This window comes from Peromyscus maniculatus, chromosome 12 (assembly GCF_049852395.1).
Source record: "Peromyscus maniculatus bairdii isolate BWxNUB_F1_BW_parent chromosome 12, HU_Pman_BW_mat_3.1, whole genome shotgun sequence".
In the NCBI taxonomy this organism is placed as follows: domain Eukaryota; kingdom Metazoa; phylum Chordata; class Mammalia; order Rodentia; family Cricetidae; genus Peromyscus; species Peromyscus maniculatus.
The window spans coordinates 74,661,731-74,805,909 of record NC_134863.1 but is presented as its reverse complement, the minus strand read 5'-3'; the positions used below and the strand labels follow the sequence as shown (position 1 = coordinate 74,805,909).

Here is a 144,179-nt window from a genome sequence, read left to right as displayed (position 1 = left end):
CTTAATTTATCCTGTAACCGTACAGCAGATGCCTGATCAAATGGCTACACAAAATATCTGGGCTCCAATTGAACTGATGGATTTTAAAAGGTTTAAGGAGGCAATAGTATCTTATGGCATGCATTCCCCATATGTAAAGCAAATGTTAAACTCTTGGTCAACATATAATAGGATTATACCACAGGACTGGCGGGACCTTGCACAAGCTGTTCTGGAACCCAGCCAGAGAATTCAATTTCTGACTTGGTTTAAGGAGGAAGCTAGAAACGTAGAAACACAATGGAGGGATAAAGGAATACAAGTTTGTCAGGATCAGCTTATTGGAGAAGGCCAATATGCTTCAATACAAACACAATGTTTATATGATGTTCAAACCGTAATTTTATGTCGAATGGCAGCCTTGAATGCATGGGACAGAGTTGATGAACCAGGAAAAAAACATGAGTCATTCACAAAGGTTATGCAAGGCCCTAAAGAATCTTTCACAGATTTTTTAGAAAGACTGGCTTCAGCAGTAAACAGAATGGTCTCAGGATCAGAAGCTAGTAAGGCAATAATTGAAGCTTTGGCATTTGAGAATGCGAATGCAGCATGCAAAAGAATAATCAGGCCGTTAAGGGCAAGATCTGCACCTATGGAAGATTGGATTAGAGAAACAATTAATGTTGAGGTTGATGAGCATGATACGTGGGTAGGAGAAGTAATTTCAAAAGGTTTGAGGAGTGTTAGATGTTTTGGGTGTGGAAAGCAAGGACATTTTAAAAGGGAATGTAAACAGGTCATTCCTAGAAGCAATATTTCTTCAAGGAACAATGGCAACAGAATGCCCCTTCCTTCTGGAGTATGCAGAAGGTGTGGTAAGGGAAAACACTGGACCAACGAATGTAGATCAACAAAGGACAGACAGGGTAATCCTTTGCCTCAGTTTTCGGGAAACTCCCGGAGGGGCCTCATGCAGGCCCCCATAACAAAACCAGTTCAAACCTTTCCTGCAGCTGTAGAGGAAATCCCTGCTCTGAGCGATTAAATAACCAAATGACTATTGGAATAAATCAGGCTGGTCAGGATGATGAAAAAGAGAGAATAGAAAATTCAGGAGAAAACATAAAGAAAATTTTTTGGCAAACTTCTATTAATGAACAGAGACCAAAATTAACGATAAAAATAAATGGTGTTTTGTTGTCTGGTCTGGTAGACACAGGTGCGGACATTACCATAATTGCACCAGAATTTTGGCATCCAGCTTGGCCTCTTCAGGAGGTAAACATTCAACTGTTAGGAATTGGGACATTATCTGGAGTGAAACAGAGTGCAAGATGGCTGGAATGTATAGGTCCAGAAGGACAGAGAGGAAAATTAAAACCATATGTCGCTAACATAGCTATGAACCTGTGGGGTCGAGACTTGTTGCAACAATGGAATACTCAGATTAAAATCCCTCCAATCTCAGAAACAAATCATAAACTAGCACATGTTTCTGAGAGAAATATTAGAAGGCATTATTTTGAGTGGTCACCAGCCATCCATATTATACAGGAACAGGGCACAACAACTGATAATCTTCCAAAAATACCAACAGCTCTACCTTTAAAATGGTTAACAGACAAGCCTGTATGGGTCCAACAATGGCCTTTAACAACAGAGAAACTCCAGGCTTTAGAAGAGCTGGTAGAAGAACAGTTAAATGCTCATCATATTGAACAGTCAACCAGCCCTTGGAATTCTCCTGTATTTGTTATTAAAAAGAAATCTGGTAAATGGAGAATGGTAACAGACCTTAGAGCAATTAACAAAGTAATTCAGCCGATGGGCTCTCTACAATCTGGAATTCCTTTGCCTACTCTGTTACCAAAAGGATGGCCTCTCATAGTTATTGATTTAAAAGACTGTTTCTTTTCAATACCCTTACAAGAAAAGGACAAAGAAAGATTTGCTTTCACAGTGCCTACTTATAATAATTCTCAACCGGTTAAAAGATTTCAATGGAGGGTCCTCCCACAGGGAATGTTAAATAGCCCAACTCTGTGCCAATATTTTGTACAACAGCCATTGGAAGTGATACGTAAAAAATTTCCTAAATCTATAATTTATCATTATATGGATGATATTTTACTAGCTGACTCAAATGCAGATACTTTAGAAAGAATGTTTGAAGAAGTAAAGAAAATTTTGCCTTGCTGGGGATTACAAATTGCTCCTGAAAAAATACAAAGAGGAGATTCTATTAATTATTTAGGATATAAAATAGAGCTACAAAAAATTAGACCCCAAAAGGTGCAAATTAGGAGAGATAGACTACAGACTCTTAATGACTTTCAAAGATTATTTGGAGATATTTCTCATCTACGAACTATTGTTGGGGTAAAAAATGATGAACTGACTAATTTGTTCAAAACCTTAGAAGGTGACAAGGACTTAAATAGTCCAAGAGAATTATCACCTGAAGCTGAGAAAGAATTGGCCTTGGTAGAAAAGAAAGTACATGAAGGGCACGTGGATCGTATTGATCCAAAGCTGGATTGCATTTTGGTTATTTTACCCTCTAGGCATTCCCCTACTGGAATATTAATGCAGAGGGAAGATATTATATTGGAATGGATATTTTTACCAAATAAACCAAATAAAAAATTAAAAACTTATGGGGAAAAAATCTCTGACTTGATTTGGAAAGGAAAATTGAGACTTCGTCAATTAGCAGGAATAGACCCAGCAGAAATTGTCGTACCTTTAACTAAGGAGGACATTGAAAAATTATGGACAGAAAGTGAACCTTGGCAAAGAGCTTGCAGTAATTTTTTGGGAGAAATTAACAGCAAATATCCCAAAAGCAACAGAATTGATTTTATAAAGAGAGCTGATTGGATCTTGCCTCGAATTGTACGGCAAAAACCCATATCTGGAGTTCGTACATTTTATACAGATGCCAACAAACAAGGAAAGGCAGGTTACAAATCAGAAAATTTAAGTAAAGTGGTACAAAGTCCTTATAATTCAGTGCAAAAATCAGAATTGTATGCTATTCTGTTGGTATTAATGGATTTTTCAGAACCTCTCAACATAGTAACTGACTCTCAGTATGCTGAAAGAGTGGTATTACATATTGAGACTGCAGAATTTATCCCTGATGCTTCAGAATTAACTTCACTATTTATTCAATTACAAGATACAATCAGGAAAAGGAGTCATCCTTTATATATAACTCACATCCGATCTCATACTGGTCTGCCAGGCCCTCTAGCACAAGGCAATGATGAGATTGATAAATTATTGATAGGAAATGTGCTGGAGGCCTCAGAATTTCATAAAAAACATCATGTCAATAGTAAAGGTTTAAAAAAGGATTTTCCCATAACCTGGCAACAAGCCAAAGAAATAGTAAAGAAATGTCCTACTTGTTCCTTCTATAATCAAACACCATTACCAGCAGGATGTAACCCAAAGGGTACTCAGAGGAATGAAATCTGGCAGATGGACGTGTTTCACTTTGCAGAATTTGGAAAACTGAAATATGTACACCACACTATCGATACTTATTCAGGATTTCAATGGGCAACTGCTTTGAGTTCTGAAAAAGCTGATTCTGTAATCACTCATTTGCTAGAAATTATGGCCATTATGGGTATACCTGCACAAATCAAAACTGACAATGCTCCATCATATGTCTCTGTTAAAATGAAACAGTTTTTTGCTTATTACAATATAAAGCATATTACAGGTATACCACATAATCCTACAGGTCAAGCAGTTATAGAAAGATCAAACAGAACTCTAAAGGATATGCTAAATAAACAGAAAGGAGTAACAAAAAACCCCAGAAATAGACTGCATAATGCTCTATTAACTTTGAATTTTCTGAATGCCAATGAGAAAGGAACAACAGCTGCAGAGAGACATTGGGTAATAGAAAAAACTACAGAATTAAATCAGCCTATATACTTTAAGGATGTGCTGACCTCAGAATGGAAGCCAGGGTATGTATTACGTTGGGGACGAGGTTTTGCTTTTGTTTCTATAGGAGAAGATAAGCTGTGGGTACCATCAAAATTGATAAAGGTTCGATTTGAACAAGAGAAACCTCTTAATTAGAGGAGGTGATAGTTCATCAACCAGCATGAACATCCAATTTAAACTAACTTGTACCTGTAACACATGTCTTTTCATTTAATCAGATAATAACTTGCCAAAAAGGAACATCCCCAAAATTAGTCTTGGGGGAAGGTTTTTGTTTTTGTCTTTTAGGAGAATGAAGGTTAAGGAATCTGAAGGACACAAGACAAATGAGACAACTGAAGAAAAGGGACAAATCATCTATCCCAGGAAACAGAGTATATGGGAGTATATGGCATATGGGTATATATTATCTAAAAAATTTTATGTCTTCTTAAATGTTTGTTTCTGCTTTTCTCTAAAGATTTAACACTATTGGTCTTCTAATAGTCCCAGTTCAATTAAAATTTAAAGCTGACTTTGGAGTTGGAGAATGGCTCTCTCCTTCTTTAAACTCAAGCATGTTGTTAAAATGAAAATACAAACTCCCTGTATCATGACAGAATAAAAGAGCCATTTTCTGCTATGGGACAGGACAAAAGCCAAATTAATTAAGGGACTATTCTATTACTAATCTCAACTCTTTGATTCTATTCTGATTCTTTAAACTTTTCTTAAAGTATAAATTTTATATCAAAATTTACAAGATTGATATATATATATATATATATATATACATTTTAAACTTTGTTAAGATATGAATGGTCATATAGAGTACTAACTAATTCTAGAAAAAAGGCTTCAGTTAGCTGCATATATATGTCTTTGTGTTCGAGTCTCTTATCAGTTTTCTGCAGGAAATCACGGCCAGGCCTAACATCAACTGAAGTCTCCGGAAAGAAGATGGGGCCCCACAACAACAACAACAACAACAATTCCACGTGGACAATAATAATATCACTAAGCTGACAAACATCATCTACAGATCAGCTTTGAACTACAAGGTGCTCAGAGCAATTTTGAGATGACTAGCTGAGATGATCCAGTCTCAAAGACTACTTGAATAAGGACTTGAGATAAACCCTGAACTTTGGCTTTATACACAGACTGGATAATAATGAAGGATATAGTTACCTTTCCTAGAATTTGACAATTAACCTAAATTTTTCTTTCAGGATAAAGATAACTTCGCCCATACCCAGCAGGAAGCAATTTTAAGAATATGACACCCACATTGCCAAAGAAGTGGTGTGGGGCGGGTGGTTTTTTGGTTCTTTTAATGGGTTTTGGGTCTGGGATAATTTTCATTGTTTAGGGGGGTTGGTTACAAGTTGTTGTCAAGGGTTAGGAAAAAGGCTAAGCAAAGGAGATTAGATTTAAGGTTCTTGTTAAAAAAAAAAAGAAAAGAAAGAAAAGAAAAGAAAAAGACAATTACTAGTTTTAAATACTTTACATTATTACCAACTATTAGGATATAAAGAAATGAAAGTAGTTAGACATTACAATAGAAATTGTAGTCATATTAGATGTGTTTTAAAAATTGAGCAGATATATTTTAGACAGGTCATCTTCAAACCCTTCAGAGATCTAACGAATATGGCATTTAAAATATTTTAATAACTTAGAAATTTTTCTTTTTTGAGACATGTCAGCTCCTGGCAGTACCAATCTACTTCAGAGAAAATATGGGCATTGAAGAAACTGCATATGGAGTTAATTTTCATTGTGGCAAAAGTTAGCCACTGGACAACAAAGTATCCTCAAATCAACAGGACAAAATGGACAGACAGAACACGAAACAAAGGACTACCGATTCCTGCCAAAACAAGTGTGGTTATGGCTTTATCAGAAGGCATCTTCTGAGGCCAGGACAATGTGGCACCATCCCTGAAGTGGCCTTCACAATCCGGAAAAGGTACAGTGTCCTTTTCTTTGAAGGCAGCTGAACAGGCAGTGGGCCGATGGCTTCTGTTGTGCAATGGAACAGCAACTGAAAGCTCACGCCTCTCAATAGTAGACTGGCATTTAATAGAGGGATGTGGAGAAGGGCATGCTTAGATGAAGCCATATATACACAGCCAAGAAGAATGGACAGCTGAATTCAAAAACCATCAACAATTTCCAGAATTTAAAATCCTGAATCATGACATGACACTAGTGGAATTCAGGTGTTTCTGGTACATGGACTGCTCTCACCCAGTGTGAGGTTGAACTGTTGACCTTGTGTACAACCTACTTCACAAATGAGTCTGTCAGATACGCTAAGCCTATAGGCTGAAGATGATGCCCCAACACTGTGGAGAAACCTCAGGTGACTGTCCAGGCAGCTGGCTGTTTCTGTCAACTCACAAAATTTTTGGAAGTTGCTTTTGTGCACTTCCTGTTTTTATTTTTGTTAGCTAATATTATTTCCTTCTTGGGTCTCTGAGGGAGTTGAAGATTAGTTAGTTATAGTTGAAGATTAATTAGGATAGAAAGTGAATTAGATACATTTTGGACTTACTAAAATAGGATAGATAAGGGAATTATTTTCTCTGATTTGTCAAATACAAATGGACTAGACATCGTTTAGGTATTTGTTACTTGTATATATTGTATATAGTTATTGTACTTTTGTATATAGTTTTTCTTTTGTTAGTTATAACCTTTTGCCTTTTTTCTTTTTATTAAAATAGAAAAGGGGAAATGTGGTGATATTTTATTTGTACTGAAATGTTATTTTAATTTTATGTTAATAAATAAAGTTGCCCTGGGGTCAGAGCTATTAGAGCCATAGCAAGAGCGTGGTGGTTAGAAGAGCTAGGTAGATTTCTGTGTGTTCAGGGATACAGCCAGTATTGGAGACATACGCCTTTAAGACCTGGAGGGCGGTACTTACAGGCAGTGATGAGGCAGTCATGTGGTTGGGTTTACAACCAATGAGAAGGCAGAACAGAAAGATTATTTAAACAGGGACACAGGAAGTACCTCCCTCTCTCGGGGAAGCTAGGAGCACTGCAGGAGGTAAGATTTTATCTCTGAGCTCTGACCTCTCGGCTTTTCTCTTTTACCTTGGCTCTGTGTTTCTTATTTTAATAAGACGATTGGTTACATCTACACTATTGTATCTCTTGATGGATGCAATTATTCTCTGCTTCCTAGATCTTCTAGACAAAAGCACCTCAGGTTTCAGGCATAGAAATGATGTTCTGTAAAGATGGGAACTGCTAAATGTGCTTCCTCCTCCTGTTTCAGAATGTATCCACTTGGGTAATGAGAGAATCTGCTGCACAGATAAGCAACTGCCTCATACTGTGGGCTGCAAAAATGATCTAGCAACCGGGCTGTAACTAGGTCACAACAATGTTCTTTTCCCCTTTATTCTTGGAGAGTGAAGCTTCCAACATACAGAATATAAGGATAAAACTAGTGAATAGTGTGAGGCTTTATCTACATTCCTTGTTTACCACAAAATGGATTAGTGGTTTAGATTCAACATTGCACATGGTGAATGAGGTAGCTTTTAAATACATATCCAATAAACTGAACAATAAAAGTATTTGTTACATGATAAGAAGTAGAAAATTCAGATTTATGTAAGAGCATAAACCAGCTAGGACAGAATACTACTTTTCATGATTGGAAAAGTTCAAAATAGTCACTCATTCCATATGGTTCCATATTAGAGAGAGAATCAGTTAGTACACTATCACCTACAAGTGGTAAAATTTGGGATGATGCTATGGTTTGGATGTGATATGACACCCCAAAGTACTCATTTGTCTAAAGCTTGGTTCTCACTGTGGAAGGGATGAGTATTAAACCTCTAAAGAGTTAAAGCATAGTGGAAAGTCATGGAGGCATGCCAATGGGAGGTAGATCTTGTGAAAACCTGGGTTAGTTCTCTCGAGAGTGAGTTAACAATTTCACTAGAGCTCCTCTTGGGATTCTCGCTGTTGGCACTGGGGCAGGGGACAGACTGCAAGCCAGGAAGGAGATACACCTAGTTCCACTACTTTGTATGCTTCCGATTGGTGGCCATCCTATTTCATAGATGCTACTTGCATTTGACAGCATAATGGTGCTGGGTAGACCCTAATTTATCAATTGCTGATCAGACGGCATGCAGTTGGTGATGAACAATGAGGTCTCCTCACATGTTACCATCAAAGGCTCATTTATCATCTTTCAGCTCTAACTGCCAAGCCCAAAGAGATTTTACTGTTGTTTTAAAGAAAACATGGTATTTGACCACACAGTCATGACATTGCTCAAATAGCCTTAGAGAGCTGGTTTTCAAAATATGTAGCTTTAGAACTCTGTAAGTGATGCATTTTAATTTTAAAACCAGTACAAAACAGAAGACACTGAACAAAACAAACTAGTTTTTTTAATAAGTGTTGCCCTTACCATGGGCTACATACTCTGATATTTTTCTTTCCAGTCTGGTCTCTATCACATTTTCCAAATGCTGTTCAAGATGTTTAATGGATTTCACAACTCACTAATGGGTCACAACACAGTTTTAAGCACGCTTTACCCAAGGCCTCAATAATTCCCCTCCAGGGATTTACCAGACAAACCACAAAATATTACAACCAGCCAGAAAAAGTTCAAGGAAAATTGATTTTAACTCTTCAGAAGGTCCAAATGGCAATGAGCTTTCCTTGCAGAAGGAAAGGCCAGCAGCTCACAGATTACTCAGAAAGTGAATCAGAACAGCATCCATTGCTATGTCCTACACTGCCATCAATTCAAAGGGAGCCACCAAATGCTTTTCCTTCTCTTTCATACAAACTAAAACAATTAATTTTTTTAGTTTTGAGTTAACTATGCTTCAGTAGTAGGAATGTTTCAAATATCATTCAAAATGCCTTTGTGATTGTTGGCCTTCATAGAAACTGAAAATAAAACCCTCTTTGAAATGCTGGAGGACAGAATTTACACAAGAGAAACCCCTACCCAATGAAAAACAGAAGTAGGGAAAATTAGGCACAAGCCAGAACCTGAGGGGGAAAAAATGAAGGAAGAATGCACAAAAAGTCAGGCATTCACTTGTAAAAACATTAGGCTGGCATTGGTTTTAATACAACCAGATAAATTGAGAAACCTTGGAGCACTAAAATTTGGTGACTAGAAGATTCTAGGTAAAAGAGGTAGTCAAGACTCTTTGGTGTCCTAACTGTTGGAAACAATGGAGGACATGCCCAGCTAGTAAATATCACCAATTATTCATGAGGAAACAGCATTCAGAATTTATACATCTAAGGACCTATAACATGAAACCCAAGAGAAAGTAGATCCCCAGAGCCCTGAATAGAAGACGAAATTTGGATTATAATATGATCTGCATTTTCTAGAGATCCTGGTTCTACCACAGCAGCTATTAATACCTGTAGCTGGCCTTCTTAGACTGCCAGTTCCAAAATTATAACACAGAGACATTATTAATTATGAATGCTTGCCCTTAGCTTAGGCTTGTTCCTAGCTAGCTTTAAAAAAAAAAAACTTAATTTAACCCATTTCTATTAATCTATGTGCTGCCCTATGGCTCATTTACCTCATCTGTATACTGTCCATCCTGCTTTCTTGCTTGCTCAGTGTCTGGCTGGCTAACCCCTGACTGGCTGGATCACTTCCCTTTTTTCTCTGCCCACCAGCCCTATCTGTCCCTTCTCTGCCTAGCTATTAGCTGTTAAGCTTTTGTTAGACCAATCAAGTGCATTAGGCAGGCAAGGTGAAGCAGCAACACATCTTTACATAGTTAAACAAATGCAGCATAACCAAAAGCAACACATCTTTACATAGTTAAACACATATTCTATTCCACAACAAGTACCTATGAGCAGATAGATAGGAGACTCACTTCAGTCTGGAGGACACCCAAAAGTCATGGACTATCACCATCCATGAAAACGTGTGTGCTCTTTCCTCATAAGACAGGATGGGAAATCAGGAGGACATTCCAGAAAGAGATTTTTGAAGTGTTCTTGCCTACAGTATTAGGAGAAGGTGGATGAAAATTATAATATCAATTATGAAAAAGATTGAAACTATTTCATTTATAAGATGAACTTATAAATGCACATAATAGATTACTGCTACACTTTTGAGCTGGAATTGAATTTAAGGAAATAATCCAATGTATAGTACTTCAATGTCATTATGCACCCAAACTTCCTGGACACAGTACAGGACCTACCTCTTGGCTATAGCTTTGCTTTCCACGATTTTAGTTACCTGTACCCAAGTACAGTCTGAAAATCTGAAATGGGAAATTCCAGAAGTCAGCCATTCAGAAATATTGGTTGACCACCATTCTAAATCATGTGATTGAGTCACACTCTGTTCTGTTTAGGACATGATTCATGCTTTTGAGATATATATATATATACATATATATATATATATATATATATATATATATATATATGTATATATATATATCACATGCTGGCTACTTGGTAGCCATCCTGACATTCAAATCATTTGGATCATGGTGGTTCTGTTTGAGGAACCTTTATTTGACTTAGCAATTGCCTCAAAGCACAAGATAGTGAAGCCAAGAAGGTGCCAGGACATAAGACATGAAAGAACAGGTTAACTCTGGTTCAGTGTGGACAAGCATCAGGACACACAGGGAACAGAGTATATTCATAGACTTCAACACTATTCACAGTGAACTCACAAAGCACAACCCCTTCATGTAAAGGGAATTGCTGTACAATGAGTTATAGCCAGTGAGTAATAATAATCTTTTTTTCTTTAAAATGAATATTATAAAGAGGAAACAAAGGGTGCATTTAGAAGATAAGAAAATTGGAAGTTCACAGGCAATCTCATCCCAGATTCAACTTCTTATAGAGATGTTAGTAGAAAACATTATACAATCTAAAACTATTTTTCAAATAATGAAAGAGACAAAGAGGTATAAAATTCCTTCACCAAGTTTCCTGTAGTGGGTAGCCATTCCAGCTTGGATCTGGAAGTTCCAACCCCCATTGAGACTCTGGCAACTGTCACACCTACGAGGTGGGGCCAGGGGAGGTGCTTGGAGACCCAAGAGCTGGATGGGCCAGTGCTCTCTCTGTGCGCTCTCTCTGTGCCGGGATGCTGAACAGTGGAGGTTGACTGAGCAGAGCTTCAGAAAACACCGCTGGACTGCAATACACCTTCCCCAGACCCTGTGACCTACCTATTACTTAATTTGTGAGTTACACCATTAAATAAATATCCTTTTAACTACGTGGAGTGGCCAAAATAATTTCTCCAGTAGTTTCCACATAAAGTTAATCACAGAGAAAGAACTAGAATCCAGCCCTAGCCTATTGTTTATTCTAGCAAAGTCCCATGTATGAATACACAATCTAATTTAAAACCGAGCTACTCGAAGAGGTAGAAATCATTTGTATATTAAATTTCTCTTCATTCTACATCATCTGGAAAAGTAATGAAGAAGGTAAGTGAAAGACTTCAATAACCCACTTTTGCACTTTGTGTATTATGTATGAGCAAGAAAGACACATATTTATCATCATGACCTCTGAGAAGAGACTAGAGGGTAAAGAGGTCTTTTGAGTAAGAAATTGTGATACCCTGGTGAGATGTGCATAAGGAAGATAGATAATTATGACAAAAGGAAAGACTCGGTTACAAATTCAAGGACAGAGATCTATGCTAACATAATTTTATATGAAATGAAATTTATTCCAAGAGCAATTTTTTATGAGATATAGGAGACCATATTAAAATGGAAACAAAAGTTTCTAGGTGATCACATTTCTAGATTACTGTGACAATCATAAATAAGGACATGGATATAAAATCTTATCTGGGAAATTTCTTCTCACAATCCTAAACTCAGTGCCAGAGCCTGGATTCTACCCACATCTTTTCTCTATCAGGGAAGTGTTTTCTACTGCTGACTAATCCCTCACTCTGTATATTTCTAACTAGTCATCTATGAAGGACCAGAATAGTGTCAAAGCATTTCAGAAGCTTAATAACCACTGTTTCTATTTACTTAGAAACGTTAGAGTCCTCTTTCCCCTTTTCCCATCACTGATTTTTTGAAATGATTCAGTCTATGATGTTGCCTGCTTAACAGGAGCATAAATCAAGTGTAAAACAACTTTATACCTGGTTCTAGTATTTCCTGAAAGCAGAGATTAGCATTCCAGACTCTTCATTAAACTCATTCATAACTGAGACTTCCTGTGTTTAATCTCCAAAGAAAGGTCAAGAAATGCTTCATGGTAACAGTACAGTCTCAGTGTTGTAAAGTCTACAATTAAATCACATTTAATGTCTCCTTGGCTTTAGTTCAACATCTTAGCCACCTACAGTTATAACATGATGATGCTCAAAATGCTCAAATTGCTTTAAATTTTCTTTGAAATTAAAAAAAAACTAAAATAATTTCTACTTACATTTCTGTCCCCAAACATGCAATCTGAGTAGTAACTGAATCTATAAGGAATGTATCCACAGCTGAGAAGATTAAAAACTTAGAAACATTTGATGTCTTGAAGATCGCTATTTTGACCAGAGAAGATAAAATCTCAAAGTTATTTTAATTTGACTTTCCTAGTGACTAAGGGTGTTGAACACTTTTTAAAGTGTTTACTAGATATGTATTATAGCTGGAGTTTTCTCCAGTCCTGCTCAGGCCCGCAGCCACTCAGACCCAAGTAAACACACAGAGATTTATATTACTTATAAACTGTATGGCCATGGCAGGCTTCTTGCTATCTAGTTCTTATGTCTTAAATTAACCCATTTCTATTAATCTATAAGTTGCCACGTGGCTTGTGGCTTACCGGTACTTGACATCTTGCTTCTCATGGCAGCAGTGGCTGGCTGGCAGCATCTTCTGCATTGTCCTCTCTGCTTATCCTGCCTATACTATACTTCCTGCCTGGCTACTGGTCAATCAGCGCTTTATTTATCAATCAATCAGAGCAACACATTCACAGCAAACAAAAAGACATCCCCAGCAATGTATAAATTCTCCATTCAGGTATAAAATCCATTTTTAATGGAGTTATTTATGTTCTTGATGTTTTTTAATTTCTTTACATATTTTAGATGTATTGTCAGATGTATAACTGGCAAAGATTTTCTCCCATTGTCCACTTTATTGATTGTCTACTTAGCTGTACAGACTTTAAAATTTCATGGTATCCCATTTACCCATTGTTGGCCCTATTTATTGAATGACTAGAGCTCTATTTTAAGAATCCTTACCTATGTCTATATGTTACAGTATTCTTTTTCCCTTCTGTTTTAACAGTTTCTGAGTGTCAGGTTTTATGCTAATGTCTTTGGTACATTTGGAGTTTATTTGTGTGCAGGTTGGGAGATAAGCATCTAGTTTCAATCTTCTATATATAAACATCCACTTTTCCAGTACCATGTGTTGGAGATGCTCTTTTCTCCAGTGTGTATTTTTAGAGTCTTTTTTTGAAAATAGGGTAGCTGAAGTTGCATAGACTTAAATATGGGTCAACTATTTTATTCCATTGATCTGTGTGTCCATTTTCATGCCTGTACCACATTGATTTTATTATACGGGTATGTAATATAACTTGAGATTGGGTATGGAAATTCCCTGGACATTATTCTTTTTGTTCAGGATTGACTTGGCTATCCAGGGTCTTTTGTGTCTCCAATTACATTTTTGTATTGTTTGAAGAACATGAGGATTTTGAATGGGACTACATTATAAATTGTTTTGTGTAGGATAATCATTTTCACATATTCTATAAGCATGGGCAGGCTTTCTGTCTTTCTATGTCTCCCTTCATTTCTTTATTGAGAGTTACAAAACTTTTACCGTGGAGGTCTTTGAGTTCCTGATTAGGTTTGTTCTGAGGGTTTGTTGTTGTTTGAGGATATTATGGATACAATTTTCCACAGGTTCCTTTCTCAGTGTGCTTGTCATTTATAAGAGAATTGTTAGAAAAGGTATGAGAAAGCCAGGCAGTAGTGGTGCATGCCTTTAATCCCAGCACTCGGGTGTAGCTAGAGTTTTCCTGCCTCGTCCACAGTTAGGACAAATCTCTGTCACCCGCCAGTCCCACAGCCACTCAGACCCAACCAAGTAAACACAGAGACTTATATTGCATACAAACTCTGTGGCCATGGCAGGCTTCTTGCTCACTGTTCTAATAGCTTAAATTAATCGATTTCCATAAATCTATACCTTGCCATGTGGCTGGTGGCTTACCGGTGTTTTCACATGCTGCTCATGGCAGCGGCTGGCAATGTCTCTCTGCCTCAGCCTTCCGCTTCCCAGAATTCCCCTCTCTCCTTGTCCCACCTACTTCCTGCCTGGCCACTGGGCAATCAGTGTTTTATTTATTGACCAATCAGAGCAATTTGACATACAGACCATCCCACAGCACTCGGGAGGCATAGGCAGGCAAATCTCTGTGAGTTCAAGGCTAGTCTGATCCAGGACAGCCAGGGCTGTTGCACAGGGAAACCTTGTCTCAAAAAACTGAAAAGAAAAAAGAAAAAGAAAGGCCATGAGGAAAGAAATTTTTATTCACTGTTGATGGGAATATAGACTGGCACAACTGTCCTGGAAGTCAGTTTGAACATTCTTCAGCAATCTAGAAATAAAGCTACCATATAACTCAGATGTTCCACTGCTAGGAACATGTGCAAATATCCTACTACAGAGATATTTGTTCATCCATGCTCATTGCCATTGTATTTACAATAGAAAGGAAATAGAATCGGGCTACATGTCAATCAACTGATTAATAGATAATGAAAATGTGATACATATGCACAATCAAATCGCATTAATTTGTAAAGAAAAACAAAATATGAAAATTGTCAGCAAATGGATATAATTGGGAAAAAATGAGTGAGGCAACCCAGGATCAGAGAAACAAATGCCACATGTTTTCCCTCATATGTGAACCCTAGCTTTGGATCTCTAATTTAGAGTGTTCAACTGTAAATACCTATGGACTTTCTAAAACTCTGTGAAAATGATTATATAGCGTACTCAAACTTATGGCATACAAGGGAAGTGGTGCTAACATGAAAGTTCATAGCACTAAGTGTCTACATTTAAAAAAATCTAGCGTTATCTCATACTAGCAACTTAACAGCACTGCCGAAAGGTCTAGAACAACAACAACAAAAAAAGTAAGCACACCCAAGAGAAGTGGATGGCAAGAAATAAGCATACCCACTGAGGGCTGGAATCAATAAAAAGGAAACAAGGGAAACAATATAAAGACTCAACAAAACAAAAAGTTGGTTATTTGAGTAAATCAACAAGATAGACAAACCTTGTCCAAACTAACTAAAAAACAGAGATAGAATATCCAAAGTAATAAAATCAGAAACAAACAGGGAAAAGAACAGATACCAAGCAAATCCAGAGAATCAAAAGGACAGACTTTAAAAACATGTACTCCACCAAACTGGAAAACTAAAGGAAATGGATAATTTTCTTGAGAGGTACCACTTATCAAAGCTAAACCAAGATCAGATAAACAATTTAAATAGACCTATAACCCTTAGTGAAAAAGAAACAGTTATTAAAAGTTTCCCAACCCCCCTCAAAAAATGTTCTGGACCAGACAGTTTTAGCACAGAATTCTACCAAACTTTTAAAGGAGGGCTGATGTCAATACTCATCAAATTATTCCACAAAATAAAAACAAATGTAACATCAACAAATTCATTCTATGAGGCCATGTTAGCCTGATACTCAAACCACTTAAAGATTCAACAAAGAGAGAGAATTACAGACCAATTTCCCTTATGAACGTAGATGCAAAAATACTCAATAAAATACTTGCAAACTGAATCCAAGAACACATCAAAAGATCATCCACTATCATCTAGTAGCTTCATCCTTCATCTTTATATTTTAAGATACAAAAACAATTATATGTAATCTATCATATAAGCAAACTGAAAGAAAAATCACATGATCATCTCATTAGACACAGAAAAGGCCTTTTACAAAATCTAATACAATACTCCTTCATGATAAAAGTTCTGGGGGGATTAGGGATACAAGGGGAATACCTAAACATCAGCAAGCCTATAGCCAACATCAAATTAAATGAAGAAAAACTTAAAGAATTCAACTAAAATCAGCAATAAGATAAGGTTGTCCATTCTCTCCATGTCTATTCTATATAGTACTTGAAGTTCTATCTAGAGCAATGAGACAACTGAAGGTAATCAAAGTAATGCAAAGCAGAAAGGAAGAAATCAAAGCATCTTTATTTGCAAATAATACAATAAAATAAATAAGTGACCCTAAAAATTCCACCAGGGAACTCCTACAGTTGATAGACATTTTCAATTATGTGGCTGGACACAAGGTTGACTAACAAAAATCCATGATCCTCTTATATACAAATGACAAACAGACTAAAGAAGAAATCAGAGAAACAACACTTTTCATAATAGCCTCTACTGACATGAAATATCTTGGGGTAATTTTAACCAAGCAAGTGAAATATTTGTATGACAAAACCTTCAAGCCTTTGAAAAAATGAAACTGAAGAAGATATCAGAATATAGAAAGAAAGATCTTCCATGCTCATAGAGTTATAGGATTAACATAGAAATGTCCAACCTACCAAATGCAATCTACAAATTCAACACAATCACCATCAAAGTTTGAACACAATTCTTTATAGATGCTAAAAAGGACAATTCTCAACTTCAGATGGAAAAACAAAAAAACCAATCCTAAACAATAAAATAACTGCTGGAGATATCACCACCCCCAATTTCAAGTTGTACTACAGAGCTATAATAATAAAAAACCACAGGGTATTAGCAAAAAACACACAAACAAAAAACAGATACATCGATCAATGGAATCAAATCGAATACCCAGACATAAATCCACACACTATATGAACACCTGATATTTGTTAAAGAAGCCAAAAATACACACAGGAAAAAAAAGACAACATCTTCAACAAATGCTGCTGGTCAAGCTGGATGTCTACATATAGAAGAATGCAAATCAATCTCTACTTATCACCCTGCACAAAACAAGTCCAACTCCATCAAAGATGTAACATAAAACCAGACACACTGAGCCTGATAGAAAAGACAGTCTTGAATGCATCAGCACAGGAAGAGATGTTCTGAAAAGAACATGTTAGTGTAGGCACTAAGATCAATAATTAATAAATGGGACCTAATGAAATTGAAGAGCTTCTGTAAAGCAAAGGACACTGTCAATCAGACAAAGAGAGAGTCTAAAGAATAGAAAAAGATTTTTACCAACTCCATATCCTATAGAGGATTATTATCTAAACTATATAAAGAACTCAAGAAACTAAATGTCAAAAAGACCTAAATAATCCAATTTAAAAATAGGATACAGATCTAAACAGAATTCTCAACAGAGGAATCTCAAATGGCTGAGAAACGCTTAAAGAAATGTTCAGCATCCCTAGCAATCAAAGAAATGCGAGTCAAAGCTACTTTGAGATTCCACCTTCACCTGTCAGAATGGCTAAGATCAAAAACACAAGTGACAGTTCATGTTGGCAAGGATGTGGAGCAAGGGGAACACCCCTCCATTGCTGCTAGGAGTGCAAACTTTCATAGCCACTTTGGCAATCAATATAGCAGTTCCTCAGAAAACTAGGAATTGATCTACCTTAAGACCCAATTATACCACTCTCGGGCATATACCCAAAGTACACTCCATCCTACCACAAGAACACTTGCTCAACTATGTTCATTGTGGCTTTATTCAAACTAGAAAACAACAACTAGATGTCCCTCAACCAAAGAATGGGTAAAGAAAATGAGGTACATTTATGCAATGGAGTATTAGTCAGCTATTTTTAAAAATGTCACCATGAAATGTATAGGCAAATAGATTAAACTAGAAAAAAAAATCATCCTGGGTGAGGTAACCCAGACCCAGAAAGACAAATATGGTATATATGCACTTATAAGAGGATATTAGCTGCTAAATAAATGATAAGCAAGCTACAATCTGTAAATGCAGAAAGGTTAGGTAAAAAGGATTGTGGGGGGACGGGGGGACAAGCATCTTTTGAGGAAGGTAAATAGATTTTTCAGGTGTGTTGATGGACTCTTCTGCTCAAGGTTACAGTCCACCATGTTCAGACCGCTCTCTGAGCTCTGTGCCAAATGGAGGACTCCCTTTCCCCGGTGCAGCTTCCTGCTCTCTGCCTGACCTTATCTACAAGTCCCTGAGCTTGGATGCCTGACGTAAGTGTGACCTTTGACATAGTTCCCTGCAAATGCTCTCCTCCTGCTGTCCCTATAATAATCAGGAATTGTGCTCCAGCTGTATGGTAGGACCGAGATGCCAAATGCAAATTAAGCAATGCCTCAGCCTCTGTCTCAATCCTATATATTTCCCTTGCTCTGGAATAAAACTGAGCTGTCTCACCGAAGCTGACTCTTGGAAAGCTATTTCTGCCATATTCTCTGAACCCTGCTGTGTTGATATTTTGTGTCTCAAGAAAATAAGTAAATTGGCCTATTGATATATCACATTTTCCACAGGATAACATTTCATGAATCTTCCCAAATGTTTGTTTCTGCTGTTCTCTACAGACATATAATGCAAATATTCTTTTTGTAGTTCCAGTCTGATTACAAATTAAAGCTGGCTTTGGAGTTGGAGCGTGGCTCTCTAAGCCAAAAATAAGTAAATTAAAATCCAAAATTTCTGTCTGATGTCAGAAGAGCCAGCCACCTGATAAGGGACAGAAGAAAAACAAAAATCAAGGGACTATTTTATTGCCACTAATTTCATAATCCTTTGGTTTTATTTTGACTCTTTAAAACTTTTTCATAAGGTATGAATATTATCTCAAAATTTATAAGATTAATATATTTGAACTTTTTGTCATGATGTTAATGGTCGTATAGAGTATTAACTAATTTCAAGGGGAAAAAAGCTTCATCTAGCTTCCTGTAAATGATGATTTCAGGTTTGAGTCTCTATCAGATAACTAGGAATTAAGTTTTTGTACTCTGGATGTACATAACAAATACTGATCTTTTAACCTCTTTGAGATCTGCTGCATATGACATTTAAAATGTTTAAGTTTTCTGCAGTGAACCATGACCATGCCTAACAGTGACCTTTGAAGTCTCCAAAAGGAAGATGGGGCCCCACAATGATGATTCCACCAGGACTATGATAACACCACTAAGCTGAATAATACCACCTAAGGATTGGCTTTGGACTACAAACTACTCAGGACCATTTCAAGGTGGCTAGTTGAGATGATCCAGCCTCATGGACGACTCTCACCAGGACTTGAGACAAGCTCTGCACTTTCCCATTACATAGAGACTGGACAACAAATGATACAGCTACCTCTCCCAGGACTTGACAATTAACCCAAAATTTTTCTTTTCAAGATGCCATTATCCCCATACAGCAGGAAATAATTTTAAGAACATGATGCCCACATTCCCAAGAGATGGAGTGGGTGGTTTTTGGCTTTTCAATCGGTTATGGATATTTGTCATTGTTAGGGTAGTTGGTTGCAAGTTGTTATTGGTAGTGGTTAAAAAAAGAGCTGAACAAAGAAGATTAAATTCAGGGTTCTTGTTTTGAAAAGAAAAAAGGGTGATATAGATATGATACGACAAAAGGGTAGACTTAAATCTACTTTTAAAAAGCAACTACTTGTTTTAAATACTTTTACATTGATATTGGATCTTTGTATATTGATATAAAATTGAGATTATTTTTGTTAGAACATACTATACATACATTTCTACTCTTGTTCAAGGTATTGCACCTATACAACTCATTTAACAATGTAATGCAAATTTCTAGTCCTTGAAAGTTATTATTACCAACTATTTAGGATGATAAGGAAATGAAGGTTAGTAGTTAGTCACCTATTACAATCAAACTTATAGTCATAAAGTCAAACAGAGATATATTTTAGATAGACAGGTCAGCTTCAACACTTCAGAGTTCTACAGAATATGCCTTTTAAGATGTTTTAATAACATAGGTTCTTTGTGTGTGTGTGACAATGACACATGTCTGCTCCTGGAAGCACCAATCTACTTTGAATAAGATGATGGGCATCAAAGAAACTCCATAGGGAGTTTACTTTCTTTGTGGCAAAAGTAAGCCACTGAACAAGAAAGTGCTCTTGCCTTAACCTATAGGCTGAAGTTAGATGCCCCAACATTGCAAAGGAACCTTGGGTGACTGTCCAGGCAGCCAGCTGTTTCTGTCATTTTTTAAAATTTTTTGAAGTCACTTGCTTGCACTTCCTGCTTACTCAGGTAATATTATTTCTTTCTCGGGTCTCTGATGGAGTTGAAGACTTTACAGTTATAGTTTTCCTTATTACCAGATTCAGAAAAGAAATTTACTAAAGAAATGTAAAGTGTATAATGTTGAGAGACGTTAAAAGATAATTTTGGTAATGCAAGTTAGAATGGAAAATAAATTAGACTCACCAAGATAGGATAGACATGGAGTATTTTCTCTGAATTTGTCAATTGCTAATGGACTAGATATAATTGATGTATTTATTGCCTGTATATATTGTATGTAGTTGTCATACTTATTGTATAGTTTTTCTTATATTAGTTATAGCTTTCTTTTTTATTTTAGACAATAAAAGGGGAAACGTAGTGATAGTTTGTTTGTCCTCTAACAAATAAAGCTTGACTGGAGATCAGAGTGTGGAGATAGCCACTAGTTAATCATAAAGGCCAAGCAGTGGTGGCACACACCTTTAATCCCAGCACTTTGGATCCCATGCCTCTAATCCCAGCACATGGGATCTCATGCCTTTGATTCCAGTAGTTGGGAGTCGCATATCTTTAATCCTAGCACTGGAGAGGAAGAAACAGGAAATGATACAGCTGGGTGAAGAGAGGAATATAAGACAGGTAGAGATGGAAACTCCGCCCCTTTTTGGCTGAGGAATTGATGAGGTAAGAGGTGGCTGTGGCTTGCTCCTTTGTCTCTCTGATCTTTCAGCATTTACCCTGATATCTATCTATGGGTTTCATTATTAAGACCAATTAGGATTTGTGCCACACCCTGCTCATTTTCTCTGCTCCCTCCTCTCTTGAAAACCAGTGGTCAGTGTTCCCTGAGGAAGGCGGAAACCCACACAGGTAAACTGGGGATGGGTGAGGATGGGAGCTCCAGGGATCAGGTAGGGGGAAGACAGAATGGAGACAGAGAGTATAAGGAGAGACAGCTGGAATTGGGGGGGTTATCTGAAGAGCAATGTGGAAACCTAGCATAGTGGAAACTTCCTGGGTCTTATGTGGGTGATCCTAGTAAGGACTCCTAGCAATGGGGGATATATAGTCGCAACTGGCCATCTCTCCCATGGAAGATGGTGTAGAAAGATTGTAGGAGTCAGAGGGCATGGAGGATACCAGGAGAACAAGGCCCACCAAATCAACTAAAGCAGGGTGCATATGGGCTTTCGGAGACTGAAGTGGCAAGCACATGGTCTGCAGGCATCTGCACCAGGTCCTCTGCATGTATGTTGTGGCTGTTAGCTTAGTGTTATTGTGGAAGTCCTAATAGTGGGAACAGGTGTGGTTTTGACTCTTTTGCCTGCTCATGGGACTCTTTTCCTTCTGTTTGGTTGCCTTGTCCAGCCTCTGTGTGAGGACTTTTGCCTCGTCTTACTGTATTTTGTTTTGCTGTGTTTGGTTGCTGTCTGTTGGAAGCATGTTCTTCTTTTCTGAAAGGAGACAAAGGGTAGGTGCCTCAGGGGAGAGGAGAGGTGATGGTGGGGGAACTGGGAGGAGTGGAGGGCAGGGAAATTGTATTTGAGAATGTATTTTTGTGAGAGAAGAATCTATTTTCAATTTAAAAAACAAACACTTATAGAAGTCAAGAAACAAGAAAATGGTCATTGGAAAAGAGCTGTCTCAATGGAGGGAGGATAGTATAATGTAAATAATATGAAAGTAAAGAGGGAGAATACTGGAGCTTGAAGTATTAAACAAGGAGTGAGGAAAAAGAGGAGATTGGAGATGAGAGTTAACCAAAAGGAAGGGGTATATAAAAGCCATATTGAAACTTACTGTCTTGTAACTAATTTTTTAGTATAATTTTAAATTATAATTTGAAGAGAGAGATATTCCATGGCTAGAAAAAGCTTCTCCTAGAAGCCATAGATTATTGAACAACAACAACAACAAAAATCTCAGTGTCAGGAATAGGATAGCGATTTAGGAGTTCTTGTGCTGAGAGGCTTGGGGGCCCTAAAGTCATACAAGTTCTTGCCATTCCTCTTGGTTGCCCACCAAAGCTAGATGATAAAATAAAACTGGTGAAGATACCACATACTTTGCTTTCATGATAGAGAGAAATGAAGTTAGAACTAAGCTGGAAATAATCCTGTTTGCTGGCTAAATTTCCTAGCACCAGCAGGCTGCTAGGTGAGAGAACTCAATGGTCTTACCAGTTGTGGATACTACAAACTATGAGATCTTTCTGCCAGATAATATATGCCAACTTGTACAACAGAGACACTAATATTACAGGTGAAACCAACACTCTCGGGTTGGATGTAAGGCCCAATCCACAGAAAGGAGTACATGTTTAGTACTGTAAACCTGCTGAAAAATCCAAGGTTAAGGAGGTCATAGGTCCTAGGGAAAGAGAGGAATACTCTTTAGGTAAATTGATGTTTAAAAACTGCCTTCTAAATATTTATACTTATACCTATAGGCAAATGCTACTCACAGGGTTAATCAGAGTCTTCTTGTTAAAGCCTTCACTTTCCAGTGAACTGTGGTGAAGACAGAGAGTTGTGAGTGCACAAGGTGCTCTGAACAAATGGTGAATGAGTTCTCAAACCTAAATAAGACATTTATACCATTCACTTTAAGGCCCAGTGAACAGTGTGGAAAGGGGGTCAAAAGAAGCTAAGAGCTGGAAAATAGGATGAAAGGCTGAGAAATGTCATCTTCTGGTTGAGACATGGCTATTAAAATCATGAACTCATTGCTGAGGATGCCTACATTGGTTCTTCACGAGAATGGGGTCATCACTAATTGGGTATATATGGAGGAGAGGCTCAGGAGTCTCAACCCTCATAACTGGAATATTTGTCACTGATACATTCAGAAAGAAGAGAAGTCATTACCTTCAGTTCTGTTGTAGTGGGTAGCCATTCCAGCTTTGGTATGGAAGTTCCAACCCCCACTGAGGCTTCGGTAACTATCATACCTACAAGGTGGGGCCAAGGGAGGGCCCTGAAGACCAGAGATCAGGATGGGCTGCTCTCTCTTGTTTCCTGGACCCTGGACACTAGAGGTAGACCGTGGAGAGTTCTCCAGAGAACACCGCTGGACTGCGCTGCGTCTTTCCCAGAACCCCAGAACCCACAACCAACCTATCCCTTAATTTGTAAGTTATGCCACTAAATAAATCTCCATTTTAACTACATGGAGTGGCCTTAGTAATTTCCCCAATATTCTGTACTCATGATGACCATACCAGGCTCCAATAGATAGTTCCAAAATTATGATTGTGGTTTAACTAAATGAGTCCTCAGACAAAACCAAAAGTCATGAGTATAGATAGGAGATTCAAAACAAAAGGGCATTGAAAGGGGAATAAAAGAGGACACGAAGAGAGAGATATTAGAATGCCTTATATGCATATATGAAAAAACCTAACTAATAAAAAAATTAAAACAAAACCAACATATTTTCAGATTTAGCTGAAGAAACCCTGTTATCTATAATTTGGTCAATAGCAAAGGCACAGTTTAGCTCACTCCTTGAAGTATGGGAGAAATCTAGCACCTTATCTGGGGACACTTGCTTCAAGTAGCCTTTTTCATTTTCAACTAAATCTATTTCAAATTTTTTGCAGGTTGTTTCATTTACACTGCCAACTTTTAAAAGCTTGCTAAGGCTCACTAGACAATAAAGCAAGCAGAATTGCTTTTTATGAAGATGGAAAGTCCAAAAGGCCACTTTTTAGAGAGAACCCACAGTTCAGATTTATTCAGAGAAAAGCAAAGAAAAACTTTTAGTTATTGAAATAAAATCCCAGCCACAGCTTTGTAATCAGTTTTCAAACTGCACATGCAGCTGAGGATAGTGCTATGCTAAAATAATGGACTTGAGGCCACACATGTCTGCTTTCTGTCTAATGTTAACAACTGTAAACAATGCGTCTAGTGTTTGGAATAGTTCTCCTGGTGATAGAGAGTCTATGAGAGCATTTCTGTTCCCTGCACACCATAGGTTCTTTGTTTTCTGGGCTATCTTCTCTTCAATTAAGTCAGTTTTGATGCTGAAGGTCTTACAAATCACAGGAATTTCCCTTAACCCTCTGTTGGTAACAATCATGCATGTAGCTTCAAACTATGTCCAAATAGCTTTCAAGGGCAATAGGTCCAAAAAAGTGTTCCTCGGATCAGGAATTCTTGGCTTCAGACAGGAATATTGTCTGTTTTTCTTTGTTCACAATATCTTCAAGAGAAGGATGGATGAACCTTATAGTGAGTTTACCACTATAGGATGTTAAGTGTTGCACCAACATTTGGTAAAGAAACTGGGTCAACACATACTTCACTGTCCATTCTCAAATCTTTCAATACAGTCTTAATACTCACAGATTGATCATTTCTCCTTGGGCTTCAGATGCCGCAGCATCATAATTCTGCAACCTAAAGGAAAGTATGGTATTGGTTCCCAAGGAGACTAAACAGGGCAGTACCCACAGAAAGAAAAACAGTGGTGAAAAAAAAAAAGACTACTTTTCAGGGTCTCTAACCCCAGTTCAATTTTAAGACAAAAATCTAGGCTAGCAAGATCTTTTTAAAATAAAACAGAATGAGAGTCTGAAAAGTCTGGTATGCCAAGGAGGTCTTAACAGTCTGAGTGTGTCAGCTTCTTTGCTAAAGATGCAATTTTGGATAAAGGTTCTCAAGGTTCCATTTGGGAACATTCTGTATACTGAGCTGGCTAGTTGTAAATATTGTTACACTTATAGCTTTACCAAACACCTCCATTATTACCACAGAGCCATAAAAATAAATTTTTGCTACTCGTACTGTTTAATAATAGATTTTTAATTACTGCTTATTTTTTCCTTGGGATTTGGGAGGTCTGCTTCATTTTCTGTCTACTTTATGAAGAAATAATATACTCATGAATTATTTTCTCAAGGGATTATGAACACATTAAAAACCTTAGTCCTGATATTCATTCCAGTCCTTCCCCCAAACACCATGCCATAAGGTATGACTAACCCAAATAGTAATGTACACCATGCCATAAGGTATGACTAACCCAAATAGTAATGTAAAATAGCAGCTTGTTGTACAACCCACTAACGGGTTATTTGCTTCCCCCATGTTTATTCATGTAACTGAAGTGATTTTTTAATGCGTATTTTCATAATTCTTAGACATTTAGAAAGAAAAGAGATTTTTCTCCTAATCTCTTGAGCTATAAACTTTATTTGGCAATGTTACCTAGTCAATCAATTGAAGACAGACCTAGGCTATCATTTTTTTAATGTAATGCTTTGGAAAACAAGTGTTTCTTTGCATAATCTTTTATTTCTTTATTTACCGTTGTTTATCTACAGTGAGAGATTTTTGTTTGGTAGCACAGCAGCTGCTTGGGGCTCAGTGGGAAGAACTTTGTTTATTGGAATTGCCCCGGGTTAATCTGGATACTTGATGATGATATTCCATCTCTGAGCAATAGGCACAGCCTGAAATCTCAGTCATGATTTACTGGCTGCTTGGTTATGTTGATCTGCTTTTTGTTTGTTTGTGTTCCCATTAAAAGACATTTCACCATCTTGTTGTGCGCCTCTGCATCATTTTGCTTGCTGAGAAGAAAATGTGTTCTTTTTGGAGGATGAAGAAATCTATGTATAATGTTCCTACACAGGCAAATTCTTTAAGCTTCTACCAGCTATTTCCTTGATGGAAGTGAATTGACAGCTTGTTAAGGCCTAAGTGCTTTCAAAGAGTGAGAAGGAAATCTGTGGAAAGAGTGGGAGAGTACAAAGATTATTTCCCTCTATTTCAGAACACTCTCTGGGGTATCTATTCCCCAGGGTAAGATTGCATGAAAGCACTTTCCCACTCTCGCCTCCAGGAATCTCACCAAAATGAGAGCAAATGATCAAAAGAAAGTGGAAGTCAATCTTATGAGGATGCGGAGCAGTAGAGGCAAGAACAGGCCACACAACATCAGTTTAAAATCTAGAAAACAGGCTGGGTGATGGTGGCACACACCTTTAATCCCAGCACTCAGGAGGCAGAATGAGGTGGATCTCTGAGGTCAAGGCCAGCCTGGTCTACAGAGTGAGTTCCAGGACAGGCACCAAAACCACACAGGGAAACCCTGTCTAGAAAAAAAAGTCTAGAAAACAGATATATGTGTAAAAAAAAAAAAAAAGCTGAGGATCAGTCAGGCCTACAGAATAACAGAAGTGTGTGCAAGAAAGATTAGGTTCCAAGCAGGAGGAATGCTTGAGACTCTCCACAAAGTACCATTCTCTAATACATCCTTCCCTACTCCACAACCCCCACCATGGAGTAGATCTTTGGGAAGGGGAATAGATGTCTGCCTGCTAGCAGTGAGGGTCATATTCTTACCACTTTCTCCCCAGGCGCAGATGAAAATAAAAGAAGAGAAGGGAGAAGAGTAATATCACTTCCTTTTATACCACTTAGTGGTATAATAGTGCAGTACTGAGGTCAGTATCTAGATTTGAATAGGCACCTCTCTTGGGAAGCTATCAGCACATAACTCACATGAGCATATAATTAAAACAATCATTTTCTACTGAGCTTTGAACTGCATTAACGGGATTTCATCTTTTTAATTCTTTACTTATTTTTGTAATTATGTTTTGTTTTTGTGGTATTTGCAATATTAAAACTTGTATCAATTCCTCACTTAATTGCTGATGGAGAAGAGAGTCTTAAAGTGAAGTGGGTGTCAAAAATATAGTAACCCCAAAGCCAGACACCTTGTAAGCCTAATGGAGGAATATCTTCCTAAAATATCCATTACTTTTCATTTTTATTTAACTGCTAAGGTGAGTTAATTAAGTCCTAAATCCTGCCCAGCCTTAGCATCTATAGCATCAGTAATGAATCTAAGAATCAAAAGGAACTTTCAGGATGTATTTGTTCCAAGTACAATGACTGAACAAAATCTCACTGTCCTAAGAATCCAACTAAAAGAAAGGTCCTTTTCAACCAATCCTGAGGTTGACCTTATTTCATGGCTTCCTCATTTATTTCTAGCTCTTGAACAGAGAATGCCTCTCTGAAAGAGAAAGCTCACCCTGACAATGTTGTAGACTTTCATTCTGTCTCAATAGGACAATCATCTCTGAACACAGGAGCCCTGGATGAAGCTACTTCCAAGTATCTAAGTTATGTGGTTTTAGACAAGACTGAAATATAAAGTGTCCAGGCTACCTGAAAACTAATGCCCTCGCTTTTCTGTTTCGTTTTTATAAGTTGAAAACATTGTCTGTACCATTTTCTTTACCTGGAAGGAGAGCCTTATTCTAGGAAATACCCAGTCAAGGAAGAAGACATGCAATCTACAAGAATAAATTACAGTATACAAGCATATTACAATATAAATATATTCACAAAACAGAACATTTCTCTAAGGAGTAACAAAATCCATAGATACATAGCTTTGCCAGAAAGTTATGCATAACAGTTAAAATTACCAAAGAGACTATATAGTTTCCCAGTTTATAACATCTGCAATCATATTTACATACTGAGGAAAAAGAGCCAGAGAAGAAATATATGCCAAAAATGCAAAATAAGGAAACATGCAGAAAGCAAATCTCTTGGAGATATAATAATTAGGAAGCAAAAGTCAAAACATATGGTGGATTAACCTTGAAAAGGAGAAAATGCACATCTTGGCTTGGGAGTTGAAATCTAGAAAAAGATTCTAATCTAAAATTGAAATCTATAATACAATGCAGAGAACATACAAGATATCTTAAAGCTGCACAATTAGCTCTTAGGTGGTTGGAAAATGAGACTGTCCAATGAGTCATGTAAGCCAGACCCAGAAAGACAAATGCCACAGGTTCTCTCAACTGTGGGTTCTATTTTCAAATCTTTAGATATGAGTGTCTAACCTAGATTAACTGCACAAACCGGGAAAGTAAAATGGAGCCAAAGGGGGTAGGAAAAAGAGCTCCAGAGAGGGTGATGGTAAGACACTGGTGTAATGATGAGGAATATGGCAAAAATAGGGGAGGGACTTTGTCTTGAAAGAAAGAAAAAAGCATAACACTGAGGGAGAGGGAGGGGAGGGAGGTAAAGAAGACTGAGGGTAATTGAAAAAGCCATAGAAAACATTCTTTCATGTTTACATAAAAACCATACATTTATAAGAGTAAATATAAATATATATTATATATGTGCAAACTTAAACATAGAGATGTAAACAGTTTAAATTAAGTTATGCCACTTGTAGTGACAATGCTCCCCCACAAGAGCATATACTACATAACAGAAAAACCAATGCCAGGCTTGGAAAACATCCCTTTGAATCATTGGTCAGAGGAGTCCAAGAGATTTGCAGAACAGTGTAGGCTATTATTGTTGGCCTTATTTGTCTCCCAAGATGCCACACATTTCAGACTCAGAACTTGAAGGAATTGAACTGGAACCAACTAGCTCCTTTGTATCAGAAGGTACTGCACAAGCTGTCAGAGGAGAAAACAATTGAAAGAAATACCAGCTGCTATAATGTCTACAAATCACAATAATTACCAACAGAGCTAGATATGCCTGAGGGTGCAGTAGTGGCACTCACAGTGTGGGGATAACCAAAGGCCCACTTGATAAGAAGGAATTAGTGCCTGACACTATAAACCTAGCCTGTAAACCTGGGGTTGGTGAGGTCCCTTTTCTAATCCACTATACTTCCTAATTGCATTCTAAATTCCATCACAGAGACTATCACAAAATTCACAACTGGTCAAAAATGTAGAGAACAACTAACTGTGGTATATTCATCTCCAATTGATGCATCCACAAGACAAGCCCATTACCTAAGGCTCAGGTATTATCACAGAAAAGAGGATGAACAGAGTGTAAGAACTAGAGAGCCAGGATGTCTATTACAAAGCAGTGTTTTGTATCTATGATAGGAAGCAAGTTGCATCCATAAATTCTTAAAAATATTGCTGCCTAAACAAGAATTTCACAAAATAGGTGGGGGACATCTCAAAACACCCTTCTTCTAGAAGAATAGCTACACGAAACTAATGGCTGGTAAGAGAGGGAGACTCTGTCTTTTGCAGGTATGAGCCCCTGATAGGTAATTCAATCCCAAATGGCCAACCCTAAACACATACACATGTGAGCACTACTAAACAGACTCAGCAAATTGTGTTTATATACACATATGTTTATATATGCATATAGCAATAATAGTTGAAGAAGTCATGAAGTTGAGAGGGAGTTGGGAGCATTGGAGGAGTTGGAGGGAAAAATGGTAGAGAAGATGCAAATACAATACTCAAGTGAAATTCTAAAATTTCATAATAATAGAATATGTGCTAAAAATACTGTCTTGATTTGCATAATGATTAAGGATGTTGAGCATTTCTTTAAATGTCTTTCAGCCATTTGTGATTCTTCTTTTGAGAATTCTCTGTTTAGCTCTGTAGCCCAATTTTTAATTGGATTGTTCAGTATTTTGATGTCTAGTTTCTTGAGTTCTTTATATACTTTGGAGATCAATCCTCTGTCAGATGTGGGGTTGGTGAAGGTCTTTTCCCATTTTGTAGGCTGTCTTCTTGTCTTATTGACCATGTCTTTTGCCCTACAAAAGCTTCTCAGTTTCAAGAGGTCCCATTTATTAATTGTTGTTCTCAGTGTCTATGCTGCTGATGTTCTATTTAGAAAGTGATCTCCTGTGCCAATGCATTCAAGAGTACTTCATACTTTCTCAATGCAACATTTCACTATTAGGATAAAAATTTATACTGTATCAAGCTGATAATAGAAAAATAAATAAATAAAAATGTAAAAAAATACTCTAGATTTGAGTTAACTATATAGAATGGAAGTGTTGCTGTAAATCTGCTTACTTCTTTTTTTAGGACACAGAACTAGAAAATGGTTTTGTTTATAGAGAAAGAGAGGATGGAAAAGGTGTGTTAAGATACATCATGTTTTCATAATTAAGAGGGAATATGCAAGTGAGGCCCTAAATGCATGTCTAATAATTGTGGTGCAGAGGCATTCATTTCTAAAGATGGAAGCCCGGTTTCCTTCTCAGTGTCCCATTCTGAAAGCAAGTTAACCATTCAGTCTATGGGTTGGTACAGAGTCCAGTTGGCTTCTGATACTAGTGGCTGCTGTCACAAATGGACTTACACATGACAGAATATATCAAAGACAGTGAAGAGTAAGATGTACTAAACCAGAACAGCATTGTCTACAGTGCTCATTTGTAGAGATGACCTCATCTCAGAACTACACATTGACAGTGGAAAGAGAAAAAAATTTCAAAGTCCTTTGAATATGTTTAAGGTTCTGGTGTTATTAGCAATAATTAGATAGACCTGTGAACACCTTAACAAGGAATGGAAGCAAAACTGCCCAAATTGGCTGTCCCTCCAAGCTCTTTTAATAGTGAGTCAGTACTACCATGAGTCATTGAAACAGATATAAGCATAAGCAAGATACTAGGTGAAGAGGGTTTAGGTCAGATGCCATAAGTCCATCAGTGACAGGGTCACTAGTATCAGAAGCCAACTGGACTCTGTACCAACCCCATAGAACCACCAATTAAAGTGCCTTCTGGAAGGCTCATTTCCTAGCCCATTTTCCTCTAGATAGTCTTCCCTTAGATATCACCAATACAGTTTCCCATGTGTGCCTACGCCCCCTGTATCACAAACCAGGTTAAAAAATAACTTTCACTTTTCAAGTTGAAGTGTCTTTTTTTTGTGTGTGTGTGTGTGTGTGTGTGTGTGTGTGTGTGTGTGTGTGTGTGTGTGTGTAATCAGATGTTAAGAAAATCCCAAGACAGACCTTCCAACCTCAGCAAAGAATTCTTTGGTCTTAACATAGTTTCCACTATAATTTACAGCACTCAGCATCTCTGCAGATCTTTGAAATATTTTAGAGCTCTAAACTTTCCATTGCATATGGCATGTATAATTTTCTACTTTTCACATTCTCTTTTAACAAAGTCATTTTTTACCACCAGGAATATTTCAATACAGTAATGTATATGACACTTACACCCCTGATTTTATAATTCTTATCTTCACACCCCTGATTTCATAGTTCTTATTGTTGCACAGGAGGAATGGATAGGAAACAGTAATCAATACACAAGGAAATAAAGATGGTGATGAGTGCTACATAGATAATTAATATAGTGTGCTGGAGATGAAGCCGTTACAACAGGATGAGAAGAGAAGAAGGTGACATTAAACTGGAAGGTTAGGAGAAAAGAGCATCACTAATCTGACTGCTTCTGATTCAAAATCCCAAAGACCATTAAAGGACATAATTAAGAATTTTCAATACGCAAACTTAGAAGAACATTCCCTATAAAGGAAAATCTATGATGTATGTGTGGATCCATAAATTGTGTTCATGTATATATCACATGTGTAGATGAATTTCTCTACTTCATTTCTCCCATTTATACACATTTGATTCTCCCTCATTAATTTAGACAAGTAAATAGTTTTTTTCCAGGTGGTACTCTGTCTAAAAGCAATGTCCTGAATATTTTGCTTCACTACTATGGCTCGTTATTTGTGTATTCTCTGATTTGAATTCCAATGTATTACAATCCAATGTGCCACTCTTTCCTCTTCCCTAAATGTGTTTGTTAGTTTTCTGTTGCTATGACAAAACTTCATTTCCAAGGTAACTCGTAAAAGAAGGGTTTATTTCACTTACAGTTCCAGATGCAGCAGGCATGGAGGTTGGGGCAGGATGCTCGGAGCTGACATCTTGAACTTCAAAGTTGAAGCAGAGAGTGAGCACCCGGAATGGCTCAAGTCTTTAAGATCTCAAAGCCAGCCTACAGTGACACACGTCTGTTGTGGATATTAGTTTAAGGTGTGTTGCATCCGTTTATTCTGTGGAATATTTGTTTAATGATGCAAAGATGTGCAACATTTATGTTGCATTTGTTTAACTCTGTAAAACAATTTTACTTTGTCTGTCTAAAACATCTGACTGGTCCAATAAATTGCTGAATGTCCAATAGCTGGGCAAGAGAGAGGTAGGCAGGGCTGCCAGGCAAAGAGAACAAATGGGAGGAGAAATCTAGGCTCAAGAGAGAAAAAAAAGAATAAAGAATGGGAAAAGGAGAAAGAGAAGAGGATAGCACATGCCAGCCACCCAGCCACACAGCTAGCCATGGAGAAACAGGAAAGAAATATATATAGAGAATAAAGAAAGATAAAAAAGCCCAGAGACAAAACATAGTTAAAGAGAAATGGGATAATTTAAGTTAGAAAAACTGGTTAGAAATAAGTCAAGCTAAGGCCAGGCATTTATAAGGTATAAAAAGTCTCCATCTATTTATTTGGGAGCTGGGTGACAAGCCCCTAAAGAATTAAAAATTAAAAATAAATAAAAATACCAACTACACACTTTCTCTAACAAGGTCATGCTTCCTAAGCCTCTCAAAACAGAGCTACCAACTGGACAGGAAGCAGCATTCAAATGCCTGGGACTGTGGAAGACATTTCATGTGAAGCACCACACAAGGCAATGCTGAAAACTGTTTGGCCATCTAGGAAATGAGTATTCAAATCTGATGCCCTTTCTTAATCTAATAAACAAAGCTATGAGAGAAAAGGTCAGTTGGTAATGGAATGTCTGCTTGTCGTTCCCCATGTGTGCTCTGTGACTGTGGTCATGTCAGCTTCCCTCAAAGAATGTGGGTAAACAAGTTTCCTGAATGAGAAAGCTCCAGAGATCCCAACCAAAGCATCCCTGGCTATGCATTCAAGATTACTCTATCCTCCAACTCTGCTCTCATCTATGTTCCATTTTTTAATTTATCTTCGAGAAAAATCCCTGGAAGACAACAGGGAAGCGGTCTTGGCAGTAGCAAAAGTTAGAAGCCAAGAAACAAACATGCCTCTTCCTCCCAAGAGGGTAAAATTGAAACTGATGTTTTTCCCAGACAGTGAAGCAAATATGTTTTGTATTTCTTGGTTTAACTTTTCTTGTGAGAATTATAATGTCATTTTTTTTAAAAACCAAAACTTACTGCACATCTCAATGAGACAAACCATGTTTAAAGGTCCTGATAAAAAACAAACATAAACAGATTTACAGCATACTTTAAGAAAAAGTTAATGTAACTGACAAATTAAATAATTTCATCTCATTTTAATTAATTTGTTTTTAACCTAAAATTAATTCCTTTAGTTACTAGAAAGTGTGCTGTAGATGACTGATTAGTAAATAAAACACTGATTGGCCAGTAGCCAGGCAGGAAGTATAGGTGGGACTAACAGAGAAGAGAATTGAGAGAACAGGAAGGCAGAGAGGAAGACGCTGCCAGCCACCACCATGACAAGCAACATGTAAAGATACTGTGGGCTGTTGGACTGCCAGGGCTGGGCAGGACCTGGAGAGAAAACTAACTACAAAAGTGTCAAGAATATTAGAATCAAATTTGATATGTAACTCTATATTAATTACTGCACAGGTAGTCTAAATATTGATCAGATATCTTGGTTGAAATTTTAAAACTAAAATTGAGATGAGTTATAAACATAGAAGACTTTATCCTAAAAGGCATTACAAAACATGTCATAAATGAGTATATTACTTATAAGTTGAAATGCTGTTTGGAATTGATTAAGTTAAGCAAAAGACATCATTAAATTGATTTTACTTCATTTATTTTACTTTTAAAATGTAACTATGAAAAAAAATTGATTACATATGTGGTTCATATATTTTTACTAAGCAGAAATTTTGCAGATCAGTCATTCTTAAAAATTCATTGGTGTTGGAATTACCTGGAAGTTATTTTAAAGCAATAGTATATTTGATCAAGAACAGTGCATAGTCAAAAAAGAAATGAGCTCTGAGAAGATCCTAACTCAGGTGTGATCTATAGGTGGAGGTTGGAAGAAAAGCAACTGCAGAAAGATGGAACATGTGTCCAGGAAAATGATGCTCTCTTCTGGGAAACTTCAAGGATGTAGTGGTGTTTGCCTCGCCCATGACCTTGTGCTACAGGGCCCCAAGGAGGCGGTACTTCCTGCCCTTGTATGTGACCTCTTATAAGGGAACAGAGAAGGGTCACATGCCCCTTCTCCCTGTTCCTGCCTTCAAGGTGCATTTGCTCCTGGTTAGATCAGAGAATGACTTCAGCTGTCTACTCTGTCCTGTATTTGTGAGTATATTTCCTTAATTTATATCTTAATAAATTCTGTTACCCATTTAGTAGACTCACATGGATTGATCGTAATATAAGGAGGCTTAAGTTGTCAGGTCTGGTCAGCAAAAAAAGACAGAAAGTCAGATGCAACTCAACGTTTCCATGATGCCAAGTCTCACAGAGAATCATAATTATATTCATATTCCAAGGAGATCACAACAAAGGGTTTCAGTTAACAGAAAATTTGGATATATTTCCATTTTTAAAAAGACTGGGCAACTAAAGTACAAAATGTTGTTTTGAACTGATCAAGAGTGAAAACTGACATACACAAAGACTACCATCACGTTAAAGGGAGGGCTAAGGAAGTATGCTAAAATAGCTTTGTGGAGTACAATAATAGCTACTGAAAATAATGAATAAGAGCACTACTCTAATTTGGGAAAACTTCAGTGTCTTAGTCAGTGTTCTGCTGCTGTGAAAGCACACCATGACTACAGCAACTCTGGGGCCTCCTTACATTCAGAGATTGGCCCCAAGGTGGGAACCATGGTGGCATACAGGCAAACATGGTGCTGGATAGGTAGCTGAGTGATCTACATCTGGATTGGCAGGCAGCAGGGAGGGAGGGAGGGAGGGAGAGAGAGAGAGAGAGAGAGAGAGAGAGAGAGAGAGAGAGAGAGAGAGAGAGAGAGAGGCTGCCCTGAGCATTTAAAACCCCAAAGCCTGCCCCCCATTGACATACTTCTTCTAGAAAGGCCACATCAGCTCCAAGACCACACCTCTTTGTGCCACTCCCTGATGACTAAGCATTCAAATATATGAGGTGGGGGTCATTCTTAATCAAACCACCACACTCACCACTCACGATGCAATGTTAACTGAAAAGGGAGATGAGATCATGATTTTATCAAAGGCATATTCATGCAGGAAATTTACACACACAAAGTAAATGAATAAAATAATATTGTTTCTAAAGGGAAAGGAGGATGGCATTCAAGAAGCACACGTGACAGCATCATGTTATGAAGCTATATTATTTACTTTTCTGGTTGCTGTGACCATACATACCCAACAAAAGCAAGAATAAAGAATAAATGCTGTGGGAGTATAGATGCCAATTTTCCTTTCCAAATTTGAATTATTGTAGCATTTTACAATACAGATTGGGAAACTTGTTCTAATTAAATGAAGGAGTTCTCTCTCACTCCTAGAAATATTTATATTTGTGATTATCACTGTAGACTAAAATTTGTTTTGTTTTGTTTTGTTTTAATACAAAAAGGCATCCCATTATGTTCTCCATGCCATTCTCTGTGCTTCAAGCACAAATAAGATACCATCCAGGAGTAGGCGGTACTGGCTAGTTCTATAAGAACTTGACAAGCTAGAACCATGTTGGAAGTGGAAATTTCAATTAAAAAAAATGCCTCCACTAGATTGGCCTATGAGCAAGCCTATGTACAGTATGTGCTTTCTTGATGACTGATGTGGAAGAGCCCAGTTTACTCTAGTGGTGTCACCCCTGCACAAGTGGTCCTGGGTGTTACAGAAAAGCAGACAGAGCAAGCTATGGGGAGTAAGCCAGTAAACAGTACTCCCCCATGGTCTCTGCCTCAGTTCCAGCTTGCTTGAGTTCCTGTCCTAAAGTCCTTTCTTTCTTTTTTTTTTCTTTTGGTTTTTCAAGACAGGGTTTCTCTGTGTAGCTTTGTGCCTTTTCCTGGAACTTACTTGGTAGCCCAGGCTGGCCTCAAACTCACAGAGATCTGCCTGTCTCTGCCTCCCGAGTGCTGGGATTAAAGGCGTGTGCCACCACCGCCCGGCCCTAAAGTCCTTTCATGACAGACTATCATATGGACTGGTAAACTGAAATAAACTCTTTGTTCCCTAAATCACTTTTTGTCATGGTGTTTTATCTCAGCAATAGAAACCCTAAGACGTGGACATTCCAGTTACACTAAAAATTGATGCATTCAACCTCCAAATGGACAATAATGTTGGCCATTCTATTTCATGTCTCCATATAAAACGCTTCACCAGTGAAAAGGACATAAAATAGCTTCTAAGTACTTACGATTTCTAGGCTGCAATATCATAGCTTGTTACATGTTAATTTTATTTCCTACTGCCTTACCAAATAATGAATAAAATGAAACTTTAAAAGTATTACTATTGAGGGTAAATTCTTCTATACTCCGTGGTTTTTTTTTTTTTTTAAAAAGATCTGTTAATGATAACTTTGAAATTCAGATATAAAAAAGACTAAAAGATTAATATTTTTTCTCTACTCCGCTAAGGATCAAAGCCTGAGTATCCTACATGAAAAATCAATTTTACCCCTTAAAAGCTAAAATTATGGACTGGCAAGATGGTTCAGTGAGTAAAAGCACTTGCTATTCTCTCTCTCTCTCTCTCTCTCTCTCTCTCTCTCTCTCTCTCTCATCCTGAGGTTGCAAATAAAAGTCTACTATTTCCTATCTGTCTTGTATTTTTCCTGTTTTAAGTAAATTTCTGAAAATTACATATAAAAATTTATATGACAGTAAATTTGTATTTGTTCAGATGGGTCACTGTTGGAACTCCCCATGTACCATCTAAAAGTCAAAATGCCATTATAGCTTAGACTTAAAAAGAGCTTTATTTGATGCTGGCTTCTTCACTTCTAAAACTGCTTCTAGCTTGCATGCAGCTCTCAGAAGTGGCCTGTATGTCTTTGGGGTTTTAGTATTTCTATATTATGAAATCTGATCCATTTGGCCTAGTAGTCAAAATTACTTTTCATCTGTGACTATTTTATCATAGTTTCCTTGGATTTTTATTTTTAAATTAAAATTTTTTTAATTTCTAGGAACTTTTCTGCCTGTAAATGTTCTTATTCCCTTGCACATAAATTTGCTTGTGTATTATAAGCTAATGGTACCTTGAGTACTGCAAGATAGACTCTCTTGGACTGTGATGAACTAGCAAGCAAGGTGGCTTGATCAGTCTTCTGAACCATATCAGGATTTCTGTTCTCAGGATCTGGGAGAAACTTCTCCAACCATCATTGCACCTTCTTACTGACACGAGTTGTGGGGTGTCAGAATATTCTAAATCAGTGGCTCTCACTATGGTGCTGACACAGCAGTTTCTTCAATAGGGGTCATGTTGGAAATGCAGGTTCTCAGGCCCACCTCTGACCTTCTGAACTGGGGTTGGGGTCCTCTGAGCGCTAGTCTAACAGCCTCTTCCAGAGCCGTGTACATCCAGAGGTGGGAGAGATTGCATCTTCCATGCTCTGGTGCCTGTCCTCACCCTGCAGATCTGATCTATAGAGGCAGTCATCTTCCCATCCCAAAGACTCTAACGCCATATCCCAGCTCTGCAAAAACTGCCATATACCTGTGTATTCCTTTTTAAAGACTTGAATTCCATATGTGTTGAGGTCTTCTCCAGGTTCTAATCATAAGAGTGAAAAACTGTTGAGTCTTACTCCAATGCACGAATGTGATTTATTCTGTAGCTTAAGAAAAACAAAAACAAAACTGTAGGGACAAGTATTTCTGGTGTAGGGGATCTACTTCTAATGCAGACTTAAGGGCCTAGAGTCAGAGAGCAATGCAGGTTAAAATTAGAATAGGTAGTGCAGCAGACAAGTGCCTGCTAAAGAGCCGTACAAGCTGAGTTTGTTCTCTGAGACACACGTGTGCAAGAAGACACAGTTGTCCTTGGTTATATGTGCACATAGCACCCTCCCTTATAAAATAAATGTATTAAAATATTTTTCCAGGTTACAGTAGATTTGAATGGTGTCACTAAAACTTCAATGTGTTTGGCTGAAGGTGAGGGTGGAATTGATCAGGCTTCTTCTTTTTGGTTTTCCTCAGGCATGAAATGTAATTAGAGGTGCTGTATATTCTCATCCTTTGGTCTTTGGCCCACGTACACAGGTAAAAATTCTTCAAGGAAGATTGACTAAATTAAGGTGCAGATAGATTTGACTTTTGGAGCGTGTGTCGCTTCTCAAAAGTAGTATTTTAGTGGCTTGATTTCATGCTTAACAAGTAATGTCTTCCAATCAGTTTAGTATTTTAAAAAAAAGAAGAAAATGACATTAGCATATGTAGTGAATTGTCTGTAAATATCTCCAGTTTTCTGTTCACTGTTTTGTTGCTCTTACATCTTCCTTTTCTATACAAGCTGTGGAATCCAATTTACCTGAAAAATTTCATGTTGGCAATAATATTAAGATCTATTTCATCCTCAATTTGCAGAATTATTGAAGGAAATACTTTATTCTCCTCTATTTCCCTTTCTGCATAGTGTTGAACACTTTTGTTTTGTTTTTAGAAAAAGGCTTCAGTGTTGGTTGAGTTTCCCCCATATGAACACCTAATTTGCTAATATCTTTTCTTTCTCTTACCTAACTGCATAGGACAGTAACTCCAGAGCAATGGCGGTGGTCAGACACCTCTTTTTTTTTCATTTTGTTTTCCCTGAATTGGTTGACATGCTTCAATTATTTGATTAATATACTTTCTACCAGTTTTCAGCAGAGAGTCCATGTAATTCCTGTAGTTTCATATTCTGGGAAGCCTTCACTGTCGTTTTTTGGGCAATTACCTTTTAAATCCCAAAACTCCCAACTTCATATGTTTAGACAGGGAGCTACGGTCTCCATCCATTGCTTCAGGGCAGATGGGAAGTGTGACCCAGAGGAGACAGTAGTCCCGAGGGTTTGGCTAAATTGTAGCAAAAGCCAAACAATTCAGAAGTTCCTTCCTGATGGAGCCAAGCACTCTGTCATTCTATAGAGGAAAACTCGGGGAAGTGGGGAGGAGTCCGTCACCTCCCCACCCCCATCCCGTTTTGGTGCCACCCTCACAGACGAAATGTGAGCCTGGGTGGCCAAGGACGCCAAAGAAGCTGCCTCTTGTTTGACAGAGCCAGCACCTTTGGGCGGGACAAAGAGCCTCTGCAGCAGCTCAGCCAGGCAAGGACCACCGGCGCCCAGCTCTCCGAAGCCAGCTTCCTGAGGGCTCCGGCTGGGGTCATGGCCAGGACTGCTCTGGACCCTGCTCTCGGGAGCACATCCCTTTCCACCTGACCACCCTGTATCCTCCGCATCCCTGCTGGGTTTCCTGGCTGTCCCTTCACTCCACCCTCTACCAGGTCCACCCGTCTGTCCTACAGAGCTGCTTGGGGCCACCGGCTTGGATGGATGCGCTGAGGCTGCCCCGGCGTCCAGGGGTCTTGCTTCCGAAGTTGGTCCTGCTCTTTGTCTACACAGGTCAGTAGTAGCGGGAACAGGGAGAGGAGGTCCTGGGGCTTAGGGCCAAAGCAGGAACGTAGAAAAAGAGGCGATTCTCTAGGAGGCAACACCGGATGCTCGAACCCCCACCTCTCCTTTTACATTGCTGTTCTGTCTGCTGTTTTGCTTTCTTGTCTGTTTGCAAAACAACTCCGATACTCTCCTTTAAGGGATTTAATCAGACTAGTGTAAAAACACACCCAGGACTTTAGTGAACCCTGCTGGAGGCCCAGCAGAGACTTTTTAAAATACTTGAAACTTAAAGGCGAAGTTATTCTAAATAAATGCATTAGTGACTTTCGCATTTCATCTCAGGCTGCTCACGTTCTGAAGACTTCAGTTTTTCCTCTTAGAATTCAGATATTCTAGACATTCCCGGTATTCTTTAAAAGACCCACAAGAACTGAGCAGTCATATGCTGTGAGCTATATGATTTGGGCGAGTGTTTCACCAGGGCCAATACGAGTTTCTTTCTTTTTTTTAATGTGATTAAGCACCTGTTTGTGCAAAGCCCCTCATTTCCCTCCTTATAATTATTCCTAGTGGCAATTGCTAATAATTAATGAAGCAGAGCGGTTTTCTTGTTCTGTGATTGACAGGGAGCCTTACATGGCCTTTCACTGCTTACTCAAGTATAAAGTTAATTACAAGCTCACTCCTTGCATCCTCCTATTCACGGAGTGTGAGCTTAAAACATCTTGTGTTTCTAACTTTCAATGACAAAGATTCATAGGTTGATCTCTGAGTCTGCAGAGCTGTTCATTTCTCCTCCACACTTACCAAGACACTGCAGCTGAAAAGATGGTCTTCGACCTTGTTAGTTGTGGCAAAAGAATTGAATTGCATCATTGCAGCAAAATCAAATTCCTCACCCCCCACCCATCCCCATCCCAGCTCTGCCAGAAAGGAGTTCTCACTTGTAGAAAAATGTAATCTATCAAGATGCAAACTAGGGCCTAGAGTTGAGCACTGCTGGTCAAGTACTTGCCTACCATAAACAAAAACAAAAACAACAACAACAAAAAAGGTTTGGCTTCAATTCCTTGCACTGCATTAACCACCTGTGGTGGCCCATGTCTTTTATCCCAGCACTGGGAAGGTGGAGGCAGGGGAATCAGCTGATGAAGTGTTTATATAATTGTCCAACTCCCATTTGAGGCTACAGAGACAGGATTCTATCAAGGTTTTACCTTAGAGTCTCAGCCTGTGGCTTCTGCCGCGCCTCTCCCCCGCCCCGGCCCCTTTTCCTTCCTCTCTTAGCCTCAGCTATAGCTAGCAGAAGCCATTTCTAAGCAAGGACTTTAAACCAGATAGTGATATCCAGTAATACACATTCCTGAAGGTGGGGTGGGCAAGTATGCTAGGAGAACCTCCAGATCATACCTTTCATTAAAAAATGCTAGACTACAGTTTGAACTCATTTTTAGGGATAGTTGAATATTAGGAGTGATGTTGTTTTATCTTCAGAGGGCAACTGGACTGTTTCATTATTTTACAAAGGAGAAACAGCCCATACTGTGCAGTCCAAACTACGATCTTCATCATTTTAATCTCAATATGAGGAAAAAGTAACTATGATAATACAATAAGCTTTGAGGTCTGATTGAGGCCTCAGTCAGGAAGGACTATGATCATGAGTACATTCGTCAAACTACTAAATTTACCGTTTTCCGTAGTTTAGTTCTGGGAAGCAGACAACAGAGCTAGAAAACACCATAGTGAACAGTGTGTGACATGCATGGATATTTGCTGCAGGAATTATTCAGTTTCTTGGCTAGAAAATCTGGGGCTTGGTTTCCTGTAAAGTTGGCTCACAGTATTTTGATAACACCGTGTCCTTATGGCAGCAGTAACTAGTGCAATCGGGACAGTTGAATCACTGAATTCCTGGCAAGCTTAATTGTAAGTCTCTGTTCCCAGCACCACAAGTAGTCGAGTCTCGCCTTCATGATTTGGGTCATTTTAGACAGTGGCACGTCTCTACCAAACTCTGGAGGTAGCTGACTTGGCTAAATTCTTGAATCAATTCAACAACAAAAAAAAAAATCGAGCTGGAGAAATTCAGTAAGAACACTGTAGAAGAGGAAGCCTAAAAAAAAAAAAAAAGAGAGTGTCCTAGACGGGAGAAGTGGCATATACCTCTCTACCTCTCATTCCAGTGTTCAGAAAAGTCAAGAGATCTGGAGTGAAACATCATCTTCAGCTTTCATGTAGCCAATCCAGCCTGGGCTACATCGAGGTATATCTAGAAAACAAACAAACAAAGTTTAAAAAATGATGCATTTCCTTAACGACACTATTGGCAATGCAGTAACTTCTCTCTTGGAGCTGTATGATTTATTGTGTTTCTCATGTGGATTTAAGTAAAATAGCAAAAATAATTTCCCTCTCCAGTCAAGTGGAAACCTTTAAAGTTCATTTTGTTGATCTGTGATATAGAAATAAAATAAAATACAGGAAGAAAATATGACTTTTCTCATTTGCTTCACACACACAAAAACAACAACAAATAAACAAAAACATTAATTAACGTCAGACAGGATATATCCCATTTGGATAATATTTTAGGAATACCTGACTTAAAAGCTCTCTAAAATTTCTTTCTTTTTTTTTCTTTTTCTTTTTTCTTTTTTTCTTTTCTTTTTTTTTTTTTTTTTTTTTTTTTTGGTTTTTCGAGACAGGGTTTCTCTGTGTAGTTTTGGTGCCTGTCCTAGATCTCACTCTGCAGACCAGGCTAGCCTCGAACTCACAGAGATCCACCTGGCTCTGCCTCTCAAGTGCTGGGATCAAAGGTGTGCACCACCACCACCACCACCACCACCACCAGGCTAATGTTTCTTATTTTAGAGAAAGCAATAAGAGAACATGTGATTTAAAAAAAAAAAAAAGATAATACTTTGTACTTTCAATATTGAAACTTTGATAGGAAACCAAAAACTTCATATAATTTATACCATACAATTGACATTATTTTTAGGAGCCGAATTGAAAATGCCTTATTTTGAAATTCTTGAACATACAGTATAAATTGTGGGACTACAGTGGTTTTTAAAATATGTACCCAAAACACATCTACCATAATGTTTAGTGTTTGTTAAAGCTCAGTGTTAATTCTACACTGAGAAAGAAATCATTTAGGTGGAACAAAAAGCTCTTTAAGGTCAGTGTGATTCTTATTAAATAGTTTTGTGTGAATTTTCTTGTTGAAAAGCACACAAGAAAAAGTAATGTGGTCATATTAGGTCCAGCATATCCTTTTAATCAGAAATTTCCTGCATCACATTGTGTTGTTTTATCATTTATTGATTCTTCAATATGACATTAACTAAGCTCTAAATTTACAAGTTATTTCTATGAACATCTGTACCCAACTCATTATCTTCCAAGCCTAATGGATGGACAGTCTGCAGACTAAACTATGTAATTGTATATATAGGAACTATAATTATAGAGGTAACAAATAACAACATAAAAGGAAAAGCATTAAGAAATTACCATGACAAATATACACATTAGTTTTCAAGGATCATTGTTGGCATCACCTATGTCAATTTCCATTAATCGAGGTTATTAGAGAATCAACACTCTAAAGTCAGGAAGCTTTGTTGTTTAGAAACTATGATAAGAATTTCATTGGCCACTTTATTGACTGATGAGTTGATACATTCCTGTCATCATAATCTTGTTCACCCAAAGCCAACTACATTACAGTGTCCAGAGCACGGACTTGGGAAGAAGGGTTGTATTTCTACCAGCTTGGAGTCTATTGGGGAAAAAGGCCAATTTAGACCTTCAGAAGCGTTTTGGAATTGAGAGTGTGAAAATGAACATGTCTATGTGCTAAAAACTGGTTGACTGATTGAGACACGAGCAGAATAATTTTTCCTTAAACTGTGACTTCACAACTTCAACCGCTCTCCTTTTGCTTTGTAGAGAATTGCCTTGCTCAGTGTGGCAAAGACTGCAGATCTTACTGCTGTGATGGAAGTACACCCTACTGCTGCTCCTACTATGCCTACATTGGGAACATTCTCTCGTGAGTAGCGCTTGAACAGTGCTCTTCTTCCTTTAGTCAAGTTACTCTTTCAAGTAACACTGAGTTACAAGGACAGACAAGAGAGTGAAGGGTGGTGCAGAAGATGGTGGCCCCTACCTGTAATTCTAGCACTAGGGAGGCTGAGCCAGAGGGATTGCCATAGGTTTGAAGCCAGTCAGGGTAACATAATTAGTTCCAGTCCGGTCTCAGCTACTGCATGAGATTTCAATACACACACACACACACACACACACACACACACGCACACGCACACGCACACGCACACGATTGATTTAAAATCTTTACTAGAGATTTAATCATGCATTAACACCTCATGTATCATATTAGTTGACAGATGTATAAATTAATAAAAATTACCTCTATTAGAAGAGAGTTTTAAAGGGATCATTTCATTGTTTCTTGTGTGTATTATAGTAATGCCTTAAGTAATCATGTTATTGATAACACTTTCATGATATGCTTTTGTCTCCTCTGTTGGGATGTATAAGCTAACATTTGTTGTTTAATTATGATCAGCGTATTTTACCAACCATGCCTTGAATTGTCTAATACATGCACTAGTTAAGGAAAAGGAGAGGTTGTGGATAAAGAAAACAACTGCAGTAAGAAATCTGTTATTTACATAATGTATATAAGACAACTCAGAGAAATAAATTTGGAACCTAAATGAAGGTAGGCATGAGTTATATATACCTTACACACACATAAAGTACAGATGGTCTTAAGTGTGACCCGTATGGGATTAAAAACATATTTTAGTGCTGCTTCTGAGCAGAGGACAATGGAGGTGAAGCCTGCCTTCGGGTTGAAAGGCCAGAAAATTATTTCCTAAGTGTGGGCTTGCAGTTCCTCTGCCTGTCAAGCTGACAAGTGAAAAACCAAGAGCTGGTAGAAATGGTCTCCCTGCAGTGAGCATCTCCTGGGGGTCCCTCTCAGCTGTGAGCAGTGGTCCAGGCTCTACCCCGTGCTACTTTCCTTTTCCATGTGCACACGGGTGGAGTGGGAGGAACTCTTCCATTCTCATGTAGTTCTGCTTAACTCTGCCTTTAGAAGGCTCAAGAGGAAACAGGGAGTGTTGGGCTAGTTCCCACAGGCCCAGCTGCTCTGAGAACATGTCCATTGAGATGCTCCACAACAAAATCCTCCCCTTTCCTTGAAAGGGAGACATGTCACAGAAACTTTCTAGAATCCATGTTAGCCCTGATATTAGAGTTCTGTTTGACTATAGACCTCACTCCGAAAATATTTGGGGATGTTCTTGGAGACTATTAGCTATCAAAGAAATGCCAGGATAAAATTTAAAATATGAAAGATTTGGTAATTTTAAGTGGAAACCAAATATTCAATAAAATATAAACTAAGTAAAATTTCTGAATTTTTCCTTATGGAAAATTCATTAGGAAAGCAATTAATTGTCTATCAGCATAATTTTTTTTACAGAAATGGGGTAACTCAAATATTAATCTATAATGATTTTTATGATTATAGATCACTTCATAGACCATAGATAACACAAAGCTTCTGATAAACAATTTGCAATGATTTGCAGTGATTTCTGAATGCCAGGTAGATGTGTGAGTGGAACCAGTGATGGGTATGAATGAGTAAGTCTGGGATTCTTTGGTTCGGAGGCCCTGAGGCTTCCATCTGTGCACTCACTGCATCCCAGTGTTCACTGTGCCCAGTTTCTCAACCACACTCCCTCTCAGAGGGAGATAAATATTATGGACTTAACTATTAACCAGAATATCTTAAAAATTGTAATTTGAAGATATGCTTTCTGTGGCTTAGATTCAAAAAATGAAATTTACACCTTTTTGATTAACACATTTATCTGGGTTATTAGAGTCATGTGATTGTTATGTGCACAGGAGAAAAAGGAATTGTGTTTTAGAAGGGAAAAATAAACACAGATGGCATTATATTTCAGGCAGTTAAAACTGAACTTTCTGTCAAAAATAGAAACTTCTGAGTAAATCTCTTGCTAAACAATTCTTAGGGAAAAAAAATAACTTTAAAGTGTTTTTCCCACTGGATGAAGGAGGATACATTTTCAGGATTTCCACTGATTGTTTTACATTTGAAAAGAGCTCTCAACTCCACCCAAGCTTTTTTTTTTTTTTCTGTTATGCTGTAGTGGGGAAATGGGGGGTGGGGAGATCAGTTTTCAGAATGCTCACAAGAGTTCTTTCGTGAACATGTTTGCCAACATTTCTGGTTTGGAATTCAAAAACTATGCTTCCTCTTTCTCCAGCATCTGGGCATATATACTGTTAAATAGTTTGAACCATCTTAACAGAAAGTTAAACTTTCATATTATCGGAAAAGTAGCAAAAAAGAAAACAATTGAGATAATAGAATATTGTCTTGAATAATTTTATAAATTGGTTTTAACTTCATAGCTTATTTTCAAAATAAAGATGTTGGTTTAGTTTTAAGTAAACTTTAAAAGAAGTGAGGGAGAGCTCAGAAGATAACAGGGCCTTCTGTAATTTCTGTAAACAGGTTAAATAAGGTCTTTGGGGCCTTCTTCCTGGGGCCTCCCTCTGTTACTGTAGCAATCACAGCTGAGGAGAGAGAGATGTGTTGCTTTTTTAAAACTTGTGTGTGTGTGTGTGTGTGTGTGTGTGTGTGTGTGTGTGTGTGTGTGTGTGACAGTGAGAGAGTGTGTGTTTACAGTGAGATGTTTAGAGAAAGCTTCATAAATGGCGTTTGATAAGAGTTTTGAAGGAAGGGTACATGTTTACACAAATGAACAGTGAATGAAGGGAAATTCCTTCCAGACAGAGAGACTCCTGCACACACAGCCAAAGATAGAAGCAAGGAAATGCTCTCTTGGCCAAACTCATCTTGTTCAAAGTAGCTGGAGGGGAAAGTTAAGCTTGGACTCAAAGACAGAAAACCGTGGGTCCGATAAAAGGTGAATTGTTGTTAATAGACTCTTATTGGCTATGCCTCCTCAAATTAAAATGAAATAATTCTACATTCCATGGTAAAAGTAGACACCCGGCTTTATGTAGTGTGGACACAATCTTAGATACCACTCAGAATGTAGAGTGCAAAATAATCTCCATTTTCCTCAAATGGAGATAAATACAAGAGTATTCCATAGATGAAAAATCAGAATGTACACTCTGCGACTGGGGATTATGTGGGACACTTTGGGTAGACTCCACGACCTGATAGTTTTTCCTATATTTAAGAGATTTTTGATAATATGAACAGCCACTTGGAGTTTAGAAGCCTCTCTATGCTAAAGAGAAAAAAAAAATGAGAATTTGGGTTCATTTGAAAAATAAGGAATTTCCCATCAGATTTATTCATACACATCATTCAGCAACTCCCCTACAGAGAAGGCAAGACAGACACCCAATGGGTAGGAATGGAAGACAGACACTCCATGGATAGGAATGGAGATGCTGCACTGACTGGCACTCCCTAGAAGGGAGTCCAGGGCAAAGCTGTGGTTTGCAGAGTGCTCTTTAGAAATGGAAGAATCCAAGGGAACACAGGGTCTTACTTAGTCGCTATTTATTGCTTTCTACCGTGGCAAACTAAAAAATAAAATTTTCTTACTGAAAATAAAGACACTCTGTCACATCAGAAAAAAATAATTGTACGATCTTAAATGTGAGCCAGATCGGCTGAGAGTGTCAGCCAAAACATCCGACGTAGGGCTTAAATCTCTAACTCAAAAATAGGATTTTGCTTTTCCAGTCCTCCGCTGTAAAATGTAGACCAGTCCAAACACATCATCTAATAGAAAAAAAAAAAAAAGTCCCACAGAAAGAACTAATATTGGAGATCCTGGTGGGATTTGGTTTCTTTTCTTCTCAATGAAATGTGAAAGATATATTACCCACAATTTCACAAAAACAGCTAATAAATATCACTACTGTGATTTTTAGGGCCATGCCACGCATGAAAGCAAAAGGGAGCTAAAAGATAAAGGTTTTACATTTTCAAGTGACATTTGTGGTTCTGTGATCATTAAGTAGTTGAGGATGCTAATTAAACTCAGGAGACTTTTGCATCAGTAAAGAACAGCATTTAAACTGAAATGAAATTGCTTTCATTTCAGCAATGAGAGAAATAACTGAAAAGTAAGCACCGAGCAAAAAGTTGCTGGGTATTCTAGTTTGTTTTCTATTACTGTGATAAACCCCACAAGCAGAAGCACCTTCAGGGAGGAAAGAGTTGATCTGGCTTACACAGTCCATCATAGAGGGAAGTGAAGACGGGAACCTGGAGGCAGGTACTGAAACAGGGACCATAATGGAATGGCTTTGCTCACCATGGCTTGCTCAGCCTGCTTTCTTGTACAACCCAAGAACACCAGTCCAGAAGTGGCACCATTCCCATTGGCCTTCCCAGATCAACCTCTAATCTATGAAATGCTCTACAGATGTGTCCATGGGTCACTCTGTTGGAGGCAATTCTTCAGTTAAAGTTCCCTTTTTCTAGGTGACTCTACCTTTTGTTGAGTTGATTAAAAAAAAATACTAACAAACAGGGAAAGTCTCATTTTTGTTTTAATAATAGCACCATGATGAAAAACAGCAACAAACAAACGATGTTAAAATAAAGATGAACCTGATTGAAATATATAACAATAATTTCTGTTTTATCAAAGAAGAAAGTAGATGTCTCCCAAAAGACAAGATTATGTATTGGGGATTATTGTATTAACAGGAAATATGAATTTTAATAAATGAAACTTTTCAGTCAAATTTATTATCTACTCTAGTTGCTTTGTATATGAAGTCCACTGATCATAAATATAATTTGCTTTAAGAAAAAAATAAGTCAAGTTTCTAGGACATAGTCTCAACAAATTATTTGTGCAAATGCACTCCCAACTATTCAGAGGCCCACACCATGCTCCGGGATGAAGCCAGCAATCAAACACTGGTCTGCTCATGTGTTACTTAGGAGCTGGTGGGTAGCAAGAGCTCTAAGCTGACTGCCTAGCCTGCTGTGGGAGGGAGAGCTGAAAGACTGACAGGACCGAAGAGCAGGCTTCACACTGACCTAAGGATGCCCTGAAGGCTTCCTGAAGAGTTATTCTAAAACTGAACTCAAGGGCTGGGCATGTTGCACAGTGGCTAGGGAGCTTGACTAACATGCACAAGGCCCTCACTTGGATCTCCAGCACTGCCTAACCCAAGTGGGGTGGTACATACCTGTAACGCCAGCATTTGGGAGGTGGAGACAGAGGGGTCAGGAGTTCAAAGTCATCTTCAGCTATGAAGAGTTCAGAGATACCCTGGCTTCAGGAGACTCTGTTGTAAGTAAATAAATCTCAAAAGTAATAGGAATTGTTAAAAAAAAAATATATTCCACATTATTAAAACACTTAGAAAACTAAGGATAGAGGGGAAATTTTGGTTAATAGATTATCTTCATAATGTCAAATTATATTGTATTAATTCCCATGCTTAGTGGTATGAAATTGGATGCCTTCCTTTAAAGCCAGCAGAGAAACCTGCCGGTCACTGTGGCTACTCAGCATTGTACCGAATATCTTAATCATTATGATCCACAGATGGTATAAAGAAGGTAAAATAATTGAAAAGGCAAAAACTATTGCCATTTATGAAGACTTTTTTAAACTAAGAAGAAAATTTCACAATCTGTATACCAAAATTAGTGGACTGTTTATGCCAGCCACACATACTAGGAATCCTCACTGTATGTAAATAAACACCCCAAACAAATACCCTGGGGCCATAAGAGAGATGAGTTATAACTCAACAGTAGAGTACTTGTCTTGTGTGCAGAATATCCAGGCTTCCATCTCATCATTCATCTGCTTCCAACAAAAGACTTGAAGTAAATAGCAAGCAACTCCATATCTGCTTGACATTTATGGAGCAATACAAACACATAAAAGTTCAATAGTATTATTTACTTTTGTGTCACTGTGACCAAAACACCTGATTGCATGGCCCACTATGCTTGGGCAAAATCTCATGAGTAGAAGAGTGTGTGTGTGTGTGTGTGTGTGTGTGTGTGTGTGTGTGTGTGTGTGTGACAAAGAATCTTCCTCACTGCTCGTTGGCAGGAAGCAGAGAGGAGACAGGCAGGGTCAAGGATAATATACCTTCAAGGACCTGTTCCTAGTGGCAACTTTCCTCCAGTTAGGTCCCACCTCAAATTCCCAGAAAGTGCCAAAATAGCACCACCAACTGGGTACCTAGGCTCTAACATGCATGCCTATGAGGACACTTCATATCCAGACCACACATCAGGATCAGAGGGGAAGAGAGGTTGGCATCCTTCTGTGGGTGGGATAGTGTAGTGATGTCAATAATACTCGACTTTTCCAGTTCTTCCAGGACTCTCTGTCAATTCCATGTCATTTCAGTTAAAATCCTCAGAGCTGCTTTTTATCGAGTTTGGGAGACTGGGGCTAGGACTTATATGTGATAAAGATCTTAGAAAACTGGAAATGGTTGTAATAAAAGGAAGGCAAACAGACATTCCCTATAGGCATGATAGATATGAACATTTATCATACCACTATGATCCCGGTTACTCAGGGGCTCAAAGCAGAATGGGCTTGAGCCCAAGGCTAGCCAGGGAAGCATAGTGAGATCCTATCTCCAAAGCAAAAACAGTGCCTGTGAGATATCTCAGGGGGTCAATGTGCTGGCTGAGCAAGGCTGAGTCTGATCCCTACAACCCACAGTGGAAAAAGAAAACCAACTCTAAGGAGTTGTCCTTTGATCTCCACACAAGCTCCACAGCACTCACGGCTGTGATGACACACATTACACATACACACACACATAATAATAATAATAAATAATAGTAATGATAACAATACATTAAAAATAAAAATAAACATTAAAAAATAAATTGTGCATTTTTAGATCATGGATAAATTGAAAGAATGTCGGGCTTAGAAATTTGCTGGCCTCAATTTGATAACCTTGAAAGAAACAGCCCTGGCAGCCACAGGGAAGAGTGAGACTGGAAAGGAACTAGCCCCATGGACAGACATCAGAGAAGAAGAGTTCATAGCTATATGTCTAAACAGCCATTCTTCCCAGGCTAACGACACAAATGCAGGCATTTACAGGCTTTTCAAATGGGCAGACAGCAATTGTCTAATCTATATCTTCAAAAGCTGTAAGAAAGGATTTTAGTGTTTGCCCTGTGAAGAAACAATACAGGTTTGAGACTATGATAGGTTGAACATGATTTAAGTGGCATATGATGCATGTGTATAATGTTCATTATATATGCGTCCTATAAGTTAAAGATAAACTTAATTTATTGTGAAAATCATATGAATTTGAACAGCACTTCAAATTCTGGATTTTGCTCTTAAGCTTGCAATAAGGAATCCCTCACTAACTCGTGACAGTGATAGCCGCAGCTAGTACAACTCCATTGTCCTTCAGGTGGGCTGCAGTCAGTCCACCATCACCCAGGAGCACGCGATGCCGCACAAGGCGCTGTCCCAGCATTTCTTGGATCTTATGTGTTAGTCATTTCTGTTAGTGTAGCACAAACCTGGATACCCCTAACTTAGTAAGAGAAAGGGCTTATCATGATCTATACTTTCAGGTTTCTATTCAAAAGAGTTACTTTCAAATCTTGTAGTTTTGAGTCCGAGGCAACACAGTATATAGTGCGCAGAGTATGTAGTCAAGAAGGCCTGTTACCTCTGCTCCATCATGGTACCCAGGAAGGAAAGAAGGAGATGGAGGACAGGGTGCGGGGGTGGGGGTGAGGGAGGCTGGGTCACAGTATTGCCTCCAAGGGCACATTCCCAACTTCCATTTATTGAATCGTACCGCTGAAAAGTCTCAAATATCCAATTGCATCAAACTGAGGAAGAAGCTTTTAACACATGGGCTTTGGGAATACTCCAGACCCAAGCTATAATATTGTGTTTTCACATTTCACCATGACTTCAAAGTGCTCATCTCCCTGTGTGTGAGACAGTCACTCCTTGCTTCTTTTTTTTTTTTTTTTTTGGTAAGGGAGTAGGGCTTTGTCTAAGATAATAGATAATTGTAGCTAACTCTAGATTAATTAAGTATACAAAGCTGACTTAAAGTTAGCTCGGCTGAATTTGAGTGTTCTATAGGACATAGGCATTCAACTTTCCATTGCGTTAATAGGAGTGAATGAAAAGGATCCATCGCCGTCATTAGGAGGACCTCAGCACTGTACACGGAGAGGTTCCCTTTCTTGAGCTCAATATCTGGATTAAAAGCTCTCTTCTCTGCTACTGTACCATTGCTCCTTCTCAACCCTATTATCCATCAGTTCCTAAGGTCACTGTTTGCCCTTCTGTCCTCCAGGACTGCAAGAGTAAGAAGTTAGTATACCAACCCGTCATCAAATCTCTTGGTGCTAGAGGACCAATAACATGTCATTTTAATGCTAGTCAATTCTCCAGTGAAGCATAACACCTTGAGAGTGTGTGGGCATTGAATTATTAATATGCATCATCTGGATAAGTATTTATTTAGAAAACTCAAATCACAATTTGAATATGTTATTGGCTTCTGAGACTATCTTTCCATGGAATACAAATTAGGTATCATCACAGCAAAGGGTCTGAGAGTCACTCATCACTTCCTAATCACACTGTTTATGACAAATTAGAATTAGATGAGAGGGACTGGAGTTGAAATGCTGATTTGATTATAATGTTTTAACGTCTGTCGTGGTGAGTGTGCTCCGTCAATGAGGCAAAGTGATCCACCAGCCACAGACTGTTATGGCAACGGCTCCTATGTATCTTTACTCACGTCCATAATTTGGGGAGATAAAGTGTTTTAGTGAGAAGGGAAAAATTACATACACTGAGTGATTTTTTCTTTGCTCCATTGTATCTGAAGAATTCTGGTAGACAGCTGTAGCCCAGAAAACAGCCCAGCTGTTTTCCAACTGCTGAATGTTAGAAAGAACACAATTCATAACTAATGAAAATTTCTGCAGGCAAAGATAATCTCATAAAGTCTAATAGGATTCCATCTTGAAGTGCCACAGGGGGAAGTCTGGGCTATTTAACCCATAGAATATCTGCGACTCAAGACAAACTGAATTTGTGGTTTCTATATCACTGTAATGGAAAGGGGCAGAAGGAAGTAGACCTTACCCATAACAAGAGGAGCACCTCATGCTTTTGTGCACATCACACAAAATTACAGAAAACATCACAAATTACTTCAACCATATTTCTATATGCATTTGCACTGGCAAGAGGTCAGCAGAACAGTATCTCTCCATGCTACATTTTGCAAAAACCATCACTACCTGGGGTTGTGGAGTGCCAACTCTAAAATGTTAAAAATGCATTCTTCCCCCACAGACATCAAGAATAATACAAGATCAGCTTCCAAGATATTACACACAGAAGAATTTTATAGCTTACACATTTTGTTTTTTAAAATTTATTGATTAAAAAAAAATCTTAATTGTGCAAGTTCGTGAAGTCCAGTGTTGGACACCCACAGAAGACATAAAATGGTCAGCTCTAGCTTACCTTTATCCATTCACCTCCCACTTCATAACCTGTGCAATTACTAGTCTATTTAAAATATGATGTTTTTAGAGTCTCTACATACAAATATGGTGTTTTTGTTTCTATTTTATTTTGCTTAATGCTGCCTACTTCTATTTTTCTATAACATTATGTTCTTTCTGTTGCTGAATAGTGAATAATGAATATCATTATTCATTCATTCATTCATTCACCCATCCACCCTTCCATTCATTGATGGGAAACTAAACTGATTTCATTCATACCTTAGGTACATGATTAGAATAAACTTAAGCATGTGCTTTATATATAAACACTCTAAGGTTGTAATCTCAAAAAGTAATCCATTCTTACACTAACTGTAGAATACTCACCATTTGCAAGGTAAAACTGAACAGCAAACATTTTTGGAGGATGCTTGTACTTCATAATAACTATAACGAAGGGAAGTTATAGGAGAAAAATCATGAATATTTGGATTCAGTAAAAAAAAAATGTCTCCGGAATTTTCTTAGTTTTTATAACTTCATTGACCATCCTTTGAAAATGGTTAAAACGGGAATAATGGGAACAGTTTGTGTTTTTGTCATAAAGGGACTGGATGATTTATTTATACATAAAAATATTCAGCAAGGATTTGTGCATGTTTCTTGCCATTAGTGAACACCAGACTTTGGAAATACCTGGACTAAGAGGGAAAAGAGAACAAGTGAAGGGTAAAATGACTTCTCTGAGGTCGTTCAGAATGCTGGAGGCTGCACAGGGTGCCACTCCTGGTGAGGGCTTTCTCTGGCCCTCTAGACTACAGACATCTGCTAAAACCCCCTCCTGACACAGGAGCATCTCAGCTCCAGAGAGGACCCTAGACCTTCAGGGAAGTAATCCACCCTCTCCATCAAAAGTGATTATAATCTGCTGATTGGAAGGCAGCTCAGTAAGTGATGTATCCCTCTGTTCAGTGAAAGTCATGCCTCCTAAAGTACATGTCTGCCATGTTACCATAGGCTGACCAGGGATTTAGAATACAGAGTCAGAAGTAGGAACATGTCTCAATAAAGATACATAACTCTTATTTACAAAAATGAAGTAACATGTGCAATAGCAAAAGCCAAGAGGTAAATATTTGCTTCACAAGTAGATTTATTATAGAATTCTAATTAATTTTCTTTTCAAAATTTAATTCATAAGCTAGCTTTCTGGCATCTATTTTGAACATGTTGGGCCCTTCTCTATTGGTACATGAATAATTAATGTACGTAGCAGTGTTCTGGTGGCTGTACATTTCAGTAGTGTAATCATAGTGATCTATAGAACGAGTGTGCCTTTGCATGTAGCCATTTAGAATTGCCCTGATTAAGCTTTTCAAAGATTGTGCTAATTAACAGTTCTCTCAATAGAAGTCAGTGCTCATAAAACTTACAGGAGTGTTAAGGACAACAGCTTGCCTTGAAGATATGATAAATAATCCACGATCATAGGAGTCTCCTGACAGAAACCATTTCCAGTGGTAGCATATAAAAGCCAGATTGTATTCCAAATCAAAACCATTGATTATTCAAAGGGCCGAGGTTTATCAAATCTAAAACAATTTATTTTCATTCATCTTGTTGACTTTATACTGGCTTTATACAGTCAATGTATTATACATGTCATAAAGTATGTACAATGTTTATGGTATTTTATATTTATTCATTCATTCATTCATTTATCTATCTATCTATCATCTATCTATCTATCTATCTATCTATCTGTCTGTCTGTCTATCTATCTGTCTATCTATCTATCTATCATCGACTCCTTAACTTTTACTGAAAGTCTTGGTTGTGATTCTGGGAAAGATGGAGGAAACACACTCTGCCCCATGCCAACACTGAAAGCAGCTCTCAATCCTGGACAATGTGTGTGCAGCAGCTACCTCAGGGCTATGGATACTTGGCAGATCCAAGCCAAATTCAAACTTCTTCATAATGAGTTAAGCTTTTGCCAGGTTTCTTCCTCTATTCAACCTACTATGACCCAAACACAGCGCTGACATATAGGTGGACCTCAGTACCATACAGAGCTACAAGAGGAGCTCTCTAGCTCCAGCTGGACAAGCAAAGTCTCTTTGTGCTCACACACTGTGGAGGCGGGCATGGCATTCTGTAAAGGTTTTCTTTTCTCTAGTCACTTATACCCCATACCCTGGGTGATCCTTCAAACACTGAAGCAGCAGCAGGTACATTACCAACAATAAGACCCAGCAGGACCCACAACCATGAAAATTGCACTGCAGACCTGACTTTCTGGTCAGAATGATGTAGAACCAGAAGGGTAGGATACATCTCCAATCTTCATGGAGAAAGTCTCACTCTCTCCCCCATTCATGCTCTCTCCCCCTTCTTCCTTCCCTCCCTCTCTCCCTTTCAACCTATATATGGGCGCATTGTGGATATGTTCAAAGATTTGGGGGTGGGGGAAGCACATCTTTCCGCAAGAGATCCAAAAGGGGTTATCTCAGGGAAGCAGAAAATACAATGGAGATAATGAAGATGGAAAAACTCAATAAGGGGTCCCTATAATTATATATGAACTCCTGAACAAATGTCTACTCACCTCACATAGGGAATTAACAACTGACCAAAGTAAAGGTACTTCCTAAGTTGAACTTAGTGAACCAGTGAGTTTATTAGGGTTACTTACAGGAGTATGTGCTGTGAGATATTCTGTATGCTCTGAATGTGTTGCTCTGATTGGTTAATAAATAAAGTGCTGATTGGCCAGTAGCCAGGCAGGAAGTATAGACAGGACAAAAAGAGAGGAGAATGCTGGGAAGAGGAAGGCTGAGGAGGAGACGCTGCCAGCTGCCGCCATGAGAAGCAGATGTAAAGATACCGGTAAGCCACAAGCCATGTGGCAACTTATAGATTAATAGTAATGGAGTAATTTAAGATATAAGAACTAGATAGCAAGAAGCTTGCCATGGCCATACAGTTTATAAGTAATATAAGCGCCCGAGTGATTATTTTATAAGTGGGCTGCAGGACTGTGGGGACTTGGCAGGATCCGGAGAGAAACTCTCCAGTTACAAGTATGGGTGAGGGGTTACCTATGGGAGCAAAAATGACTCAAAAGCAGTTGCATCACTGAAATGCTTCTGTAGCATGGGTTCATGAGGGAGAAGGAGGGGGCCTAGAAAAATCTTGTTAGTTTCAGGAATTTCCTGAAACTTCTGAGTTGCTTACTCCCTGAGTTTTAAGGACCCTCATCTCAGAATATGCTGAGTCTTAAAGAGATTCCCTGCAGCACAGAATATCCCAACTTGGAGGAAATTGCTATACAACTGCCAATCATAGAAGTGGTGTTGCTGGAGGGCTTCTCTCCAGGTTCCACCAAGCCCCGCAGTCCCACAATCCACTTATAAAATAATCACTTAAACGTTAAGCCCTTCCCTACTCTTTCCTGTTCCTCTCTATCATATCCTGGATCCAACAAAATCTCTTTGGCTAATTCTGGTCAGCTAGTCCTTGACTTTGTCCCTGATTCAAGGATAATTTTATTTACAGTCTCTGAGTGTCACAGTGTGATCAAACATCTCACATTTCTTCTTTGTAATATAAAAGGAAAGGTTTTAACTCTAACACAGTAAAACTATACACAACAAGAACAATTATCAAGTAATAATTACATTTACAATGGCTATTCCATTTGTATTTGGCGAATTTGGAGAAATTACCCCTATTGTATATCCTATCTTGATGAGTCCAAGGTTTTATACCTAAACCACTTTCTCTCATGGCTTGTATTACCATTCTAAAAATACCTTTTTAGATCTTAAAACATTTTCTTAGATACACAACTTAAACTTTTATATCTCTCAACCTTATAAACTTTACTGTTATGGGAAGCCTGTCACCAGTCAGCTAACCAATTTAAAAGAGTGTTTTGATCCAAGAGGTAGAGTTTTCATTGGGAATGGACATAATTGAAAGATAAGGTGGGTCCAAGGGATGCATGGGCCTTTTTGGAATGAGGAATGAGCAGCAACAGCAGGGGAGCGGCTGGTGATTTGGTTCAGATTCCCTATTCTGTCTTATGATAATTGTACATGAATTTTACAGATAATAAACAGTAATCATTTGACTTCCTTTATCACTTTACATCTCTTTTTTTTTTGTTTCTTTCCTGAATTTGGTAACAAGAAAAACTATACCTATAATTATCTAGTCTTTAACCTCATCAGAGAACCAAGAAGAATAAAATATTATCTGAATAAATATGTGCAGAGCAAGTAACTTTCAAAAACTATAGAAATGGCAGAGATATCTGGCTGCCTGGACAGTCACCCAAAGTTCCTCTGCACCGTTGTGTGGTGATATTTCAGTTGTGCTCTAAAAAATAAAGCTTGCCTGAAAATCTGGAGGAGCTAGCCACTAATTAACCATAGAGGACTGGAAGTCTGTACAGACAGCCAGAGAGTGATAGAGCTGGGAAAGAGAGGAAGTGATAAAGTGGGGCTGAGAGAGGAGCTCACTCTCTTTCGGTGGAGGATTTCATAGGGAAAGAAATAGTGGCTTGCTGCTCTGCCTCCCTGATCTTTCAACTTTTACCCCAATATCTGGCTCTGGGCTTTTTATTAATAAGACTGTTTAGCAATTTGTGTTACATCTGGTGCCCCACATTGGGTGTCATGTTGTTTGGGTGTTTTGCTCTTTTGGGGGAACCTGCCACCCTCCCCAAATAAATCACACATGGAGGCATATTCTTAATTATGAATGCCTGTCCTCAGCTTACCTTAGGTTCTAGCCAGCTTTCCATAACTTAAATTATCCTGACTACCTTTTACCCCTGGTCTTTTCCTTTCCTCTAACTTCTGTAAATCTTACTCTTACTCTGTGGTTTGCTGTGTAACTGGGTGGCTGGCCTCTGGAGTCCTCCCCTTCTCTGGCTCCTTCTAGATCTTAGATCCCTCCTCCCAGTTTTCTCCTTCTATATACACTCTCTGCCTGCCAGCTCGGCCTATCCTTTCTCCTGCCTTGCTATTGGCCAGTTCTTTATTAGACCATCAGGTATTTTACACAGGCACAGTAACACAGCTTCACAGAGTTAAACAAATGCAACATAAACAAAAGTAACACACCTTAAAATAATACTCCACTACAATGTTGGGGCATCCATCATTGGCCTACAGGGCTAGAATATCTGACAAGCTTTTCTATGAAGCAGGAATTTTGAAGAACTGTCCTACCTTTTCTTGGCAAAGATTAGCAGCATACTTCTTTTGTGTCCTGCTTTTCCAATTTGGACAGTATATTGTCAACATTCAAGGCAGGGACAGTTTCTTGCCCATTCGCTAACTTTGCCACAAATGAAAGCAAACTCCATATTGAGGTTCTTTGATACCCATCATCTTCTCTGAAGTAGATTAGTACTGCTAGGAGCGGAAGTATCTCACTGTTATGAAAAGCCTTATGCTATTAAAACATCTTAAATGCCATATTCTGTAGATCTCTGAAGTATTTGAAGACATCTATCTATCTTAAATATATCTATTTGACCTTAAAACTATATAACATGACTACAAGTTTGTGTGTTATAGATGACTACTAACCTACATTTCTTAATTATCCTAAATAATTTATAATAATAGTTTTCAAGGACTAGAACTTTAAATTACATTTTTAAATGAGCTGCATAGGTACAATACCTTAAACAAGAGTACAAACTTTAGATAGATAGATAGATAGATAGATAGATAGATAGATAGATAGATAGATAGATAGATGATAGATTGATATATAGATAAATATATATGTATATATAGTATGTTCTAACAAAAATATCCTTATATTTGTATCAATAAACAGAAATCCATACCAATGTAAAATATTTGAGATTAATAGTTGCTTTTTAGTTTAAAAGTTGATTCAAGAATCTACCCTTCTATCCTATCATTCCTATCTGTCCCCTCTTATATCCTTTCAGAAAGAGGTCCCTGAATCTAACGTCCTTTGCTTAGTTTCCTCCCTGAACATGACCAATAATAACTTGCAACCAACTCCCCTAATTGATGATAAGCATCTATAATCCACTGAACAACCAAAAACCACTCATCACACCTCTTGGGAATGTGGGCATTGTGTTCTTAAAATTATTTCCTGTTGTCTGATGGCAAGGGCATCTTTAGTAGACTATGAGAAAATTGAGATAATTGTCAAGTCCTGGAAAAGCTGGCTGTGGGCAAGTCTTGGTATGATAGGAAAGTGCAGGGCTTATCTGAAGTCCTGGCTGGAGCAGTCTATGAGGTTAGGCTGTCTTAGCTAACCACTTTGAGGTTGTCTACAGCCATACCACTCTGAACATGCCCAATCTCTTCTGATCTTGCATGCTAAGCAGGGTCATGCCTGGTTAGTACTTGGAGGGGGGAACCACCTGTGACTACTGGGTACTGTAGGGGGACAGACCGGAGAAGCCCACACGGTAGGAGTCAGGGTGTAGGGGCCACATGAATGATAGTGATGGCTGTGAGGGGTGACTCAGGCAGCTGCTGAGTTGGCTGCTTCAGAAGACACATTGTGATCTTGTGCCCCATGTTGGGCACCAGATGAAGAGTTTATCTAAATTGTTCTATTACTAATAAAAACTTGGGAGTTAGATATTGGGGTAAATATATTCTTGATAGATCAAGAAAGCATTGGAGGAATGACTAGCTAACCCTCTCTCTCCATGCTTCCCTGATCCAAAGGGCCTGAGACTCTTTCTAAGCCCCTCCCTACTCTTTCCTGGGTCCTCCATAATCTCTATTCCAGTCAGGTAGTTGTTAACTCTGCCCCCAGATTCAAAGTTAACTTTACTAGCAGGCTTGGAATGTCATAGTGTGATCAAATATCCCACATCACCTCTATTTTTCATCAGAAATCATGGAAGACAGAAATGTGATACTCTTTTTTTAAGTTCTGGAAAAGCAGAACTATCTTTCTACAGTTCTGTATCCAGTCAAAATATCCCTCAGCAAAGAAAGCCATTTTGAGGTTAAGAAAAACTAAGATTGCATTAGTAAGAAAACCTATGACAGCATTCGGCCAGTGGATCTGATCTAAAAAGATTACTAAGAAATAAAGCAGATGGTGCCAGAAAGAAAGCTGGAATACAGGAAAGAAAATCAGATTAAGAAAATCTGGTCTGGAGCTGGTAAATATTAGCCTGCTTTTTGCCTCCCTGTGGTCTCTAAATTGCAGTTGATAGTCACATAGAAAAGCATAATGTGCTATAATGCATTTACAACGGGCACGGTCACATTGCTGGCACAATATCTAATGTAACTAAGGGCAAAGGGAGAGAGTTGATGACAGGGTTTCCTGTGACAGTGATACCCAATTCGTTCAAAGTGCAGATAAGTCTGCCTTCTATTGTCCCCTTGAGCACCCACTAGAAAGCAACAGTTTTATTAATCTATAGTATAATATATTGAAATCCACAACCCATAGATTAAAATGGAATGCCGCCGATAATGAACAATGTTCACTGTCAACTTGATTTAAAAGCATCTAACAGTACACCTCTGAGTAAGTCTGTTTCCGCAGAGGTATTACCGAGAGGGGGGCTGTGCCCTGAATTTGGTCAGGTCTAACCTTATGGCAGGGGTCCTGGACTGAAAAAGAGGAAAGTAGAATAAAGGAGCTGATAATGCCATTCATCTCTCTTTATCTCTCCCTGTTTCTGGACTTCAAATGCAATGTGATTATCTACCTCATTTCCTTCTTGCCCCTATACCTCCCCCACTATGATGAACTGTGCTCTCAAGCCATGAGCCAAAATAGACTCTTAAGTTATTTTAGTTAGTTATTTTGTCACGGCAGTGAAAGGAAGTAACTAATACACTAATACATGTTTATATAACCAAAAATGAAGGAATAAAAAAGGAATCAAATGAATGAAGAGATAGATGGAAGAGACAATGTGAATTATAAAATTGTAGGCTTAAATCTAAAAATACCAATAACTACATTAATAGTCTAAACATACCAAATAAAAGACAACAAATGACTTTAAAAATGCAAAATACTACTCACATCTGTGCTTTCTATATGACTCATCTGAAGTACAATGATTTAAATTTGTTAAAAATCAAGAGGATTGGGAATGATACCCCATGGAACCAGGAACTGAAAGAAAGTGGGTGGTGTGACTTCATTATTTTATGCAAAGTCACATTCAGAGCAGAGAATATTGTCAAAGATAAAGTAGGATACTGCATAATGGTGCAGAGGCCAATTACTCAAGGACATGTAGTCAGCCTAAGGGCATATGCAGCTACCAATAAAGAACAAAAGTTCATGAAACAGAAACTGGAAAAGCTGGGATGAGCAAAAGACAAGTCCATACTTAGGCTGGACCTTCCCTCTCAGAACAAAGAATTACTCGAGTGGAAAACCAGTAAGACTTAGAAGACTTGACCTACACTGTGGAACTAATTGAAATGTGCAGAACACTCCAGTCAACAGATGCCAGTATATTCTACAAATGCTTTTGTCAAGCCTGTGTTAAGATAGACACTTAAAATTGGAATGGATGAAGTGTACAATCTGTCAATAACATAATTATACTAGAAATCAGGAAACAGAAAGATAAGAGGAAACTTAATGAAGGAAATACTTGAAAAATCAGCCTACCTGCAAAAAATAACACATGGCCAAGAAACCCTAAGGCCAATTTAAAAAATAAGGCTTTATACTGAACATAAAAATTAAGGAATGGTGCTTACACAGTGTCTGAAAAGAAATAGCTGGCATTAAAGCTTATATTAGGAAACAAACTCTTTGAATATACAATCTGCTTCTGTCTTTGGAAGTCAGGGAAAAACAAAGAAAAAAAAACACAAAGCAAAAATCAATAAGCATGAAAACAAAACAACAGTGGGAAAAGTAATGCAGCCAAAAGCTTATCCTTTGAAAATATCAATAGAATTGACAAGCTTCAAGGAACACTGGGAAAATGAGGGGAGGACATAAGTTACCAGTGTCAGGAAAGAGTAAAATATCTAAAGCATCTTTCATACTATTTTAGTCCTGCAGTTATGATTAATAACCATAAAATGGAGAAATATTAAGCTACAAAATGAATTTAAATCAAGGGATACACATATCAATTCTTCCTCATTCTTAAAAATTTTCTATTCATTCAGTCAATAAATATCATTTAATACCTTTCTCTGGAGTTTTCAAGCAATTTGTAATACCAATTCTTTCAGCGTTTCTCCTTACCATTTGCATATTTATACATATGCCAGCTGAGATATCACTACTGGATTATAAACTATCTCTTTTGTTCACTACATAAGCCAGTCCTGTAACAGTTTAGAGTGTGATAAAAGGCCATCCATCCACTTAGTAGACATTCACAGAACAGTTCTTCACTTGTAAGATCCAAAGGGAAAGAGCTGTGGAGACCAGCAAAGCCAGACCCCTTCCTGGCAGTACAATATCTATTAAATGGTCAAATTCGTTTACTCCCCAACACTCCATTTCATCTTACTTCGTAGGAGATCATGATATGAACTTGAAAAATCTTGTAAAGTCTAAACAATGGCAGTGCCTGACTCCATAGCTGTGTTGGAGTGGATGCACAGCTGTTAGGTGCTGTCACCCATGACATATTTTTATTGAAAAGTATAGACTTATACCTAGCAAGGGTGGTTCCCCAACTGTGTTCAACCAAGATCTTCGAAGATGCGTCACTGAGATGTTAGTAGGAAACCATAAAGTTTATGTTCATGTTTGTCTTCTCACTATAATATATCTGCATATATATATATAAGATATATTACATATATTATATATATTATATATTATATTATATATATTATAGTGAGAAGATATATGCAGATATATCATAATCATATATCATCTGCATATATCTTCTCACTATAATATATCTGTCTTCTCACAGATATATATATATATCTGTTATAATGAACATATATAATACTACAATATATGCATATCAGTCACACATGAAAATATCTAGAAGATAATTGTATATAAAAGTGTTCCATGTATATGATGAATGAATATAAAAGTTTGGAGAAAATGATTCACCAATGGACTCTGGGTAAGATATACCAAGATGTATTATAGTGAGTACCACCATGCTTTGTGGTAGAATGTTATTTTAAGTTGCGCTACATTTGTTTATGTTCTGGAACATTTGTATGATGATGCAAAGATGTGTTACATTCTTTTATGCTGCATTTGTTTAACTCTGTGGAGCTGTATTACTGTGCCTGTCTAAGACACCTAATGGTCTAATAAGGAGTTGAATGGCCAATAGTGAGGCAGAAGAAATGATAAGCAGTGTTGATAGACAGAGAGAATAAGTAAAAAGAGAAATCTTGGAGGAGAAGAAAGAGCAAGAAAACAAGGAGAGGAGGACTTCAGGGGCAAGCCACCTAATCAGCCACTGAGTAAGAGTGAAAGTAGAATTACAGAATTAAGAAGAGGAAAAAAGCCCAGAGGCAAAAGAAAAGCTGGCAAGAAACAAGCCAAGCTGAAGCCAGACACTTACAATTAAGAATAAGCCTGCATGTGCGATTTATTTGGGAGCTGGGTGTGGGCCCCCCAAAAGAGCCAAAAGAGCAAAGAGTATGAAGAGTAAAAAAAAAAAACAACCAACAAATACTCCTGGCTAAAATTTTTGGTTATTATATGATTCATTACAACATAAGACCCATATGTCCTATGTTGGTGTAAATCTACTTATGAGAAATATCCAACAACAGTTGTTTATATTTGACCAAAATGTCACTCTTGGGAGTTGCTAAAATGTGTGGCTACCATATGGTCTATTAACAAATCATCCTATGTTAGCATAAGGGGACAAGTAGATGGAACTTTGACATTTGTCAGGTAGATAAAAAGGAGTACATGGACCCATTTCATTAGCCCACAAGTCATAATACCTTAAAATTTTCAAAAGAGAACAAATACTGAGCTATCCACTGCCCTCCAAGGGCACTGAGTCTCCCAGGTGCATTATTGTGGGAGAAATGTTTAATGAAAAATATCATGATTCCTTTTTTTAGTAAAAGAACAAATCTAAAGCAGAAGGGCACAGTTTTGACACTGGATTTTATAAGCAGCAAATGAAAAACTTCACGTTTTGAAAATCATCTTCCAAGGGCAAAAGAACAGCATAGCTATGGTGAAGTTCATGGGGGCCTACATGTGATTATTTAAATCTCTCTACTATATCATTTTGTGTTGTTACTTTTGTTTTTCAAGACAGAGTTTCCCTGTGTAGCTTTGACTATCCTGGAACTTTCCTTGTAGACCAGGCTGGCCTTGACCTCAGAGATTCCCTTGCCTCTGCCTCTGCCTCTGCCTCTGTTGTGCTGTGATTAAAGGCATGTGCCACCACATCCAGCCCTCCCTATTACATCTTCCATTTCAATTGAATGCTATGCCGGTGGATTATAAATAATACTAAGATAGCTTATATCTCTGCCATTCCACTACAGTTCAAAATCTGAACACTTCCTATCATTTTCTATATGGGTAAGTACCTCAGTTAGTAACTGAGATCTTTGAGGGAAGTGGCTCACTCTGTACATCCACAGTTCACTGGAAACCCCATGCAGCAATAGTTGAAATATCAGCTTCACATGCTTCATGGAAAGGGAGCCCATAGGTAACATGGAATGAAAGTAAGGACATGGGAAACAGAAACATAAGGATGTTGATAATTAAATTCCATGATGAAAATGAGTAAAAATGGCTTTAGTAAGTTTATTAAGAGAAAATAATGTTTCATGAAATGTCTCAGTGCTATTTGGGAATGAAGATGTCAATATCCAAATCAAGACATTGACAAGCTTTCCAAACTATGTTCATACATGTTTAAAAATTCATTAAATTAAACAAAAAGAATTTATCTTGATTTTTTTTCTTATAGCCTAAATATTTAAGAGAAGAAAAGGAGGTTCGCAAATCTGTGCATTTCTGGATGGAGGAAAAAAATAGTTCTCAAGGGAAAGAAACTTATCCTGGAATGATTTTTCCAAAGCCAGTAAAATCTGTTCTGCTTTTCAGATTATGCCATTTGGCAATCCAACCCCCAGGTGTCTCAAATAATCAGTGGTTTGATTTAAAGACCTAGAAAACCATGCAAATTATTTTTTTCCTGCACGGCATCATTTACTTCAAATAATGTTTTCAAGCTAGTTTTCACATATAAGGAAAAGACATTTTATCAAATGTATCCATTTCTTAAATTGCACACAGCTTCTTAAGTGTTTTTGCATTCATAAACAACAGTCTTCATTATGTCTATTCAGCAAAAAATAAATCAGAGATTTTTACAGTACTTAAGTTAGTTTAAAGTATAAGTGCCCAATAGCTGATATGCATGAACCTGTACTGGGAGTGTCTTCTACAAATGCATTTTCCCAGGACTTAATCTAGACATTCAGATACAGTAGGTGAAATGCGAGTTTAGCAAATCTGTTCCCACCACCTCTTCTCATAGGAAAATCCTAGAACAAATTGTCCTTGGAACATGCCAGTCTAAACAAACTATACCAAAAATCATTTCATTTGGGGTCCTATTAATCCACTTAGTTATCAAATATGATACCTAATTAAACAGTCATTTCATAAGCCATAACTTCTTTACAATTAAGTAGACTGACCCTGAGGAGTTATCTGAAATTACTATGGCAACTATATTGAAGAGTATTGAAAGTGAAATACGAAAATTCATTTCTGTTTGGTTAAAGTAATTGAATAGAGTAAGGAGAGCAGCGAGTTCTCAGAAGCTCCAAAAAAGCCAAATTTATAAAGCGTTGCCTTTACTAAACTGAGGGTCATAAGATGGTGATGTCATCTCCCCCACTGGTTCTCACAGGATTAAATGAGTCCAGAACAGGAGCTGGTGCTCAGCCATTATTAACTACCACATGGTCTTTCTCCCCGAGTGCTTCGAGCATATCCACTAATACATGATGGGTGTTACAGTTTGAATCTACGACGTCTCCTGCAGGCTTACGCTTTGAATGATCAGTCCCTTGGCTTGTGGCACTAATGTGAAGGTCGTAGAGTCTTCAGGAGATAGAGCTTGGCTGGCAGGAGTGGGTTACCTGGGGTGAGTCTTGAAGGATAGGCTCGTTTCTGTTTCTGACCCGTTTTCTTTTTTTTCCTGCCTGCCATGATATAAGGAGTAGGTGCTTCGTGCTCTTGTAGCCACAGACAGAGCCTCTCCCACCACCATGTCTTCCCTGCCTTGATAGATTAAACCCTGTCTGCCAAAATAAATTTTTCATTGTTTGAGATGTTGCACAATCTGGTCATGGTGACAAGGAAGCAATACATCTACGGGGTAAGTCAAGAATTGGCACTAGAGTAATGAATCCTCAAGGGCTACTTCTCTCTTTTTATTTTATAATTTAATTTAATTTTACATTTCAGCCATGGATTCCCTTGTTCTACCCCCTCCCGCTCCCCCTTCCTCCCAGCCCCCCCCCCCATTTCCATCTCCTCCAGGGCAAAGACTCCTTTGAGGATTGAGTTCAACCTGGTAGATTCAGTCCAGGCAGGTCCAGTCCCCTCCTCCCAGGCGGAGCCAAGTGTCCCAGCATAAGCCCCAGGTTCCAAACAGCCAGCTCATGCACTGAGGACAGGTCCCGGTCCTGCTGCCTGGATGCCTCCCAGACAGATCAAACCAATCAACTGTCTCACTTATCCAGAGGGCCTGATCCAGTTGGGGACTCCTCAGCTATTGGTTCATAGTTCATGTGTTTCCATTCGTTTGGCTATTTGTCCCTGTGCTTTATCCAACCTTGGTCTCAATAATTCTCACTCATACAAACTCTCCTCTTTCTCACTAATTGGACTCCACAACCTAGATGTCCTTCAACTGAAGAATGGATAAATAAATTGTGGCACATATACACAATGGAATACTACTCAGCAGAGAAAAACAAGGACATCGTGAGGTTTGCAGGCAAATGGATGGATCTAGAAAAAATCATCCTGAGTGAGGTAACCCAGACTCAGAAAGACAAACATGGTATGTACTCACAGCATACCATGGAGGATACTAGGTATAAAACAAAGATGACTAGACTGCTACTCATAACCCCTAGAAAACAGGACCCCGAGAAAGACACAGGGATCGCCAGAGATGACACAGATGAAAGAGAAATGGATGAGATCTACATGAACAGCCTGGACATGAGTGGGGGTAATGAAGGGAGAGGGTCGAGGGAAAGAGAGCTTGGGGGAGCAGGAAATCCCAGCTGGACCAAGAACAGAGAGGGAGAACAAGGAATAGGAGACCATAGTAAATGAAGACCACATGAGAATAGGAAGAAACAAAGTGCTAGAGAGGCCCACAGAAATCCACAAAGATACCCCCACAATAGACTGCTAGCAATGGTCGAGAGACAGCCCGAACTGACCTACTCTGTTGATGGGATGGCCAAACACCCTAATAGTCGTGCCAGAAACCCCATCCAATGACTGAGGAACCAGATGCAGAGATCCACGGCCAGGCTGCTTCTCTTCTTAGTGCCTTGATGCCACAAAGCTGTTATTTCTACTGGATTCTCTGTGCCATTTTAATCTCCTTTGAGGCAGCTTCAAGGTCTTAGGAGCTTTCTCCTGGCATTACCAACTTACTTCCTGGGGTATATATTCCTGTTGCTGTAGTACTCTCAACAGTCTGAGTTTGTTGTTATACAAATCTTTCTCTTCGGGGCTCCTCACCTCCCTAGTCCCTATCTTTGCATGTTGTATGTTGCTGTGACAAAGTATTGAAGAACATAGTTCTTTGACTATAGGAACAACCCCCTGGGAGACTTAACTCACTCCTAATGAGAGGAAAACTAATTTCTCTTAAAGGGCTAAACACATCTTTTAAAGACACCATACCTCAATACTGTTGCAGTGGCATTAGTTACTTTTTCGATGCTGTGCCGCAATACCGTGATCAAAGCAATCTGTGGAAGGAAGAGTTTATTTTTTGGCACACAGTTACCAGAAGGAGAGTCCATAATGCTGGGACATTTGTGACAGTAAGTGGCCAGAGCAGGAAGCTGAGACCCATTCACACGCAAGAAGCAGAGAGTGAAGGAGAAGTGGGCAAGGCTATAGACTCCCATACCTTACTCCAGGGACATACTTTCTCTCACAAAGAGTCATGTCCCCAAGGGTCTACAACCATGCCAAAGAGCACCACCAAAGATGGAAAAACTAAAACCCCAGCCGATCAAAAATATATTGGTGTAACTGCTGCTTGCTTGACCAGTTGTGTTTGACAAGACTTAACTGCTCTGAAACTCGCCTAGCAGTGATTAAAATGAGCCTGCACGCTCCTCCCAGAGCTGTCGCCATTTTGTACAGGTAAAGGACCCTGCATATGCTGGTAAATCAACTCTTTGCTCTTGCATACTATTTGAGTCCAGGGTCTTTGTTCAGCATTTTGTTTTTTGGTTTTTGTACCCCTACAATGAGAGGTTACTTAGAGAATTATGGAACTCGCGAAGGCAGCTGCATCACTAAAACCCACTCCAGCATGGGTGACAGATCACAAAGGCTGCAACTGTGGAGCTCTCTGGAGGACTTGCAGGCAGCCAGGCAGGTAGGAAATTCTCTCCCAGGGGCCTCTGCCGCTTTCAGTCTCTTCAGCAGTCCTAACTGCTTGTATAATCTTGAAGAGGAGAAGAAACCTTGTACATCTGGTCACTTTCAGGGACTTCCTGAGACATAGGAGTTGTTTATTTCCTGAAGAATCATAAGAAGCCTCCCTTTAGAATTTCCTACATCTTAGTGAGCTTCCCTCTGGGATGGAATATTTCAGTTCAGAGGAAATTACTACACAGCAAGCTTGAAACTTTATGGGTCAAACCCATATCTAAATTGTAACAGCTTTGTCCTTTGTGACTAAGACAGGGCGTGGGCTGTTGCTGTTGTGGCTCTACTGGCCTGGGTACCCTTGGGGGCAGGAGGTGAGAAGACACAGAATAAACAACACAGATTCTGGGAGTTGTGAACAAGCTCGTTTTATTAAACAAAGGGCCGAATTTATGTGTGTGCTCTTTGGCGGGCTTTGCTTCTATGGCTATTGTGGTGTTTCTTGATCTGGCCCTGGGTCTTACATCAGCAGTTATCATCTTGGGGGTCCATTTTCAGGCTCTTCTGGGTCAGGGTGCTACTGCACATGTCACACCTTTTTTTTTTTTTTTTTTTTACTTGAGGCTTAGCCCATTCATCTGGCATGTGGGCCTTATTTGATTCAATGGACTTCTTATATGAATTGAGAAAGAATTATTTTAATCATTTCTTTCAAAACCACTGTTTTATTAATCTGCAATTCCTCCTCCTTCAAATGGCTTGGGATGATGGCATGATTTAGGGTATCCTGCTAGGGGAAAAGGATTTGTGATTACATTTAGTCTGAGTTTAGTGTGTATTCATGTGGGTGATAGTCATTTTCATGGATAGGTAAGTTGCTGCTGGCCATTCCAGTTAAGAGTAGCTCTAAAAATTTATACTATTCTCAAATACTGACTTATTGTCACTGACAAACAAAAAGCTTAAAAAATAATCAAGATCAGCTAAAAGCAAATTGCAACACTGTTAGTTTTTTTTTTCTTCTCCTCTTGGATAAAGATATTGTAAAGTAGTCACATAAAAATGAGTTCAGAAAGTTTGTGGCCAAAAAATTGCAATAACGTATGTAGGAATCTGTGCTATCAGGCTCTGACTGGTAGTTAATCTAATGTATTGTTTTTCTTAAAGAAAGCTCCCAAATTTTACAAAAGTCAGACTTGAAATAGACCCATCACTGGCTCTGATAAGCAAGTTTCATAGTATCTAAATATCCTGCCTCAAATCTGTTTTCTTTTTTTTTTTTTTTTTTTGGATTTTTCGAGACAGGGTTTCTCTGTGTAGTTTTGCGCCTTTCCTGGGACTCACTTGGTAGCCCAGGCTGGCCTCGAACTCACAGAGATCCGCCTGCCTCTGCCTCCCGAGTGCTGGGATTAAAGGCGTGCGCCACCACCGCCCGGCATTCAAATCTGTTTTCTTAAGTTCTGCTTTTTAAAATTCATTATATTTTAGAATGTTGGGGCTTTGTGATGTGTGTGTGTGTGTGTGTGTGTGTGTGTCTGTCTGTCTGTCTGTCTGTCTGTCTGTCTCTATGTTACTTTCAATAGAATTGAAGCCCATAGAAACACTTCATTTTTTTCCAAAAACTTAAAAAATCATATTGCATGAGTTACGTTTCTTGTTGTTATAATAAAATCCCTCACAGAGACAGTGCAAAGAAAGAAGGATTTCTTTTGGCTCATGTTTTCATTTTGACTCATGGTCCTTGTAGCTGAAGTTTTCTCTGGTCCTGCCCAGCCCCACAGACCCCGCAGCCGCTTATAAAATAATCACTCAGAAGCTTGTATTAATTAAAACTGCTCGGCCATTAGCTCAGACCTACCACCGACTAACTCTTACATTTAAACTCGGCCCATTTCTGTTAATCTATATGTTATCACGTTTTCCGTGGCTTTACCTGTGTGCTGTTACATGCTACTTCCTGGACAGTGGGCTGGCGTCTCCTGACTCAACCTTCCTCTTCCCAGAATTCTCCTTGTCTGTTTATCCCACTTATACTTCCTGACTGGCTACTGGCCAATCAGTGTTTTATTTATCAACCAATCTGAGCAACACATTCACAGCATACAGAGCGATACCACCCATCAGGTCCTTGGTATGGACATACCATGGACAAAAAAGAGAGACAAGAACAATATATTCCAAGAGACATCCCCCAATGACTTCTCTCCTTTTGCTAGCTCCTACCTATTGAATTTTCTAGAATCTCCTACCATCTGGGTGTCAGGCCCCTAATACATGACCATATGAGAAGAGGAAACATTTCATTTATAAACAATTACCCAAACTATTGATTTCCTGAAACATTTACTTAATTCACATTCAATTTTAAAAGCTATGAGAACACATTTTAAGAAAACTCTGATATCTAGCTTGGATAGGTAGATCCATTTCCTTAGAAAATATGTAATTTGCTTGCTAAGTTATATTGATTTTGTCTTTCATTACTTACAAATAAATAACATAATCTATCATTAATTTCATTATACAGTAACATATTTCACTATTAATATAATTACAGATTTTTTATTAAATAAATATATATAATAACTATTGTGATAAACAGGAGATAGTAATCATTACATAATGCACCTACTGACATGTGCCGTCATTCATGAGCTTTTGCATCTTGCACATTTGAGTTGTTTATTAGCACTTTTCTGTGAAGAAAAGACAGAATAATAGGACAAGCACTGAGGAGAGGACTTTAGAGCAGAGAATGGAATAACATGAGAGGGATGGGCCAGGTGAATGCTTTGAAGAATACTATTGAACATGCAGGAAGCAATTCTTGTGGACAGAAAATCACATGAGAGAAAACTGAATCTGGAAAAATGTGGTTTTTCAAAACACCTGACTATTTTATAGTGGTAACAAAACTCATGATTTTAATATTAGTAGACGTATTTGACTAATTAAAATTTAAACACAGACTATGATAGATAGTAGATTAATTTTATCGTTTAATGTGCTCTGTTTTATGTTGATCCTGGAGGACACAATCTGTGTCCCAAGTCAGGTCCAGACACTGGTTCTCAATAGCTAATAAAAAGAGGCAAATTAATAGTGGAATGCAGAAAAAAAGGAGATTTATCCAATTATAGCCATATGGGGAAAAGAGGGTCCATCGAGCAAACCCTCCAGCTCATCTTCATGGAGTCTAAATGTGGGTGGATCAAGATAGGCAGCTAAGCAGTCCCAGTCAAGGTGGGGTCCAGTCTTGTTTATGCTTCAATCTCATACTGTAGTGGTCTGACAAATTGTTAGAATTGTTTGATATCTCTTTCAGGGAGACAAGTTTTCGCTCTGGCTGGTGCCTTCCTCCCAACATGAGACTTCTGAGGAAAGTCCCATTTCTATGGATTCCATTGTTTCAATAATCTGATAGGTTGAGAGACACAAGTGTCCCCTTAGAATACTTTCATTTTTACTAGATTGTTACAAAGCCACCTTAAACATTTTATATTCATAACAAAATTCATTATGTTAATATTAGCAAATATATTTGCCTAATTAAAATTTAAACACAGATCATGATACATAGGGTTTTTTTTTTACCACTTAATGTGTTCTGAATCATTTAACATGCTCTCAAATGTTATAGGCATTTAGTTCAATGAACATTTACATATCATTTCATGTTCAAATAATGATTTATCTTAATCAGTATATATCAAACAGATATGTTTTTATTATGAAATTGTGCTTTAAAATATAGGTAGATATTATTTTACTATAAAATGTTAAATATCATTAAATAATTTAAGGCAAACCACTTGCCTTCTAACATTATCTTTTAGTCAGCATGTCCCAAGTGTCACCAGAAAGCATTGGAAAGTATCCTCATCAAGGGTGCCCAGAGTTTATAAAAATCTAGTTTTGTGAAATTGAAAAGAAATTTATAAACATAGCATCCCTCTGGTAGTCACTCAGGCAGTAAATCCAAGTAAGTTTGGATTTATAAATGTTTCTGTTGCCCTTCGGATTTCCCTGCTTGATTTATGAGTCAGTATACAAAAATCTATAATTTGATCAGGCACAAATCTTACTCTACCATTTCTGCTTTAACATGTAATTCATAAATCCTATTCAGCATGTTTTTGGTTTTCTAGGTGATCAGCACTTAGCAGTGAGTCTCATATGTTTTATTTAAGGGGTTGAGTGAAGAAAACTGATTTTTCTGCATGCAGTTCCAATGGTGACTAAAAACACAAAATGGAGGCGGGTACGGTGATTTAGGTTTGTCATCTTAGCATGGGCAAAGTCAAGTCAGAATGGTGGCTCTAAGACCAAATTGGACAAGATGAGGGTTTTCAGGTTAGCTTCATCTGCAGTGTGAGATCTCAACAAAAGAAGATGAAAGAGAATGGAACTTTCTCTGTGTTCTGGTGGGTTAGTGAGAATGAGCTACAAATTCACTAATAATGCCAATGTTTCAAATTATTTCTAAGTATTCTCAAGTTTAAATTGCAATTAAAGTCTTCCTAATTGTATCTTCCAGTCAGTGAGTACTTGTGGGTCAGAAACCACAGGTTGTTTTCTATCTCCTTCACTTACTAAAAATTTGAGTTTCAATAGAGTGCCACACTGTGCCAGAATAAGCATTCATTCCACTGCCTACCTGTCTTGAAGTGTATGTGACTGACCAACTCTCAGCCAATGATTTGTGAACACTGCTCATGTGTAATATCAGTCCCTATTCTGTCTAGCGTGTCTATGAGCTCAGTTCCAGTGACACAAAGGGAAGACTGTGAGTCCCTAAAACAGGGTTCCTTCTTTTAAGTCTGGAATATTTATTCATGGATGAGTAAAAGAAACAGAATACAATCCAGAAAGAGATAGAGAGGTAGCGATAGATAGATAGATAGATAGATAGATAGATAGATAGATAGATAGATAGATAGATGATAGATAGATAGATAGATAGATAGATAGATAGATAGATAGATAGATAGATAGATAGATAGATGAATGAGAGAGAGAGAGAGAGAGAGAGAGAGAGAGAGAGAGAGAGAGAGAGAGAGAGAGAGAGAGTTCATTTGGGTGCAAGTCTGCCTGTGCACTGTGTGCATGTGTGTTGAGGACAGAAGTCAACCTTGTCAACCTTGTATGCACTTTGCTTTTTGAGACAAGGTCTCTCAGTGGCCCAGATTTTGCCAATTAGTCTACACTAGCTGGAATCATACCCCAGAGATCCTCCTATCTCCACCTAACCAGCACTGGAATTACAGCCCACTCCATTATGCCTGTCTTTTTACTTGAGCCTTAGAAACCAAAATCAGGGCCCTATCCTGCATGGCAGCACTCTACTGACTTCTAAATTTTAAAGCAAACTTTGAATTCCTTTGATAGCAAAGAAACAATATTTGATCTTTGAGTAAATTAGTTGAATATGTTGTTCATCACTCTGTTACTCATTATATAACTAGAACTTTGACTTTTTTAATACCAAGTTGTCATTTTCTTTTATTGTAAAACTTGGTTGTAAATTTTGAACTACAACATAAAAACATTATATGCATTACTATTTGGCTGTATTAATTTGTTTCTTAACATGCTAATACAGAAAACTCTTTCAGTGCTTCCTAATTGTTTACTGCAAGATTATAAAACTGCAATGGTTTTTACTTATTGTGGATCCAACAACCTTATTAAATTTATGTTTTGATGAATGACTTTGTACATTCATTAAGATTCTCTATGTAATATCTATGTATTTTTCTAATATATATATGTATATATATATATATCATATAAAATAGGACTGTACTTCTACTTTCAAATGTACTCTTTTCCTTCTTTGTCTTGCCTGAATTACCTGGACATATTGAATAGGACTTGTTAGATAAGACAGTTTGTCTTGTTCTGGAACCTGGGGGAATAGACTCAGTTAAGTGTGACCTTAACCATTTGACTGAGCCTCTTTAGTGAGCAGAGGGAATTATCTTCTGCATCTAACTTCTGTACACAATGCCCTGGGCCTCTTATAAGGGATGGAGAAGTTCATCAAGTGCCTCTTTGCATCGATTGAAAAGATCACCTTTAGTTCTCTTGAAAAGTGCTTTTAAATGGTTGATGTTCAAAATTTATATCACTCTTGTATTACCAGGAAAACATTCTTCCTCTCTCCCTCTCTCTTTCCCCCTTTCTCCTCTTTCTGCTTTCTTCTCTCACTCAACCTCCCTCCCCCCTCTCCCTTTCTATCTCCCTCTCCCTCCCTCTCCATCATCTTCCCTCTCCCACCTTACCATCTTTTGTAGTAGGGAGTAGTATTTTATCTTTCCAGCTTCCAAATGAGTCTTTGTATTCATAGTTCATCTCCCTGGATTCTGTATTCAAAGTACCAGGCATCTAGACAGCAAATAGTTTGTGCTTTTAAAAGTTTCTCTGGCACTCCATACCTTTGAATTGAATTCCATAATTTCCAATCAGTGTAATTATTGATATGGTTGGATTTACTGGCTCACTGTGTATTTTATGTTTGCTTTGTATTTCCTGGTTGCCTTTCTCCTAACACTTTTGAAATCATTGAAATTGCTTTTGGGATTCTATTTTATCTCTTGGCTTTCTAGATTATTTCTTTCCATGATTGTTTCAGTAATGATCTATAGATTATAATGTACCATTAATTTTTCAGCATATTGAAAGTTAATGTTCTATGACTTCTTGTAAAGCATAATGGCTTTCTTATAAATCTTTTACACGCTCTCTGTAATTTATACAATGGTTTTTACATAATGTGCTATTCATACCATCATTTAAATTTAAGCAGGCATAATTATTTTAAAGAAATGAAGATCTAATTTTGAGATTGTGTAGGTTGCCCAGTGGGTAAGCATTTCCCCAACATGTATAAGGTTCAAGTCCAAGAAGACCAACAAAATTAATCTGAGCTTTTATCTGGCATAATTTCCCCTTTTCTTGAAGAACTTGTGTTAGTTCATTTTTTAGGAATGGTCTATTGGATAACATCACTGATATCTTGTTTTGAAAATTCATGTGTTTCACACTCCCTCCCCAGTGCTTAGTGGCCATTAAAGAAGAGGGTACAGATGTAAGAGCCAGAGGTCAGGGAAGACCAGGGCAAAACAGTGTCTGCTGTTTATGACAAGGAACTCATGAAATCAAGCAGTTGTCTGCACAAGACCAGCACAATGTCAAGCCAGTCAGAATCCCAGCATGGGGGTGGCTCATATGCACACATAAAATTCTCAGAGAATGAATTAAAATATTGTAATTTTTAAAAAGAAAGGAAATGCTTACATAGTACTCTGAAAATTTTGTTCTTGAACATATTTTTGCTCCATGCAAGTCTGGACTGGTGGTTTGGCTCAAGTCCAACTTATACCTGAATTTGATCTCCTACAGTGTTTTCTTAGAGTTGCTTTCCTATTTTGTCAAGAGTTTGTAGTTGTTATCTGCACCAGGATTTACCCACAAGAAGGACACCATAGCTACTCTTCTCAGAGAAGAAGTAGCTATCCTCTGGCCATTGCCTTTGGAGAATAACATAGGCTTATGTCCTGAATAGAGATGAAGAAATCACTCACAGGTAGATAGTCTAAAAAAAGTTCTCTCAAGAAACAGATTTCTAAAACAAAATAGCTTCCTTACAATGCATTATGCCTGTTACCCATTTAATTTTCTACTAAACCACAGGGGAAGAGATAAGCTTCTATTTGGGACAGGGATACATTTCAGGTATGATTTAAAAAAAAAAAAAAAAAAAAAAAAAGCTACTTATAAATGCACCGGGCTTTGGGTTGTTTTGTGTAGACTGGATGCAAATGTCTACCTATAGTTCCCCCAGAACATTCACAAAGCTATGAGTGTAAAGTGATTAAACAAACAAACCCAAGGACAAACTGAAGACAGCAGACAAAAAAAACATAACATTTTGAAATCTGGAAAATAGTTTAACTCCTGGTACCTGCCTCAGACCAGGGAACACAAAATGACAAAATGCTGAGCACAATGAGCTAGGAGGCTAAAGACTGATTATCTCTATGTAAAACCCCAGAATTGTGCAGATTGGGGTCCACTAATTCTTTGCAAGCAAATGTACCTGCCCTTTCAGAAACTGGAATTAGAAACTTAAGTGTCGCTGAAAGATCAAAGAGAAGTTGGATTCCCCAGGGCCCCTCTGAACCTCTGCTCCACCAGGAAGAAATCTGAAGTTCCTGTAGGGGTTTTTGTCATACAGTCTCTGAACTTGGACATGGCTAACCTATTGGAAATGGAGTGTGATGTGAGGGTCATTAGCAAAGACTTCCCAGTGAGCAGAGGTTTATTCTCTACATGAGAGACTGGAGGTTGGTGAGCTGCTTCCTGGAAACACTGATCCACCCTGAAGTAATATCCTACAGCAGGGATTTTAACCAGTGAGTTTGTGAACCTACATGAGAAGAGTAATTCATCCCTGTTTTTACAAGCCTCTAAAAGTTAACATTTCTCTCATTTCTAATGCAAGTAGCATGGCATCATAATATAATCATACTATCAAACACGCAGAGCTCCTCTCCCCTCCCCTCTCCTCCCCTCCCCTCCCCTCCCCTCCCCTCCCCTCCCCTCTCCTCTCCTCTCCTCCCCCTCCCCCTCCCCTCCCCTCTCCTCTCCTCTCCTCTCCTCCCCCCCTCCCCTCCTCTCCCCTCTCCTCTCCTCTCCTCCCCCCCTCCCCTCCTCTCCCCTCTCCTCTCCTCTCCTCCCCCCCCTCCCCTCCTCTCCTCTCCTCTCCTCTCCTCTCCTCTCCTCTCCTCTCCTCTCCTCTCCTCTCCTCTCCTATCCTATCCTATCCTATCCTCTCGTCCTCCACAAGAACTCTCACTGCTCTTAACCCCTGAGCTATTTCTCCTCCTGCTCTTCTCCTTAGTCTTTTTTGCTCTTCTCTCTTCCGCCCAGGTTTCTCCTATTGATTCTCTCTGCCTGCCAGCCACACCCATCCTTTCTCTGCCTAGCTATTGGCCCTTCAGCTCTTAACCCATCAGGCAGAGCCAAACAGATGCAGCACATCTTTAAGTAATTAAACACACATCCTTGCATCATTAAGCAAATGCAGCATCAACAAAGGTAACACGCTTTTACACAGTTAAAAGTAGCAGTCTACAGCATAAACAAATGTAAATACGTCTTTGCCTAGTGGGGAAGGACCACCAGTGGACAGGATGCTCCCCCGGGAAAGCAGCCTGGCCTCCTTGCTGTCTGCGTTCTGCCCACAGGCTGGCTGGAACTGAGCATAGCCACCATCTTGACAGGTATGGGGGGACAGGACTCAGAGGGGTGACTTGGAAGGTTATGCTGCTAGTGAGTGATGGTTCTACAGCTTGGATCAAACGTGTGTGACTCAACGATGTCTCCCCTTTCCACTCTGCCAAGCCATGTTTGGGCAAGCTCAGTGATTTGGGCCAAGTTAAGATCCCTTCTTTCTGAATGCCCATCATCCTGATGCAAAGGGTAGACTGTAAACAGACCAGGCACTTGCACCTTCTCAGTTCTGGGCGAGGTCCCTGGCAACAGCTGCATACTTACTGGATACAGAGGCAGTCCCAGACCACCACTGGAGCAGGGCCACGGGACAATCAGAAGGTAATCCCTGCTGAGTGACTCAGATGGCACAATTCCATGTTGACTTTCCAAGTCAAGCTGTGCCAATCTGAGGCGTGAACACCCTTAGATCCTTCTTGCTTGTGTCTTACCTCGGCAAGGAGAGCTGGGAGGGGCTCGGGTTGGTGGACTGCTTGCCTTAAAGCATTCTTAGAGCCCTGGGTTTGATTCCCAGCACTTCATAAACCAGGTGCAGTGGTACACGCCTGTTATTCCGGGGTTGGAGAGAGGGAAACCGCAGGGTCAACGTTCAACATCCTTCTCAGCACATAATGATTTTGAGGCCAGCCTGTCTGGGGGAAGAAAAGGTGGAAGGAAGCTGAGGAAATAGCTCAGTAGGTAAGAGAGCTTACTATGCAAGCCTGGGGGCATGAGTTCAAATCCCAGCACTCACAAAAAAGGCCAGGCTTGTCTCTATGTGCCTGTAATGACAGCATTAGGGAATCAGCAGATCCTGGGAGTTCACAGGCTGGCCAGCCTAGCTGTGACAGACAGACACAGAGGCAAAAGTGACAGAGGAAGCCAGCCAACATTCTCCTCTGTCTTCCGATGCATGTGCAAGGGCACCTGCACCACACACACACACACACACACACACACACACACACACACACACACCTATACAAACACCTAAGGAGATAAATCTTTAAAGCAATGAAAGCTGCAACTTGGGTAAGAATTTAATTCACTTCTGGTACTGAGGAAAGCCTTCCAAGAGATAGTTGTTATGACAACAATCATGTCACCATCCACCAGGGAGACATTTTGAAGTTAAACTGGGACCATAAGAGATTACCCATGTGAGACACATTTTGGTGTGGTCACACCGCCGGCAGGCATGGGCCCAGTGCGGGCAGGCTGCCCTGCCTCTCTATGGAGGACCAACTGCATCCAGGCAACAAAGCTGCCACTCAGACTCAGTGTTACGATGATGCAACGGCACCTTTCTGTCATCTTCTGAAGTCACTTTCCCCATTAGCTCTTGCTTGGAGTCATCAGTGAGAAGATGCTGTTACCAAACGCAGGGTGCTGGGGCCAAATTCAACACAAGAGACAGCAGGGAGCCCCTGAGTCCTGTTCTATGAAGCACATAGCAATTCCTTGAGGCAGGTGGGTCTAGTACTAGCATGTCCACTTGACAGATGAAGAAACTGAGACCAAGAAGGGCAGGTGGCTGCCTGGTGATCCATCAGTATTATATGTAAACAGATGTCTTCCTGTCCTGACTACCTGCTCTCTGTCCTGGCAGCTACTTCCAAATTACCACACAGAGACTTAGTATTATTTATAAATCCTCGGACAATAGCTCAGGCTTGTTACTAGCTAACTCTTACACTCAAATTAACCCGTATTTCTATTTACGCTTTGTCACGTGGCTCATGGCCTGCTACTTCATTTTCCATATGTCCTGCTCGTTCGGCAGCTGGCTGGCATCTCTTCTGACTCCACCCTCCTTCTTCTCACCATTCTCAGTTTGGCTTTCCCACCTAACTTCCTGCCCAGCTACCAGCATGTCAGCTTTTTATTAATCAATGAGAGTAACACATATTCATAGTGTCCAGAAGGATTGTTCCACAGCAATGGCGTATTGCTAGCAACACTGAATCTCAAGCCTGTAGAGTCCTAGATCCTGATGCCTTCTTCCTCTGGCTAAGGATTCTTTCCTGAAAGACACCAGAATGTGGGGTTTAGGACTGTGGGTGGGTGGGTGGGTGGTAAAACTTGCTTCAAATAACAGCAGTGAGGGTGACAAGTCAAGACAGACACCCCCCACCCCAACCCAGTGAGACCCACTGCATAACCAGTGGGGGGGGGGACAGCAAACAATGAAAATGCAGGTCCCCTTGTTCAGGCATCAAGAACATGAAGATAAAGACTATGGGGGCTGAGGGATGGCTACTCAAACATGAGGACCTGAGCTCAGGTCTCCAGCACCCACATAAGAGCCAAGCCAGAGGCGTACACCTGCAGACCCAGTGCCGGAAGGGGTGGGGGGACAGTTGGATTCTGGAGGCTCACTGGCCAGGCAGTCTTACCTAAATGGTGAACTCCAGGTCTAGTGAGAGACTTTGTCTCAATATAGAAGGCAGAGGGTAATTAAGAAAGACATCCGATACCAACCTCTAGCTTTGAGCACACACACACATCACACATGTACCACACTCACAAAAGATAGTGACAGACAAGTACTGAGTTCAGGCCTTTCTAAGCATGGCTCCCTGGATGGCTGCAGAGGGTCACACCCCTCTAAGGACAGCCCTGGCTCTCATCACAGATCCAAAGAGGTCTAGCACACGAAGCATTGCAGAGAAACTCATCTCTAGCTCTGACAAGAAGTGGCTTCTGTTGGCTAGGCTCCAAGCCTGCCCTGATGCCAGCCTCTGGTCCAGTCTACTACTGACTGTCTCCAGTTTGCAGATGGACGATGGTGAGACATCTAGACTTCTGTGATTTTTGTGATTTAGATACTGTTGCACTAAAGTATACTATTGGTTCTATTTCTCTGAAGAACTCTAATACAGTAACTAATACTTATATATGGACAGTTTTTGAACATATGGCCATTCATAAAAGATAATTTTATTATAGGCAAAGCAGTCACTCATTCTTGTGACAGCTTGAATTCCAGAAGCCATTTCTCACGATCTTTGACTTTCACAATACCCAAACACAAGCAAAGAGCTTGTTAAAACTAAGCTTCACAATGCACCACAATCATGGCTTAGACTGAGTATAGTAAGTGTGCAGAGGAAATCTCCATTCTAATGCCAGTACTCATGCTGATACATAGTAGTGCTAACACAGTTCGCCACAGTCACTAGAAGAAGATGGGATGGACAGCAATAACATGAAATTGTCAAAAAAAAAAAAAAAAAAAAGGAGGCTTTGAAGACCAGTTATTTGTTGTCACCTAAGATCTAAGGGCAGACTCTATAAGCTCTGGATACACCTTTGCCCTCTTAATCATTGTAGCAAACAGCTAAGTGCTTAATAAGATAAAAAACCCAATTGCAGTGAACCGCGGGGACCTTTGTCAAGAGCAGCATTGCCCACAGCTGGTAACTTTAATTTAAATGAAATTAGGATTGATGGCATTGTCCTCAGCTGTTGCAGACCGTGCTTCTCTGTGCCTTTTGTGATCTGTTCCTAAGTGCTATGCTGATTGAGCCAACCTCCAGTTCTACACAGCAGGGCACATCTTCCAAAACCACATTAATGGCTGCTCCTACAAAACCACGATTTGTACAGATTTAGTCCATTCTTGCAAAGCCAAGAAGATTCATTAGCATGTAAAGCCTACAAAATACCCATGTGGGCCGGTATTCTTGACAAGCTGAGTGCGTTACGAATGTCGTGTCTGACATTTAATGAATGTCTCCAGTATATGCTAAAGGATCTGGATTCCAAAACATTACTTTATCTAATTTCCCAATAACTCAATTATTTCCTAAAACACTGTACATCTTCCTTAAAATATGCAAAATGAACACATGTAGTGTGCTAGACACAGAATGGACTCTGAACTAGACATTCTACAAATGAAAATGCTCCATTAACTACTATGTTACTTTAGGCAAGCTACTAAATTCTTTTTAACCCCATTTTTTCTGTATATCTGGCAGCCATGACAACTTCCACCTACAAGATTGTTCCGAGACGTTAGGACTACGAATAAAGTATCTATGCAAATGCTGTGGAGAAGCACTTAGAACTGTTGAGATGGAGTCAGTCATTATTTTCACCATACCTTGGGCCCTTTGCTTGCTGTCTACATGGGCTATGTTTGTGGAGAGTGGACAGCTACCAACAGAATCTTACAGGGTTAGCCCATCTGCCCACCCTGGGAAAACCTTTGTTAGAAGGCTTTAAAGAGGTTTATCGACGTGATCCTCCTCCTCTTACCCTTTCCTTCACTGATTCCCACCTGGAGTCTAGAGCCATGCTCCTTAGTAACAGTAAGTCAAATTGAGTTTTGATCTGAAAATGACTCTTCAAGTTTAAAAGATAGTACCAACCCAACAGACTGAACCACAGCTTAGATTTCATGTCCACTTATTTCTCCATTTAAGCCCATTCCAATGTTACATTAATACATTTCTGGAAAATATTATTTAAGACAAACATCCAAAGGAAACCTTTGAGAGCAAAGCAAAATTACTTATTAACAAAATGATAATGATTTTGTGTAATATAAACATTTATTTCTACTCTGTCAAAATTGTTTTTCTGTGGTCCCTCCCAGTCCTCTGTCACTGACTGACAGCTGTCATGCCTTCTAGCAGAAAGCATCTCTGGATTTTTCAGTCATTAGAAATTTTGCTAAATCTTCTCCTTTATTTACAAGAATTGCTGCAATTACAGAATTAGAGTTTGTTTCTGGAAGCATCTGTGTTGTTTTTGTGAGCTCACTTCTTTGTCTAAACTTGAAACAACCAAAGGAATGATACTGTCTTCACCCTCATTATTTCTGACTTCGTGGAATTTCGAGAGACCCGATCAGTGAAAAGACCGAGTGATGGCTGAACTGTTGTGTCATTCGAACCAAGTATTCTCCTGAACCCAGAAAAGACTGTGATGCTTCAAACGTCAACGCTATTGAAATAGCCCGCTCTGGAGGAGCTGTGTCTTATTTATTGTATGAATCATCTAGCTATAATCATGCAAAATAAAAGGAATGTACAGCAGTAGCAATGAAATGAAGCATGCCCATGACAACACAGACCATCTTTACTTGATGATGGAAATAAATCTATTCAGTTGTTAGTAATTGCCAACATAATAATAAAAGATATTTAAAACCGGAAAGAGTGTTCAAAGCTACTGTTTGGCTTTTCTTTCTGGTCAGCTTTCTAACCTTTGAGGTTGATGTGACAGCCACTGTGTGAAAATTAAGACAGTAGTGCTTTAATTGTTAAATGCATGGCTGGGACTATTTTACAAAATTAAAACATATCAAGTGCATCCAATACCATGCTGAGTAGGGTGATGGGAGGACTTCAGGAGTTATGCTGGTTAGTCATTAATTCCAAGCCCTCATTTATTGACAAGATTTTTATTTTCATAGAATTTTGGTCTGTGGGGAAAAAAAGAAGAGCAGGACCTGTCAATGCTTCTGAACTTCTATCTTCTATCTGGCTTTAGCTAGGTCCAAACGTCTAAATGGCTGTTATTTCCTGCATAGCACAGTTACAGGAGGGTAGACACCGCCTGGCTTCTGAGCACTCACACTATGAATTAGAGCAGATATTCGAGGGTAAAGCATTAATTCAAAGCCTCTCTTCACTTCTGGAGTCAGATCACTTTGTTTTCTACTTCATTCTTAGTGATCGACATAAACTCTTGGCTTCTCTTATGCAGGAAAAAAAGGAATATCTCTTCTAAGAGAGATAAAATTAACAAAGTCATAGTGTTTGCAGGTCATGGGACAGTTCCTGAGTGGGGTTTCTGAATTTTAAAATACTTTTAACTTCCTTATTTTTTTTCATTCCTAGGGCCCTGGAGCAAGGACAGGGATTATTCTCCAATTTTCATGATGAGAAAAATGTAAAATAAGACTTAAAGGGGTGAAGGAGGCTTATGAAGTTTCAAAGACACGTAGCTAAGAAGTGGTTCCAGACTGGAACTTGGGGTTTTTCTGCACCAAGTTCCCAAGGTACAATCATGTGCTCCTGGAGTCCTTTGGATGATGTTGGAGTTTTTTTCCTTTCATTTTTAAGCATAGTTGTTGTATTATATTTATTCAGATAATTTAAATGGCTTATGAGCTTAACAAGAAAATAAGTTCTATCTTACACTAACATTTAAAGGATATGTTTTATAAAAAAAACCATGTAATAATAAACTGGAGATTGTTTATAAAAAGAAAACAATTCGGGGAAATTAATTATTTATTAAAAATCAATGGGGACTGCCCACATAGACAGTCAGTAAAATGATTTAAATGTAAGCACTGATTAGAGTGGCTTAGAGAGGTCACAGAGCCAATCACACCTTTAATTAACAAAAGGATCTTTCAGGAAGCAGAGAAGCTTCCATTTAATATACTGCTGTGAACTCCTTAAAGAGCCCATGCACAAATAATAATAATGTCATTTTAATTAAGAAACTGCACTGCTCGATAACAACATAAATATCTCTATACACACACGTCCACTCACACACAACGGCACAGAATCTCCTATTGCCATAATTATAATAAAAAATAAACCAATTAGCACATATTAGAAGCCAGAATCATCTGAAATAGATTCTGCTTAACCTTTGAATTTCTTAAGATAAAGGGAAGAAGTGGTATGAAAATGTTGAGTGGAAGGGAGTGAAAGGATTATATCATGCAAACATTAATCAAAAGAAGGGTTGGCAAAACATCTCAGTGAAAACAACAGCAACAACGTCACTTTGAGGCGAAATTGAAAGCAGAGGCAGTATTTTCTAATATGGGATCATTAACTGTGGGAGGAAAGCACAATCCAATTGTACAGTTAGCATTGTAAAGACACAGCCCTAACTCACTGCAAGTAGAAACATTGTCTTAGGCTAAAATAAAGCAAAGTTGACCGAATTTTAAAGAGGAATGAATAATGCCCCCCAAGGACCATGAGAGATGTTAAGAGAACTCTCAGAAACCAAAAGATTACTTAGATGAATAATAACCATTTAAAGAAATAGGGTACAGGTAAGAATTTTACTCAAAAGATGCTGAAAAAAAAACAGGAAATGTATTTCTTTCGAGAACACATTGGGGGCATTTATAAAGTACAATAACACAGACATAAAATAGTAGCTGGAAAGTGGTATCATACAGACCAACCAATGCAAAATTAAATACTCAACACATCAGGACAGACCACCTACAGTTCAGAAAACATCTTTTGCATACTAATGGAAATGTAAAGAGAAACCTTTGATACATGACAAAACCAAGAGTTGAAAGATATTCACTGGAGCATTATTTGTCACGGGCAGGCAAATATTTAAATAAACTCACACAAGATCACCCACTTGAGAAAATATAAATAAATTGTAGATTATCAGGCAATGGAATTCAATACAGTGATAAAAGGGGAAAAAGTCAGAGTTAACTAACTCATAGAAATGCTCATGACATGACATGACACTAGTGGAATTCAGGTGTTTCTGGTACATGGACTGCTCTCACCCATTGTGAGGTCGAACTATTGACCTTGTGTACATCCTACTTCACAAATGAGTCTGTCAGATATGCTAAGCCTATAGTTTGAAGATGATGCCCCAACACTGCGGAGAAACCTCAGGTGACTGTCCAGGAAGCTGGCTGTTTCTGTCAAGTCACATTTTTTTTGGAAGCTGCTTGCATGCACTTCCTGTTTTTATTTTTTATTAGGTAATATTATTTCCTTCTTGGTTCTCTGAGGGAGTTGAAGTTTAATTAGTTAAAGGTGAAGATTAGTTGGTTATAGTTGAAGATTTGTTAGTTATAGTTGAAGATTAGTTAGATAGAAAGTGAATTAGGTACATTTTGGACTTCCCAAAATAAGATAGATAATGAAATTATTTTCAAATACAAATGGACTAGACATTGTTTAGGTATTTATTACTTGTATATATGGTATATAGTTATTGTACTTTTGTATATAGTTTTTCTTATGTTAGTTATAACATATAAATAATAGATAAAGTGTTATAACATATAAATAATAGATAAAATCTTGATAAGGGAGTGCTATTACTTACAGATGTAGGCCTTTAGAAGAGGAGAAAATGTGGCCCAGCTAGAATTGACATTTATAAGAAGTTTGACTTGAAAGAATAATAGAAGGAAGGGAGAAAGGAAATAAATACTTAAGGCAAAGTGATAAAATGCTCAGGCCAGTTAATTCCAGATGATAGGTACACCATTGTTTAAATGATCCTTGTTGGATGAAGCGAAATGTTAAAATGCCCAGATTTTCAAAGAAAAAAATTATAGTTGTTTGGCTATTTGTCCCTGTGCTTTATCCAACCTTGGTTTCAACAATTCTCGCTCCTCTTTCTCGCTAATTAGACTCCCGGAGCTCCACCTGGAGCCTAGCCGTGGATCTCTGCATCCAGATCCCTCAGTCGTTGGATGGGGTTTCTAGCACAACTATTAGGGTGTTTGGCCATCCCCATCATCAGAGTAGGTCAGTTCCGGTATGAACCAAAGGCTGAGGGGCCCCCAACTCGATCAGGCCCTCTGAATAGGTGAGACAGTTGATTGGCTTGATCTGTTTGGGAGGCATCTAGGCAGTGGTACCGGGTCCTGTGCTCATTGCATGAGTTGGCTGTTTGAAACCTGGGGCTTATGCAGGGATACTCGGCTCAGTCTGGGAGGAGGGGACTGGACCTGCCTGGACTGAGTCTACCAGGTTGATCTCAGTCCTTGGGGGAGGTTTTGCCCTGGAGGAGGTGGGAATGGGGGTGGGCTGGGGGGAAAGGAAGGGGGGCTGGGAAGAACAAGGGAATCTGTGGCTGATATGTAGAACTGAATGGCATTGTAAAATAAAAGAAAAAGAAAAAATTACAGAAACAGGCTTGGGGAGATAGTTTTGTCAAACAAGCATGGAAACTGTGGCTCAGGTTGCCAGTCGTCGTGAAGAACTACCTATAATTCCAGCAGTCAGAGGAAGATACACAAGTCCCCCAGGGGAAGCTGGCCAAATTGACTAGATGAAATTGGCAAATTCTGGGTTCAGCAAGAGATCCTGCCTCGATTTAAAAAAAAAAAAAAAAAAAAAAAAAAAAAAAAAAAAAAAAAAAGTGGAGCATGATGGGGAAAGATACCTGATAGCAACCTCTGGTCTCAACATGCACGTGAACACACACGAACACACATATAAACATACACACACTCACACCACACATGTGGAAAATAGAGAACCTTCTAAGTTGATGGTGAAGCATCTTCAGTGTCTAGGCAATCTAGCTCCACTGAGTCGGCCAAAGCCCACTTAAGCCATTATTTCTCCACCGCCAGATAGTTTATTTTAGACTGTCTTGTAGAGTTTGTTGCTGGGGAAAGAGGATTAAGGTTTCTTATGTGTACAAATCAAATATATTTCTTCCTTTCCACAACATCAACTTTGTCAGGAGCGGCCCAAACATTCAGAGTGAGCTGTTCGGCATTGTTGGGTGAATGTAACAGTAACAAATTTGGATTTTCCAGCTGAGAGTCAATACTTTGTAGTTATGCTTCATGAATAAGATATTTAAGCATAAGAAACGTAAGCATCCCATAACCTGCAAAAGGAATGGGTAAGCAAGAGCATATATTTGTCTTAAATGTCAAATCTGAACCTTAGAAGATACTTTTAATATAAATTACATAAGATACTTTAATTATGTAACCCTGGTTTGCCAAGCTATCTCACAAAATCTCATTAATCCAACTATAAGTTTGTCAAAATTTTCCATTCTTGTTTTTGTTCCTATGTGAGAATAATCCTAGTTCCAGCTGAGAGAATTTGACATTAATTTTCTGTACTCTTAAATGTTGTTGGAGGGACCAGGTTGTTCCTTTTTGCTTATTTGCTTTGTTTTTTAAAGAACTAAATAGATTTCTTCTCCTTCCCTCCTTTCTGATGGCCAGAGTGGGGCCCTCTATATCTCCCTGACTGTCCTAACAGGGGGGAAAGGGCTGTTCTCCACACACTCACTTAGTGTGGCTAACAAGGCTATGGTTCCTTCTAGCCAAAGCAAAGCAATGTATATTGTCCAAAATCTGCTGTCTTCATCACTTAAGCTACTTTAACAAGCTACCAACACAGTGTACATTTTTCACCAGTATTCCATCTGGAAGTACACAGTTAAGGTGATGGCTGATGGAGTTCATGGTGAGGGCAGACTTTCTGGCTTACAGAGACCTGTCTTTTATCACTGTGGTCTTGCCACCTGGCAGACATACAAGACATTGATCTTCCTTCTCTTTTTATAAGAACACTGATTTCATGACGTCATTTGTTTTCCCATAGGCCCACTTCAAAATGCCATCAACTGAAAGTTAGGGCTTTAATACATGAATTTTAAGGGCATACAAAACCCAGTCCGTAATAGTTGGATAGTGGGGGCTGGAGAAATGATTCATCAATTAAGAGCACTTGCTGCTCTTGCAGAGAACCAGGGTTCCATTCTGGGCATCCTCATCAGACAGCTCACAACTGCCTGTGACTCCAGTTTCAGAGAATCAGACACTCTTCTGGTCTCCTCACTCACATATATGCACATGAATAAAAATAAATATTGCTGGGCGGTGGTGGCGCACGCCTTTAATCCCAGCACTCGGGAGGCAGAGGCAGGTGGATCTCTGTGAGTTCGAGGCCAGCCTTGGCTACCAAGTGAGTTCTAGGAAAGGTGCAAAGCTACACAGAGAAACCCTGTCTCAAAAAGTCAAAAAAATAAAAATAAATAAATATTAGCAATCATTGTCTATTCATATCTTAAAGGTGATCTATATTACAACCATAGTTTCTTGCCTTTCTTCTTTCCTTCCTTCCTTCATTACACCTTCCTTATCATTTTCTTTCATTTCCCTTATATAAGTAAGAAACAGGGCTTTGATTTGATTTTTATGAAGCAAGTAGCCCCTTGCAATGACATCAAGCTGAGGTAGATGGCAGACCTCCTGGGTATTCATTGAACTGTTTACTTCTTCCACAAGTACATGTTAGTTGTCTGCCACATGCCAGGCCCCTCTGCAGTGTTAAGAATTCTACTTCTGCCAACTCCAGTGTGTTGATTACACATGACTCTTGAGCACTGGAAATGATACTAAACAAAGAGAAGTGCTTTCTAATTCCGTCAAGTTTCGTAGCCACATGTGGTTAGTGGGTACCGGGTTGAACAGCGCAGTTAGACACCTCTTCTACACGGGGAAGAGAGTAGGGAACAGCATGGGCAGCACTCCCTGCTGTAAGGAAAATGAATGAGGGGAGAACAGGGAGAAGGGTAGAGATGCTGAGGATGCAAACAGGAGCAAGTAGAAAGTAGAATGAGAGTGATGGCAGAGAAGAATGTGATTGGACAGTGTACGGGGGAACAACGGGTTGGAAAAACCTGTGTTCTGCCAAGCTGATCCCACATACTCTTCAGTCTGTTGTGTGTGCCCAGAACACTTTCGATGTCTCTGTGTCTAGATAAAATTATATACTTTTCCAGTTGCACTGAATCTCCAGCTGACTTTGGTTATCTTTGGAATTAAACTGTCCTTGAATTTGTTTTTGTAAAGGTCTTTTTGTGCTATATGATCATTAACTGTGTCTGAATCTCCACTGGCATCACCAGCTCTTTTTTTTTTTAAATCACTATAGCAACATGCTTCCTCCAATGTAGAGTGCTTACTCTACATTGAACATTAACTGAAGTAAATCAAGGTCTATCTTACTGTGGAAAGGTTTATTACCTTCACACAGGTTCGGGAGCGAACCCATCCATTTATGTCATCAATCCTTCTTTCACAAAGATGCGACCTCTTCACTGTGGCTGTGTCTGGTCAATCGCTGTAAGTGCTGAGACTCATTGACAGAGGAGTCAAGACCTCAGGTTCCTGTGAGAGCAATAGTAACACACTTACAGGTCACAAGCAAATGCTGGAGTCCCCAAGAAATGCCTGTCTGTGTCCATGTGAAAGCCATCTGGAGTTTCCTACAGGTTCAATAAAGATTATCATCTAGGTTATTGTTGCTCAAATTTCTATAGGTCTTATAATAATAAAAACTGGAACTAGATATTGGAGGCAATGCTGAAAGATCAGAGAGGCAAAGGAACAAGCCGCTGTCATGTCCCACTTTTTCAATTCCATGAATCCTCTGTGTGAATGTCTCTGAATTCTCAAACTAAAGGGGTCCTCTCAGCCGAAAGTCTTCAGCCAAAAGGCCTCTAGCTGAAAGGGCTTCTTCAGTCTAAAAATCTTTAGTTCCTGTCTTTTCACACCTTATATACCTTTCTCTGTCCAACCATCACTTCCTGGGATTAAAGGTGTGTGTGTGTTTCCCAAGCAAAGGCATGCGATCTCAAGTGCTGGGAATAAAGGTGTGTGCCACTACTGCCTGGCTCTGTTTCTCTCCTAGACTGTAATCTCATGTAATCCATGGTGGCTTTGAACTCACAGAGATCCAGGTGGATCTCTGCCTCCCAAGTGCTAGGATTAAAGGTGTGTGTCACCACTGTCTGGCCTCTATGTTTAATCTAGTGGCTTGTTCTGTTCTCTGATCTTCAGCCAAAGTTTATTAGGGTACACAGTATATCACTAAAGGTTATCTCAAAATTTAGGGTTTTCCCATCCCTTCAAAAAGCATTTAAACATATGTCTGATTTCCCATGAGTCTGTTCCTTTAACAAAACAACACTGTAATATTAATTTTTGTAAATGGCTAACATTTTTATATGAATTAAATATATCTAGATGAATGACTAAGTTTTCTCCTGCAATTTTCTTTCATTCGCACACCATGGAAAAATAATTAAGTTTATCTGACAAAGTACTTGAAAGATTAGAGGTAATGCCATATTAAAACTGTATATAATAACATGAAAAGTGAAAAATAGATTCCAGAAGGGACAGATTTGGACATTCCTAGCATGAGGTTGTTTTTCTTCCACAGTAATTCCACTTTATTGAGAGGCCATTATTTTTTAACCTTGATTATAGTCAAAGTTATAATTGGATAGATTATCCTAGTAAATTCTTATTCCTGGCTAAACCTTGTTCCTATTATTTCCTAGAACCCCTTCATTAATTTTTAGCTTGTAAGTGATTTTAATATTAAAGAAAGGAAAACGTTTGGAAGCAAATACTGCTTCAAATGTGTAACACACTCTAGTGAACAATGTAAGTGACTTGGATTTTGAACATTACCATGCACAATAGAGACAGCTACTATTGCCTAGTTAGGCAGATAATTAAAAATTGATTTTATTTTGGGAGACTCCTGTAAATCTATCAAAAGTAAAGAACTTTTCACCTAGCAGAATATTCCGGTCTAATATTCTGCCATCAGTGCTTTTTAAGATGTAATTTTTTAGAAGGATGTCCAAGTTTTTAGTTGTAATAGTGGTAAATATTCTTGTAGACACTGAAAATGAAGATAATTTTTTGTAATCTAGTACCCATTTGTCACCTATTAATAAAGATATCAGTATTTATCAAGTGAGGAGAGTCTCTTTTAATATAATTTAAGACATCCTTAATATGGTTTGCCCTTCATTTCAAACTGACTTTCAAAGGGCTTCTTAAGCTCCCAGACTGCTGCAGCACTGTAAACTATGTGTTAGAGAAAAGTATGCAGGGACTTGACTAGAACTTCTTGGCAGCATCCATGAACCTAGATGCAATCAGTGTAGAGTTTTGTTAAAGACCGAAAGTGAGGCTCCATGCTGACGACACTGTACACACTATTGGCAGTGAGAAGGGCTTGCTTGACTCCGATCTTCTCAAGATCCCTGCACTCTGGAGGCTAAGACACATGGATCCTTCAAAGCTACCTAGTGGGATCCTGCATCATACAAAAGAAAGGAAGAAAAGAAGTAAGAGAAGGGAGGCAGGGACACATACTCTAACTCTCTCGTGCCAACTTCTGCCATGTCTTACAACTGCTTCATTCTGCAAAACTCCAGTCAGAAGAAAGACTACACCAACTGGAAATACTGGAGTCAGAAAAGAGGAGTGAAGTGGAAAAAAAACAAACAAACAAACCCAGAATCCCATTTTAATTTCTTTCAAAATAAACTTTTGAAGGAAACACTGAAAAATCTGAACGGGCCTGTATTTGTTACTTTTCTATGACTGTAAGACACCATGACCAAAATAATTTACAGAAGGAAGAAATATTTGGTGCTTATGGCTGCAGTGGGATGAGGGTCCATCACCATCATGGCAACAGGCAGACATGGCAACAGGCAGGCATTGCTGCTGGAGCAGCAAGCTGAGAGCTCACATCTTAAACCATGAGCAGGAGGCAGGGAGCAAACTGGGAATGGCGCATGAATGGTAAACCTCACAGCCTGCCCTCCATGACAAATTTCCTCCAGCAAGGCCACACTTCCTAAACTGACCCAAACAGAGCCATCAACCTGAGGCCAACAATTCAAATACTCAAGACCATGGAAGTCATTTCATTCAAACTGCCACAGGGTCTAAGAAAGTGATATTTTATTTATGCATTATTGTTAGTACTGGACACTTTTGAAACACTGATTTTGTACAAATGGTACTACAAGAAACTTGTGTGAGATTCAAAAAATGAGTCCAAATTATCGGATGTTTACAGTATGCTTCTTGAAGTTTGTAGCATCTATACAATTGCTATTTCAGATCAAGTACATTGCCACATAAATAGTATAGGAGAACACAGTTGGAGAAGGAAGGTCATTTCTGAATGCAGAAATAGGATTGGGTCCTACTGAAGACGTGACTTTCAATGAAGAGGGTGCACAATGGCAGTGACTAACTGAGAAGACTCTGAGGTGAATGAACACAATAGCAAAAGCACTGAAATTCACTGCAACCACCTTGTCTACGACTTTGATGGCCCAGGATCTAAAGCAGTTCCCCAAACACTAATTATGTTCTTTTATTTTGCTTTATTTATTGATTATTTGTTTGCTGAGTAAAGTAGGGTCTCCTTATACATCTCAGGTTGGCCTTGAATTCATGATCTTCCTTCCTCAGCTTCCTGGATATTGAGATAGCACCAAGCCAAGATCCAGTGTTTTCTGTAATTACTCCCTGTGTTTTGGAGAAGATAGGACAGAGTACACATGAGTTGTAACCTGCTTGAAGTCCTATAGCAATAGAAGAGAGACAAGCTATCTAACAAAGAGAAACTTACGGAAACATGGTGGGGGAAAGAAGTCACATTATCAGACATTCCATGTAGGACCTTTACAAACTATCCATTCCTACGTTTTTGCCTTCCTTATTTATTTAGAAGCATTTATTAATGAAGTATAATATTGTTCTGAGATACATATAGCAGAATTGGTTTAGGCTCATGCATGGCTGCCTTTAGTCCTCAGTTCCACCAATTACTTTATCTATTAGCCTATATTTCTTTGCCTATGGAACATGGGCATTCAGCTTCCTTGTACAGTTACTGCACATGTGCCATGAGAAACTGTAGTAGTTGTACCATGAGCTTTGATATGTAATTAGTGCTAAAGTCAATTTCTTCTACTTGGGCCCTCTCTACACTCTGCTTGCTTCTCTCCTTTTTGTCTCTCATTTTCACCCTCAGCTAGGGCCAGTCTTCTGCATCAGTCTCCCTCATTTCCAGGCTCCGGATTATATGTATAAATCAAATCAGGAGTCATTTATAGAATACTCAGTGTTTAAGGTTCCATTCAAACTAGTTTCTCTAGTGGTTTCTCTCTAATTCATGATATGATCTCATATTTAGAGTCTAGCTGGTCTCCAATGTGGTATCTGCTGGATTCATATTTGAGTTTATGCCTTTCCAAACTCTTTGGTTTCTTGTAGAATTTAGCCTACCCATCAGACCTTTATTGCAACACTAATGTGTCTTTTACAATGGCACTGGAATTTCCTTGAGACCTTCAACTAAAGAAGGATGGATTGTGAGTTCACTAAGGATTGACTTGACTCCTAGACTCAGTCTCAGTCTATGGAGATTGGACAGGGCCTGCACACATCTGAAGCACCCCTAAAAGTACAAAGATGACCAAGTACAGTCCTAACTAACACTTAAGGACTGTAGCATGAATTTTAACAGGTCTTATCAATAAAAACAAACCTGAAGCCAGGTATTGGGGTGAATGTTGGAAGATCAGCGAAGCAGAACAAGCCACAGCTGCCTCACCTTGCCAATTCCTTAGCTGATCCTGTTCCCTCAGACTGGAAGCTTCTGTGTCCTCATCCAAAATCCAAACTGCTGCTCAAAAGCCTAAAAGCTTAACCACACCTCATCCTCACACCTTAAATACCTTTCTGCCTCCTGCCATTACTTTCTGGGATTAAAGGCTTTTGTTACCATGCCTGGCTGTTTCCACTGTGGCCTTGAATTAACAGAGATCCAGACAGATCCCTGCCTTTGGAATGCTAAGACTAAAGGCATGTGTGCCACCATTTTCTGGTCTCTATATCTAGTGGCTGTTCTGTTCTTTGACCCCAGATAAGTTTATTAGGGTGCACAATATTTGAGGGATACAATATCACCACAAAGGACTATATGATCCAGTAACAGATAGGAGCAGAGTGCATGGCCAAAGGCCATGCAAGACAGAATATAGAAAGTGCATCAGGAAATTCAAAGTACCATGTGAATTCCTCACAGCAGAAACTCACATTAGCTTGACATATTTCTGAACTGCCATAATGAAAGTGATGCCTGAGCCTGTATTTCATTGTTAAGTATCAATAGGTAAAGAGCAACGTAATAAGAGCAGGCATGGGGCTGGCAAAGTGGTACCAAGGGAAGAATAAGTGGTGAGTGGAAACGTTAAATAAAGGCATCCTCAGCTGGTCCAGACTCTGGAAAACCAAAAGTGCTTGAGTGAGGAAAACACTTAGGATAGCAGATGTTTGATGGCAGGGTGGTGGTACACAGCCAGCCACACAAGTTACACACTGCCAACTGGCAGGGGCGTTACTCCTATACACTGGGGCTTAGACAACTCCTGTGTGTTTTATGTGACCCACTAGCAGATGTTTTAGGCTGTGGGGTTTGTGTGCTCTAGGGTGCAACTACTGTTCAGCCCTGCCCTTGTAGTTCAAAAGGAGTCATAATCAAGTGCCTGAGTAAAGGATAAAATGTTTATTTCTGAACAGTAAAATTTAATTTGACAGAATATTATTGTGAATTAAATGATCATGACTACTTAGCCATGTGAAGAAAAGTGATGTTGATAGCTAACTGGACATTCAAAAGTAGGCAGTAGGTCAAAATTCTGGTCCTCCAGCTGTAGCTTGGTGAGTCCTGGCAGAGGCTCAATGTAAATGATACAGTTGGAGCTGTAAGATGAAAGGTCATGGTGGCAAGCCATTGGTAGTATGCTGACTTAAGTCTAGTACATTACTGCTTATGTGGACAAGAACAGACTAGCAGAAAAATGTGTGTGATGAGAAAGGAAACAAGTTATGCTGCTGTCATTGTTCAAGCAGTTTGTGTGGAGTGGGTGTGTGTGTGAGGTATGTGTGGTATTTGTGTGTGTGTGTGTAGGTGGTATGTGTGTGTGGTGTGTGATGTGTGTATGTATATGGTATATATATGGTGTGACATGGTATATGTGTGTGTATGTGTGCATATGGCGTGTGTGTATGGTGTGTGTATGGTATATGTAATAGTGTGTGTGGCATGTCGGGTATGTGTACGTATGATAGGTGTGTGTGTATATAGCTACATCTTCTGGTCTGGGATTTCTATTTTTACATAGCTACTTTCTTAATCTTTTTATTCCAAATACTCCTCACAACGTGAGCTCATCTTGGCACTGTAGCCAGCTGGCTGAGTATTGTTTTTATCACAGAAGATGGTAGAGGCAATTCTAAAGAGAAGAAAAGAAGAAAAGCAATCTTTCTCAAGGTTACAGTCTTTTGCATGGGGGAGTAGCTCACATCCTTGAGTGAGGACAGTAGTATATGCTTTCAGCAAGTTAAAACAAAGAAACAGTCACTTTACAACAACCATGTCCTATTGCATCACAGCACCATAAAAAGCACCCTGTGGAACACACTGCACTGGGTTCTGTCACTTTGCTTTAAAGGCCACCACTTAGTATGTTTCAAATTGCTGGTGCAACAGCCCTGTAAAAGGCCTTATCTTGATAGCCATGTGCCATCTGACTTCCAGTGCCTGGCTGAGGGTGTCTACTGATGTCTGGCCTGGCTGAGTCCATCCTGTTTTGAGCAGCACAGCTGAGTTATGTAGACCAATAAGAAAACAGGAAATTTCATGACAAGGTTTAGTTGGAAGATTCTCACCTGTATTCTGTGTGTTGCTTAACCTAATACTGCTAGTTTATGATCTCTAATACTTTAAGCTTCCTATCTGTGGCCCTCAAGTGACTTTGAAGATATTCCTAGTGTTTAGTGTATACAATACAGCCACTAGTAGCAAGGAACATCTATTAGTGTGGCAACAGATGGAGTTTCCACAGAGCAAACATCAGCTTACTATATGAAATACTAGCTGCTGGATACAGATGCACACACACACACAGTGAACAGATGAAGTGTTCATAGAGACCATTTATTTACTTTGTAAGTAATTGGAGTAGACAACATATATACACGTAGTTATATATTTTGAATTGAATGTGCCTAAGACACTGTTTTCTTCTCTTGCTCTTTACAATACTTTTCCAACTATAGAAACCTGGTCAATTGAATATCATTACAACTGTTATTAATATTAGTCTTTTATCATCAACAACCACCTTGAGGAGACTGACAAGGGATTAAATAATTTACTTTGAAATTTAGCAAAAAATAAAAAATGTACCCATTAGTCATCCAAATCTGTAAAAGGTAATACCATTAAATGATGTTGATATATCTTTCAATACAACATAATAAGACTTTTCAAATACTTGGCACTTGGTCATCCTCATATTCTGTGCTAAATAGACAGGAATCATGAGCTGTTGATTATACAGCATACCAGCCTATCCAGAATGGGAATCCCCACACAGAGCTCCCACACAGACTTCCAGTATTGAGTGCATTGAGAGTCAGAGACAATGCAGAGAAAAGTCCCCTTGTAGTCTATAAACATGTGCTTTTACATTCTTTAATTAATCTTCCTCGTGCTCCATAAATATAAAACAAGCTAATGTCAATTAGTAAACAGGTACTTATTTCACTGCTGAAGGAACCCTCAGATCTGGAAACAGTAACACTCCCTATGGTCCTAATTATGAGCCAACTTTATCAATCTTGATGTAAAATGAAAACGCAATTTGTTTTATCTTATCTGAACAGATTTCTCCTGTGCGTTAAGCAGCATTGTTCATGGACTTGCATTTGAATGTGAGCCTACATTTGAAAATTCTGCTTACAACTCTGTGGTAGGGGTCCATCTGTATATGTACGTGCAAGTACATATGTGTGCGTGTGGAGGTCCAAGTTCTACACAGCACAATTTTCCCCTCTTACTCTCCACCTTTAGCTTTTGAGCCAGGGTCACTCATTAAGCCTGAAGATTATACATTAGGCTTCTCTGGGCGGCCAATGAGCTTCAGGAATCTGCCTGTCTCTACTTCCCTCAAAGCTGGGGTTACAGGAGTACACTGCTGTGCACAGCTTTTTTTGCATTGGTTCAAGGGATCAGAATTCAGTTCCTTGCACTTGGACAGCAAACACTTTAGTAACTGAGCCCTCTCCCCAGCCCCTCTGTTTACAAACTTCAGTATTTGTCACTTGAAACTCCCCACATGTAAACAGGGCATATATTGTTTCTCTATTTTATTTTTAAATTTGATATCAGAATACCGGAACCAATACCCGACTTTTATTTATCCCACGAGAGTAGTGGTTTGCTTTACCAGTTCTTATGCCCAGTCCTGACGCATTCTCCTCCCAGAGCTCTCAGCACTGAGCCACACTGCAGCTGATGCATCCTCCTCCCAGAGCTCTCAGTACTGAGCCACATTGCATCGGATACACCCTCCTTAAGAGCTCTCAGCATTGAACCACACTGCAGCTTAGGAATATCAGCCCAGTGCAGATGTAAGTCGTGATGAGTCATTGTTTTATCCACGTTAAAATGGCCATTATCAAAAAGACAGAAAACAAACAAGCAAACACAGTTCTCAACCAGGTTTGCTGGGCATATAAATAGTATAGCCACTATGGAAGACAGTATACAAGTCTACCCAAAAAAATCTGGAAAACATGATTTTGATATGATTCAGAAATCTCCTAGAAGGTAGATAACCTAAGGTAATGAAATATGTGTACAGCTCACAATTGACAACATATGGGATCAACCTAGGTTTTTTAGGAATGGAAAAATGTATGAAGAAAATATTGTATGTATGCAGTGATCAATATTATTCAGCAACAAAAATAAATTTCTGTCATTTGCATCAACATGGATGAGACTGGAGGACAGGTTAACTAAAATAAATCAGGCACATAACAGCCAAATGCTACATGTTCTCATTTATGTGTGGAAGTCCATAAGGTCATCTCTAAGAAGCAGAAAGTAGAACATTAATTATCAGAGCCTGGGAGGGGTGTCAGGGAGGAAAATAAAAAAGGTGTGATCCAATACAGAGGTATAATTTGCAGAAAGTAATTTCTAATATTGCGCAGCACAGTAGGTCAACAGTGGTTGTCAGTAACAAACTGTGTACTTCCACACAGCTTGTAAAGAGGGTTCTGAATGTTCTTAACACAGAGAAGTAATGGATGTCTGAGTAGAGGACCATGCCAACTGTCTTGATCTGACTATGTGTCTACATTATATTCACGTCTTCAGGTCAGAGATGTGAGAAGTGAGGCACATCTTAGGAGGTCTTTCAAGCAACTGTCAGAACTTTGGCCCTTATGTTGAGTAAAATTGTAAGCCAATGTAAAGGGAAGTGTGATGTAGTAAGTTCCTTGAATTTAGATTTTTCCCCAGAGAGTATTTTTATTACAAACAAAAGCTTTTCCTACAATGTAGTTTGATCATCTTTCCCCTCTCCAAAACCCTCTCAGATCCCCCTTACCTCCCTCCTCACCCAACTTTGTGTTCTTTTTCTTTCTCTTTGGAACAAATAAAAATAATTAACAAACAAAGTAAAAAGCAAACATGCAAAAAACCCTACAAAAAGCGAAAGTTTTTTTTTTTTATGATACTGAACACTTACTTGCATTAGTTACTGTGGCAATGTACTGCTGTCATCCATCATGGGACACTTGACCCAGAAGTAATTCTAGCTGATAGTTGACTGTGTGCATCACTGTGACGGTAACAAGGCTTCTAAGTTCCCTATACCCTCTGTTGTAGTTCCCTGGTTTGAAATATTTGTAAGAGTCTCTATCTTTCAGAAACTATAAAGATAATGAAAAAAATATAATTCCATAATATAAAAAGCAATCACTTGGCATGTCCTAGGTCATGACAGAGAAGTATTGATTTCACAGTTTACTATAATATTCCTAAATGGATACCCAAAGAACCCTGAAATTTATGACCATTGTATTGCTTTTCCTGGTATGGAAAATTCCCTACACTTCCTCAGTCAGAAGCCTCAAACATTACTAGAAGTTTTCCTCCAACAGTGTTTCTCCAAACGCCCCCCGCCACCCTTTCACATAACCTAACGCAGCCTCAGACTTAGCTCTTGCTTATTGGCATGTGAACTGCAGAAACTGCCCCCAGTAAGCTTCCCTGGCCTCTTCATCTCACTGTACTCTTGCAGACAGTGTCTCCCCAAAATCAGATTGGCTTATGCCATCCCCTCTGTCTCTCGTTGGGCTTAAAGACTCCCTCATGATCAAATTCCTGGATGTATTTTGAGCTCCGTGATAGCTCCTTTGCCACGCTCAGATTTCACCGGCTGCTGCAGCCATATAGTGTCATTTGTTTTCCTGATACCATAAGCTACTTCACACATCTGTGACTTTGCAAAACCCATGCCCTCCAATGGAAGATTTTCACACCTTGTCTATCTCACAATTTCCTACTGCTTTCAGCTTCTGTTTATATGTCAAAACATTTGTGGAGTTTCCCCTGGCCTCACCTTCAGGACTCTTTCGATCAGAGTTGACTTTGAACTTACCTGCATCAGCACCATAAGACAACTCATTGAATGTCAAACCTCTGAAACCAAGGCAAAGAGTAAGTGCTCGATCACTGTTGAACTCTAAATACAAAACTACTCCATTGCTGGGTGTTGACACATCTACGAGAATGTGGTAAGTGCATCTCAACACACAGATAATGAAACTCAAGAGACAGAAAAGGGCATTGTGTTCTCACATTACTGCCTTAGGAAAATTGGCATTTACTTCAGTAGTTTATTGGATAATTTGAGAGTGAATAGAAGTTAATATCAAACTGGGTCTTTCACAGGGTAGGGTCTTGCTGATGTTTTGTTTGTTCTTTATTTCTTTATCAGTATTTTGTTTTTCATTCACATTTTGATGCCCAATAGTAATTTATCTTTGAAATTCTCATTGGCCTACATTGGTTATTATTAAATAATGATTCTTCTATGGCTGACCTCATTTTATTGTGTTGTGTGATTCCTTGGCTATAAAGGAGAAAATAGTTGAGAAAAATTAGACCGTTGATTATGAACATTGTGTAAGGAGTGGTTTCATTTATAGGAGCTATCCCAGGGGCAATGATCAAGTAATGCACATAAAGATGCCTAAGATGCCTACCTTCAGTAATGCAACATTGTTTGGTATTTATATTTAGCACTGTGTTTCTTATTACAGGGTAGCATATGTTTGCGGATGGGACACTGCTGTATTTTGCTCATCAACTTGAAGCCTCTCTCTAGTCGGCATAAGGTTGACTACTGCAATAATATGCTTTTATAGTGGTGGTTGAGTCATCTGTTTTCACATGGTTGGTACTGTAAGGAATTGAGACATATGTCTCCTGTGCCAAGATTGAGAATGAATCTGAAAGACAAAAGTAGAAAGAACCCTCAAGCATACTCAAGTAGAGATTTCTGCAAACTGTGGGCAGAGCATTTTCAGAGCCACTGTGACTTTTTCCAGACTTCATGGTTATTCTATTCTCTATCCTTTTGTGCAGTACATAGAGATAAATTCTAAGCTCCCGGCTTACTAGTTCAGTAATGAAGAATGTAATATTTCTCTGTGATCAGCTATAAACCTTGATCCACTCTTATTAAAAAAAAGAGCTGTATTTATTTACCATGCAAATGTGAGCATGGAGCTAAATGAGGGGGCCAGGATAATTTTTACCCAATGGGCACCCACCTACATTGGATAAGAACCCAACAGGAGTCCATGCAACTTCATAATTAAGGCTGCTTCTCTTCCCTAGAATGGGAAAATTCACAACATGAACATGTGGGTCAGATCTCCAGGGTAAGATTAGGGACACTGGATGCCTTGATATGGAATCATCACCAAGAATGCTAAGCACATTGTATGATGATTCTACTCCCCAAATGGAAGCAGACCTTCATTAGGAAGGCTAAGTTTGAGAGTGTAGCTGCCCCTACATTTTGCCTTCATGTCTTCTTAGAATCTCCTGTCTCTGAATCCTTGCTAAGTGTTTGGTCAAGTTGCTTTACAATGCATAATATTGTTAAAATAAAATTCAGAGTTTATAAATAAAAAATGTGTTGACACCAACCTTAGAAATTAATTGTTCAGAGGAAGTCCCTATTTGTCAAAAAATATTATCATGAACTAGGATTGGGGCACACTTCAGCATAAAGCCAAGGTGATCAAGGATGTAAATACTAAAAGTAATAGACAAGAACTAAAAGTTAGCAAAGGAGGAAAATAGGGACTTCAGAGTACTCAAGGGTCCTTTTACTTAAGGACAGAATGTAAACACTGAAATATTCAACGGAAGTGATCCCCCTTTGGGCACAGACAGTGAGGTGACAGTGAACTGAAGGGGTGTGATAACAGTTCCATAGGGACATACTCAAATCCATAAAATCCATCAAGCAGTATATTTAATATTTAGGTACTACTAAAAGCAGTAAGAGAATAGTAGCAACTAATATTAAAATTGTCAGGTTATAGCTTGATCATGTTAAAGGATAAACAGCACATAGAGAGTTTAGAGGGATGGAAACTTGATTCATGTCATTTCTCCCTCATGCCTACAAGCTTTGTTGTTAAGTTTTGTTTTCTTATTAACATGCATCCTCTAGGGGGGATAATCCTCTTTAGATGTATTATGTAGACAGTAACTTCCTTCTATTTTCTTAGCAGAAGTTCATAATGAGCTGGGCCCCACGGCTGCCCTGAGTAAACTATCTCAGGAGCTCATGGTCTTAGCAGCTTAATTAAACTGAAGATAACACTAATGGTCATAGCTGATGTTACTATCAAGCATTTGTGATGCTTCAGGCATGCTGTATTCACACATATTCTCATTTAATTCTCATAATGCCCTCGTAAATGAAGAACATTAAGAATGTGCCTTTTTCTTACATTCAAAGAAAGCTTGAAGGCTGGTGAGGCTGCACAGCCAATGCGTGGCTGCACTGTGGTACATGCAGAATTGAGGTCATCAAACTTCATCTTTAGCTCCCTGAGAAGTAGCATCTCCCAGCATCTCTGAATTCTTATGCTGATACTTATCTTCATTTGCAGCATGGGCTTTTAACTGCTCTTTATTTACATGGGGATACAATTTTTTTTGCAGTAAATATTAGCTTTGAACATTTCACTGCACTTTGGAAACCATGAACACTATATGAAAGTCAACGTTAGATAGAATCAAAATAAATGCATCAAAACCATAAAAGTTTAGAAATGAGGCGTCCTGTTTTCTCTCTGGTTTCATTCTGAGTTGTGTTGTAATTCAGATAGTTTCTAGATGGCAGGGTTGTTTTCATAGCATTTTATCCTAACACTGAGTTACCTGGGCAATATATGAGTGGAGTGAGAATCTGAGATTCTAGGAAGCCATGAAGATATACAATTCTTATAACTGCCTTTTGCTTCCTCTATTATTGCTGTTCCCACTCATGGCTCTTCTTGTTCCAGTTCATAGAATTGGCTGTTTCAAAATTCCTTTGTGCTGAGGAGGATGATAATGAGCAAATAACAGAGCAGAAACTGAGAAAGTAGAGATCTGCAGAGTAGCTTGAAAAGTCAAAATAAATAACAAAGAACAGGAAAATTGTCTCATAAACATGATGGAGATTTCATTTTTACCTGTCCCTCCCCCTCTGTGTGTGTGTGTATGTTTCTGTCTCTGTCTCTCTCTGTCTCTCTGTCTCTCTCTCTGTCTCTCTGTCTCTCTCTCTCTGTCTCTGTCTCTCTCTCTCTGTCTCTGTCTCTCTCTCTCTCTCTCTCAGATGCAATGGAGAATTTTTAGAAGTTCTTTCTCCTTACATCTTCTACTTTAGTTGTTATATATGATTTCTTTAATCACTAATATCTAGACAAATATTTTATTCCATCTTTTGGAACACTGTTACATGCTCAGAAGCAAACCAATAATGATTTTGACTCCTCATTGGAAGTCTTAAATCTCAAAGAGGAAGCAGCAGTGAATGGTCTTCAGCAGTGGTCTCCTGGCAACAGAGTTTCCAGGCAGATCATGCTGAGGACAGAACTGAACAGAAATAAGATGAGAGATTGTAAATTTAGAAAAGGAAGAAATATATATATATATATATATATATATATATATATATATATATATATATATATATATACCTCTATGTGCACGTGTGTATGTGTGTGCACGACTTGAAAAGAATTAAAAGGAAAGATTAGGGTTTTTAAATAATCTCTTAGTATAGATGGTAAGATTTATTGCTATTTTAATAGTGTTTTAATTTTCATCAAAATATATAATATCCAATATCTTTTTTCCTAATAGAATTTTGATTTAATTTGATTATAAAATAGTTTTGTTAATTTTTTTATATATTGAGAGTGTTGTTGAAATTTTCTCTGGTCCTGCCCAGCCCCATGGATCCCACAGGCTCTTATAAATAATCACTCAGAAGCTTATATTAATTAAAACTGCTCAGCCATTAGCTCAGGTCTGCCATTGACTAGCTCTTACATTTAAACTTAGCCCATTTCTGTTCATCTATATGTTGCCACATGTTCCATGGCTTTTCCTGTGTGTTGTTACATGCTGCTCCCTGGATGGTGGGCTGGAGTCTACTCACTCCATCTTTCTCTTCCCAGAATTTTCCTTGTCTGTTTATCCTGCCTATACTTCCTGCCTGGCTACTGGCCAATCAGTGTTTTATTAAACCAGTGTACAAAAGCATTATTTTTGTTATATGTAATTTTAATAGGTTAAAGTTAAAATCTTCCTTTTGTTTAGACAGGAAAGGGGAAGTGATGGGGTAACGTCTTTCTGTACTGTGAATATGTGTTGCTCTGATTGGTTGATAAATAAAGCCTGTTGGCCTATGGCAAGGCAGCTTAGAGGCTAGCGGGAAATTCAAAGGGAGGGAGAGGAAGAAGACCAAGAGAGATGCCAGCAAGCTGCCCAAGGAGCAACATGTAATGAGATGCAGGTAAAACCACAGAACATGTGGCAACATATAGATTAATAGTTATAGGCTAATTTTAAGATATAAAAGCTAGCTAGCAAAAGGCTTGAGCCACAGCCATGCAGTTATAATTAATTTAATATAAGCCTCTGTGTATTTACTTGGGAGATGCAAGGGGGAGAGATTTGTCCTAACCGCCTGCCAGCAGACCAGGACACAGAAAAGCTCCAACTACATGAGAGCAGTGGTTAAAATTTACAGGAATTAAATATTTAAAAGTGGGTCCCCCACTCAAGAACAGATTCCAAACTCTCTAGAAAAATGAATTCTCCACAAATTGCTTTTTATATTAGAATCCCAAAGTACCCTTAATAGTCTTAAATTACTATACTGAAATTAGAGCTGTTGTCTGAATGAGTGGTTTTATATCTATATGGAATCCAATAAAGTTGTAAAACTGAGCTTTCTGAAAAACAAGAGAAAAAATAATGTTATGTTTCCCATAGTTATGTCCACTTTAATTTTCCTTGGCTCACTTATCTTTAGAATTAATTATTAAATAGATGTTTTTAACTGCAGTAAATATACTCAGACTATCTCTATCAGGCAGGTTATAAATATCTTGACAAAACTAAAGTATCATATGTGAATAAGGAATTTAAAGAAAAAAATTATAAAAATATTCATCGATGGTAGCAAATCCCCACCTGTTCCACATGGTCCTGAAGAAGAAAGGACTTCAGCAAACAGCTCCTCTGTAGTGTTTATTACAGCTCACTGGTGTATTGCATCAATTGATGTGGGCAGTGGTGGCACAGGCCTTTAATCCCAGCACTGGGGAAGCAGAGGCAGGTGGATCTCTGTGAGTTCCAGGCCAGCCTGGTCTACAGAGTGAGTTCCAGGACAGCCAGATCTACACAGAGAAACCCTGTCTCAAAGGAGGAAGAGGAGGAAGAGGAGGATGAGAATAGATTAATTTCTTACCTTTGTGACTACAAAGACCAAGAGAAACTTCAAGGACAGAGTGATTTTTTTTTCAGGAAGGTTATAGAATGAAATATTTAGTGTATAGGAAGAACCTGGTGACTTTTATTTTCTTTAACATTGTCTAAATTCACAAATAACATAATCATAATTACTTATTGCAGTATTGCTCTGTAGATGTAGCCAGGGTAAGTCTTGGTTACTCTGTTTGACGAGTCTGTTCTGCTTTCCACTTACCCCGGGATATCTTTCTGGAAAACCTCTATACAGATCCCCATTCCATCCCCTTTTGTATGATTAAAAACAAGGCCAGGATCAATTAGATACATAGATGTTAATTCTGCCTATGACGTGTTTCAAATCCAGATCACTCTAGTGTCCCTGCAGTCCTTGTCTTGATTCTGCTTCTGAATGTCTGCCTTCTGTTTTTGCTTTTCTATGCAGATAATTCTGAATTTCCCAAGCATGCTTCTGGATTTCACTTCAGCCTGAGTGTATAGACAATGCTGTGATTTAAATTCCTATGCTGTTTGTTCAGGATGCAAAGAATAATTCACTACTGATGTTTTGGATTTTGTATTTTGTGACTGCTTTTGGTTTTTAGTTATTGTTGCACATGTTCTGTTCTACCCTGAGGCATTGAGATATTGGGCCAAACCAGCCAAAGTCCTCTGCATTGTGGTTTTCTTTCCACATTCCACAAATATTCGTATCCCTTGGCACTTACTAATACTACCCATCATCCCTTCTCTATCCTCCTCCCTCCCTCCTCCCTCCCTCTCAGTGTATTCTTAAATAGACTGTAGTTAATTTTTATAATACTTTAGAGAGATACACAGAGGTCAGATTTGTATTTAGTCTAATTGTGGGGATCCTTCCATCAAGATAACATGAGATGAAGTTGGGACTCCTGATCTCCACTGTACACAGGTGAAGAAAACAAGGCTGAGATAGCTAAGTGTGAGATGAGGGAAAAGACAGAGGGTGTGCAAATGAAGTGGAGAAGATTTAAATCCCTGTTCTTCATCCTGAATCATCGCCTGCACCTTGCTCCATACTTCTCCCATGGCATGGGAAAGCAAACAGAACCATCATATGATACTTTCCAAGGTTCTATGTAAAACGTCCTCTCACAATCAGGAGATGAGATTAGCCACAGACACATACACTGCACCCTGAGATTTACCCATCCTTAGTGCAGGGCCAAGGAATGGGAAAACAGCCATTCAGCAAGGACCTTTGCCACCTTGTTGGTTTTGCTCTAAACAAAGGTTTCTATCACCAGCACGTATTAGCAGGAAATGCCTGTCCTTTGCTTTCAATGTTTATACACATAGAACAAACATGAAGCTTATTAGAGGAGCAAGCCATAGCTAGCTCACTACCTATTCACAGGAAGCTTTCCCATCTGGTGGCTCAAATGTAGTAGCACCTATGAATTTTTGCCTCATACTTAACCCTTAGGTCTTGTGAGGCTCAAGGTACCATTGCTCAAAGGAATTTAAGTATCTTCTCTGCAATGTCAGCAAACTTTCCAGATATCGTGTGAAGCTTCACCCCACCTGCCACTCAGAGGCAGCAGTTGGTGGATCACATGCTTTTGAAAAAAGAGGGGTAGATAACTGAGCACTATGAGAGCTGAGGTGGTGGAGGAGAGAAGCAAGTAGCAGAGAACAACACAGGGCTGTGGCTCAGCTCTCCTGACCCACGCTTTCCTTGGCTGCTGTGCCCCTTTTATAGCTGCCTCTAGCTACAGAGCTTCTCCTCTACTGAGTGAGTACATGAGCTTGCTGACATCTACAAGTGATAACTGTCCCTTCATCCATGTGCCACCTGATGGTTTTCCATCATCCATTCCATGTAGACAAACTTGCCTGGAGCAGTTTTATCATTATTATTATTATTATTATTTTGGTTTTTTGAGACAGGGTATCTCTGTGTAGCTTTGTGCCTTTCCTGGAAATCACTCTGTAGACCAGGCTGACCTCGAACTCACAGAGATCTGCCTGCCTCTGCCTCCCGAGTGCTGGGATTAAAGGCATGTGCCACCACTGCCCAGCAAGCAGTTCTTTTATGCAGTATATCAGAACCTGTCCCACATGCTATTGTTATATGGTCAACACCTGGACCAAAGGTCATCAAATTCCTCATCATAAAATGAATACTTGCTTCTCCATTAAAATGCAGCTTGCAAAGTGGTGGCATCGTGATGATATTAGAATGCTGAAGTCTTTGATTTAAATAAGAATAGAAAGGTAGAACCCCATGATGAGATGAATGAATATGGGAAGTGACAGAAGCATCAGAGGCTCCTCTCTCTGGCATGGGAAGACAGAGAGGAAGCAGCCATCTGCAAGCAGACGTCTTCCCCTTGAACTTTCTAGCCTCCAGAACTGTAAGAAATAAATATCCCCTGTTTGAGCCCTGTATGTGGGTTTAGTTATAGCTACCCAAGTTGACTGTGGCAGTGCTCCACATGGACAGGGCATAAATTCTACCCGTTCTACAGTAGAACACTGCACTGCTGTGGACTCCTGTTCTCCCAAGATAATACTGTCTTCTTTTTATTTTTATTACCTTTCTGCTTTTGCTTTCTGCTGCTAAAAAAACAAAACAAAACAAAACAAAAAACATTGTTTTCCCCTAGCTAGTCTCATCTACTTGCTAATCTTCAAACAGGAGCATTCAGACCCAGCCCCTTTTCACAAATGGAGCTGCCTACATGCCTGCTCAGACTGGCTTCTAGCTATTCACTCATCATACAGTTGTATCCTGCTCTACTGGACTTGCTCAGAATTCTAACTAACCTGTGCTGCCTCCTTCCTCCTGCAGACTCCTTTGCCTTCCTTACTATAACACCACCTGTATGCAGCTGACATAACAAATTGCCTTAAAGATGTCAGTCTAATTTAAAACATGAGTCATGTGTTTCCTGAAGGTCTGGAGACCAGAAACAGATGTCAAACAGGACCCCACCCCCTCTAACCATCTCTAGTCTAGATGTCTGGATTTTAGTGTTGATGTTGTCCTTCTGGCCTATACTGAGACTTGTTTCAGCACACTGAGTTGGTCATGATCGTGTGGCCTTCTCCTCTTTTGTCTGTCACATCCCCCTTGTGTATCCCTATGAAGACAGTTGCCACTCGTGCCTAATTAGATTGCTCAAAATGATCCCAATACCTCAAAATCCTTAAGTTAAGTGTATCCGCCAAAGACTATTTCCAAACAACATTCAAAGAATCTGAAGTTTAGGACTTTAACATATCTTTTGTGAGGACCTCCCTCCACCCACACTGAACCACTATACTAGTCAATGTCTTTCCTCACTCCAGTCACACAGCAACCTCCCAGCAGGTGTCCTCGTCTCCATTCTTGCTCCTTGTAATATATTTATCTTTCTGCTTGCATCCTTCGGAAACAAGAGTTGACCACTGGCCCCTAACCTCTTCTGTTACCACCCACTCAACTGTGGCTCTAAGCCTCTTGACCATGAGCTAATCTCTGTGTAGATCCATCTGCAGCCATTAGTCAATCACCTTCCTACCTTCAAAGACAGAAAGAGCATTTACCATGTTGAACTCTGTGCTTTTAAAATAGCGTTGTATCCTTTCGTGCTTCTATGGGTTTCTACCTCTTTAGTTTTCTTCCTTAAGTAATGTATCTTTTAGATCTGATTTTTATGACAAGGTTTTAAATACCTTATTATCTCAGATATGCTGTGGAATAATGCTTTTGTACACTGATTTAATAAAACATTGATTGGCCAGTAGCCAGGCAGGAAGTATAGGTGGGATAAGCAGACAAGGAGAATTCTGGGAAGAGAAGAGCTGAGTCAGGAGATGCTAGCCCATCATCCCAGGAGCAGCATGTAATGACACAGAGGTAAAGCGATGGAAAATGTGACAACATATAGATTAACAGAAATGGGCTGGGTTAAGTGTAAGAGTTAGTTAGTAGTAAGCCTGAGCTAATGGCCAATTAGTTTTAATTAATATAAGCCTCTGTGTGTTTACTTGGGTCTGAGCAGCTGCCGACTTGGCAGTACACAGAAAAAAACTTCCAACTACACAGATATTAGATATAACTACTGTGTAGTGATCCATCTTCTCTATTAGAGGTCAAATATATTATCTTCTAAGTCACCCTTGTATCAACTGGAAAATACTTATGACAGATAATTATATGAAGAGATGGGGTCCCCACTACTCTATGAGGGAAGAATGTAGTGACACCTAATTTAGCTGCTTGAAATTTAAAACCAAATAAAATACATGACACAAATGAAACTTGTTGGTCTAGTTTGAGACCATGTTCAGTCAATTTAATCCAACAGAAAGCTCAGAATCAATATCTGTGTGTGGGTCTACAAAGAAAATATTGTACTCTTAAAGAAAGAGTACCTCATTTTTTGTTTTTTTTCTTTCAATGTGTTTTAATTGACAAATGAGAAGTATTAATATATGCATTTACAGTGATGTTTTGATACATACATACATACATATATATATTGTGGAAAGAGAAAAAAGGGCTAATTGATATCTTGGCTCTTATTTGTCTAAAGTGAAAAGAAATAATATACAATATCTGCCATCATAGTGTAGACTTTGAGTTTTTTCCTAATACCTTTGAGAGAAAACTGTATCTTTCTAAAGTAAACATCATTATTTTAAGAGTCATCTTGGTAACATACATGGTGCTATCTACCTGTATTTCCAGCATTTTGGAAGCAGAGGCAGGATGATTCTGAGTTTGATGCCAGCCTGGGCTACATACTGACACTATGTGTATGGAGAGGGTCTTGAGGGGGGTGAATGTGTGTGAGAGAGAAACAGAGAGAGACAGGGACAGAGACAGAGACAGAGAAACAGAAAGATTAAAGCACTGAATAGACAATGATAACATATAATTATAATTACTCATATGAAATATGTATTACTTCCTATAGGATTATCACATCTCCACAGACAAGATTGTTTCTTACTTTGAGAATAAGTGAGATAAGAATTATTGGAAAGAGATATTTTCCCTCTCAGAATTGGGCATGATATTACCATAAAATTATGTGAAAAAATAGTTTGACTTACAACCAGTCAATGTACATTGAATTTTGTTCCTATTGCTCCATAATTAATCATCACACAGAAATTTAATTCCATTCCAATCTTCTCTTTAGTGCTCATTAGGTTAAGATTTCTCCAGCTACTTCGATTTCCTTTGCTGACCTGCAGCAGCCATGTGACTGATGGAGAATTTCTGTTAATTAGGCAGGGAGCTAGAGGGAACCCCAAACATCTCTGAGCCAATTAGATTCTATCTGAACAAAGATCTGGGTAGCAAAATCAGACTGTATGATGTTATTGAAGAATAACTCAAAGACTAATTTTTAATTTATGATTCACAGAACTTTAAGCACACAGTCCAGAGGTCAGTTAAGAGATCGTTGATTAGAGACTGAAGCAAAGTTCCTATTGGTATGTGCTTGTTGTCTTAAAATTCTACTGAATACAGTTAAAAATAGGTGCATTTTCTAAATACAATTCACCTTTGGAAAATACGCTATTTTCCAACTATTAAGCAGCAGGATGGACAAGTTTCTGCCCTGGCCTCCCTGTGACCCCTTTCCTAGTCTGACCCTTCTTGTGTTTCCTATAAAAGGTCAGAGCACCCCTTCTGCAGGACACTTTTCTTTGGGAGTTATAAAAGATCTAATCAATTAAATTCATCCTAAAACTTTATAGCCACATATAGCCATACAGGAGCATCTGAACAGCCTACTTTTCACAGTAAGATAGATGTTACCTCAAGGCTTAGTAACATTTAAATACTAGGATTATTCAAAAGCTTTAAGTGCTTAGGGTAGCAGATGGTTACAAAGGGTATTGGGGAGTTTAATTTGATGAGTCAAAGACAGCCATCAGTGAATTTTATGCTCATCCACTCCCTCCTCCTCAGACTCTTCCCTGGAACAATGCCATTGTCAAGCTGAGTCTTCTGTGCTCTTTCCCAAGACTGCTGTACAATTCTTTTACTAGACTTTCTTGGTGTAATCTACCATCCACAAGTCTACACTCCAATCCACACCTGGAGTTCTCCCCATTTCCCATCCTTCCCAGTCTCAACTCCTTTATGATGTCATTGAAACTTTTCCTAATCTTCCCACCCAAAAGCCAAACTGGAATTTTGGTATTACCAACTGCACAAATCTATGTGTATATACGTTGTGGGATAATCTCTTTATACACTATGAAGATGAGTGTCTGCCAAAGCACCTTCCAATTGGTTTAATAAAGAGCTCAGTGGACAATAGCTAGGCAGGAGAGGATAGGTGGGACTCCTGAGAAGAGAGAAGAACTTGGGGGAAGAACCAAGGAGGTGCAGAATTCACCAGCAAGACACAGAGGAAGTCTGATGTGCAATAGTAAGGAGAGGTAACAAGCCACAGGGCCAAATGTAGATTAGTATAAATGGGTTAATTTACATTATAAGAGCTAGTTGGAAACAAGCCTAAGATAAGGCCAAGACTTCATAATTTATAAAAAAAAAAAAAAAAAAAAAAATCTGTTCATCATTATTTGGGAGCTGACAGTCCAAAGAAAGTCTGACCACATATGTGAACATTTATTATCCCTTGTTAGCCATCCTCTTACTTCTGCTTCTGAACCATCCTTATAAACTTACATTTTTTTTCCTGTGTTTAAATGGCAGGTTTGAGGACAGGTAAGTAACCCAGGCTGGGTCATCCAGAATAACCCTGGCCTTGGCCATGAGTATTGATCTAGAGATTGTTCTCTGACCCCAGCTAGCTAATTGCATTCTTTCTCTGGAACTATCTCCTATTGAAATGGGACAAGATAAAAAATGATTTTTTTTTACAAGTAGATAATAGTAAGATATAAACCCAGAAACAATTTGGATGTAGCTATAGCAATCTATCCTGAGAGGAAATGAAACAGTGGTCTGGGGAGAGTGGGTTGCTTATGAATGACTTTAATGAGAATGAGGCTAGATCCTAGGAAAAAGCCATAGCTTTTCCTATGTATCAGCTCTAATCCATCACAGCAGACTGGCACAGGTGAGGCTGTGAGCAAGACCAGGAGAGAAGTGTGACAAGGCAGCATCTGCCAGGTCTGGGCAGCCTCCAGCTCATAAGAGTGGCATCCAGAGGATAAATGTCAGAGCCAGGCAAACTGTAGGCAGGAGACAGCCTCAGTAGACAGTGATCAATCACAGAGTTGTCTAGGCACCGACAGGGTCCAGGAAGAGTATCACAGTTGTTTGGGAGAGTGGCCAGGTTTGAATGTATAGTCAGGCTGTCAGCAGAACCATGTAAGCAAACTCTGGCCAAGGCTCATAGGCTCATTATCCCATCAAGATCTGTCACCTGTTCCTGCAGTTCTTTCAGGAAGGTCTTCGTCCTCCATCATCAACCCAGGCCTAGGAGACCTTGGTAGACCTTTCAGCTTTAGGCCATGAAAGCCAGCTGCTGCTCTGTCAAGGCGATGACTGTGAATGTGCTTGTGGATTTGAAATTTTCTACCCTGCAGTCAGTGAAAATAAAAAAAAAAAAATCCTTATGAGATCCAAATATGCCAAGATAATGATTAGTTTTCTTCTTTTTTTTCCTTTTTGTGAATCATTTTAATGATTTCACTTAGCACTTTACTCCTAGGGAATTTTTAGTAACTTGTCTCTGTTATTCCCAGAATAATAACATTGGGGAAATCATGTATATTAGTGATTCTAGCCTTCACTAATAGTTTATTCATTGGGAAAAATAATAATAACAACCAAGTCATTTGATATCATAGTCTTTTAATATGATATTCATGTGCATATGTAGCTAGATATGGAGATGAGAATAAGAATGCAGTTCTGAGACCCTACAGTCATTATTGGAAGTTAATGCTGTTAGTATTGAAAACTGTCCTCCATTGACTTGTTTTCCTATGTGCATGTGCTTGAATGTATGTATGTTCACCATGTGCATGAAGGTACAGAGGCCAGAAGAGGGCTATGGATTCCTTGGCATTAGAATTGCAGACACTTTGGGGAGCTGGGAAATAAACCTGGGTCCTCTGTAAGAGCAGAAACTGCTCTTGACTCCTGAGTTATAGCTCCAGCCACTTTTCTTCCTAGTCTTACAATTGTGTGATGATTTAGTAAAACATCATAGAAGAAAATATATTCATTCCTTCTAAGTTAGTCAAGCTGAAATTTTATTAAATTATATACCTTATTATAAATTACTAAAATCTTGGCCTAAAATATTAGCTTTGAAGGGTATTACTGTAATGCATTGTTCAAAATCCCCAGAGTATTGAGTAATTAGAATATTACATTAGGGAATTTTGTTATACTTCATTCTTTTTATGTATACATCTTAATTTCTTCTGCTATTGGAATATGATTTTTGCATTGTTCTGTCACATCATGTGTAGATTATCATAAATAAGTTGGGCCATTTAATACTCTTTTCCAGAAGAAATTACTAAACAATTTAGCTTACTTTTAATTTGTTATGTTCTAATAAGAAATGAACTGATTTTACATTTATTCTTGTGAAAATTTGGTTGTTTTTTTTTCCAGTAAGCACTCTCTTTAAAAACAAACTGTCTATTGCTCCTGTTCCATTGGAGTCACCTCCAGCTACACTGCCAGCATCCCCATGAGTTCAGTTGTGTTCATTTGCAACCAATCAGCACAACTAGGCTTATCGAGTTTGGCTTTTCCTCAAAGCAGGAAAGGTTGGAAGGGTCATGGAACCCTTACCCAAATATACAGCCCTCTGTCCAAAGTTGAAGGCAACTCTACCCTAATTGCATGTGGCCTCAGGGAGGGGCCAGAGTGGAGAGCTGGGAAGAAATAGGGGAGAGACTTTATCTACCCAGCCATGGGAGTGTCGTCATTACCCATGCTGGATTTACACCTCCAGTATGGCTGCTTTGAGATCTCCCATGCTCCTGTCCATAACCCCCCACTTATTGCTCCATAAATAATTCTATAAACTTATTGGCTCTCTAAGTGAACTTTGGTGCAATTATTCTGTGTTTTGTCATGAGGATTTAGGAAGAGGGGAGGTAGGTGTTGTCTAGTATTTCTACACACACACACACACACACACACAAACACACACACACACACCTTCCCCGAGGAGATTCTCACAACAGCTCTTAGAAATTCTTATGTCTGTATGAAAGGTTTCTCCTAACAGAATTTTTTTTTTCTGATTCTTTATGTTTTCATGAGGGCCTTTGCTTTTCTAAGGCTTCTCTTTACTCTCCTGCCTTGCTCTGATTGATGTGATTAAATTACTAAACAGAATAATCATAAATATTGTATTATGTTGTATTATAATATGTATTTACAAATTGAGTCATGTCAGAGAGGGAGGGAAATATTACATAATTTTTTCATATTTACTATTTTACATAAATATTACTCAATAGGAAAATAGTGTCAAGGTATCTGTACTAAATTGCTGTAGCAAAGCTGAGCTTAGGAAAAGTGCTCTGTAAATATTATCACAACGACATATTATCAGATTCTATTTTACACAGGGAAAGCTATTTTGGGAGTAGAAAGCATTATTTCTGAGCCCTGTTATAAACGACTTTCCCATTATCACTAAAGCCGCTAAAATACATTTACAGTCATGGTTATAAAATGTCATTTTGTTACAAACTTTTAATCGATAATTTTGTTCTGGGTTTGTTGAGTTTTGTTGTTTTTTTTTTGTTTTGTTTTTTAATAAGACAAAAAAAGAAGTGTAAGACTTTCTATTCCTCTTTCACACACACACATTCACGCACGCACGCACATGCACGCACGCACGCACACACGTCCAGTACTGGGGACTGAACCCAGGGCTTCCCCCATGCTAAGGAATTGCTTTGCTGAGCTTACCTATTCTCAGCCTTGTTTTTAAGTTTTATTTGGAGAACAAGTCTCACTAGGTCATCTAGGCTGTCTTAACTCACTATGTAGCACAAGCAGTCCTTAAAGTTTGATCCTCCTGTCTCAGCCTCCAGTCTAGATGTGGAGATAGACATGTGCCACTATTGCCCTGCTGTCCTACAATGCCATTTCATTGTCATATTACTAACTGGAATTAGCTTCAGATTCCTCAGGATGAGCACTTAGTCCCATAAGCTTTTCCTCACCTCAGATGACAGATGCAAATTTCCAGTCCTCTGGTTATCAATACTTCCCTGCGCCATGGCTACAAAGCATTCCTACTTCCCCACTATGGGCCTTGGGTATTTGCAGGAAACACCTACAGGATTCAACACTTAGTTGTTGTTATTGGTGTATGCTATTGTTATTGGTTATTGTCAGAAGGAACTAAATGTAAGATGCATAAAATACAGTGTTGGGAAGGGGTGCTGGCACTTTCCGAGCTTCATTCCTGTTGCGAAGTGTACTCCAGAGACGACCACTCAGACATGGGTTCAAGCCAACAGAAAGTCTTTATTAGCTGGCTGGCGACTATACTGGTTGTTCTGGTGCAGTCCTCAGCCTTTTTCAGGGTGAACTTTTAAGCATAAAATTCGCATCCTGGGCTGACACACCCCAGTTAGCAAGAACAGTTAGCCAGAACTACGGAAGGCAAAGAGCAAGGCTTGTTTATTTAGGGACCTTCCCAGAAATATGAACTTGGATGAATTAGGTCTTTGTTCTGATTTGGCAGGTGGTGCTGCCTATGTGTTGGGTTCCAAGGCCTGAATGGTACCTCCATCATGGCGTCAGTTACGCTAAGGTCTGGGGGCCTGTAACAATACTCATTCTTGACACACCCCAGTGTGTACACCAGCCTAGAAGCTCTCTGAACCTTTTTTTGTTTAGAAAGGTGTGTATGTGTTCATCTAATTAACTTATATAATTAGCATATGAAATAGTGGCTTTCATTTATGATATTTGAATACATACATATCAATGTACTTCGGTCATATCCACCCTCATCACCCTCTATTATCCTTCCTCCACTCCTACCACCTCCTTTTTCCCCCCCAAATAGTTCCTCCTCTGCTTTCATGTCATATAAATTTTTAAATCATGCACACACACACACACAATCATACACACACATACACACACACACTTCGATCCTTATATCAAAGTTTACTCATCTATCCATCTCCAGGAGTACTGAGGGAGAGGAAAAGGTAGAGTAGATGTAACTATACAGCAGTGGCATGGAGACCCATTTGGGGTGATGCACTATTGCCCCTCACTGGCTGTAGTACTCATGTGGTTCTATGCACATGTTAAGCGGACATAGAACTCTACAGTCTTTAGCCCAATGTCAGTTTTCTCATTTGGTTGATAGTCTGTAGTTACCTAGCAGGAAAGCATTGGAGGAAAGTGACTTAAGGTTACACCAGACCTCTCTATCAGTTCTACAGTTTCCCTGAATTTATAATTATTCCAAAATAAAAACTTAAAGGGAGAAGAAATGTGCCCACCTTGCAGAGCATTTTATCAATGGGAGAAAAGAATTAAAGTTTTCCCAGGGAATAATGAAGCTGGACTTTCCAGGCTAGAAGCTTCTCTCTTTCCTGACCAAGTTATTTAAATGCAGATGATTGCTGATTATTCTTTCTTTCAATTGATAGCAGAATAAATGGTGCTATAAATGTTACACTTAACATGTCTTAGGCACTAATTTACAATTGCTGGTGGCCAGCAAAGGACCAAAGACACCAAAATTGTGATTTAATCTAGAAACTCCACCAACCTCATTCAGCACACTGCAGCAACCCTCATGACCTTAGGAAGATGCGCTCTCCCCAGAACTGTCCACAGAGGGACAAAATGCAACTCATTTCCCACTTTCTTCTTTCCGAAAGGAGAATTCATGAATATAAATTTGCTCCAATTTGATATCTTAACAGCTTGCAGAACACAGACTTTGGAAACTCTTTGCTTAAATAATTAAGCCATTGATTGTTTCAGGAGCATGAATTAAGCCCTCCAATTTAACTTTATTTAAAACTGAAAATTATAATACAAAGGAGATTTACAGATAACTTTTCATTGTCTTCCTTCAAATTACCTCCTCCTACAAGTCTTTCTCTTTGCAGAGAAGTATTTATTAAACGACTAGACTCCGCCACTCTTTAATTGCTAATAGGAACACTTCCAGATTTGCCTCCCATTCCACCTCTGTGATTCAATAACAAAATGGAAATTCCTGTAAGAAATAAGAGTGCTTTGGACTCCTCAGTGGCATTCTGTTTTTTAAGTGAGCTGGGGAAGAATCTTAGAGACGGATGTCTTTTGGGCAACACCAGTTCAGATCTTTTGTGTGTACTTTCACTTTTCAGCATGTTTAATAATTCCAGACGTGCGTGTGAGGGTTGATGGTGCAAGAACAGGTTTTGAAGCAACCTGGGGCTATTTAGTGGTCTCTAGGTAACATGCACATATTAACATCCCCTCCTACACTGTAGAAACATGAGTGTTCTCAGAACACAACAAGGCTGCCTCAAGGGACCATCATATAGTATGCCACATACATACTGTCCTTTTCAATATTCCAACCTTTCTGGTTTGTGAGATGCCTTGCTTTGAGGTAGAGATTATGAGCTATTTATAGAAGATGTGGGATAGACGCTCACAGCACACTGGCAGAAAGAATCTATTTATCTGGCAAATGTCTCGTGAACACAAATCCATGACAAGAAATCTAGCAGGAAAGGCTGACAAGCAGCAAGCTGGAGAATGACAAAACTGAGGAGAAGAGAAGCTGTGCATCTTATTTGAGGTGCCCAAGCTGCAGTGAGAAGGTAGTCTGGCTTCAGAAGCCATGGCTTTAAAGCTAAAAGGCAGCAGTCATAGCAGAACAATATTGGATCCCCAGAGTAAATGCATGAGGGCCGTGTGAAAATTCAATACCTCTCTAGCAAAAAGTCCATGTTTTAGGGAATTTCCAGTCAGATTCATGTTCTCCAACGACAAGACTGTGGTGATATATTGTGTACCCTAAAATAAAATTTGGCTGAAGATCAGAACAAGCCACTAGATTAAACATATAGGCCGGGCAGTGGTGGCACACACCTTTAATTCTAGCACTTGGGAGGCAGAGATCCATCTGGATCTCTGTGAGTTCAAAGACACCCTGGACTACATGAGATTGACTCAGTCTAGGAGCGAAAACAGCCAGGCTGTGGTGGCAAAGACCTTTAATCCCAAGAAGTGATGGCTGGATAGAGAAAGGTATATTAGGCGTGAGGAGACAGGAACTAAAGGCTTTTCGGCTGAAGCGTCCCTTTCAGCTAGAGGCTGTTTCAACTGAAGCCTTTGGGTGAGGACTCAGAGGATTTCAGTCAGAGGATTCGTGGAATTGGTGAAGTGAGATGTGACAATGACTTGTTACTTTGTCTCTCTGATTTTTCAGCATTTACCCCAATATCTGGTACCAGGTTTTTTAGTATAAGACCATTTAGCAATTCGTGCTACAGCTTTTCTGGAAGGAAAAGTAATATGAAAACTGACCATATATGGTTCAGTTGTCAAATTCTGGCTTCTGGCATTGCTCACTAAGCTTACAAGAGCTATCCAGAGCCTTTTCCTTTTCCTCTTTTTTTTTTTTTTTTTTTTTTGCTTTTTCATTAGTCTGCACTCGATTTCTATAGCAAACTACCTGTACTTTTATAAAGAAAAAAGGAAACAGCATTGTTTATCTCACATTTTTAAAATCCAAAAGTCTAAACAGCTTGGCTCCACCTTTAGCAAGACCCCAACTGGCTGTGTCTATCACATTAGTGCAGATGGAATCATGGTGAGAACAGAGGTGAGAGGGAGCAATTACCTAATAAGACAAGGGAAATCATGAAGGGGCTGCAAAGTCTGTTAATCCTTGCTTTGGGTAAACCCCCAAAGATCTAACCACCTCCCGTCAGACTCTTCATTTTACTTCTTCCCATTTCATATTTGTCAGCAAGCTCCCAATACATGTGCCTTTGAGTAACAGACTTTAACCACAGGCAGGACTCAAGGATGACCAGACAATTGAGTAGAACACTAAACATGAGAGCCATCGAATTAAGCAAACAAAAGAAAGGAATTTAGACAGGACAGAGAAAATATAAGGAGTATAGAAAGCTTCAAAGGATATGGCATCAGTACACTCAGGGATAATAGAAAAGGCTAAAAACAATGTTTTTTAAAAAAGAAAAGAAAATTTGAACCAAAATAAACATCTGTGAAAGGAAAGCAGAACATAAAAAAAAAAAAAAAAAAAAAAACTTATAAGGAACATAGTAGATTGCAAGATATGGCAGTTACAAACTCAAGCTACAACCGCTGATCTATGAAGTCAATAAAATTTGGGAAGATTGAGTAAATGAAATCCCCATAGATTGTATTTAAAAAAGAAAAAAAAAACAATAGTAACAAGAGAGAACTAATGACAGAAAGAATTAAGAAAAACTAAGAGTTTGTCTAAGAACAGATTCTAGAAGGAAAACCATGTTAAAGAGGGGAGAAGTTGTTGATTTATGGAATGTAAGAACTGGCAATAATGAGTCTTTAGAAATGATAAATCCTAAGAGACTGTCAGTTCAGTTCTTTCTGGATTTTAGACTACTAGTAGAAAATGCCAAAGGTCTCCAGAAAAATAGAACAGAACAGAAAACAGACAGAGGAGAGAGAGGCAGACAGGCAGACAGAGACAGAGACAGACAGAGAGAGAAGAAGGAGAAGGAGAAGGAGAAGAGACAGAGGTAATTAGAATTTATGGAATTCCTGTGTAACAATACCAGATTCTAGAGTACAGTGAGCAAGGCCCCAAGATTGGTAGAAATTATATTTTGCTTCAGAATTACATGCACAGCTTCAAGACTGTGGAGTAGTGTCTCTCAAGGGCCCTCTTCTCAGGTGCATGGTACTTGGAGTGACAGTACTGGACAGTTCTAAAACCATAAAAATCTGGAGCACAGTAGAATGAAGTTAGGTCACTGGGATCAAGCTCTCAAAGGCTTCACTTTGCTTTCTGGCTAACAAAAAGCAAGCAACTTCCTCCCCTACACCTTTCTGCCACGGTGTACTGGTGTGCTATAGCCTCAAAGGCAACAGGAAGAAGCACCCACAGACTGAGACCTCTGAAGCCATGAGCCAAAATAAACCTTTCTTTCTTGTAGGGTGAATCTTCTGAGGTGTTAACTGTATAGCTGAACTAACGCAATATCCTGTTTACAAATCAAGGGAAGGTATGGCATAAAGTCATTCCCAGTCACACAAATTTCCTTTCAAATTACTCCATAATAAGTGACTCAGGAGTGTGGTCCTGAAACTGAGAACCTGAAACCCAGGTTGAAAGGAAAAAAGCTCTGGATTCAGACCACCTGAGTTAGTAGAATGTTCCAGAGATTTCCGTGGAAACAGAACAAAACTGATGAGTATTTTTACTGTGTTTGAAAATGAAAGTTATCGCTAATTGTGTGAAAATTGTCAAGGAACCACGGGCAGGGGGAAGAATTGCAATAGTATATGGGAAAAATGAACCTGGTAGAACTTCCTTATAATAGGTTGTAAGAAAAATCTAAGTCTACCACAGTATTCTGCTTGGCCCACCAAGGTACATTACAATGGTAATATAAATACTGTTAACTATTTTAACTAAAGATAGTGATTATGAAGGAACTACATATGTAAAAGTTACCTCTAGATGAGACTGAAAATTTTTTAATTAAAAAGGATGATGAGAAATAGGCTTACAATTATTTTCAGCAATGAAGCTGAAAGTTGGAAATGGTTGCTTTGGGTACAGTGTACAAATTAAGAGACTGGAAAATGCCTTCATTGCCCCATATTTACAAAACAACAGATAGGTATCCATTCAAAAATTTAGTGCATGAAAACAATTTCTCCCCAGGATATTGCGGTTATCCTACTAACTGTTGGATAGTTATCTGTTAATACTTGCGTTTTCATTCACAATATTGCTAGGAAGTTATCATGAATACCATGCCCATTTCACTTCAGTCACCTTGGTGGGCATCCTTGTTATATTATTTTTGCATGCATTATTGTGTTGTATTTCCAGGGAAGCTTTGAAAGAAAAGATACTGCCCAGTCAGGTTCTTCATTTTGGTAAAGATGGACCACTTCTAAAACCACTGACATACGCCGATGCTACAAATCATGTTGTGTACAAATAACAGTAGTGTCGAGTGTCTTCTACAATTTTTGTCATGTGGTTTTGTTGCATGAGCTAATGCTCTCTGGAGAAAACGATTAGCCATAGTGGAAATAGAGGGTTTGATGATGTTATTCCTGAATTTAATGGAATATTTATTTGTTGTTCTATCCTCTGAGTATATGGGGGCTGCAGATGTTCCATTTGGTTTTCTTTGTTTTATGAGGAAAAAGCCCTTTTATTCTATGAAGCATTTTAATTAAGAATAAATTTTAAGTTGAATTTAAGGCTTTTTCACTGAAACAAATATTTTCCTTGCTCAATATACACATTTTTGCCATTCAAGTACATATTAAATGATTTTTAGATGATTATCAATTTTAGATTACTATTTTATAATTGGGATTCATATTACTATAAATTTACAATTTTTTTTAAAAATTCCTGTGTGCATTTGTACAGGTGTCTATGTGGCAGGGTGTGTGCATGTGAGTGCAGTTGTTTGCAAAGGCCAGAAAAGAGTGATGGACCCCCTAGAGCTTTAGTTATAAGTGGTTGTTAGCTTCCTTACCTGGGTTCAGGAAACCAAACCCAGGTCCTGTGGAAGAGCAGGATGAGTTCTTAACTGCTGAACCCTCTTTCTAGCTCAAAATTTATGAAATTCTAAAAGGCAGAATTGGAACAGTGAGTTTGTCAAGTGTACTATACAAAGATCCTCTACAGGCTTTCAGTTTTTCTTAACTGTTGAATTAACTCAAGGACACTCTCCCTTAAGCACGATAGTGGAGAAACACTTAGCTTAGAGCCGTGGGCTGTATTTGAAGCTCAGCTCCTTGCAGACCATTGAGGCAGACTGTTCTGTTTTCCTTCTCAGGGGCACCGCGATTGCCGGCATCGTGTTTGGAATCGTGTTCATCATGGGGGTCATTGCGGGAATCGCCATATGTGTCTGCATGTGCGTGAAGAATAACCGAGGGACCCGGGTCGGTGTCCTCAGAACGACCCACATCAACGCCATCTCCTCTTATCCTAGTAAGCAACAAGGCTCACTTTTGAAGGACCAAACGGGCTTCTTAGGCTCTACTCCTTCAAGAAGCATTAAGACTCTCACTGAAATAATCTCAAATTTTCCAGAGTATTCCCAAATAAGTATAGATTGAAGCTCTAGCCTTGAACAGAGATCTTGGTAAAAAAAGAAACAATTCATCTTCTTTAAATATAGTCATACTTTCAATGGCTGTGTTATTAACTGCAATCGCCAGTCAGCCAGAATTAAGATAAATAGAAAATTCACAACCACTGTGTCTATTTACCTGCCAATGAGTTCTGACAAGTAATTATGGAGAAAATGTGCCATCTGTCTCAATAAACTGCTGTCTAAGGCAGGAGGTACACATGTCTCTAGAAAAAGAGTTTTTGGAGTCCTCATTAAACGAAAAGTACAGCTTCCACATAATACAATTCTCAGCAAAGAGCGAAGATGATATATTAATAACTTCACAAATAAATACGTGTTGAGAATCTTCTAGAAGTTCTACATATAAATATATTAGCACATGAGATTCTACACACAAAGCCCTTCATCTTGAGTTACAGAATCAGATTAGTGTTTTCTTTTTCTTTTTCTTTTTTTTTTCTTTTTTTTTTTTGGTTTTTTGAGACAGGGTTTCTCTGTGTAGCTTTGCGCCTTTCCTGGGACTCACTTGGTAGCCCAGGCTGGCCTCGAACTCACAGAGATCCGCCTGCCTCTGCCTCCCGAGTGCTGGGATTAAAGGTGTGCGCCACCACCGCCCGGCTTAAGATTAGTGTTTTCTATGTCATTTTGTATATGTACCATACAAAAAGTGAGCAATTTCATGAACTCACAGCAACTGCAGTTATCTGTTCAAATTCTGACTTGGATGACTAGATTATCTTCAGTCTCCTTTCCTTACTGGGGAGCAATTGGGAGCTGATAGATAGGGAGAATCATTCTTCTCTGAGTATGTCGACACTTTTAGGTTTTCCATATCCATATACATATGGGCAGTACTAGCTAGAGTTTAGTAGATGTGGCTGTTTGAATGAAAATGGCCCCAATAGGCTCATAAGGAGTGGCACTATTAGGACATGTGGCCTTGTAAGCAGGTGTGGCCTTGTTAGAGGAAATGTGTCCCTGGGGTTGGGCTTTGAGGTGTCAGATGCTCAAGCCAAGCCCATTATAACTCACTCTTGCTCTAGCTCTCTCATATCTACAATGAAAACCTTCCTCTTAACCATACCATGGAACAGTTATGTCACCAGTTTATACAGGGATGTCTCGTTCTAACCACCCTGCCTTGTATGATGACGTAGAGAAATAGGTACAATTTTCTTTAACTTTTACTTTAAAGGGTTCTAGAAAACAGAGATGATGCTAGACTTTTTCCCATAGATAACTGTAGTTCATGATATCTTGTACTTTAGCAAATAAATACACTTACATAAAATAAAAAGGAGGAGGCTGGTAAGTGTAGAGGACAGGAGGCATTATGAAAGATCAGAGTCTTGGCTGGAGAAATGGCTTACTGTGTGAAGAACTTGAGGAGCTGAGTTTAATCGCTTCAACTTATATAAAGTTGGAAGGAGAGAACCGACTCCACAGAGTTGTCCTCTGACCTCCATGTGTATGCCAAAGCCCACGCATGCTCAAATACACACCATATACACACAATGATGTGTTTAATTTTTAGAATTCAGAATCTGAGCATTAGAGAGTGGGGTCCCATATACAAGTAGAGTGGTGTACTTTCTCTCTTAGAGGCAGTGGATTTGGTAGACATATATGAGAATATTTTCTTCAGTCTGGTCTTATTTTCTCGGTGAAATAAGAACCCAGTCTTTTGCTGAGAATGAAGAGGGTTAAGGACATGTTTGAAGTGAAAGAAAGTGAGGAAAGGATGAAACCCATTTCAGAAAGTGGCATGCATGAAATGCCTAGCATAATACATGCTTTCTAAGCAACACCAACAGCCAACACATCTAAGAAAAGGTCACTGTTTTAAAGTAAGATCAGTCTGCATGGCTGTTTTCTTGTCTAGCCACAGTAAGCTCCTACATACAGATAGAGGATAGTTTAAATGTTGGACTTAATCAGAGCCTGGCTGCTGCCAGGCAGTCATGTTGTTAGAGTTGTTACATTCAGAGCCTGTGCCCTGGCAGCCCTAACAAGCTATGCTCAGCCATCAGACCTCAATGGGCCAATTAAACAGACAATAATGAAAAGACAAAACACGGATGTCTATTCATTGTGACCACACTGGGAAGAGAAAAAAAATAAAGGGAGCCAAGGATCTCTCCCATTCACCATCAGTCCATCCTTAGGCATCTGACATGAGGCTTAGATTTAAAGAGAGAGAAGTATACAGAGCTTGACAGTCCTGACCGGTGTGGACCGACCCATCCATTATTGAGCCATTCTTGTTTGGGTTCTAGTCTCTCCTACAAGGTGGTATAACAACTTGTCAAGATTATGTGAAATCTCTTTCCAGGAGACAAGTTGCCCCTCTGGCTGAGATAAAGCTTCAGCCTTGCGCTCTCAGCGAGAGGTTCCTGGGGGTAAATTCCAATTCTTAGGGGCCCATGTCTCGACACCCTGATACCTAAGGAGACACACACATGTCTCTTTCTAGTCATTCCTCCCACCATGGTTACTATAGATGGGACAGATTGATATAAAAGCCTGGACAACAGATGCAACGGAGTCATTTGAGTAATGGTTCATAAGTACCAGCTGATAAAGGACAGGCAGACTGAAGAGAGGTGACATAAATTTAAATTGTTTTCTTTAATTTGCCCTCAATAGGTCAGAAATCAACATAAGTTCCCAGCTTAGTGGAATGAGTAGTCCAGAAAAAAATAAAAAGCAGAAATCATATTTTAAAATAAAGATTTACAAAACATTACTATAATTGCTAATGACAGGGGGAAGAGAAGGATAATTAAAAGCATTAATGTTATAGTTACATAGATGTTTTAGTGGCCAGGAATGGTAGCAGATGTTGAGGTAGTTTAATAACTATGGACCCTACTAAGTCCTCAGTGAACACATACTTAAGACAGGACAGGTTACAGATATCTATAAGATATAGAAATAGACAGAGTTATAAAGTGTTAGCATCCCATGGCTTGTGTGGTACAAACGAGCTCAGATGTTTAGAAAGAAAATAGGATGATGGCTTGAAAAACAGCTTTAACATCACAAGCATCTGTATGTTCTGGCCCTGCATGTTGTAGGATGAGGAGAAAAATAATGATTCTATGTGGTGGTGTTGTGTTCCCCAAAATATTGTGCACCCTAATAAACTTATCTGGGGTCAGAGAACGAAACAGCCACTAGATACAGAGGCTTGAAAATGGTGGCACTCACACCTTTAATCCTAGCCTTCTGGAGACATGGATCTCTGTGAGTTCAAGGCCACACTGGAAGTAGCCAGGCATGGTGACTCACACCTTTAAACCCAAGAAGTGAGCCTTTAATCCCAGGGAGTGATGGCAGAAAGCAGAAAGGTATATAAGGCATGAAAACCAGGAACTAGAAGCATTTGGCTGATTAAGCTTTCAGGCTTTGGAGCAGCACAGTTCAGCTGAGATTCATTCGGATGAGGATTGAGAGGCTTCCAGTCTGAGGAAAAAGGACCAGCTGAAGAATTGGAGAGGTGAGGTAGCTTGTTCTGCTTCTCTGATCTTCCAGCATTCATCCCAGGTTTGATTTTATTTATAAGACTCTTTAAGATTCATGCTACAATTCTAGTTTGATAGTGCAGCAGAGGAAGCCATCTTTTGAGAGAAAAATCAGATTAAAAAATATATATATTATTATTATTACTTTATTATTATTATTGCAAGTATTTGTGTGATAGTTGTGGGTGCTTGTATCTCAGATCACATGTGGAGACCAGAGGACAACTCTGTGCAATTGATTCTCTTCTTCCAGCTTTTTGTGGGTTCTGAGGCTCAAACTCAGTTGCCAGGCTTGGGGGCCATCACCTTTATTGCCTTGAGCCATCTTGTCAATGCAAAAATCAAATTTTTAATTAGAGACAAACCTGAAATTAGTGTTCACATTCATCCGCTTCAGATAATAGTCTTATATCCCCTTACTTAAATTCCCCTTCCTTCCCCAAACTCAAAAGTCCTCTGAGCGTGCAGCAAATACCTTCTCAACAGCTCAGGTTTCTGTGAGAAGTAGACACTGTTAGGGCTGTGAGGAGATGGCGGTTGGTAAAGGGTCAGCCGCTGGAGCAGGAAGGCCTGAGTTGAATCCCCAGCAGCCAGGTAAAAAGCCAGGTGTGGTGGCACATGTTGACTAAGTCAGTCTGTGTTCCTCATACCAGAGGCGGGAGAAACTTTAGCATAATAACAAGGTGGAACCACTGTTTACAAGAACCAGTGTGACAGGCAGCCGGCTGGGACCTGCTAGTTTACAGAAAGGCTGTTGGGCCTCCTTTCTTGGTATGCATGAAACATTCTGCAAACCTTTGTATCAGCCCTTTGATATTTAACAGAGCCAGGAATTGGGCACGAAATCCAGAGGGAATGTGTCTGCACTCCACAGGAATGACTCCATTTTGTTGAAGAAGGACAGTGAGGCGGGTCTGAAGGAAGGTTAAAGAAGCTGTGAGCGTCTCTGCTGATGTCTTCCCTTAGCCCAGTTCCCTGACTGATGAAAGATCCTTGTCTCCCCAGTGCACTAGGGAGTGTCTCATCATCAGAGCAGGGCTCTGCGGGGACACGTCCCTCGCTTAGGTGGATCCTTATTCCTCTTTTCTCTGGGTTACTTAATTCTCTTTTCTCACTTCCTCTGTCTATGGGGAGGTCAGTAAATGACGCCAAACGTCAGGGTCTTTATAACGAGAGGCACACCAGAGGGATCCAGGAGAAGCATTGCTTCTATGTTCATAGCGGTTGAGGCCCCCTGTGTGTACGTGTGCCTGTTAGCGGTTGAGGCCTCCTGTGTGCCTATTTATCAGAACGCTGTCAGGTCCTTGGGGGAAGAGCAGTTTGCTGAAATGATAGCTATTCTCTGCTGTCACTGCAATGCCAGAAGCTTGGTGATTTAGTCGCACGATTGTGACATGAGTCTTGAGATCCATGCTACATGCATAGTGACCAGTTAAAGGTTGTCATTTCCCAAGTAGGATCTGGATCCTGAGGATGATTTTTATTTTTGGCTTATCATCATGAAGACACGGATCCATTTCAGCTCCCAGGTGCCTCTCTGCCTCCCCTGGAGACAGGATTGGGATCACTACAGAATAAGTATCCCGGAGAAGTCAATATCATGGATAGTAAATGTGATTATCAAAGGCACTGACATATATTGCAGTAAACAAAATTAAGACAGATTTTCAAATAAGATTTAGAAAAGGAAATACCTCATCTCCATTCCCAAATGTGTTTATCCTGCAAGTTCTGGGGGCCCTTGTGCTAACTGCTCAATACTTTGATCTCACTCTTAGCCCTTCCTGCGTTCCCAATGCCCTACACTCAGCCACTTGGTGTTTGATGAATATTCCCTCCTCACTGTCATGAATGTCTTCTCATTGCCCTTGCATACTATTCCATCACCTCACATTTCTGAAGTCTGCCGCTGTGCTCTCTGCTGAGAGGGTAGTTTCACCAGAGCACATTCACTACTCTGTTTTTCTAAGTACCGCAAAGATACTTCCACGTCAATGTTTACTACAACACTAATCACAGTAATAGTTATGCAACCAACCAGGGCCCAGAAGCACAGAGGTGGACAGAATGTGGTCCCTATGCAGTAGAAATGCATTGAGTCACAAAGGAGAATGAGGTTACGTTGTTTATGAGGAAATAGTGCAGCAGGAGAACATCACAGTAAGGGAATTCAGGCCATTTCAGAAAGACATCATGACTCCCATTTGTAGTTCCTAGATTTTATACAGAAACCTAACATCATGTATGACATGAAAGCAGAAATCAAACAAGAAGCAGGAGAATAATGGCGGGTGGGAGGAAGGGGGTGGAGCCCATGGGAAGGACATGTTCAGTGGACAATGTGTATTTGTATGAAAATGCCCTTGTATAAACAGTATTGTGTTCAGTGAATATATATGAGGAGTAATTTTAAAGAAGTAAATTTTGCAATTTCTTCCCTAAGAATGCCACATCACTTACTCTACCCATGACATCAAGTCCAGCATGATGATCCTGAACCCAGTTCCTCAGCCTCTTCTTCCATGTCTCCCTTTCTCCATTTTCTGCTGAAATGCACATACTCTCCTGCTTCCTTTGCTTTCAGCCAAACTTGAATTACCCTCTGCTTCTTCGCTCTCTGCCCCTTCAACATCCTATTTCCAAGGGCCTTCTGCAAGCCCCAACTCCAAATGCCCTCACCCAGGGCCGCCTTACAGAGAGCACACCTGTTCAGCGATACTTATCCACATTCTAAACAAATACTAATGGAAGCAAAAAAAATAAAAAAATAAAAAATATTTCCCTTCTCAAAGTAGCTCTCACAGTGGTTTAAAACAGTAACTGATATATTTACTAAACACCTGATGTTTTTCCCTTTTCTTTTCAGTGACACCACCGCCCTATACTTATGACCACGAGATGGAATATTGTGCAGACTTGCCTCCACCATACTCTCCAACACCACAAGCTTCAGCCCAGCGCTCCCCACCCCCTCCTTATCCTGGAAATTCAAGGAAACATTCCTCCTCCCACAACAGAATATGTGCCAATTAGCAATTTTACCCAGAACGAAATGCCTTAATTTAGAAACTTGCAAAAAATGATTGTCTACTAGTTAAGGACAGATAATATCTCAGGCAGAATGTCCATGTGGAGACCAAGATTCCTACCCTGCTCAGAGCTGACCTTAGATGGAGAATTATGCTTGGTTCTCTGAAGTCACATAGTAAGGGATCTACTGATCCACTCAAGCACAGTCAGATTAAAGCAATCCACTTGGCAGGCCATCTGATATTGATGCTGCTTTAGGAAATTTCAATATTGAACCTGGAATAAAGAAGAACAGAGGATAGTCTGGTCTACATCAGGAAACAGGTGTGTTCCAGATAGCTTTAGGAGAACTAGAATTGTTCATTATTTCATTTGTCCGCAAATAAGTTTTCGGTGCCTTAGAATCTATTCTGTGCCTGGCACCATTGGAGGTCATGGATGGAAGGAACCAGAAGGGAACTCTGGTTTGCGCACAGGCATACCTCATCTTGTTGCACTTTGTCCTTTTGCATTTTTTCAAGTGTTGTGTTTTGTTTTGTTTTGTTTTGTTTTTTATATAACATGAAGGTTTGTGGTAACCTTGCACCAAACAGTATCACTCATCCAGCAGTAGGAACTCACTTCTTATCTTTGTATCACATTTTGGTAATTCTCACAAAATTTCACATGTTTTCATTGTTGTTATTATTGTGTCTGCTGTGGCAATCTGTGATCAGTTAAAGTTGATATTGTTACAGTAGTCTTCTATTTTGTTTTGAACTCTGTCCCTATAAGAGAGTGAGCTTAGTACGTTGATAAATACTGTGTGTGTTGTGTCTGTTACACTGGAAAGCTCCTCCCCCTCCCTTTTCTGGGAACAGTATTGAAATTAGGCCAATTAATAAGCCAACAATGACCTCTAACTTTTGAAACTAAAAGAAGAAGAATACATCTCTTGCTTTAAACTCAAAGCTGGAAATAATTCATCTTGGTGAAAGAGAAAGGTGACTCAGTGTTTATAAGGAGGACTCTTTAGCCGTCTGGGTAGCAGATCCAAGTAGCCAACTTCCCTTAAGTCATAAAGCTTCATCCAGAGCTAGGACCTAACTGCCTTCATCCTACAAAGGCTGGCAGAGGTGAAAATACTGTAAGAGATTTGAAGGGAGCAGAGATCAGTTCCTGAAGTTAAGGAAAGGTGCTGCTGCCTCTGCAACATGGAAGTGAAGGCACTGCTGTATAGGCCTCAGCCCGTTCTCCCAAAGACCTAGTTAGGATCACATACAAAGATGGCTGCAGCAAAGCGGAGTCTAGATGTAAATGAAAGATCCTACTGTTCAATTCATGCCCTTTACAACTTCCACAGCCAGAGAAAAGAAGTCATCCTACCTCCAAAGCCTCAAAAGACAGGCTGGCTTTCTTGTTAATGTCTACAACATAAATGATGAACTCAGATGAAGCCAATATTCAATGTCCATTTACTAGCTAAAACTCCTAGCACTCTTAAGAATATACTAAACCTACTCTGTCTATAAATAGAACAACCAAGTCAATTTTCAATGTAGGTTAATGAATATTTTAAGCCAAGTGTTGGGACCTATTGCTCAGGGGAAAACAAGGTTTCTTTCAAAATTACACTGTTCATTGACAATGCACTGATCACCCAAGAGCTCAGATGGAGAAGTATGAAGAGACAAAGATGTTTTTATATTTACTCAGGTCCCAAACCCACTCCGTGCCCAATAGATTATGAGTAACTTCAATTTTCAAGCCTCACTGTTTAATAACTAACTGCCTTGTATAAAATCATAGCTGACACAGAAATGAGTCTTCAGGAGGCTTGACAAAATCAGTCAGAGGCATCCTAGAAAGAACTCACTATTGCTAAAGCTATTAAAATCATCCATGATTCCTAAAGAGGTCAGGATATCAATATTAACATTCATCTGGAAGAATTTGATTTCTACCCTCATGCATAATTTTGGAGGTTTTAAGGCTTTGGTGGAGGAAGTATCTACTGATGTGGTAGAACCACAAAGGAATTAGAATTACAGATGAAACTTGAAGATGTAACTCAGTTACACCTCATGATATTGCCACCAGATGAACAATTGCTTCTTATGCGTGAGCAATGAAGAGTGGTCTCTTCGGATGAAATATCCTCCTGGAGAAAGGTGCTGTGAGCCGAGATGAGGTGACAATCAAGGGTTTATTTTTAAGTTATTTGGTAAGTTAGCAGCAGGATCAGAGATGACTACAAATTTGAAGGAAGATGTGCTGTTCATTAAAAGCTACCAAACAACATCACATGCTGCAGAAAACCCTATCATGAAGAGAACTTTCAACTCATACAGCAGGCTTCACTGTCCTTTTAAGGAACAAACAGCCACCCAGCTTCAGCAACCACTAGCCTAATAGCTGAGCAACACTCACCCCACCACCAAAAAGATTTGGACCTGCTGAAAGCTCAGGTGCTAGTCGCCATTTTTTAGCAATACAATATTTGTAATATGGGTGTGTATATTGCTTTGAAGACACTTAATAAACTGTAGTACAGTATAAACATAACTTTCATGTGCACTGGAAAACCGAAAAGTATTCCTGTGATTCTCTTGTGAAATTTGCTTTATAAGAAAGACAAGCAGCTTCACTGGGGACATGGAAGAAGTGTTACTGATATGGGCAGATCAAACCGATGCCATCTCTAAGACAGATCTGTGAAAACAAAATAACAATTGCAGCATTATTGTTGACTAGATAGCTTTGTGAAGATCCCTGCCATGAAGATTCCAAACAAAATCTGGCTATGTAGTAAAGAAATATTCTAGAAAGGATATCTAAAATGAATAGCAGATCAGTCCTTTTAGCTTCAATTTTTTTTTTTTTTTTTGCTTATGTTTTAGGTAGGTGTGAAGAGACCAGTTGTATCTCCAGCAATGAAAACAGTAGATGGATTTTATTCATTAATTTGATTATTTAAATAAAATCAAAGGTACTCAACAGATTCTGGTAGCTAAGGTCTCCTTAGTTATTATTACTAACCTCACCTAAAAAGCACTTGGCTTTAGTCACTGGTGTGATGAAAGTTGTTCCAACTGTGGAATAAAAGGTGAGAAACCAGATATTCCCAGGGATTTTATATCAGTAATAAAATGCCAGAATTTGACCATATACAACAGACTTTTTTTAAAGGGGGAAATAAAATTTGATTTCTTTCTATAGATATACATATACTCAAATGTAATAGCCAATTTTTACATTTTATAAACTTTAAAATCTATTCTTTTAAAGAAGTTATATAATTAATGGAAAAAGTAAGTAATGAGGCATTGTCTTTTACCCAAGTACAGATTTTTATGAAGTGTAAAAGCGGTCAATAAATAATTCAAATGTGCCGTAGTCTACTGCAAGTGACCTTAACATTTGTATTTTTACATGGATCCTTTTGTGTGCTTTTAAACTGTTTGCTGAACACTGGGAATAGATGATGAGACCTTTATGTCACTTTAAAACAGAACCTAAAACATTCAATCCAATATCATAATTATGATTCAGTGATATTCCAAAATGACACTAAGAAATTTGATAAATTACCAAAAGAAATATCTTACAGTATAAGTTATGGAATCTGTGCCTGTAGTTGGGAAACTTAATACGAGTGAGCAGTGGCTTTTATTATATCAAATATCTACATTAGAAATGTGTTGATCTGACTGAACATGGTCGACAGTGAGGTTTTAAGGCTAGATTTGTTTTGAATGACTTGCTTGGCTTAGGCGAGGATAATCTCAGGAAGATGTGAAACCTTCAGGGGTTCCTGGCTGTTCTAGTGAGAGGCTCCCTGCCTTGCATGAAGTATTAGCAGAGTGTTAACAGTACACAGGCTTTAATTTATTTTTCTTCTGAAAATGTGATTAGTTTCTACTGCTCTACAGCTATAATTCACAATGCCAAAGTCTCTGGGATTTGAGGATGCTGTTTGCAAATGCACTGCACGTTCCTAAGGAAAAATGGAGAGGCAAGTCTGTTGAAATGGAATACTCATCTTTGCACTAATGTAGATGCACCATGTGCCTCCTGTGTTCTATAAATATTACCTGACCATGTCTGTCTGCACCATCTCTCTTTGAGTTGTATATGGCTTCCTCTAAGGTATAGCACAAACATATACATTTACAATAGATGAAGGATTTTACTGTTTTTATGTAGTGTCATAATAACAAATGAATATATCATAGATGTCTAAAGTTCACTGATGTATATTGGAGGAAAACAATATTTGGTGTAAAATTTTGGATTATGGTTATTTAAAAACTAACATTTGCTATGGCTAAATTGTTTATAATAAGCAATAAAATTTAAAAAAGAACTTCTTGTAACAAGAATCTCATTCTAACTGTCTTATGTCGTTACTCTTCTGTTCTTTTTCTGCTGACTTGGCCTATTTTCTCTGCACAAGAAATAGGTCTGGAGCCACACTGACTTTGTAATCCCATCTCTCACCTGATTTGAGGAAGGCTATTTTATCTCTGATAGCTAAATTTCTGCTCTATGAAATATGAATGATATAATGGGCCTCAATGGGTTTTCTGAAAACTGGATGAATATATGCAAAATTTATAGTTTGGAGCCTGAGACTTGGAAAATATCTATCCATGTGAGCCCATATTAAATTTTAAAAATATGCAATAAAATAACAGCCTCTGGACCTCTATGTTTAGATTTCAATGAATTGAAATTAATTGAGTGAAAAAAATTATTCAGTCTCACTAACCCTATTTCAAGTGATGCAGCCTTGTGTCTTAGTTTGCGTTCTATTGCTGTGAAGAGACACCATGGCCATGGCAACTCTTATAAAGGAAAACATTTAACTGGGGCTGGCTTACAGCTTCAGAGGTTTAGTCCATTATCATCCTGATGAGGAACATGACAGCATGTAGGCAGGCATGGCACTGGAGAAGGAGCTTACAGTTCTACTACTTGATGCACAGGCAGCAGGGAATAAACTGACTTGAGCTTCTGAGACCTCAAAGCCTACTCCCACAGTGACACACTTCCTCTAACAAGGGCAAACCTCCTAATAGTGCTACTCCCTATGGGCCAAGCGTTCAAACACATGAGTCTATGAGGGCTATACCTCTTCAAACCACCACACCTTGTGTGGCCAGTGTCTGTCATTTTATATAATGGTGCACTAGGAAGATCTGTGAAAACTGTGAGGTAACAAGGAGACTCTAAAGAATTCAGTCATCTCCAACTGTAGAGTTTGTTAACTTTATCATTTAATTATAATGTCCTTCAATATCGTGGGAATGAAGTATTGTAAATAGGCTGTACAGTGCAGAGGCCCCATGAGCAATGATGCCTTCTCAGCTCCTTCCAAGAATGGAGATGTGAAAGCTATTGCAAGAGTTAATGAACTAATGGCCAGAGAAAGACCATGAGTGTCATGTTGGAGCTAGTCAGACAACCTCATTATCTTCTCAGAGTCAAATCAGTTCTGCAAATGCCAGCTCAGCTCTAGACACCACAAGAGTATTCAGGGCCAGCCTCATCTTCTTAAGGTGCATCACTACATTTTTCCTGCTGTTTTCTCTAATCTGCTAGTCTCCATCGAACAAAAGCAACACACACCACACACCTATACTACTCCAATCTTGTCTTTGTCTAGCAAAGCCCATTTTGACAAATCTTGGTTGTAGATGATGTGGGTCTAGCACCAAGGAGATGATATCAGTATTAAAGTGTGAAGTGCTGGATGCTATTATTTCTCTTTGTTTTTAAATTTTGTGGCATGTATTCATTGTTCATGATATTTTGTTGTTCTGTTTTTGTTTTTTTTTTTTAGTTTCATGAAAATAACCTAACACTCGATTCTAAAGTCACAGATTTTCTTGCTAATCACCACAGAAGTGTCAAAGGACTTCTAGATCTTCAATTGGAGCCTGCATAGAAAGTGAAATATGTATTAACTGATTATAGACACAGTCTGTAAGTAATAAGACTGCATTTTCATGGTGGTCAATTCCACTGTGTTAGGTTTCATTTCAAGCTGTCAGGATCTCCTAGAACAGAAAGTGACCTAGGTGACAAAAAAGATCCTCAGGCAGCCTGCTGTCTACCCTCTCCAAGCCTGCCACTACCCCTTGTCTCCCCCTCATATTGAGAAATGAGCCCATCTTAAGAGTGAAGACACTTTGATTTATGTTTCAGTCTCAGCCATGTTTTAACTATATGTTCTGAGCCGTGTGTGTGTGTGTGTGTGTGTGTGTGTGTGTGTGTGTGGTGTGTGTGTGTGTGTGTGTGTGTGTGTGTGATGTATATATCATCACTGTCTTTCAAAATATAATCAACATCACTCTTGCCAGGTTGTTGCAATCAATACAAGCAGGACATGAAAGACAACTGTCCCACAGACATTTTCTAGGTTGGTGACTCACATAGACATTCGTGTCTATACAGATTCACTTTCCAATTTTGTGCTCCACCCAAAGCCATGCTGTTCCTATAATCAATGATATAATTATCTGTGGCTGTGTGACAAAACACCCCAAAATTGAGTGGCATGAAACACCATATCTCCGTTTCAACTGGGTCTTCCAGCACAGCTCTCCCAAACTGCAGCATATCAATATACAGCTAAAGAAGTCTGCTTTAAGCTCTCTCCCAGGCAGAGTTATTGACAAGAATCAGTTCCTTGAAGGCATTTGGATTAAGGACCTCCTCTGTACCTTGGCTATTGGCTGGGGGCTGCGTTCACTTTCTTACTTACCATTTGGCCCTCCCCATAGAGCAAGCCTATGAGAAGATCCAGGGAGAAGTAAGTATAGAGTACCAGCAGGATGGGAATCACAGGGTTTTGAAACTTCAACTATCTTGGAAATGAAAGCCCACTATTTCTACTATACCTATTGCTTAGAATCAGGGTAATGGGTTCAGTCCACATAAAATAAGAGGAACTGCACCAGGACACAGAAAGAAATAGGTGGAGAGGGGTGCCAGGGATCATCTTGGTACTCTCTCCCACAAGCCAGGTATTTTATCACATTCTCCTGTGGCTGCTATTTGGACTTCAACTGATGTAGAAAAATAAATGTTTCCTTCTAACAAGAACATAGTAACTCAGCAGCTAAAGGAATCCCAGGGCTGTGTCCAGCTGTAATCAAATTGCTTTTATTGAAGTGACAATAGAAGAAAGAATCTGGCACCTACCAAAGGCCATGCTAACTAAATGCTGCATTCCTACGCGGTATTGAAAGAGACACACGAGGCTTGTGTTCCCCATAAATTTCATCTACACTCTGCACGTTGCACTTAGCAGAGGAAGAAGCACACCACATACCACTCACTGTATACCTCTACAGACAAGTCTCAGCTCAGTCCCAAATTCTAACCTTTTGTTTTCAATTCATTCCAAGATGCTTATGTAATCTTCACTGAGAAATCTCCCAGACAAGTTTCCAGGTGAATGTTCATGGATCAAGTTGCTCCTTAACCTAAGACAATATCATCAGTAAAAATAGAAGCAATAAGTTGTGGGAAAGCTTGAGGCCACACAAATGTGGAAGGAATTTCTGCCTTCTCTGGAGCCTGGAGAGCCATTAATGCAGCTCACAAATCTGGTTGTTCTGCTAGGCTTCTCCCTGACTAAGCCATGATGAGTGACTTCTGGGTGTGGAGGAACATCATTTTCTCACATGTATTTGGCTGTGGGTGGTAAATGAATGAGAGATCTGTTTCCATGTCTCCATGGCCCGAAACATGGACGTTTTAATTTTCTCTGACTAAAATCCAGAGACCTAAAACAAGATGAGATGATTCCCCCTTCTGTACCTTCTCATAAATCACTTTCTGATGATCACTTTGGAAGCAGATCTGAATTCATGAACATGCTTTAGAAAACAACCCCTCTGAGCCCTTCACTACCATGTGAACACAGAACATTAGTTTCCTTACCTGCTGACCTAGGGGATAGATAATTCTCTTGCTTATTCTGTGGAAATGTCTACATTCTTCCAGATATAACTACAGAGCCCAAACTCTGAGATGACTTTGAGTAATTTTTTTTTTTTTGGTTAGAATTCACTGTGCCCCTCCTCTGCCCATTTTGTACCCATTTTGTATTCTTCATAATCAGGATTGTCTGTCTGTCTCCCCTTTGACATGCAAACTCTTTGAAAGCAAAACCTTGGACATTGTCATAGCAGGGTGAAAATATCTGGTGAGAAAAACACTTGACAGTAAAATGTTAAGATTGAGTTGGGGTGAGAGCTCAGTTACTAAACTATTTGCTGTGCAATCATGAGGACCCTAGTTCACCCCTCATAACCGACATAAAAGAGAAAATTAGACACGAGAGCACAGGTACCAGCACAGAGGGAGCAGAGGCAGGCAGATCTCTGGAGCTCAGTGGCCAGCCTGCATTACCCAAGTTCCAGATAAAAATGAAAGACCCTGTCTCCAAAAGCGATGTGGACAGCTCATGAGAAATGACACCTGAGATTGTCCTCTAACCTCCCCATACACGCAAACTCATGTGCATTCACCCTGTACACACTTGGACACCCACACACGTGACCCTGTATATACAGACACACAAAAATTGACACTTAGTTGGGGTGAACTAATAAATGAGTAAATATAATATTATACATGGTGACCAGAATCTGAGATGTGGATCAAAGAAATGGACCAGGGCTGGAGTTTAGTAGTCTTTAGCTGATTATAAATATCTATCCAGACACAAGTGAATTGTGATGCTAAATACAATGTACATGTCTGTCCATGAAAATGAAGGTACTCATCTTAACTGACTCCTTTAAAAGGAATAAAACAACATGCCATCTTGGGAGAGTCACTTGTCTAATTCTTTAAATTGAAAGCGAATTTCTCATATTTTATATAAGGAGAATTGCTTCATGGTCACATTTCTATAGGATGGATTCTGATGTCACTCAGACTTCAGCTACGGTGTACAAGCAACTCACTCTAGAGCATTTGTACTGAAATGAGACACCAAGATTTTCTCATTTCCATTTCTTCAGGGTATATTGGAAAAAAAAGCTGACTATTCTGAAAAGAAACAAAATCAGTTAAAACAAGATGGAAATGAGGAAACAATGGCAAGCAGCTTTTGTGCTATTATTGAGTGTATGGAGAGCCAATAGGGTATTAATTCACACTGAAAATTGCAGAAACACTCTTGTAAAACGATTCTCAGTAGACTCATCCTTACAAATGTTACACTACATAACAATGACAATATCTGTGTGTGCATGTGGGCACAGGTAATGCCAACTACTATTCTAACACACTTCACATTCAAATTACATTTGACCCTGCTCCACTCTGTGTGGTAGGGAGTGTGAACATCCTCAGGTTTTTCACAGTTAAAAACTGTACTATGTGACATCACAGTTAAAAAGAAAAAAAAAAAACATTTCTTCTAGTAAGAATAAAATTCTTTCAGTAAGAATAAATGAAAATAAAGAATACATCCAGATTTGCTCCTATGAAGAGACTTGAATTCCAAGTGAATTCCTGCACATGTTTGGACAGTCTTCATGACTCATATCCTTCCGTTTGTTCATCCACTGCAATCCTCCCCTTTGCTACACTGACTCTTGTTTTTATGACAATATGGGCAAGACAAGAGATTGATCAGACTCTTATGTCTGAGACAGCATCTGAGCCCAGCACCCACCTTTAATAGATCATCCCACAGGTTACCTGATACCTGAATATTAGATACCACAATAAACTTTCCATTCTACATGCCTAGAGTCTTAGTTATCTATGGCCAACTATGATCCAAATATAATAAATGGAAAATTCCAGAAATAAGCAATGCATCAGTTTTGTATTGTACACTCTTCTGAGAACCATGATGAAAACTCATCCATCTTGCTACATCCTACTCTGGCCATGAATGAATCCTTCCTACGTCCTGCATACTTACCCTGTATGTTGCCCGCCCACTGGTCATTTAATAACAGGTTATTGACTGATGTAGTGAAGCAGTGCTTGTGTTGAAATAACCTCTATTTTAATTAATAATGGTCCAAGATACAAGGGGAGTGTGGCTTCTAATTCAGATATGTCCAAGACAAACTTAAAATGCTTCTTTTAAGTGAAAAACTAAAAGTACAATTAGATAGTCTGAGACTGCATTTATGTAACTCTTATTCCAATATTTTATTACAATGATTCTGTCTTATTATTGTTGGTGTTAACTGCTTACTGTGTCTATATTATAGATTAAATTTTATCATAGGTATGTATACATGTATGTATATATTTATGTATGTATAGGTAAAAACAGAGACTACGTAATTTAGTGTTAGCTGTACTTTCCACTCAATGGCAGGTCTACTTTGTCCAAATACTCCTGTGAAATTTGTAGTTGGCATTGTGTTACCCATTTGTAGAAGTTCAAGATTAATGCAGAGTATTAAAAGAAATATATATCTATGTGTATATACATATACATATATATATATGTCAAATAATTGAAAAGAACTTTAAGATGAACATAATAGTTAACTTCCATATAATTTTACACAAATAGCATAGTTCAAAATCCCTCAACTATGGTAGAAGGTGGAATATGAGAACAAAGGAATAAGGGAAGATGAGAAGACACAATCCACTTTTACAAGAAGCCCTCTCTTGGGTCATTGACCTTAACACACTATCTGAAGCCAAGACCAAGGCTTGACTCCTCTTTCTACTCCATTACTTCTTTACTTTGTGTTTAACAAAGACATAGTATTTAGTGTGCAGCAAACATCATCTCATTTGGTCATAAATACAGGTCATAAACCTGTATTCCATGGGTGAGGAAACTGACTCATGGAGCATTCACTGTAGCAGAGCAGCTGAGAGAGCAATGCAGTGTAAAGTGCTTGCTCTAAGTGGAAGGTGAAAGAATATGTTATTTTGATAGAGACAGGCCCAATCACAAAGCTTCTATCATAATGTTAAAATTCCATGCTATCTTTAGCCAGTGTTGAAGCTGAAAGACTTCTCTACATAATTCTTGGTTCTGATTGTGACTGCCACACTCTTTCAAAACTAAGGACTTCCCTGCATCTGTTCCCTGTATAGTGTCGTCTTGACCTGACTGGGAGGTGAAGAAAAGATAAACACATGGACACATGGAAAATCTAGATTTGGGTGTTTCTCTAATGGAGAAACATAGAACCCCCCAAAACTCGGTATGTTTATTATTAGAGTTGAACAGGGATGCAGGGTTATTGCATATAGCTGAACAAAAAGGCAGTTATTACATACAGATAAACAGGGAGGCAGGGTTTATGGAATATGACTAAACAAGGAGACAGGTTTAGCTAATCCCAGAAAAAGCAATATCTCTAGGCATACAAAGTAGTCTTCAGGCCATACACATCTGGGGAGAAAGCTGTGGTGGACATTTTCTGCACATGCTATCAATACTTGCACATGGACCAGAGGAAAGCTTTGCAATCCTTCAGAATTGCACCCAGGAGGAAAGGCTTTGCCATTTTCCTGTGGGTCTAAGGCTAGGATCCTTGACATGGCTATGCCCATGTCGGCGTCACACATTCATTCAGAACTTCATTCACTCAGGACTTTCCCCACTCCCTACAGTCCATACACTGGCATCTTTTCTCATCCTTTAGAAGTCTTTTCTGGCACGCTGTCTGAATAGGTCTCTAACAACTCCTTTGTGCTCCTTTCTCTGCCTATGTGCTGCCCAAAGATATAGACATTTAACCAAATATGCATCATTTACTTGTCTTTAATCCTGTATTCTTTCTCCACTGGACTTTAAATTCCATGAGAGTAGAGTGAGGGCATGCCTGCTGAATGCATAACTCCCAGGACCCAATACAGGCACTCAAATAAAACAGAATATGCTGAACTAATTACCTAATATGTCTTACAGAACTACCATACAGGCTCCAATAAAAGCAAAGTTGGATTTACAATCCAACTTCAATTAGAAGTTCCCATCACAGCTGGAGAAATGACTCAGTGGGTGAAGCATTTGCTGTGTACGTGGGGAGATCTGAGTCTGAATGCCCCAGACCCAGGCTGAGCTAGGTGTGGTCGCATGCATCTGTAATATCCTGTGCTTTTGTAGAGAGACGAGAAGCCTAGCATATGCAGCTGGGAGCAACAAAGCTGTTTCAAACAAGGTGAAAGGCAAGGGCGGACACTGGAGGTTGTCTTTTGATCTTTCCATGCACATTTCCATGTGCATGCTCATACTCATACACAAATGCATACAAACACGCATACTCAAAGTGTTTATCACAAAAAGGACCTCTCCCTCCCCCTACTCTTCTCCAGGCTGCCTTTCATCTGGGCATAGCTCATAGGGAGGGACTGACCAACCTGTAACAACCACAGGTATTCAGAACCATGTGGTAGACCTTTAATGCATATATTACCTAGAGAAATACTGCTGATACTTAATAAACCATGAAACACAACCCTACCCAGGTACCAGGGGATGGGGGGTTCATTTTCGTTAATATTTGCTTCCTGAAGGTACCATAAAGGAGACCTAAAAATTAATATGTAATTCCTAAGACATCATTACTTTAGAAATGATACCCAAGTGTAATGACCTTCACATATGCCGTTAGTAATGATGTGTTTCTCTGGCTGTGGTGATCTGAAGATCAAAGGAATACTGAGAAAGGTTTAAGCTCTGCTCCTTCTTCAAGCTTCAGGGATTGGTGGTTAAGCAGTGAAAATACCCCAGTGGTACATTGACCTCTCTTGCTACAGTTTTACTGTGACAACTATGTTTCACCCAAGTCATGGCTCCACGCCACTGCCTCCCAGGGAAATATGCTGATCCTCTGGTCAAATCAGGGTCTATTTTTTTCCTAATAGCAACCTACATTCTACTCCAGGAGAAGCTACATTTTTGTTGGTGAGAAGCAAATTTGTGTGGTGCTTACCCACCAATCCCACAGTTCCCCAGAGTTTTCTTGAGTGCAAGCAGCAGGAAATACTAGATAGAAGGATTTAGATTGTGGAAATAAACAGATAGAAAATACAGGTTAGCCTTGAGAGGGCAGGGAACCTATTCCAAGGAGCCCTGACTGTCTCTGCCCCAGGGTATTTATAGAAACACCAGAAGGTGGAGCAAAAGACCTCCCCCCAGCACAGCCAAGTACAGACCATCTCAGACATCTGCACTCAGGCCCGTGGTCCAATCATCCTCTCTATGCAGATCTGCTGGGTAAAGCCACGAGGAACCTGAAAACAGGCTCTCACACAAATTGTAGTATGTGGATACCTAAGGTGCTAGAGTATGAATAGCTGACACTGGGCAGAATATTTTGGGATCTTGATTTGTTAAGAGAAATTCCAACCCAGCAGTGCTGTTTCCCGACACCAGATCTGATGTATGCCTTTAGAAATGGACTCAAGTGACTTAGGCCCTGTAACTGTAAGACAGAATTAAAACTAAAAGGTTAAAAGCCACATTTCTATTTACATTAGGAAGAAAAATAAATAAATTTAATTTGGTAAACTGACATCTCTGGGAGTAAACTTAAAAATAAAATGGATGGAGTCCACACAAGATAATGGCTTCTTCCCAGAAAGTTTACAAAAAGTAAGCCTGGTACCTCTGCAGATACCCTACTCAGGCTTGTGTCATTCACTTCATTTGGATGATGATTCCATCAACAGATTTTTAGCCCAGAACCTCTTTGGTACTAGGCCTTAAGACTAAAGTTATAGCAAAGAAGAAAATGGCCTTGGTGCCCCAACTCACAGAAATAAAACAATCTGCATGAACTACACACAAAATAATCACCAAAAAGTTAGTTCAAATTGTTTAGGTAGTGCTACGAAGACCTGTCAATCTGCAATGCAACCTGAAAGGTCACCAAGTTTTAAACCATGATCTCCAAGGCATGGGTGGTAACATCCTGGGGTAGGGGAGGCATTAGTAGTTTTACTGCAGTCCTGGGAAATCCATCCTCAATGCCGCAATGTTGACATTAAGAAGTGACACCCTGACCTGAGAGCTGGGACCTGGCAGAAAGGAAAAAGGCTTCTTGGAGCACTATTCTAATAAGAGACTAATGCTAGTCTCACAGAAGGAAGCTTCACAAGGGTGGGGTGTTACAAAGTGTGGTGCTCCAAACATAGAATACTCTGCAGGCAGCCAGCTCTTCTGTCTCTTCCATCCTGTGATTCAGCCAAGAGGTGATTTCATATTGTTTAGAGAGTTCAGCTGCCAGAATGTGAGCCAAATAAACTTCATTTCCTTATTAACTACCCATCCTTAAATAATTTGTTATAGAACAAAAAAATGTACTAATTCAAGGGCATCATGAATGAAAATGATGGTGTATGCTGTGTACATGCTTGGCAGGACCCTGGAGGCAAAATAGAGTTTTATATTTGCTTTGCTAAAATTCATTTAACACCATGTTTTAAACCTGACAGTTTTCCATTTTTTATTGTTTTGCTATGATCAAATAATGACAGTTGCTACCTTGTTTATTTAGTTGTTGATTATAAAGCTATAGTTTACTTGTTGATTGTCTGGGTGGATGGTTGCTTACCTGTAACAAGGGCTCATCTACTTTACAGTTTATGAAAAACTTTGTAAAGACTGAAACCAGACAAGCAAGGTATCTCACTGGGTGACAATGCTTGCTCTCGGGTCTGATCCTGATGAGCTAGTTAAGTTTGCTCTCCAGATCCCAGATTATAGAAGAGAACTGAATTCCTAAAGTTGGCCTCTGACCTAC

At 39.0% G+C, this 144,179-nt stretch overlaps 1 protein-coding gene across 1 annotated transcript; it reads left to right on the top strand.

Moving 5' to 3' along the window:
- The first annotated feature begins 39,166 nt into the window (after positions 1-39,166).
- On the top strand, positions 39,167-134,122 carry Cyyr1 (cysteine and tyrosine rich 1). The gene is made up of 4 exons (XM_006987943.4): positions 39,167-39,637; positions 43,592-43,694; positions 122,582-122,739; positions 129,275-134,122. Exons 1-4 carry the CDS (start codon positions 39,565-39,567, stop codon positions 129,439-129,441), a joined length of 501 nt encoding a protein of 166 aa, XP_006988005.1. The 5' UTR covers positions 39,167-39,564; the 3' UTR covers positions 129,442-134,122.
- Positions 134,123-144,179: the final 10,057 nt, after the last annotated feature.

Bases quoted from the DNA above. Each gene is read 5' to 3' on its own strand.
- Cyyr1 (XM_006987943.4), top strand. From the start codon at position 39,565: ATGGATGCGCTGAGGCTGCCCCGGCGTCCAGGGGTCTTGCTTCCGAAG. The intron at 39,638-43,591 runs GTCAGTAGTAGC...TTTGCTTTGTAG, and splicing joins CCTGCTCTTTGTCTACACAG to AGAATTGCCTTGCTCAGTGT. The intron at 122,740-129,274 runs GTAAGCAACAAG...TTTTCTTTTCAG, and splicing joins CGCCATCTCCTCTTATCCTA to TGACACCACCGCCCTATACT.